Below are 139,251 nucleotides of genomic sequence, written 5' to 3' on the forward strand. Positions count from 1 at the left end.
GATGATTTCCCTTCACAGGCTGGGCCTGAGCTGATGTATTCCAATGCACAAACTGCATCAAAATGTCCTCTTAGGAGCAGAACGATGAAAAAAAACCTTCTGATGTGAGGGCATTTTACAGCTCCTCCCTTTTTCCACTTGCAGAGAAATGGTTGTTTATGAGCTTCAGAAACTGAAAATAAATGATAAAGTTATGAGCATTTTGAGCTGTTGGTGTTTTTTTTATTTATTTAATTTTTAGAATAAACCATTTTTCAGATCAACAATTTAAACCAATTATCTTTGCTTGGCAACAGAAACCAAAAGCGCATAAAACCTACCTGCTCAACCCAGCTCTGATTTTTTTGCCCATTTTAAAGCTGGTTCGTGTGTTTTTGTTGCTTCCATTTTATTATTTTTGCTGTTACACTGTGATGTACTTTAGTATTTCTGCACGTTTTTACTGTGTGTTGCAGGTGGCAGCTCTGATCATTTGAGTGCATGTGCATAAAATATTGTCAGAAATCATTTCTTGCTTTACAAGGTTGTTGTTCAGGTTCTTGTAGTGCAGGAAAAGTCAGGAAATGAACTGAAACAAACAGCTGCCTTTAAGAGTGGAAGATAAGAATGTCTGTAAAATGTGAAAATGCAAAGCCAGATGAGAACCTCTTTAAAGGACTAGTTCAACAGTTTATTAAAAGATTGTCTCAGACCCCCCATCCTGTCGTGTTCAAATATGGATTTCCCGCATCTTCCAGCCTTTATGCTAAGCTAGGCTAGGCCAGCTGTGTACCAATGCTTTTCTACTCTTACTGAGGCCAAAGAATACTTTCTTCTATGCTTTATGGAAACGGGACAAAGGGGGAATCCATCTGATGTCTGGAATCAAGTTGCAGTAAAACATTCTTACAACTCACTATGAAATCCTGTGATTTTGCTCACTTTTCTCTAAGCTCTCTACTTTGTTTCCTGTTTCTATCCAAGAGTGAAGTTGAATCGTACAACTCCAGCTACCCACAAATGACATCACTAAGTTTGATCCTCAATTTCTGATTGTTGGTAGTGTCAGGAGAATCCCAGCTGACAGATTGTCCTGATTGCAAAGACAGAAACATTAGGGGTGTGATGTGTGCGATTATCTTTGACTGACTGTTTAGCCACTGAAATATCAAAATGTTGTCAAACAAATACCCCATACACTACTTCAGTTTCTGTGCTAACCTCCAAATCATCATTTGAGAGGCAGGAAAATCGGGAAAACTTTTTATACATGCATGTGTGACCACTATGCAAATGCTTTAGGCCACAAAAGGAAAGGTGATACTTGTGCTTAAACTGTGATTGAACCATTTTCTTTTATCATGTCTGCATACATCCATCCACAATCTCTGAGTGTGTTCAAGCAGCCTGTTCTAATGCCAGCGCCTCTGTGTGGATAGCTGCTTTAGATTCCTCTGAATACTCTGGGAGGTTAAGAGCATCCATCCAGCCTCCTTAAATGTTTGGAGCGATTCTGTCAAGCTGTCGAGGTGGTTTCTCCTGGAGAACAGCGAAGAACGTGTCACACGGTTCAAGTGTTTTGAAATGTTCATCATCAACCGACGGCTCGGATATGACTAAGTGGTATCAGAGCACGAGATTACTTTGAGGAGTTTCCTCAAGTGCTCCCTGCTCCTTTCACACAGAAATAAAATTAGACCTGAGAGCGTTACAGTGAGCGATTTATATGTCGGCAAATAGAAGCACAGCCAGAAGACTGTCAGTATTGACAGTTTTTTATTCAGCAGCTAGGCTGAAAACTATTCTTTATTTCTAAAGCTAAGAGGTGAAAAAGCTTAAATATTAATATTTAATCAAACGGGTCTGGTTTTATTAAAGTTAAAGAGGAACTTTGAACTAACAAATAAAAGTGATTCAAAGGGAGCTTAATTATTATTATTTTTACATTAACATTGGCTTAGTCACACTATTCCTGACAGTAACACGAGGGACCTGGTTGACCATAAATAAAAGATGGATGTAGTCATTCTTTCTAACATTGGGAGCAACTTCTCTGATCGCAAAAAGAAGTCAGATTATATCAAAGTTTATGGGAAAACAACCAACAACACAGGACTGCATAAACCAGGACTGCATAAACCAGGACTGCATAAACCAGTGGGTGAAGTGTGGCTGAGTCCATCTTTTACAGTGTATGGGCCTAACAAAAAAAGAAGGCAACTGGACTTCTTCTAGGTTTATAAATATGTTTCACTTCTCATCCAAGAGGCGTCTTCCGGTCAAAAAACTGATGGGGACTTCCACCCGCAGTGGTGCTGTCCCCTTGGGTGTGGTTCTTGGGTCGTTACTGTCATTACTTCTCAACTCTTCAAAGATATGCAACATATATTCATATTCTTGGATTTTTAGTACCGGAGAGTAAACAACATGGAGGATTTCAAGCTGCTAATGCTATGATAATATATGCTAATGATATGTAGCCTATTTCTGAGCCTGATTGGCTTAGCCTAATCATGTGACCATATTGTAATATTGAAATGAAAGATGGCAGAAAGTGGGGATCCCCCATATCTAGCAGCTGAACTAGGTCACTGAACAGCTGGCAGCAGCTGATAGAGAAACTGGGGAATCCCACATTTCTGGATAGTAACAATTAGTTCTAGGCTGCAGCCTTATTCATTAGCCTGTGACGCCAACTTCTGACTGGCTGACCATTGTCTAACATGTTTCTACAGGGATGACTCATGGCCATAAATAATACAGACTATGACTCATCATTGTACAATATTAAAGCCATACCTACTGCTCAGCAATATCGCTCACATGTAAGTAACATGGTTGCCTTACGATTATAGTGATGTTATACATAATGTATTGATCAGCAGATTATGTATTATAGGTGCATTATGTAGTAATATTCCTGTGCACACATGAGTATAATATGATGTGAATATGTTGTAAGTATGCATTATATCTGGCTTATGTTATAGATTTTATAAATAGAAAGACATTATTTAGCATACACCCCTGTGTAAGAGTGCAGTATGTATTTTCTCTCATTTGTTTACCATGCAATTTTTTTGTGTTTGTTGTACGAGGATGTTAATGTTAACGATAATCACAGAATATGTCTGACAACATGTTTAAAATTGTTTTGATTTCATGAGTTTTTTTAATACTGAAAACACTTTATTTATTTATTTTGCTGGAATATGTATCATGTCTTTACTAACCCAGGGGTGACTAAAAGTATTTGGATAAAGCTTTTGGGCAGGACCTCCAAATTAGGGCAAAATTCTTTTTCTACTTTTGCAGTGAAATGGCATCCAGCTGTCACTGATTTCTATATAAAAGCATCTGCTGCAGACACAACATACCCACAAAGCTTTTGGCTTTTAGAACTAGAACTGGAAAGGGGGCTAAATTATAAAAGATGGATTTAGCTTTCAGGACTTAAAATTGACACTAATGAAAGTGAATTAAACCTGCATTCTTTCTAATGACCATCAGGGGGAGATGCTTGTGGCTGAAAAAAGGCATCCAGTTCTATAGAGGTCAATGGGAAAACGGTGACTTTTGTAAATTGTTTCCTGATATGTTTTTGGGCTCAGTCACTGAATAAAACATTAATTCCATTTCATAAATGCTGGTCATTCTGTGAGAAAGGAGGATTTTACAGGGTAATGAGTTATCAATCACAAGCAGTTAGCCAATGAGCGAGCAGCTTCACAGTCAGATTCACACCTTGTTTGTCACATCCAGTTTCAAAACACCCTAATGGAGAAAACGCTCATCTTGAGGCTTCATAACAGGACTTTACCAACCAATGGGTGATGTAACAGTGGGGACGTTCATCTTTCTACCGTCTATGGCTTTTAGTGAGGGGAGACTTAAAAAGTCACTGACTAAAATGGCTTGAGGGGGTCCATAAAAGGCCTGTACAAGATAAATAAAGATTTTTTTTAAACCTGTGCATCATGCTAATTATGTTACTAAAGCATAATAGGTCCCCTTCAAATACTCTTTACAAATAGATGCTTATTGCTTGCCTCATATCACATGGCAGGTCTTAAACGAGACAACTGTCTGTGATTGTCTTAGCTAAGCTGTCAGTACACTCTTGACAATCTCTGTCTGTAAAACCTGAACATCATCAGGTCATCACTCCTTCCTCAGTTGAAGAGAAACACTCGGCCGGTGTCCTGACACTGCCGTCTGGTCTCTGCGGCTCCTGAAGGACATGATGGATGCCCCTTTGAAGGATCCCTTCTGTCATCCAGACGCCCAATTAGGGGGCTGGCTACGGCTGGCCACTCTGGGCTGAGTGTAGGAGGGCAGCATCACTCACTCAGCAGACCACACCAACTTTTTTGGCAGCTCAGTGCATCGGTCACCTGACACAGCAACAAAAGCAGTTCTGTACATGCTGTAGTTCTCTCCCTGATGTGAAACTTTAGCAGACGGCATAGCCATTCTTTGCAGAGTGGATATACCGGCAAATAAATGCATTTCTCTTGTGGTCACTTTCTGCAGGTCCCGTGTTTCTCGGTGGCACTAACATAGGCAGGGTTGGGGGGTGGGGGGCATCTGATTTCCTCTGGGGCATCCCACATTCAGGTGTATGCACTCAATTAAGCAATAACACAGTCAAGGTCGTGCCGTGTAGCGTTATTGGCAGCAGTGAACTGCAGCTGGAGGAAATGTAGATCAGCCAGCAGCCACAGTGAAACGTGACCTTGACTGTTATTGCTTTTACGCAGCGCTGCCTGCATTTACACAGGCGCTCGAAAGTGATGCATGCTTAACTTTTTTTTTTTTTTTTTAGGGTGGGGACTTGATTTCTGTTGCCCACTGAAAGTCTGTGAAGCCAATTTTTGGGGGAAGTTTATTTACTTTCAGCAGAATGAATTTGACTTGAGAGCAGTACTGCTGCTACCACCTTCTCCACTGTCACTACTTTACACCAACTTTACAGTCTTGGACTGCATTAGAGTAACTTTGCATGAGTCACAGTGCAAAATTATAATTCTTTATCTCGTACAGGGCCTTGATGCAGCCCCTCAGTTCATCCCCCCTTTAAGCCAGCTTTCTTCTCTTTGTTCTGATTGGCTACCCCTCACAAACAGAAGGTTTGACCAGCAGGTGGGTGGAGCTTCTATATAGGGAATATAGAACCAAGAGAAGAAATACTACCTGAAACTTAGTGTTGAGAGCAGTCTGAATCCTGAGCTTTAGCCTCACAGGGGTTACTTATACACATGCTGATCTCACTATTTAACTAGAAGGGCACCCAGTAGAGCGCATACCTCGCCCACCCACGTGCCAATACCATGCTGCAATAGATACCACCCAATGCTGTCATACACCATCATAAATTACTAGATCAGAAAGACTAGAAATGTATTTTATTGGCTTTTAAAGACTGTAAAATATGATTTTACATTTAAAAATTGAGATCCACATGAAAAGATAATAGCATATATAGTCTGGATATATTCTATTCAGTTTATGGGTCCTAATAGCATCACTGAGATATGAATTTGAAAATTTTGCCAGAGATAGGGATTTTTGAAATTTTTTTGGTGACCTTGACCTTGAAAATGAAATCATATATTCTGTGGCTACTAAGAAATAGCTCCACAAAGTTTCATATGTATGTAGCATGTTTTTCTTTTAGGTGGTTACTGTTGCCCAAACCAACACAAAACAGCATACACTGAAGTAGACACATGCTTCCTGCAAAACCTAACCAGTTTGTGTGGCTGTGGTGTAACACCATCTCCTCAACGACACCTTTTCAAATGCTGCAAAATGTATTTATCTAATTTAGTGTTGTGTTGTGGACACTTAATTTAGCTCCTTGTCTGTGCTCCATCAAACTGAATTTGCTTTAAATGAGCCTTTACCGTAACTGGAGTGGAGTTTAGCAGAAAACAAGCCCGATCCAAATCCTGGATATTAACACTTTCATGCTGAATATCATTATTTCTCCAGCTGTGATATTAGAAGGACACAAAATGGCTGGTCTGAATGGCACCGTTTCATCACTGAAGAACAACAGAAAGTCTTCATGTTAACCTCATACTGTACGCTGCTTAATTCTGTTTTCCAGTTGCCCTTTTTAGCAACCGTTGCATCAGATTCCTTTTTCTCAGGAGGAGTTCGCTGTCTTCACAGTGTGAAACTGAAGGGAAATGAGGATTAGAAAAATCACTCCTTGTTTTAGACGATTAAGTGTTTATTGAAAAGGTCAGACTGAAATGCAGGTGATGCTTGGCTGCTCTTGTAAATGTCAAGAGTTCCTGCCCCCCAGTCACGCTGCTCATAGCTCAAGGAGCTGTGACCCCGGAGCAGCAGAGAGCATCAGAACAGCTTGAATGACGAGGAAGTGTGGCCTTGCTGGATATTGGGTTCCTGTGATAAGGGCTATGGCATACAATAGTTGCTGAGCCCAAAGGGAAGCAGAAGCTGCAACGTTCAGTATGTCCACTTGTTAACTGCACCGGTCCTGAGAGCGAGCTTTGGCGCCCGTTTTGCTGCGGGCTCAGCGTTTCTCCACCGCTGAGGTGACGGCAGATAGATCAGCCAATGCTCTGTGGTCTTAATACCCGGGGCTTTCACACTTTAATGTCTTTCAATTGATGAATGACCCATGTTTACAAAGTGCACCTTGTGGAGCAGCCAGAAGCAGTGAACCCCCACAACGATTCAGGTTTTACAGGAAGTGAGAGGAGCATTTAATGGAGAAACGCGATATTGATGGCGCGATGGCAAAGCGAGGGGGTCAAAGTGCACCTGATTACCGCTGCTGTTTCTAAAGCTTGTTATGCGATAATGCCAACTGCCGAAAGCGTGATTACATCACCTTCTGGGCTGAGTCTGGACTCAGAGGATCATATTTCCCATTAATGTGGCTACTGTGGCTCCTCTGCACTTCTTGCTCACATTAGATTAAAAGCTCAAAAAACTTAAAGCTCGTTTTGGGCCTCTTTGGTAAAATGGTTGATGAACCTGTCTCACTGTAACGGGAGCTTTCATTCATCCAAATTTATTGTGCACACCTCTGAGGTCTGATAAATGTGTATTTTATTCCCCTAGTGATGTTAATCTTGTAGGAGGCCAAGATGTTTTGAACTTTAAAATAAAGACTGTATTTAAAAGATGGATGAAATAAAGCATGTAAAAATGTATCTAGTTTTTGGGCAACCAATTTGAACCGGCTGAGGGCAGAATCTGTTCAGCCGTGTGTCATGGTCTGGATGGGCTCACCTCTCTAGTTTTTCTTTTTTTTTCTGTCCTCCATCCGCTTTCCGGTGTGGCCTCTGGAAAGTGGACGTGCTCCATCCACTCATTATCCTGAATACTTAGAGGCTTGATGTATGACAGAACTCCGTCAGATTGTCTCACCTTCTCCGGTGGTGTGAGGTTCCCCATGAAAACCTGTGTTGCTAAACTTACCTGTTCACTGCTCCCAGAAATTCTACTTACCTGTTGCCCCGACTTACCTGTGTTACCCAGGAGTTCTGCGGCCATCTCCAGCCATCCACACCTGCCTGACCATTCTCCGCCATCACACACAGCCTTTCTCTGGAACCCTGCCTGCCAATCTGAGTCTGAGTAACTGAGAAATGATTATGTGTGTTAGAAGGATTAATTAAAACACTGTAGAAAGATTTGCATGACAACACAGGTGGGGCTTGACCAAACTTTGATTAAGTGCTGAAGTAGATCCGGATCCAGGAATTGCTGCAACGATTATTTAACATTGCAAAATAGGCCAAAATTGACATTTGGTGTCAAATCTTCACAAATATGTATCAGATCTAAATAAGACAGTGTCTTGATGTTGTCAAGAAAATACCACAAACTTATCTGGATATCCTGGATCCAGAGACTCAAACCATGCACCGCTAGATCAGTGAAATAACAGGAAACCAGTGCACCAATGTTGCCAAGTGTCACACTTTCATAGTTTGGCATATTTGCAACCAGCCTAATTATTCATCTTTGTCATGCTTACTACTCCGATAATGTATTTCTGAAAACCCAACTAGGATCTGCTGTTAATGATCCATTCACATATCTGTCGCTGTTCCAAATAAAAACTTTATCACAGTGGTTTATGGTTTGTTCTGGAGGAAACTAGTGCTGTTTTCATGTTCTTTCTGCTCTTTTGGATTACAGATATGTGCTGTTTGGGGAATAAACTTGTTCTATTGTCAGATGTGCCCTTAAAATAGGATAAATCTGGATTGAATGATCACAAAAAACTCCACCAGGCACCTCTATGATGGTCAAATTACAAGATTTTAGAGTAAAGTTATAAAAGATTATTTATTAAATGATTTTTTCCCCTCAAAATCAGGAAAAACTCTTACTGTCAGATGCTGGAGATAATAAGTCATATTTATATGATAAAAATGATGATGAAATGGACGCACGCACGCACGCACGCGCACACACACACACACACACACACACACACACACACACACACACACACACACACACACACACACACACACACACACACACACAATCATTCATCTCGTGAAGTAATTATCAGCAGCAAATACTGTAGTGCTGATTAAACTCGTTTCCAGGCATGAAATGAATATTAAGTAGACGTAAATTATCTGCTCGTGGATAAAGAGACACGATCAGCTGCTGAACAGGCATTCAGCAGCCCGACCGTGATGTTTGAATAATCATCTACGGGACTCAAAGTGGACCTGTTATGCTTATTTTCTGTCATATATAAGTACTGTTCACATGAAGCATTGCCAGTGTTTCAAATGATGAGCTCAGTGTGATGCACAAGTGATCCCTGTGAGGGCAAAGATCTAAATATTCAGTTTCAGGCAATTTTTTTTCTACTTCTTTGTCTTTATGATGTCAAGAAGAGCGGGTATCTTAATATGGCCATCTCAACCACCCATCTGCTGAGGGGGGTAGCCAAACAAAACAAGTCTTGGGTTTAGGGTTAGGGTTCAGAGCTGGGGCGGAGGTGTCACCAGTGCAGCCTGATAGCTTTACATTTTATAATTTTATGCTGATGTCCACGTCCTGGCCCAGCAGTCTGCAGAAACCTGGCTTTCTGTCTCTTGCTGTTTCCTAGTGTGGCAGGTTTCCAGCAAGGACCACCAGGAGATGCATTCTCTGGCAAGTTCCAGCCCTGTCCCACCATGGCTGCCTACCTCCAAGTCCTCAAAAGGTCATACAACTACAGTTGTGATAAAAGATCAGGCTCTATAGATAGCAGTGAAAAGCTTTGTATTTGTATCACTAACCTCTTCTTCTAGCGACTTGCACTGGGGGTGGGGGGGTGGGGGGGTTATCAGCTGAGCATGAAGTGGCTGGGATGAGAATTACCAAGTCTGGAGCCAATGTCCAAGTCTCCTGGAAAAGGGTGGAGTGCCCACATGGGTGGGAATCAGTTGCTGCTCCAAGTGGAAGCCCGCAGGGATGCAGATGCTGTACCGGTCTGTTGAGGTGAAGAGACATCTGAGTGTGAAAGTCGTGGTTATGATCTATGTTCCTGTCCTCATCTAAGGTGACAAAGCATGTCTGGGCTCAGCCTTGGTCATTTGGGAGCTTCTCCCACTAAAACCACATTTTCCTCCAGTTTGAAAGGAGCAGGTGACCAGGATTTCTCGTGGGCACCTCCTAGATGAGGTGTTTCAGGCATGTTTAACTGTGTGGTGATGCCATGGCAGATCTAGAACATGCTCAAGAGTTCATGTCTCTCAGTTGCCTTGGGAATGCCTCAGTGTCCCACCGGAAGACCTGGAGGAGGTGGCTGCAATGACGGAGGTCTGGCGGTCTGGCGGTCTGGGGATCCCCCGGACCCAAATCAGTGTCAGAAAATGGATGAATGGGTAAATCAATTTTAGGAAAAATTATAACTTTCTTTAATGTCCCCTAATCATATTCATTCACACTTTTTTTCCTTGTTGTCCAAGTCCTACCTGCAAAGTCTTCATGCCCCACCGGTGGGGCGTTCATCCCACAGCTACAACAGCTTGTTTCAGACAGAGGATAAAACTGAGAGCCTTCACCAAAACCAGGATAAGATAAACAGGGATTACTGTGAGTTGTGACTCATGCAAAGCTACTGTAGTGGTGTCCAAGAATTAAAAATATGGAGCTGGAAATGTACATAACAGGTCCACTTTAACATGACAGTATGACTCATTGAAAACATGAGCTCAGATTCACACACTGTAAATATCTGAGCACGGAGCTGTTTTCCTGGGTTGAGCTCTTGGCAGCACTGCCTCCCCACCCGGAGGTAATCAGCCTGGCATTTGGGACTTTTCAAATCTGCGTGCAGGGCATTTTACCCAAACAAACACAGCGGGAATGTCGATGATGACCAAATTCGTGACGATGGAGATTGCAAACACGTGTAGCTGGGGTCCTCGAAGAGCTCGGAGGAATGTTGTTTTCCTCTTTAATTTCCAGAAACGCACAGCAGATGTGGCCATCAGAGGCTGAGTGTTCATTTGCAGAAAAGGATTACAGAATAGGGAAGGGTAGCAAACAATAGCGTGCAGGATGGAGGAATGAGATAATCCTGATTATGTAATGTGGTGGTGAAGTGAGGTGGGGCACTGCGGAGAAACAATGCACACACACACACACACACACACGCACACACACACACACCTGTGAAGCTGCAGCTGCCTCTTTCACCATCTCCTCTGCAAGTTTAACAGCTGATTATACTGTGACACGGCATGATTAGAGTCAGGAAAGACAATCTGCTGCTTTCTGGAGTCTCACTGTTTGATCTTTCTCTGTGCTGCTGCTTGTGGTGCACTTTAGGAGCTCTTTTCTTTAAAAAAAAAAAAAAACAACAAACACCTGATTTAAGCTGAACTTATGAGGAAGCAACCCCAAATAAGCAAGATGTAATATCTGAATATTTTCTTCACCTCAAAGGCAATGATGGTATCGGTGAAGACAATGTGCCTGGTTTAAAATTTATTTTCCATGTTTGGCATGGTTGAACATTTATGTGGTGGATATTAGACAACAGGCCACTGCACACACCCCCACCCCACTGCTCCTACACAGGCTTGTTTTTCACCGCAGGAAGCAGCAGGCAGGAAGTTAAGGACCTGAAGGACTTTTTTAAGGGCCATTTACAGGGGAACCAAAAAAGAAAAGGATTTCTGAGAAACTGAACACTAATTGGTTAAGCATGAAGCAAGCACCATCCATCAACAATGCAAGAATAACACAGCAAACAGGAACATAACAGCCATCAAGAATTGCTCCATAGAGTGCTGCAGGAATGGTAACATGTCTGGTTCCTTATATGACCTCTAGACATTTTCATGTTTTGTCCCTCAACATAAAACATGTAAGTAAATATCCCACTGGTAAATTTTGAAGCCCACTTGCTCAACTGTTGTGATTGTCCAGTTCAGTACCATTCGTTCCTCCTGTGCATTTCCACCTACTTTCTGCAGTTTTTGCAAGGATCAGTGAGAGAATAATAATCATAGCCTCAATACTCACAGGGAGGGAGGGAGACTGCCCAAACTGCTGGAATGGACGTGAGGTGCAAAGAAGTGGGACAGCTTGAGGGATACATATGTTTGGCTCAGAAACAAAAAAGAAAAAAACATGGCCACAAAAAAGAGTGGGGGATACAGGAGGGACTGGTACCCCATATAAAACACTCAGACACAACCACAAGGTAAGATGAAGCATACCATGGACAAGCACGGCAGCTTATGTGATTATTGTAGGCTCTACAGCGATTCACTGCAGAAGTTTAAACCAATGGTCAGTCACACCGTTGGCAACCTTGTGGCAACCTTCAGTCACCAGGGAAAAATGTGTTTGTACCATTTGGCAACTGGTCACCAGAGACTGCTTGCTGTTGGGGGGGTGCTGCACCAAAAACCTCCTTGTGATTGCTGTGGTTGCGAGCAGATAGATTGCCATATGCTCGCCGAAAACTGTGAAAAGTAAAAAGTGCCTTGCAAGAATATTCGCCCTTCAAAGTAACCACCGTGTTTCACAAGGGCCAAGTTTTACTTTGAAAGTGATTGTCCTCCACTTCTGGTTTGGGTCACGTTTTTCACAGTTTCACTACTTCTGGGCAAGTAGTTGCAGAGCACTTGCCCACAAGTCGGTGTCTTCAGAATCTCTACAGTAATTTTCTGTTTGTATGGGTTTTGAATCTTTCTTTGGGTCATTTGGTCTCTATTGGGTCATTTCTCAGATAATTTTAGCATCTTATTGCAGTCATTCTGGATATTCAAATAACTATTTTGTACCTTGTTGCAGACATTTTCCATTTATGCATGTTCATTTTTTGTGTCCCTCTCCTTCTGTTTTTTCTTTTGAACTCTTGCTATTTTGTTGTGAGACTCTTTTTTTAGTCATTTTGAGCCTCTTTTGACATTCTTTGTTTCCTTCTTCTTTCTTTTCAATAAGTTATGCTGTTATCATTTGAGTCTCTTTGCACTTGCTTTAAATCACTTTGATTGATTTATTATTTAACCTTCTTCTTGTGGTCATGTGACTAAACATTTTCAGCCAAAACATTTCTTTTCTTACTCATACCTTACTGTCAGCTTTCTAACACTGAACGACACAGCCAATTAAGAACTAGGAATCATCAGTGGACTTTGTTTTTTCAATTAGATGCATTACCACAAGCTGTTAAGTTTTTTTTTTTTTTTTTTAGAGGAACCTGACAGAGGGTGAACTGAGAATCATCAGTAGCTCATCAAGTAGAGTCCAAGAATAAAAATAAGAAGTTGGAAATGAGCAGAATAAATCCCCTTTAATGTTCTGAAATTTAATATCTTCATCGCTAAATGAACATATGGCAGTAACGGTAAAGATAAGCTACAGCAGGAACCAAACCTGTCACTCGCTTTTCTCCAAGACTTCAGCTCAAACTCACAGAACAGTGGGAGCCTCACACTCTGAGATCTGCAGCCTTCATGCTGTCAGACACCATAATGTCCTCTTTCAGCGGAGCGCTCTTTGTGCGTCTCCAGTGATAAGCCCCGCTACATTTTCACCAATGATGATGAAACTGAAGCGCAGATGGCACGAAAGCCTCCACCATGTGGTCTGCTAAGAGAAAAGAAACTTACTACTGTACTCTCCATCCCCGCTTTTGAAAGATTCCCGCTGTGAACAATCACACCGACGCCGATGCTTCCGCAACAACACACGCTCGCTTTTCACAACCTAATTAAATCTGTGATGCTCAAACCCTGAATCATTTATCTCACAGATGCTTCCCTCAGCTGATGTTCTGATGTAAAGCTAAAGTGAAAGGTATCCTCACTAAATTTAACACTTTCTCCAGAAAATTAGCTTATCCCTTTAAGTGTGATGAATGAACCTCAAGAGTGAGGAGAAACTTGATCCCCTTCCTGCTTTTTGGAGCCTGTTAACACAAGATATGGAGTTTTTTTTTCTCTCCTTCCCCCTTTTCTTCTCCTACTTTCCTGAGGCAGGCTGAGATAATCCCTCATGGATAGGAAATATCTGACCCAGCCACTGATTTCTGGAGACCCTGCTGCGCCTTTATCATGGATTAGTGGAGCTGAATTGGAATACGAGGTGGGGAGGAGATGGTGCCGATGGGCAGAGGTGCCGTTCAGGTGTGAAAGTGCACACATTTACCGTCATGGTTTGGTTCATCTCAAAATGCATGAAATTTCCTCCCTGGAGATCATTCTGTAACGAGGTCGTTAGACCTGTGGACACAGCGGGGGTGGGGGGACTCTGCAGCGGTGGATGCAGTTTGGCCGCCTGTTTCTATACACAGTGCATAATGTATGGGCCCATTTCTGCTGGTATTAAAGCTGAAGGTCAGTTTTCTGAAATAAGAGGCAGTCGTCCTCAAAACTCAATTTCTGATTCATTTCAAGGCTGTGACAGAGATGTTAATACAGTCTCACAGAGGCCAGTTCCACTGCACAGGTACGCCTCCAACATTTAGCATCACTCAGAAGGTGTTTTCAGTCTCTTTGCACTTGTGTTTAATAGCTGCCTCTTTGAGCTTGTTTTGCATTTTGTAGTTGTTTTTTGCTGTTATTTTGAATCATTTTGTACAATCCCAATTCCAAAAAAGTTGAGACTGCAATGATTTCCAAATCTCATAAGCCATATTTTAGTCATAGTAGAACATAGAAAATGTATCAAATGTTTGAACTAGAGAAAATGTAGAAAAACTTTGGCTCATTTCGAATTTGATAGCTACAACCTCAACAGGGCCAGGCTTACCGCTGTGTAGCATCCCCTCTTCTTCTAACAACAGTCCATAAATGTCTGTGAACTGAGGAGAGCAGCTGCTGGACCTGTGGGAGAGGAATGCTGTCCCATTCCTGTCTGATAGAGGTTTCTAGCTGCTCAACAGTCCCGGATCTTTTTCGGACTGTAGGCAGGCCAGTTTTACTATGAAGCCATGCTGCCGTATTAGCTGCAGTGTGCAGTTTAGCATGGTCTTTCTGAAATATACAAGTCCTTCCCTGAAAAAAGACATTGCCTGGATGGGAACACATGTTGCTCTAAAACCTGTATGAGCCTTTCAGCACTGATGGTGCTTTTCAGGATGTGCAAACTGAGCATTAATAAGACAGATGGGCCCTCTTTAGTTCAGAGGACATGGCATTCATGTCATTTTTTGTGTTTTGTTTTGTGTTTTTGTTGATATTTGTGGATACCTTCAAAAGAGATTCTGTGTGTTTTTGCATATCTTAACAGTCTTATGTTGTTTTTGTGTAATAGCATTTAGTCATTTTGCATTTCTTTGCAGTTTCTGTCTCTTTTCTAGATATTTTGAATCTTTTTGTGTCCTTTTGTGTCTCTGAAGTTGTTTTTAGTCTCCTTGTGGTGATTTTGAATGTTTTCCCTCTTATTGAAAACTTTTTGTCTCTTTGTTGTCAAGTTTCCATTTCTTTGTAGTTTTTAGTCTCATTGTTGTGAATCAGTCATTGTGCATCTCTTAGTAGTTTCTGTCTCTTTTATGGATATTTTGAATCATTTTGATGTCATTTTTCATGGCTTTGTATCAGTATTGCATAACTTTGTACTCATTTTGTGCCCCTTCCTAGTTATTTTAAATCTTTCCAAGTCTCTTTGACAGCATTTTGAGTATTTTTGTAGTAATTTTGTGTCTCTTTGTTTGCTTTTTCTTTTTTTTTAATATTTTCACATGTCATCAGTTAACATTAAAAGTGAAGGTCCTCTTGTATCAGACAGCCTCCAGTATATTCAGCTGATGTGGGCTGACACTGATAACAGTAGATCTGCTGGGAATGTGGCAGAGTTTGATATCTTGGCCTGCCTTTAGTCAAGCTGTGCTCAGTTTGGTGGGGTCTTTTGTCATTATGCATGTCTCTGCAGTTATATTTTTGTACCTTTTTATAGTTGTCTTCAGTCTCTTTGCTCTTGTTTTAACCCCTTTTGTGTCTCTTACTGTGTAACGAGGTCCTTTGACATATAAAAACCTCTGCATGATGTGGGCTGTTTGGTGGGCTGGTTCTCTGTACACAGTGTATAATATATTCATCCATCTCCACTTCACATTAGAACTGAAGGTCAGTTTTCTGAAATAAGAAGCAGTGGGCCTCAAAATTCAATTTCTGCTTCATTTTCAGGCGGTGACTGAGATGTTAATGCAGCCTCCGATATATTCAGAGGCCAGTTAACTTTATACTTTGCACACGGCTGCCTGCTGACATGTACTGTACCCACCAGCAGCTTTGCCAGATAGCGCTCGACTTGTACTGTATGTGCTGCCAAGTAAATTAGTGAGAGGTCATTGATCACCCACAGCCTGAGAAATATGAGAGAATTAATAAGACAGAGAGATCTGAAAGTGAGACGGACAGGCAGGAGGACGGGAAAGAGGAAATTTGGGTGAGAAAGTGGAGCGACACAGTGAGATTAACAGTGTCTTCAGAGTGAGATGCAGCGAGAAACACAAACTGTGTGGATTTACAGCTTTTTTTTTAAAGACATCCACAGCCACACTCCCGGTGTTGTCCATCAAGCTGAGACATTCATCCCCTGAGCCTCTCCATGTAGCTCCTCAGGCACTGTATTATCTGAAGACTGTGATGGAGGGACAATCAGAGTGTCCTGTCTTCTACAGTACAATCTGCATTACATGTAAAGGACAGCATGTTGTAGATACTGTCAGCATTGTGTCTTAATCCTGATCTGTGTGGGATTTATTCCTCTGAGACAGGTGGGGTGGTTTTAATATTACCTGCCATTGTCATGGACCTTCTTTTCGTCCTCTCCTGCCATCTTTAACTCTTTTCTAATGTGACTGTGTGTGAATTTTTCAGGCTTTTTGCCAGTTTTCCAGCTCCGGCCTGTTTGTCACAAGCTGGTTGCAGCCCGCCCAGGAAAAAAAATACTTACCTGTTACTCACCTTCCTGCTTACACTCCACCGGTCACCTCTAGCTTCCTCTGGCCTGCCAGCTTCCCTCCCCACAGCCTGCTGGAGAAAAGCAAAGATATCAAACTCTCTCTATAATCCTCACCTTGGCCAGCTCCATCTTGTCCTTTCCTCTTCAGCAGAAACTCCCATGAAGCTCCTATAAGGAAACTACTTACCTGTTATCTCACCTGTTCAGAAGTCCCAATTACTGAGTTTTCTGTAAATAAACTGTTAAATTGTTTCTGGTCTCTGGAATCCTGCATTTGGGTCCATATTTACAGGCATTATGACATCAGTGCAGTTTTTCTTCTCGTCTCCCTGCCCTGGACCCTTCTTGTGTCCTTCTGCATTCCCATTAGCATCTTTCCCTGTCTGGAAATCATCTTTGGAATCGTACTCACCTGCTGGATGGAATCCTCCTTCTCTACCTAAGGAGAAACGAAACAACCCGGCCCAAAACCTCACCTCTCTTGGTTAATAAATCATCTAAGCTTGATATTATTGGAGTCCAGTCATCTTGTTGAATGTGACAGTCCTGGTCAGTGAATTAATCCAGTCTGAAGTATGTGCTGAAACATCCCACAGTACCCAGACAGCAGATATATTCTGCCTTAATCTTTTCTACTTTCAGCTCAGTTGCATTACTGGAAAATGCTGAGAGGGCCAGATGTGGTGCCAAAGGTCAAAAGCTAGGCTTGACATGGATTGTGGCTTCTGTTATTTGGGCCAGATGCGGCCCAAATAACTGAATGGACAAAACATACTTCCTGAATCACCTTGAGTCCCTGCGTGTTCCTTAATCGGGAACAATTCACTAGTCAGACGCTGGATCACAATCAAGGAGATATTTAATAGACACATACGTCACACGAAATGTTACAGAGTACTCTGGGTCGGAATTGTTGAAGCTGCCTAATACAGTCAGTCGGTGCAGCTTCACACAAGTCTGACACCGCTCTCTATCTTAGTCCACTTCTTATACACAGGGTTCGACAACCCTGTTACACAGTTATTGAAATATGCAAGATGTTGCCTTGTACGGCGGGGGACGTGTAGCATGTTTATCAGTTCCTTCTTCTGTGTCCTTCGCTGTCGCCAGTTAACGGCCTCATCTGGGTCCTGCAGACACAAAACATCAGACCAAAACACACATTCTTTTCCAGTAACTCATCATTTCTGTCTCCTGTACAGTGTCCAGTCAACATGTTGTGAGGATTAATGCTGTGATAGGCTACTTGATACTATAGTTCTATTTAAATTGTTATATTTATGGTATGTTTACTGTGCAGCTTATTTCAACACCTTCCTTCATAACACAACACACCAGACAGTTTAGACAGCCAGACTCATCATGAGTTAAAACTGTCATTCCCAGCCAAATGGCCCAAAGAAAACTACAAATATGGGCACTGGCCATTTATTGCCATCACGGTAGTTTTCAGTCCCTAAACCTAACTGATGAATAGGGGCAGGCAGAAGGTGACATGAAATGTCTCTCTGGAGCTTGAAAAAGGCGACTGGACTTCTTTTTGTTTCTTGAAGACGTTTCACCTCTCATCCGAAAGGCTTCTTCAGTTCTCAACCAAATGGTGGAGAGACCCAGGTATTTAAACCCCTGTGGGCGTAGTCCCCTGGAGGTGGTTATGACCCTCTATTGATCATGTGCGTGAACACATGTGCCCAGGTGTGAAGGGGGCGTGGGTCATATTTAATCAGTGGTTTCAGTTGAAACCAACTTAGGACTCCGCTCCATTGTTTCCTGTGGCCTATTGAGGTCACTGGAACAAAGGTGTGAATGGGGGTTGAGACGTCTGGGAAGGGAGCTCAGGACAGCACTGTAAGCGGGGGAAAGTTGGTGACGTAATCCACCTCCTCTGTTCAATGATGGTTGTTCACAGTGGACATAGATGGCTTCTTTCACTCCTCTTTCAAACCATCTGTTTTCCCTGTCCAAAATGTGAACATTGGCATCCTCAAAAGAGTGCCCTTTTTCCTTCAGATGCAGATGTACTGCTGAATCTTGTCCTGTCGAGGTGGCTCTTCTATGTTGTGCCATTCGTTTGTGAAGAGGCTGTTTGGTTTCACCAATGTAGAGGTCCGAGCACTCTTCACTGCACTGAACAGCATACACTACATCGCTGATCTTGTGTTTGGCGGGTTTGTCCTTGGGATGAACCAGTTTTTGTCTTAGGGTGTGACTTGGTTTGAAGTATACTGAGATGTCATGCTTGGAGAAAATTCTTCTGAGTTTCTCTGACAAGCCTGACACATATGGGATGACAATGTTGTTCCTCTTGTCCTTCCCATTCTCTGTAGTTTGTGTTTGGCCATCATTCCTGCGCATCTTAGCTGATTTGATGAAGGCCCAGTTGGGGTAACCGCATGTTTTGAGGGCTTTCTTAATGTGTGTGTGTTCCTTATGCTTCCCTTCTGCCTTAGAGGGAACACTTTCCGCACGGTGTTGTAGGGTCCTGATCACCCCAAGTTTGTGTTCCAGAGGGTGGTGGGAGTCAAAGAGGAGATACTGGTCTGTGTGTGTGGGCTTCCGGTAAACTTCAATGTTGAGGCTTCCATCTTCCTCGATAAGCACCGCACAGTCCAGGAATGGTAACTTGTTATCTCTGGTGTCCTCCCTGGTAAAACGTATGTATTTATCCACTGAGTTAATGTGACGAGTGAAGGCTTCTACTTCTCGGGTTTTGATTTTGACCCAGGTGTCATCTACATATCTGTACCAGTGGCTAGGTGCCATCCCTTTGAAAGAACCAAGAGCTTTACTTTCCACTTCCTCCATGTAAAGGTTGGCTACAGTGGGAGACACTGGGGAGCCCATGGCACATCCATGCTTCTGTCTGTAGAATCCATCATTGTATTTAAAATATGTTGTGGTAAGGCAGAGATCTAAAAGTGCACAAATCTGATCTGGGGTGAAGCTGGTTCTGTTCAGTAAGGAATCGTCTTCCTGTAGTCGTCTTCTGACGGTCTCCACTGCCTCAGTTGTAGGTATGCAAGTGAAAAGTGAAACCACATCAAAGGACACCATGGTTTCATCTGGATCCAGTACAAGATTCTGGACCTTGTTAGTAAAATCTGTAGAGTTTTCAATGTGGTGGGGTGTGATGCCAACAAGCGGTGATAAGATGGTGGCGAGGTGTTTGGAAATGTTGTAGGTGACCGAGTTTATACTGCTGATAATGGGTCGAAGTGGGACTCCTTCTTTGTGGATCTTTGGGAGTCCATAAATGCATGGAGTGGCTTCTCCAGGGTACAGGCGGTAGTAAGTGGGGCGGTCAATGGCTTTTTCCTTTTCAAGTTGTTGCAGGCAGCAAACAACTTTTTTTCTTGTAGTTGCTTGTGGGATCACGTCTCAAGACCTCATAAGTATTGTTGTCACTGAGGAGTGTAGTAATTTTGTTGTGGTAATCCGATGAATTCAGCACAACCGTGCACCTCCCCTTGTCGGCTGGCAGTATGGTGATGTTTTGATCCTTGCTTAGGGCTGTGATGGCCTTCTTCTCCTGAATGGTGAGGTTGGAGGGAGGAAGTCTTGCACTGGAGAGAGTGGCTGAAACTTTCATCCTGATCTGTTCTGCTACAGGATGAGAAAGTTTGTTGTTTCTTATAGCGGTTTCTGTTGCTGTGATGAGGTCTACTATAGGAAGCTGTTGTGGGGCTATGGCAAAGTTGAGTCCTTTGGCTAGCACATTTTCTTCTGGTTTGGTGAGGACCCTGTCTGATAGGTTCTTCACCCACTTCCCTTGGTTTCCATTGCTTATCGTGTCGTCCTGTTTGTTAACAGATGAATGGTATGCCTTGGTTTGCAGAGTTTGAAATTTACGTAGTTGTCTTTCCTTGCCTTTGATGTGTTGTGCGAGCTGGGCTTTGTCCACAAATGTAGAAACTTCTTCTACAGACAGTCCAGACTGGTTCCCAAGAGTTTGCACCTTGGGTCCACAGTAAAAGGACATAGAGCTGACCAAATTCTATGGAGAGCACAGAACCACCTTTTAAGTGAAAGGATAAGACAGGTCCATTTCACCATAGATGCACTCCAGAACAAAATCCACCAGACTCAGCAGAAACTCTCATCACTCTTACCTCACACCATCGCAGAAGAAGTTTCTACATTTGTGGACAAAGCCCAGCTCGCACAACACATCAAAGGCAAGGAAAGACAACTACGTAAATTTCAAACTCTGCAAACCAAGGCATACCATTCATCTGTTAACAAACAGGACGACACGATAAGCAATGGAAACCAAGGGAAGTGGGTGAAGAACCTATCAGACAGGGTCCTCACCAAACCAGAAGAAAATGTGCTAGCCAAAGGACTCAACTTTGCCATAGCCCCACAACAGCTTCCTATAGTAGACCTCATCACAGCAACAGAAACCGCTATAAGAAACAACAAACTTTCTCATCCTGTAGCAGAACAGATCAGGATGAAAGTTTCAGCCACTCTCTCCAGTGCAAGACTTCCTCCATCCAACCTCACCATTCAGGAGAAGAAGGCCATCACAGCCCTAAGCAAGGATCAAAACATCACCATACTGCCAGCCGACAAGGGGAGGTGCACGGTTGTGCTGAATTCATCGGATTACCACAACAAAATTACTACACTCCTCAGTGACAACAATACTTATGAGGTCTTGAGACGTGATCCCACAAGCAACTACAAGAAAAAAAGTTGTTTGCTGCCTGCAACAACTTGAAAAGGAAAAAGCCATTGACCGCCCCACTTACTACCGCCTGTACCCTGGAGAAGCCACTCCATGCATTTATGGACTCCCAAAGATCCACAAAGAAGGAGTCCCACTTCGACCCATTATCAGCAGTATAAACTCGGTCACCTACAACATTTCCAAACACCTCGCCACCATCTTATCACCGCTTGTTGGCATCACACCCCACCACATTGAAAACTCTACAGATTTTACTAACAAGGTCCAGAATCTTGTACTGGATCCAGATGAAACCATGGTGTCCTTTGATGTGGTTTCACTTTTCACTTGCATACCTACAACTGAGGCAGTGGAGACCGTCAGAAGACGACTACAGGAAGACGATTCCTTACTGAACAGAACCAGCTTCACCCCAGATCAGATTTGTGCACTTTTAGATCTCTGCCTTACCACAACATATTTTAAATACAATGATGGATTCTACAGACAGAAGCATGGATGTGCCATGGGCTCCCCAGTGTCTCCCATTGTAGCCAACCTTTACATGGAGGAAGTGGAAAGTAAAGCTCTTGGTTCTTTCAAAGGGATGGCACCTAGCCACTGGTACAGATATGTAGATGACACCTGGGTCAAAATCAAAACCCGAGAAGTAGAAGCCTTCACTCGTCACATTAACTCAGTGGATAAATACATACATTTTACCAGGGAGGACACCAGAGATAACAAGTTACCATTCCTGGACTGTGCGGTGCTTATCGAGGAAGATGGAAGCCTCAACATTGAAGTTTACCGGAAGCCCACACACACAGACCAGTATCTCCTCTTTGACTCCCACCACCCTCTGGAACACAAACTTGGGGTGATCAGGACCCTACAACACCGTGCGGAAAGTGTTCCCTCTAAGGCAGAAGGGAAGCATAAGGAACACACACACATTAAGAAAGCCCTCAAAACATGCGGTTACCCCAACTGGGCCTTCATCAAATCAGCTAAGATGCGCAGGAATGATGGCCAAACACAAACTACAGAGAATGGGAAGGACAAGAGGAACAACATTGTCATCCCATATGTGTCAGGCTTGTCAGAGAAACTCAGAAGAATTTTCTCCAAGCATGACATCTCAGTATACTTCAAACCAAGTCACACCCTAAGACAAAAACTGGTTCATCCCAAGGACAAACCCGCCAAACACAAGATCAGCGATGTAGTGTATGCTGTTCAGTGCAGTGAAGAGTGCTCGGACCTCTACATTGGTGAAACCAAACAGCCTCTTCACAAACGAATGGCACAACATAGAAGAGCCACCTCGACAGGACAAGATTCAGCAGTACATCTGCATCTGAAGGAAAAAGGGCACTCTTTTGAGGATGCCAATGTTCACATTTTGGACAGGGAAAACAGATGGTTTGAAAGAGGAGTGAAAGAAGCCATCTATGTCCACTGTGAACAACCATCATTGAACAGAGGAGGTGGATTACGTCACCAACTTTCCCCCGCTTACAGTGCTGTCCTGAGCTCCCTTCCCAGACGGCTCAACCCCCATTCACACCTTTGTTCCAGTGACCTCAATAGGCCACAGGAAACAATGGAGCGGAGTCCTAAGTTGGTTTCAACTGAAACCACTGATTAAATATGACCCACGCCCCCTTCACACCTGGGCACATGTGTTCACGCACATGATCAATAGAGGGTCATAACCACCTCCAGGGGACTACGCCCACAGGGGTTTAAATACCTGGGTCTCTCCACCATTTGGTTGAGAACTGAAGAAGCCTTTTGGATGAGAGGTGAAACGTCTTCAAGAAACAAAAAGAAGTCCAGTCGCCTTTTTCAAGCTCCAGAGACTACTATGACCTGGATAACTGAGAATCTACACAGACATGAAATGTCTCTATTTTTAAGATTAGGCTTAAAAAAATAATAATAATAAAAATCAAGCTTATAGTTAGGGCTGGATCAGTTGACCCTGAACCACCCCTTAGTTATGCTGCTATGGGCCTAGGCTAAGGGGGGTTTCCATGATGCACTGTTTTTTCTTATTCACCTCTTTCAGTCTGTTTATACTCCACTCTGCATTTAATCATTAGTTATTATTAATCTCTGTCTCTCTTCCACAGTGTGTCTTTTGTCCTGTCTCTCTCCGTCAGCCCCAACCAGTCACAGCAGATGGCTGCCCCTCCCTGAGCCTGGTTCTGCCAGAAGGGACACAAACCAGGGGTTTCTGCCTGATACAGTACAATAAATTCTCCCTAATAATGTGCACCTCGAAGGTCTATGAAATCAAGGGGGAGAGTTCTCTCTTAGGAATTGATATTGCTACAACCGTTTGGTCAAAGCACAGATCCCAAAGCACACCTTGTGTGCAATGGTGAGAAGCAGGCACTGATAAGATACCATTATGTGGCACCTTGGGATGAGAACATGCTCAAATAACATCCAATTTTTCAATGAACTCCTCCAATAATTTGAGTTTTTCTGCAGGAAGATGTTCTTTTCTTCTCCTGTTTTTTCGCCCCTCTGTGTGAATTTATTATTTTTTTTTTGTGTGTGTGTGAATAGGCATGAAGTCCAAAATGCTTCTGCCAATCTTATAGACGCCAACACATACTTGGAAACCAGTGCTCGTGCTGGCCGATGAATGAAAAAACAAGCAGTTTCTTCTTTTCTTTGTTGGTGGCTCAAACTGAGTTTACACTGGCATAAACTGCCTTCAGGAAATCGGCATATCCTCTCACAAACTTTTGCCTTCCCTCTGTTCTTGCATAGTTTCTGTCGAGTTTGGAAGCCTTTTTAATCATCTCCTCATTATGATGAACCAAAACGCTCTATGAGGGCTGCTTGACTTCCACAGTCACCCACCCTAAACCCAACAGTGCAGTAATAATTTCACATACACCCTTATGATTTCTCTTTTGATAAAACCCATTATCAATAATTTTTTTGATAAAACCACCGAAACTTGGATTTTTTTTTTTTTTTTCCATTTTTGGCCACAGCAGCTTTTTGTGATAGTGGAGAGAGACAGGAAATGAGGGAAAGATACAGGGGAAGACACGCGGGCAAATCAGCGCCGGGCCAGGACCCGAACCGCCCGCACCGCAACGTGTGTATGTGGTGGCCGGCTTCACCACTAAGCCACCCAGGCACCAGGCACCCATCTCAGCTGTTTCACACTCGGACGCTAACCACCCCAATGTGAACTTGAAGTATAGCTGGAGCAAGGTGTCAAACGCAGACACTAGTAATGTCTTTCTGTGTCGAGGCTTTGAAGCATGTCGAGTACTTGAGGAAGATTTTTGTGACGCGTGTATCGAGGCTTGTGTTGATAACATTTGAAGCCTCCCAGCCGTTCATACCATGTGATTCAGGAAATCGTTCGCCAGTTTGGTGTGCGGGTTGAAATATAAGGGGCAGCAAACCACAATGGATCCCCCCTCACAGTTTGTGGATGTGGGACTTTATTGCGTGTTTGTTTTTAATTTATTCGAGACTGGTGGAGCAAATTCCTCAAAACTCATCAATAGGTTAAAGTACTGTTTCTGCGTTCCATGACCAGGATCAAAACTGCATCGTTCCTCCTCAATCCTGGATTTAAACAACTTCCCAAACCAGCATAAAATGTCAGGAAAGAGTTCTGGCTTGCCACCCCACAAGTAAATAAACCATAAACCCACAAACTGTCACAATGTTGGAACAAGATCTTGGAAGTTAATTTTTTTCTGTAGTTATCTGCTGCACTACCAGCATGGAGGTTTGGGAAGAACTGGAGCACAGAGAGGAGGAAAAGCAGCCATCAAGTGCTGAGCATCTGTGTAAACTCCTTCAGGTGATGACTTCAAGAAACTGTTTGAGAAAATGAAGAGTTTGCAAAGCTGTTATCAAAGCTACTTTGAAGAAGCTAAGACTAAAATATATTTTGCTTTCCTGTACTTTTTTTTTTTTTTTTTTTGCTTCCTGCACAAGTCAAAATGTGTTATTTCATCATTTTTAGTGGATTCCAGTAAATGTCTGTGTGAGGGTTGACGGTGCACTCCTAAACATCAAACTTAAGGAAAAAAACTACAAACTTATAACATATTTTATTAATCTTTTATCTTAATGTGAACATGGAAGAAGCTTCATTTTCCAGTTTCCCCAGTACTAATTTGCACCTCAGTAGCTTTACTGGGGTGTGTGTGATGAGACCTCTACTGTAATATTCCCCAGAATTCATCTCAGCTTGGCTTCAAAGACAAAAACACTGCAGGCTGCTCTGCTGGTTTAAACTGCATCAGAGAGCATATTTCTGAGAGGCAAGATCAACTTAGGAATCTACGAGGACACAATTAAAGGGATCATTTTAAATGCTTAAGAATAACCCGTCAAAGACAGGTTGTTTTATCTTTAATTCCCTGTAATCAAAGAGAGTGAAAGCACAAGGTAATTCCCATTCCTCATGTCTTACTTCTGTACAGCAAATTAGCTTTTTTTTTTTTTTTTTTTTAAGAAAGCGGCAACAAGGTGCTCTTGTTGAGGAAGAAAATAAATAAAACTGAAAAACTGAGAAGACTGCATAAAATATTAAGTGGCTTAGAGTCTATAAGATTTTAGAAAGTCATTGAAAATGATTAGTATTTGCAGTTAGATATAAATTTAATAATAGTTGTGTAGTTACACATTTGCTTGACAAATGAAAAGCTGCTGGTTTGATTCATGCTGAAGACACACTTTGGGGTTGACAGGAGGCGCGTCTGATATAAAACTCAGCCAAAACACAACATATGGAGCTACCTCCTGTGGTGACCAGTGCACTAAATTCAGTAATTATATTTCAATTATAAATATGTAATAAATGATGTAAAGGTTCTTCAGTTAAATGCGTGACAGTCAGATATCTGATATCTGTGATATGTTTTACAGCAGAATCACTGTAGTGATGGCTTTGAAGTTGCTTTGCGTTGGGTTGTCTGCTTTGCATTCATCCAATGATGAAACTGAGTATTTTCTTAGTTACAGTGTCTTAAAGAGACAGACTCTGGACCAACAGTCCAAACAGCTCCTGTGGACAAAGTGGTCATGTCCACATCAGTTTATGAATGCACATGATTTTAACTCGATGAACACAAAATTATTTAATTCAATTTTATTTATATAGCGCCAAATCACAACAACAGTCATATAAAGGTGTTTTTATACTTATTAAATTACTTATTAAATCATGACTGTGATTAGCTACATTTTTGGAAAGCTGAGTTCAGTTTCACTCACCACACCCAGGCCTGATTACTGCCATTTAAACAGAGCCTGCCTGACAAAGTAGGGAAGTAGGCTGAAAGATCTCAAGAACGAACACATCAGGCCCCAATCTAAAGAAACAGCTGAGAAACAAAGTCAGTGACGTCTGGAAGAGGTTACAAAGCCATTTCTAAAGCTTTGGAACTCCACTGAACCAAATGGAGAAAACTTGGAGCAGTGCTGAACCTTCCCAGGAGTGGCCAACCTACCAGAATTCCTCCAAGAGCTCATTAATGACTAATCTAGGAGGTCACAAAAGACCCAGAACAACTTCTAAAGAACTGCAGGCCTTACTTGGCTCAGTTAAGGTCAGAGTTCATGATTCAACAAGAAAGAGACTGGGCAAAACTGGCCTCCATGGGAAGGAGAAAACCTCTGCTGACCAAAAAGAACACAGATGCTCATCTCACATTTGCCAACAAACATCTTGATGATCCCCGAGACTTTTGGGAAAATATTCTGTGGACTGACGAGACAAAAGCTGAACTTTCTGGAAAGTTTGTTATGCATGTTATGTATGTTAAAACTAACACAGCATTTCATAAGAAAAACATCATACCAACAGTCAAACATGGTGGTGGTAGTGTGACGGTCTGGGGCTGCTTTGCTGCTTCAGAACTTGGATGACTTTCCATAATTGATGAAACCATTAATTCTGCTCTCTACTGGAAAATCCAGAAGGAGAATGTCCAGCCATCAGTTTGTGTCCTCAAGCTCACTTTGTGCAGCAGGACAAAAATCTGAAAAATACCATCAAGTCCACCTCTTCATGGCTCAAATAAACCATCATCATTTAAAACCTACATTGTGTATATACTTGGGTTATCTTTGTCTAATACTAAAATTCATTTGGTGATCTGAAACATTTAAGTGTGACAAATGAGGAAGACACTAAGAGGTCAGGAAGGGGTAAATAAATGTACTTTTTCATAGCATACTATCCTGGATGATTTCAATACTTCTGGATGCTTATCAGGTGACATTTTTAGTGCAAAACACACTTTGAAATTATATTTATCTCAAGATAACAAGCCCGTATTCCCTGGAAGCATCACCTCATATCAATGCCGCACTAAAATGCAAACATTAAGGCTTAAAAATACAGAGATCTAGCATAACTGTGGCTGCGCTCATCTTTTATCTATCCATGCTAAGAACCAGTATCAGTAAGGGCAGCGATGATCAAAGTCAGCAGGATTTGCACTCTGAGGGCCACAAATTTCCTCAGAAAAATTCATGGTAATCCATCCAGTTACTGATAAGATATCAGTTATTGGATAAGGTCTTACCTATGGCCACATCCTTTACAGCAAAGATAACTTAAGTCAATCTCTGGCGCATTTTTACCTCTCAGCAAGCTTAAACTGATTGTTGTTTCAGAGGCTCAAGGAGCAGTGGCCCCATCTTATCCTCTGTAAAGTGATTACTCTCATTCACAAACATCCATCCCTGTGCAGAGACTCTGGGAAAGCAGGTCAGTGAGGGCCTTTTTTTTTTTTTTTACCTGGGATAAACTCAATCTCACGTCAGAGTATCCAATTATACAGCCTCACCAGCCTTTTTCAGAACGAGGTCACCTTAACTCCTATCTCTTCCTCATTGAGCTGAGATTGAAAGGGGGGATTTGATTGGATGATAGCAACAGAAGCAGAAGGTGGTGGTGGTGGGGGGTGTATCGGTAAATTTTCATCAAGCCCTCCCCCTCCCCCCCACTCCATCTATGGTTTTTGGAAGGAAATGCTCGGGGGAAAATAGGGCAGAGGAAGCAGGGCCAGTTGGAGTGTAAAGCAAAAAGGCAGCGATGAGGTGGTCAGTTGAGGGATGAGTCAGCAGATGTCTTATCACTTTTCAGCCTGTTTTGTGAAGTTGAGTGTGTGCTTGCTGGAAGGTTTGTGTGAATAAAAATAATAAATGAAAGCTTCAAACATGTGCACATAGTTTTTTCCAATTCTGTGTCTTCATTTTTGTACCAACTTAACTATAAATTGAAGACCTGAATGCATAAAAAAGTATAACTGCAGACTTTAATAGCAAAAATTTCATCTACAGCAGTCTCTATTAAGGGCCAAACTGTTTTCTTTGAAAAGTGATGATTTAATATGATGATACTCTTTATCCTCACATCCATCTATGGATGTCACCTTCAGTGGAAGGTAAATGAAGCAGTGAAAAGTATAGTTTCAAGTTTACACACACTCATCATAGACCTGTCTTTGAAGCATAGTCCATAAATTTTCAATAGGGTTTAAGTCGGGGCTTTGGGAAGGCCATTCCAGAAGCTTATTGTTATCCTGCTTGACTCATTCTGAAACCAGTTTGGGATCATCGTCCTGTTAAGTTGAGGTGAAGTTGAAGTATTTGGAGTTAGTCCTCTTTCTTCATCATTCCATCCATTATGTGCAGTGTCTGGTACTTTGCACAAAATGGATACTACTGACAACAAAACAGCTCCAGAGCATGATGCCACCACCACGGTTGACAGTTGGTACAGTGTTTTTAGGTTTGAAGCCTCACCTTTACTCCCCCCAAACATGCCTGCAGTCATCGTTGGCCAGATAGCTCAATCTTTGTCTCGTCATGGTAGGACATGCCTCCTCCCGAGCATGTCCTACCGGAAGGATGCCCCAGGGCAGACCCAGGACCCGCTGGAGAGATTATGTCTCTCGGCTGGGCTGGGAACGCCTTAGTGTCCCCTTGAGGAGGTGGCTGGGGAGAGGGAGGTCTGGGCTTCTCTGCTTAGGCTGTTGCCTCCGTGATCCGGCCGGTGGAAAAAAGTGGATGAGGGATGGAAGTTGTTTTAATGTTGAATCTGGCAATCAAACCCAAAGAGCACACTCAGACAACTGATAGCAATTTGAAAAGGTTTATTGCAAGGATGGAATGAATAATCAGAGAGTTGGTAAGAGGCTCGGGAGGCAGTATTCACCTCTGGAACACAACTGGAGTTTCTGCTGAAGAGGAGAGGAGATGTTAACAGTGGTCAAGGTGAGACTGGTACGATCCTGTGAAGTTTGTAATATGATTGAATAGCTGATTCGGAGGGGCAGAATTCCAGTGAGGAAATGAGAGATTCGGAGCGGGCAGGCAGGTGCGCTGCATAAGCCCTTGGTTTTGTAGTTGCAGCGGCTGGCTGTTTGGCTCTGGCAAGCTAAACTGGCTGTGCTCATTAAACTCCTTGACGATATGCAGGTCAGTGAACTTGGAAGTATCAAATAAACAAATGAGTGCAGAGAATTACTGGATGAAACAAAGGCGGCCTATTTACCACCATGATGGTGACGATGGTCTGGTGTAGTTTAGCAGCGCCAGCCGGTCCTAAAATATCATGCGCTGATTAGTCAATGAATCGCAGGTGCAGGAGAGAAAAACGCAGGAAAAGCTCCACCTGCAGACTGACCCTCGAGGAAGCACCTGCTCACATTTACACCTTAGAGCAAGAGTGGAGGAAGAAGGAGGAAAGAGAGTGACAGGAAAGACAGGGAGGAAAAAAGAGGTTAGCTTTTCATTTTTGTTGGCTGTAGTGTGTTTGTATGTACTGTGTGTTATTATTAGCTAACCCATGTGCATTAGTCAGGGCTAAGCAACACATGTCAGTCAGCACTCTGTTTCAAGGCTGTTTAGCTCCTTTAGTTAGCGGCTTAGTGTGAAAGATATCTAATGTTATGAGAAAACTGTGGCTCTGCTCCTGATCCCTGATAACAACATCAATGTGCACACATTGCTGCAGCTCAGATCATAAAACAAGGAGCACCAGTGATTCACACAAGGTCAGCCTCAGCCCCCGGGCCCTGCTAACTGTAAATCACTCTTGATACCAGCATCAGCCAAATGCTTAATATGTAAATGTCCTCTGCATTTTGGCTGAACCTGGTGCCAAGCTCGCGGGGTCCTGTCAGCCAAGGAAGCCCTGCGGTCGTTGGCAGGGAGCAGATGGGGAACAGAGCAGATCCCTCTGATAGGAGAAGTTCACTGATTACACTAATTTAACTGGATGAGCTTCATCTCAGTCTGCTAGATTTGTGGATGCTGTGCAAGCCCTCTTTTTTTTTTTTGGGCTCTGTGACATGCTGCTGTCCACAGTGGCTTTCATGCTGTCTGATGTTACCAGCAGAACGTAATATTAGAGATTTCTGAGTGAAAGGGCACAGCTGCAGGATATCTATTTCTGCTCCTACAGGTACAGTGTGCACAAATGCACCCCTCAGGGCTAATTATTTTTATCTTTGAGGGCCAAAAATCTACATATGTACCCAATCAGCAGGGTCAGAGTAGAGACAATTTTCTGCCCATTAGTTTCTGCTCAAAAATCAATATATTAATATAAATGAAGCTATAAATAAAGTTAGGATATAACAGGAGAAAAAAGGTGTATAATCTGCTGCACAAAGCCATAGTATTTTACTGCAGACTTTCAGCTTTCATTGAAGGGCTTTAACAAAAGTATTGCATTAACTGCTTAACAATTATAGCCATTTTTATGCACAGTCCCCATTTTCAGAAGCTCAAAATTAATTGGACAAATGACTGAGAAGCAGTTTCACGGCCAGGTGAGGCCTGTTCTCTTATTATTTCATGACAAATGAAGCAGAAAATACCTGAAGTTGATTCAGAGTGTTGAATTTGTATTTTATAGCTTTTCACTGTAATTCTACAAATGAGCTCCAAAGAGATGTCAGTGCAAGTGAGGTCATCATTAGGCTGAAAAATCAGAGAAACAACAACAAAAAAAAACTTTAGGAGTGGCCAAATCAACAATCTGGTACCTTTTTTTAAAAGGAGAGAACTTGCCAGAGCCTGCAGAGTCCAGAAAAACAAACTTTGCACAGCTGAAACCAAGATAAACTGAGGGGAAGAGAAAAACACAGAGAAGAAGAAAAACAGCTCATGAGCTGAAGCATATCACATCATCTGTCAAACATGGCGGAGGTGATGTTATGGCTGCCAGTGGAACCAGATCACTAGTGCTTATTAATAATGTGACTGCTGATGAAGTAGCAGGATTAAGTGTACAGGGCTGTATTCTCTGCACAGATTCAGCTAAATGCTGCACTTCACAATGCAAATGGATAATGACCCTGCAAAAGCAAGCAAAGAGTTGCTGAAGACAAAGAGGTCATGATGTTTGTGGATGTGGACCCAAGTGCAGACTCTTCAGACTGAGTTAAATAACCAAAAACAAACCTTTATTTCAGTGAATAAGAAGTCTCACAGGCAGGAAATTAACTGAACAAACAGCACAACGTGAGGTAATAAAAAAGGTAAATAGCAGGGATGGGGACACAGGTGGGGAAAAAAAACACAGCTGAAACTATTCCTGGTGGACAAAGGACGTAAAAACTTTAGTAAAAGGTCGGTTATTAAATTTTAAACTGAATGCACAAAGACCCACAAACACCGGTCATGGCAGATGACTGCCCCTCCCTGAGCCTGGTTCTGCTGGAGGTTTCTTCCTGTTAAAAGGGAGTTTTTCCTTCCCACTGTCACCAAGTGCTGCTCATAGGGGGTCATTTTGACCGTTGGGTTTTCTCAGTAATTATTGTAGGGTCTTTACCTACAATAACAGTAGACTAGAGTTCAGATAGTCTGCAAAGGATTTTCATCCAGTAATTAAAAACAATCCTTGTATTAAAAATGTGACCAGATTGAGTGACAGGTGGAGGCCAGCACATGTGGCTGTAGCTGCTAGCTCTCATCTCAGCCAGTTGGAGTCAACCGGACGTGGATATCTGTGCTGTTGCTGCCTTTTAATGGAATTCATCTTCCTCTTTTGGCTGCTCTCTTTACAGATCACCACATCTGCTTCCATCTCACCCTATCCGTAACATTCGCGTCTATCACACCAACCCTCTGCATGTCCTCCTTTACTACATCCACAAAACTCCTGTTGTCTTCCTCTTTTTCCTCCTGCCTGGCAGCTCGTCTTCATCATCCCTGGTCCAATATATCCACTCTCCCTCCTCTGCACATGTCCAAACCATCTCAGCCTTGACTCTCTAACTTTGTCTCTAAACTGCTTGACCTGAGCCGTTTCTCTGATGGACTCATTTTTAATCTGGTCAAGCCCAATGAAAATCTTCAACTCTGCCATCTCCACCTCCTTTCTGTTAGTGCCACCGTCTCCAAACATCATAGCATCTTGTAAACTTCCCTTTCGCACTTGCTGCTATCCTTCTGTCACAAATCACCTCTGACACTTGTCTCCACCCACTCCGTCCTGTCTGCACTCTTTTCTTCACCTCTCGTGTGCACTTGTTCATTGCTTTAATTAAACCATACACCTTTACTACCTCTACTCCGTGCACGCTCACCTTTCCACCTGTCTCCCCCTCTCATTCACACACACACGTATACTACTGACTTTCATTCATTTTTAATAGAGTTATCTGACTAATAGTATGTGTTAAGCTATGTATAAGCCTGGACACAAGTTAAACTGGCAGGTTAAACGAGTCTTTATTGTATTTGCCACTGAAGCAAGGATCTCCACATCTGTCTGTCTCCTTCTCTTCTTTGCAGCTCTGCTCTAAGTGAGCTTCCAGTCTCACACTCCTTTGTCAGCTGCTGGTGCGCTGAAGAGAGAAAAGAACAGGCAAATTTCCATGAACACAATTCAAGTGCAGACAAGCTTGCATTACACATGCAGCAAAACAATCTGGTGTCAACTTGGGAGAAGCTCCAATCTCTTATATATATCAGCACAACAGCAAACAGGTGAGCAATTAGGTGCAGGACTGAAGGTGCTTGATTAACAGGGCGGAGCCTCTGGAACACAAAGAGTTGCCATCCACAACCACACAGAGGAGAAGAGAGGGAGTAAAAAGGTGGAGTAGAAAGAGAGAAGTTTTTGTGAGTGACATTCTGGGATTTGATTGGTCAGTTTCTTTGCTCTAATTAGCAGGTACGCCTGGATAAAATGACGCAATATGGAGGCAAATACTGTCACTTCTGATTCAACAGACCCAACATAGTGTTGGCCATAATGCAGCGACATTCCCCCTTTTATACTATCTACACCTGGAACTGCCATTAAATCCAGCTGTGCTTTCCACCAGAAATCAAATTTCCCAAAATACTGAAATGTTACCTTGATTTTAAGAATGAGCTCTGTGACATGTTATACTCAGTTCACTGTGTAAATCATTTCTATGCTGCTAAACTAACAGATCAAACTGATTGTACACTGGCGTCCATGACTGGAGAGAATAAAAGGCTGCTTTTGTCCCCTCGTCCTTCATCCTCAGCCTTTCCATCTGAGCGCCTCGCAGCTTGTGACTCTGAACAAACTTTGTTGGACGAGCAAAGAGAGCAGCTGACAAACTGGTTGTCCTGGGAACGAGGCGTGCATGCTCACTTTCCACTCGACATGCATTACACTTCCACTTGACATGTACTTTACATTACAAGAGACACGCGGCAGGGGGAGGGAGAGATGTGTGTGGGAGACAAAGATCAGGAGTTACTTTCTGAGGATGTGGCTTGTCACTGCACATCACAGAGACAGCTGAGCTGCAAGCACAATAGGCAATTAGAAGCTCCCAAGGAAGCAGAGGAGACATGGTTTAGCTAATAAGGGAAAATAGAGGGAAGACTGGGTGTAGGAGAGAGGGGGTGGTTGTTGTTGTTTGGATGTTGCATCCTTTGAAGAGTTTGATTCCTCTAGGAGGAGATTCACCTTAATTTACTTGTAGGAAACATCGGGAGCTTGAGGGGTTTGTGTTTGGGATGTGCACAGCAGCTGCACACTCTGCTGTGATACCTCAAATTTCTCACAAACACACCATCAGCCTCCACGCATCCCTAAATTACTCCATTTATAGCCTGAAGTGGCACCAGGTGTTTGATTCTTTGTGGTGTAAAAGTCGACAGGAGCACTGAAAATTTCCCCCAAAGCGTGCCGCCTTTCATCTCAGCCGCCGTCCCGTTCAGAGACATCAGCGGCTGACCTCATTTTCCAGGAATGTGGAGGCTCTGTTTTTAAGCCTGTCGATACCCTTTCAATAGGCAGGATGCGCTGACATATCTGTCTTGTCACATTTGCACAATGCAGCAGCAGCATCCAGGAGGAGCACAAGTGGTCCCAAATTATCAGTTTGTTAGGAATAATATAATGCCTTTAGAATACAACCTCTCCTTTTTATATACATTTGGTCTCTAATATATGCAGGCAGATATTTGATCTGTCTGTGGAGTTGGCATGTCATGTCTGTGTCTCAAGGGTGAGCAGGAGGGACCCAAACGCAGGACTCAGATGAGGACAAATTAAAAACCCACCTTTATTTGGTGTCCAAGAACAAAATCCAAAACTATGAAACAAACATGAGGAAGATAAACATTCTGATGAAAAGGACAAAGGGAAATTGGGGATCTGTATACAGACACAATAAGGAGCGATCCTGGGAAAACAAGAACAGCTGAAGCTAATTAGGGGTCACAAAGTAATCAAGACTAAATATGAGACACAAATGATTACCAAAATAAAGCAGGAAGTACCTAAATAGGGAAATATCTGGGAATTCAAGACTGAGAAGATCGATAGCCAAACTAAGACTAAAACAGAATATTCAATAATAAACAGAAACTCAAAGCCAGGACCATGGCACTGTGCCTATGTGAGTTCTCTCCAGGTACTCTGGCTTCCTCCCACATGCTTGCCATGTTAGGTTAACTGGTGATTCTAAATTGGCTGTAGGTGTGAATGTGAGGGTAAATGGTTGTGGGTCTCTGAGGTGCCGTTTACACGAGACCGTTTTCATTTTGAAACGGTGTCGTTTTGATGCGTTTCGGCCTTGCGTTTACACGACAACAGAGTGAAAACGATGTGTTTCAGAAACGGGGTCCAGAAACGCACCGGCTTGCGTTTTCGTGTAAACACTTGAAACCGGGGTGATTTGAAAACGCTCGACTCGCACATGCGCACTATGGTTGCGACGGCCAGTTTTTCGCGCACGCGCAAACTGATAAACATTACTCGCGGATTCACGAGTGCTTCTTATGCTTTTCTTGTGTTTTTACTGTTTTGTAATTCAGCGTTGTGTGCAGCAGCGATCCAACCTCATCATCGGTCCACACAAAACCTCTCACATTGGCCGTTTTGTAAGTAATGAACAATTTGCCGCACTACCTACTGTGTCACTCCACGCATGCGCGTCTTGCGTAAACAAACTTTGCAAAGAGAAAACCAACGCCAACTTGTGGCCTGGCATGGGAACTACATCGTTTTCATCGTTTCACATGTCCTCGTGTAAACGCGGATCGTTTCTGAAACGCCATCGTGTAAACGAAAGGCTGAAACGCATCAAAACGACACCGTTTCCAGTGAAAACGGCTTCGTGTAAACGGCACCTGAGTTAGCCCTGAGACAGGTCACCCACCAATACAGAAAATCTAATGAAGTGGCTCTGTAAATGAGCCATTTGGTTTTTCCGTTTGGTTGAGTTCTCACTCTGGTTCTCTGGATATTAGTGTTATCCATTATTATTACCGTATTTTTCGGACTATACGTCGCTCCGGAGTATAGGTCGCACCAGCCAAAAAATGCATAATAAAGAAGAAAAAAACATATATAGGTCGCACTGGACTATAAGTCGCACTTTTTTTTTGGGGGGGGGGGGGGGGGGGGGGGGGTGATATAATCCGAGACCCAGAGCAGAAATTCCATCTTGAACGGCAATTTAAAATAATAATGGATTAAAGAACAGGACGAACACGGTTACACCTACGTTATGCTAACGTAGCACATTCAGCTACATGACGCACAACGAACATGTGTTCGGTATGTTAACGTAACATTAAGTTATTCAGATAACCATAGCATAAAGACCATACTAACAAGTTAACCAAACCATCAATCCATTGAATTCTTCATCCTCTGTGTCACTTCTAAACAATTCCGTACACTCCGTAGACGAAGCGCCGCTTCCTCTTCTGTGTCACGTTAGTCAGACTCGTCGTCAGCTGCAGTTCCAATTATTCCAGCCTTTCTGAATCCCAACAGGATGGTTTGTCACTGAAGCCCATGTTTTCTTGATCCATCCAATGACTTCCAGGAAAGTTGGGTGGCGCATTCTCCCAGTTGCCGTTAAACTGTGCTCTCCATCCATCATCCACTGCGCCCACAGGTTACGCAAGACTGCCTTAAAGCTGCAGTTCACGGAGATGTCAAGTGGCTGGAGTATTTTGGTTCATGTGTTGTAAATGTCACATATACGTTGCTCCGGAGTATAGGTCGCACCCCCAGCCAAACTATGAAAAAAAGTGCGACTTATACTCCAGAAAACACGGTATGTGCACATAACTGCAGCTAAAGAGAACGTTGGCAGCCTGTATGAACTTCAGTTTGTTTTGCATATGGGGACGGGCCTTGATAAGTGTTAAACTTCTACCTCCTCCTTATTTACGCCATCAGGAATTTGTGCATGTCTGATACCAACCTCACTGATGTATCTTGTTTTTGTACTTATTTTTTATTTGTTTGAAATAAACTAATCTAAATGGCAGTCCAAGTGAAGCGATAGGCAAAGAAATAGAAATTAGAGACGTTGGAGTTAAAGATAGCTGCAGTGATGAGGGCGGCACGACAATAACAACGGAGAGAATGAAACAACAAACAAGAGACGGCAGCGACACAGCGGCATGTGGATGGTGACATTTTTCAGCCATAATTGGTTTTAAGATGAACTTAAACACAGTGATGACGATGATGTGAAGCAGACACAGTGATCAAAGCAGAAGAGGAACAAGCAACATAGAATAATGTGGAATATTTATGCATGATAATTTGACCATTACTAGCACCTGAGCAAACAGTAACTGTAGGTGTGTTTGCCCTGAACAAACAGAGTCTGAGCTCTGCTTGCTTTCTCCTCCCACACTGATGGTACACCTTTTGTCAGCAGTGAGGCAACAGCTTCCCCATCAGCAATGAACAATGACAGTCTCCTCTGTAGTCTCAAACAATTTCACATTGCATCAAACTGTCTTTTATATAAGGTGCCCTACAACCTGCATAAAGGTGCTCGCGTGACAAATAATTTTGACCTGTCCTAAAAAAAAAAAAATAGCATTTGATATGCATGGATGATGCATACAGTGGCTAAAAAACAAAGACACAAAATATAAACATGAATGATTGAAAAGCAGAAATGTCCTGTTGAATTCACATGTTTGAAGGCCAATAAATAAGACAGATACAGACCTGCTGCAGCAGATGACCATGAAGGCGATGCAATAGACCAGCTGATAATTTGTGTAGCATTTTGAGTCCTCAGTAGAGGCTCTTGATGAGGCTGCAGCACATCAACACTGGCAGGGATATTCAGAGAAGGCTGGATGGTTGGAGAAATGCTCACAATAAATAATAATTCTTAACAAATATTAAAATTGATCTTGCGCTGCTTTATCCAACCTTGGTTACCAGACAAGATTGCCAATTCTGGGCAATTGTTCCAGCGGCTTTGATAATGCACAACTGCAAAATTATCGCCCAATTCCATCCATGTGGGCAGGGATGAGCAGGAATCCCGACAGATCAGAGAGGGACACCCAGTCAGCTTATGTGGGACTGCAGGCTTTTTTTTAGCCCTTGTCCTCATGACCTACATATTAAGACAGTGGCCCACATTTTAATTGCCTCTACTTTTCTAAAGTCAACAGTGCAGGATGAGACATTTTTCTAAAATCAGGCTTGTATTAAACGGCTCTGAAGAAAGGCTGTGTGCGCCCAAGGCGGAAAATTGAGAGCAGCTGCAAAGTGGCAGATTTTTTTGTGGAATATGATGAAAACTATCACAAATAAAAGAAACTGCAGCTACAGGAAAGAGGAGACTTCCAATAATTGGGTGAAACAGGTGGAAGGTGCACGTTTTCAACTCAAAATGAGATGTGCCAGAATAAATAGCAACTGAAATAGTAGCTTTAAAGGTTACTGGGACAAAAAGGAGAACATATGAGAGCACCAAAATTGAGTGAAGGAGTTTTTAAACTTCACATTCAAATAAAAATATTAATAAAAAGTGTTCTTCACATGCAAAATGAGCACTTACCTACGAGGGCGGGCTGAAAAGTTCATAGGCTGACTAAGGAGTTATCATACAGTAATTAAATTTGGCATGCCTTAAATTCAACCTTTACTGATGCCAACTGCATGTTTTCTTTCCAGATAAACCCACACTGGATACAGAATTGAGGACTTGGTAGTACTAGATACATTTTATGGAAATGGATCAAATTTGGCACCGTGGTGTTTATCAAATATCTGCAGAAAAAAAGGGTTCACCCCCAAAGACATTCATGCTGACATGGTTGCTACATTAGGGGATGATGCTCCAGCTTTATCAACTGTGCTAAAGTGGGCAGCTGAATTCAAGAGGGGTAGGCAGAGCATTGATGACCCAAGGTCTGGATGTCCTGCCACAGCCACCACCCAAGAAAACATTGACCATGTTCACCACATGGTGATGGATGACAGACATTTCACTGTTAATCAGATAGCTAATGCTGTAGGCATCTCCCGTGAATGAGTTGATAACGTTCTGCATCACAATCTTGGCATATCAAAGGTTTCCGTTCAGTGGGTGTCACGACTTTTGACACCTTTGAGCTAGCGACCAAACTACAGTCCATGCAGTGGAAACACCCATCTTCTCCCCCACCAAAGAAGGCCAAAGTGGTGTCATCTGCAGGGAAGATGATGGTCTTCGTCCTCTGGGATGCAAAGGGCATTGTCATAGACTACCTTCAAAAAGGCCATACTATCAATGGAGAATACTATGCCAGTGTGCCGAGGCAGCTGTGAAAGGCAATCAAGTCAAAACAGCCTGGAAAACTGATGAGGGGTCCTGTTTCACCAGGACAACGCTCCTGCACACAGGTCCATGGTTGCAATGGCTGCTGTGCACGACTGTGGCTTTGAGCTGATTGATCACCCTCCATATTCTCTCAACTATGGGGGAGGACATGACAAAGACCTGAGGCTTAAATACAAATGAGTAAATTAGGGGAAAGGACACAGCTGGGGAACACAGGTGAACAGAATCAAACCAATGAGATAGGGGAAAGCAAAACTAAAGACACACGAGACACGAGATTAGGAAACATAATAAAAAGGAGACTTGACACAGCAGATCTCTGATAACAAAACTACGAAGGCCTGAAGATCAAATAAAGAAACTCAAAACCGCAAAACCTGTAAACTGAGATTCAAACAAAGGCAGTAAATGAAGTCCACAACTGGAAATGCTGGCTCACAGACCCAGGATCAGAACAGTAGTAAACATAGATTCTTAGAGGCAACTTTATTCTTTGATTTTTTTTTTTCTCATTTTGAGCTCATATCAAAGTTGCATGTAGGCCCTGCAGATTGTGGCTCCTAAACTTTGGAGCAGGCTTCCTCAGCTCATCAGGTCGGCTGCTGAAAACTCTCTCTCTTTTTTTTTTATAGGTTAACTTTTCCTTAAACTTTCACTCATTATTTTTGGCTATTGTTCTTCTAATGTGAACTCTGTTTTGATATTAATTCTTGCTCTCAGACTGTTAAACACCACCGGGGCTGCAAGTGAAAGAATAACACCTAAACCTGTCCTGCGCTCATCTGAATATTAATTTAGTGGAACAATAATTAGAATCTGTCACATTCTCCTGTGCCTTAATGGTTGAGCTGTGATACACACACTCACACACAGCTATGTTGCTTTCAGTCTGTATTATGGGTTTAAACTCTTCATATTATTATTATTTTTATTTCTGTTTGTAAATCAGCTGCTCCGCTGCTGTCAGTGGACATGTCTATGTTTCTGATTGGTCAGATGACGTAAGGGTAGGTGAGGCCAGATAAGGAAAAGATATCCTGCGTATGCTGAGATTGCTTCATAGTACAGGAATCCATGAGCAAACAAACTAACAATAAACAGGAGCTGGAAGCTGAAACACTCAACTTGAAGAAGTGCAAAGATAATCTGGCAAGTGGGAGGTGGACAACTGGTGGTGTAGATACAAAGAAGGTGGTGCACAAACAAAGAACAAAGAGCGTAAGTAAAACTGACATAAATGAAAAAGAAGCAAGTATTGCAAAAAAAAAAAAAAAAATGCAGAAAATAACCTGAACAGTAAATAGTAAAAAAACTAATCCATAACACTGCCGTATATGATTTATATAAATGCTTCAGTGAACATTTTATACCAATATAAAAAGGATTAAAGTATAAATATCAGACCTGCAGTAGAAAGTGATTTGAGTGTTTAAGCGAGTAGAAAGGCACCACATAAATACCAGTTCATTTATTAGAGAGAAAATCCACAGTGATGTGAACATGCATTTCCCTTAACCAAAGTGTTTTTTTGGTGAAGCCACACACCAGAGCCTGGATACCACTGCTGGTTTGTGGTGTGCCCACCATCCACCCCTACGTCCTCCCACTGACACTGCATCCTGCTGCTGAGTTAGGAAAATGAAGACAGAGCATCTGTGATGGTGACCAATAATAGTCCGGCGCACTCTTTCCCACCTAAAATATTAAAGGCCAAGAAGTTGTGGTGTCTTTGTGCAATGCAGGATATAAGTCTTGAAAGACCAAGCTATGATTGATGGTGTAAGGTCCCAGTCACACAGGCCTAGAGCCTCTGGCAACCTCCTGTTGCTAGGGGAAAATGTATATTCCCTGACTGGCTGGCGAGTGGTTGCTGGCAGCCACCAGGTGAAATCGGGTGTAAAGATGCTGCTTTGTTCGCTAGCAGATCACCTGCAGTTGACACAGAAGACGCCGGCTTATCTGCAAAAACTTGCTTGCTACTAGCTGAGTGGGAGTAAAACTTGAAAAAGTACAAATAGAGAATGAGAAGGTTCTTTTTCCAAGTAAGAGTTATACCTAACTGCTGCAACCCGCATGTGTCAAAAGGCGCAGCTTTTACTGTGAACACTGTATAGTTTCACAACTGCTTGGAAAGTGGTTGGCAAGTGTTTGCAGACAAGTCCACATCTTCCATGCAAACTACAGGCAGCCATGGCAATCTATAAGTCACCAAAGGAATTGCAAGGAGGCTTTTGGTGCAGCAGCATATGCCTCTTTGGGACCAGTTTCACCCAGAGACACTAATGACATCAACAATTTTTAACTTGCGATGGCTGCAGACTGGTCTCTAGGTCTGTGTGACTGAGGCCAGGTAACGTCAGTCTTCTCTTATCAGACAAACTGTGTAGTTTTAATCCCACAGCAAGTGTGCAGAAACGTTAAATAGACATTTTCTATTTGCACCTCCTGCACTTTTTACCCCGATGCCATGCTTTGCCTTGTTTTTCTGAATAGACCAGAGCTCCCACAACTCTCCTCTCCAGCTTTAATAGCACTATTCATGTGCAGTGCATCTTTAAGCCAAGTTTACAGGTTTAAAAAATCCTCCTGCAGCTGTTTCTTGCATGTCCGGTCAGCTGCTGCAGGGCTATCGATCAACAGAGATGAGGACTGAAGGTTGCATCCTGCCTGTCTGTGTGTTTATTTAGCCTACAGTGAGGAGGGGAGCGTGTCTACTGAATGCCAATTACTCCAGTGATGGTCAGATCATTGTCACACTGCACTGATGACTGGCAGGCCTGGCAAGCTGGCTGAGCCATGCGTGTAGTTTTATTAACTGCATGTGGGCGGACAGAGCAAATGTGGATGTCAATGGAGAGCAAGCTTCGTATTTTTGTTTGTTTATGTGTTATTTATTTTTTGTGGAACAAAGGGTAAGAAATTGGGGCAGAGCAAAGCTTTGCTGCTCTCTCAGGGAATAAAGTGGACTCTTTTCTTTAAGTTGATCATAGGAGCACAAATTTTTTGGTTTCTGCCAAGCAATTTGTCTGTAATTACAAAGCAGAATGGACATCAGTTAATTTTGTTGACAAACTATTTTCATCATAGTTTTCATTAACGGCCCTTATTTTTTGTGACAAAAATGAGACGATAAAGAAATAAAAACTACCTAAAAGGATAAAAACGATGACGAAATTAATTGACACTTTCATCAACGAATGAAAACAAGACAAAAATGCTTGGCGGGGATGACATCCAATGAGAGCGTATTTAATTTTGTGAAAGGCAGGGACAACATAGGTAAACATCCAATCAGAACTGATTTAATTTTGTGACAGGGCGGGACAAGTTGGGAAAACGTCCAATCAAACGCACAGTTGCACAAATTTGATCTAAACCCTGGAAGGCCAAACTAGCCTGTGAATTTTTCAGGCAGACTTATCAATATTTTATTGTTATGTTCAATATATAAGGGTGTTGTTTGTTCAATATGTTTGTGTGTGTACTGGTCTTTCAAACATTAATAATATTCCATAACTTTTAATAAATGTTTAATTTCGTGGTAGTGTGTATAATGACTAATTCAAGGGAACAGAAGAAAAAGCATTTACATTTTACACCCTTTATATTTTAGTCAACTGAACTAGATTTAGTCGACTATATTCTTACGCTAATTAGTCGACTAAAACTAGACTAAAACTAAAACTATTTAGATGACTAAATTATGACTAAAACTAAATCAAAATTTGCTGTCAAAATTAACACTGCATTTAAGTGAGGGTAAGCTAATGCTTAGCATTGCTCTTTCATGACAAGTGCATGCCTCTATCACAAGCTCAATGATGTATTTGAACCAGCGACTCCCATGAGCCGCAGCCTGATTTAGGCACCAAAAAGTCAGCATTAGCATTTCAGATGTCCTATCTGTTTCCATTAACTCAATCTTGCATGAGAGTTCCCAAACTCCCCAGGAGCCTGAAGCTCTGTCAGACATTTGCGGACTCCAGGGACAGATTGCCATTTCAGAGTCTTGATGCATCACAAATGCAAACTCCTTATCCTCCATAATTAAAGCAAACGTATTAAAGGCTGCAGCAATACAGTCACTGAACTCCAGAGGGATCGAGGCTTAGGTCTGCAGCGCAGGTGGCTTCAAAGAAACTCAAGCACACACAGTCACATGTACAGTATATTTAGCATCTTGTTAAATGTATCCTTAAGGCCTCCCTTTAATAATTACCTGAGAAACTTCCCTGCATCTACCTCAGCTGTCTGCTCGTGGACTGCATTTGCCATTACTTTTAATAACTCTTCACATTTAATCCTAATGTTCAATCTGATGGTGGTGAAATCAATTTTGAAGCAAATCAGAGCTCCTTCACTGGCAGAAAATGACTATAATATCCCCATAATACTCTCAGAGAATCAGACTTTATCATTTCTGGTATTTTTTTAAAATTTCCTATGAGGGAATATGGCAATATTCTCATCTAGTGCAATCTATTATATCAAATAGAAACCTCCCTTTCCCTTTTAGGGTGCCTTGTGTTGTGATTAAAAAAGGTTTTACTGTATGTTTGTTTTTATTTGACTGAGTAACAGTCGGTTGAAAAAGTAAGTTTTAGTGAGCAGCAACAAGCTGGAAAATTATAATTTTTAAAGGTCTTTAAATGTAACATCTGATTTTTAGATTGTGGTTTTCGTCCTAATTTTTGCTACAGGATACAAGTTCCTCTTATATACACACACATTTTAATGACAATAAACAGCAGGCTGAACAGAGAAGCTTTGAGGTCAAACACTGATCTGTTTGTGTTAATAAAAAGGAATAACTGGATCAATGACAGGGGTACTTTAGCCCCAACACAGGACTAATGGGGCCTCACCCACTTCTAATCCTATTCTGCTAAAAGGCCTTGCCAGTTGTAATAAGTTCCATTTGTATGGCTAGTAGAATGTGCTCCTTTGCCTCTTTATAGACCAGAATGTGCGTTCTCATCAGTAATAATCAGAAAAAAAAAAAACATTTTGTAGGGAACTTCTTGTAGTCATGTGGATGAGTGCAGGTAAAATCTGCAGTGGACTGTGAAAGACTTACAATTTGAGCTTATCCCACACCATAACCTTTTCCTAACACTAACCAAGTAGTTTGATCCCACAATGGGGAAATTATAGTTAACAGAACACTCATCCAAGAAAAGACAAACAACCAGACAAACATAGGGAGATAAGTGTCTGCGGCCTTGCTGCCATCACCGAGAGGCACTGCTGTTACAAGATAAGAGGGAAACAAAGCGTACACAATAGGATAGGTGAGGATAAAAAAGCATCTCATATTTTGCCCCATAAAGGGGGCACAGTATGAGGTTAAAAAAACCTCTGCATATTAAGCACATATAGCAAATAGGATGGGAGCGCTAGGGTGGGTAAGGGCGGGGGATGGGAGGAAGCCAGCGGAGGTGAGGGGTTCGGGCTACTGTGGCTGACTCAGACTCCCCCCTCAGCTGACAGTTCCTGATAAGAGGTGGAATGTTCATCAGCAGCTTGGTCTAGGGATATCAGTTCACACAGATCAGAAGATGGGACAGCGAGGGCGTAGAGCATCTGTTTACAAAACATCCAGGAGAAAAATGAGATAACCAGCAATCCAAGGCTGTCAGGGAGCCAAATTTCAGATTCTACAATTGTTTTGGTGCCTAAATGTAACCAAATAGTGACAGAAAATGAAATGAGCAGGAAATCAGAACTGGGCTCAACCTCAACTCTTCTTGGAGAAAGTGTGAGTTGAGCCTCGATTGTACTCTGTTGTGGACACGGACAGCTGGAGTCACAATGGCCACCACCTGGGACTCATGCCTAGTTGTTGCATTGTGATGTAAACGGACAAATCTGCACAGTCACAGAAAACTGGCAGGCACGCGAACGTCTGCAGGGACCTTTGAGCTCACCGCCTGATGACAAAATTTCCTCACTATTCGTCCCTCCAGTTATTTAAAAGACATTTGTTATTCTTTCAAACTCCAGCACACTGATCAGCCATGATATTAAAACCACCCACACAAAGCCATCGTTATTGTCGGTGCATTGGCCATTGGTTGTGTGTAGCCATTTATGCTTGACTCAGTGCAGCCTTCTCAGGAGGCATTGCAGCTGGAAAAGGAATCAAAGAAGTCACAACAGTAGACAAAGCAATTGTGGCCATTTCTTCATGGTTTCTGCAGAACATCTCATCTTTACCTAAATAGCAAAGAAAATAATCTCTGTCTGCATGATCTGGGAATCCTTAAGCTCTTGTAGAGACCAACCTTCTGACAGGCTCTTTCCTCTAGCTTGCTTGCTCCAGTAGACATGGTGTCAGAAGGACAGACAGTAACGGTGCCATGGGACCTCTAGGCTGTTTTGTTGTATTTCTTTGTTTCATGATGATCCAAAACATTTGGACCATCATGAAACAAAAGTCTAGGTCTGGGCAGTAGGCAGGCCAACTCAGCACCATCACTCTTCTACTATGAACACAAGATGTGTTATTGTTTTCTGTGCTCCATTGTGAATAACATATGGGGTTATAAGATGTGCAAATCATTGCATTCTGGTTTTATTTACATTTTACACAACATCCCACCTTTTTATTAGAATTGTATCTGTAAAACTAATGCAAGAAAATGCTGATCACAGAGACATGGAGACTCAGACAGGGAAACACTGAAACTTTAACCAAAATCAATACCCAAGTTCACAAAATTAAAACCTCTCATTAGAATGACCATTAAGTAGAAACAGGAAGGCTCGGGCTTCTTGTCATTCTCCTCAAGCTCCCCCTGATTGATGGTTTGGAGTGCAGTGATCTGCTGGGGGAGGCTGCTGCCATTGGAGAGTGCTGCTGCGATGGGGGTTTGGTCTGTAAAAGTGTTTAGGTGGGTGTTAGATGCATCGTTTCCCCACCAGAACATTGCATTTAACGAGACAATCAGTGTTTGCCACTTAAGCTTGCAGTGGTTTTATTGTTGTGGCTCGCTGGCTAATGCCATTTCACAACGGCCTTTAAATAGTGTGACAACAATCCACTGAGCCTCCTAGATGGTGGAGGAGGCCGCCAACTGGAGGTACACATGGAAATGTCATGCAAGTGAGAACAGCCTTCAAGATGAAGTGGTAATAGTGGGGGCATTTAGACTGAAAATGCATGAATGGACCATGCTGGGTGGGCACTTAAGATGTACAATGGGGCCACTTGAAAACTAGGACAACCAGAGTAGTATTTTAACAAAAGTTACAGGAAGTGGGGTAATAAGGGGCAGTTGGGGCTGAAAAGGGGCTACAAATAGGCCAAAGTGACTGGACTTGGATGGGAGACCAGAGGTGAAACTGGGTCAAACATAGTGGGGCTTTGTGCATCTAGGGTTCAGATTAGTTGCTATTATAACACATAAAAGGGGCTCAGAGGGGGACACACACATGGCCCAGCTTTTCTGAATGGCACTTGTCAAAAAGGACAGACTGTACCCCTCCTCCTACGAGCATCTGTTTCCACTTTAAAACTGTACATGCATTTTGCAGAGCAGTTAAAGGAGCTCAGCGGTGCAGCAGGACTCAGCACGTCACAGGACAGCGCAGCCTGTTTTACTCTGATACCTGCAGCCAGTGATATATTTATTTATACACATTATTTTGTCTTGCGCTGACAGTGAGAGGGCGTATCCGCTTTGAGGAGGAGGCTGAGCGAGTACAGCGCGATTGCAAAGAGTGGGAGGGCTGGTTGGGAACACGGGATGAAAACATTGGAGAGCCACGCCGCCCACTAAACAAGCCGAAGCGCGCACTAACAGTTTCGCAACCAGCTCTGCCGCCGCCGCCGCTGCTGCTGCTGCCCCGTTTAAATGCACAGGGGAGCGGAGGAGAACAGACACCCACCGCCGTACAGCAGGCAGACAGAGGAACTAACAAAAGGTAAGCGCCGCGTTTCTTTCCTTCTTATCTCCTAAAATGGTGATTTGACGAACCGAGTCTGGTTTAAGAGGTGCGAAACACGGAAAAAACAAGTTGTTTCGATGGGGAGGATTGCTTTGTTTTGCCGTGCAAAGGTAGGAGCAGCATCCCCGTTGTTTGGCTTTGTCTGCTCACTTTTGCGTGCGCATTGTGCTCGGGTGATTCGCGCAACAAGGAAGGCATGGCGGTGACTTTATTTTGTGTGGAAAATGAAGCATTTTAGCAGTCTGGACTTTTGCAGATGCATAAAGAAGTTCCCATCTGAGCGCGTTTATCTTCCTCTTTGTTTTTCTATCGCACTTCCTTTGTGTTGTTATCGGGATCGCTGCGCCTTCATTAAACTGCCCCGACCAGTATGCACTTTTTTTACGTGGGTCTGTTTAGCTTTATCTGCCTCCTGCGTTTAGTGAGACTGAGCGCTTAATGCGAAACACTGCTGCCCTCAAACACTGCCCGATTTTCAGTCTGTAAATGCTTTTCAATCACCTGCAATGAAATATAAGTGAAGCGCTCCAGCCGTGCCACAGGCCATCCATGTTGTGCTTTACGCACCGCTTGTTGTGCCTTTTCAGTAAGAAGATAGAGGGCTGCTCCACGCAACTGTGCGAGCTGGTTACCACTAATCCAAATTTAAAGTTAGGTCTCTTCTCTGTGAAATTGTTATTTATTTATTTGCAGCTGCCAGACTTCATCCAGCGTTTAGGATGTTTGTGCTCTCACCTGATTTTGGGCTGTAATGTAATTACCCGCAGAACTAATATGACAGCTTATTTCCTTGTTGTGCAATGGAGTAAACTTTCACCACTTTATAACCTCTCCTCTTGTCTTTAAATTACACTCACTTCATCGGTTATCAGTGTCTCGGGTACTTTCAGTAGGCGGCAGTGTGCCAGTCATTTCAAATGTGACAATTTGACTGCCAAATTTCATCATTTGAATAATCACAGGAAGTTTGAACCTCAAAGGAGGGTAGTGAAGGATCAGTTTTAAATGGGCACTGCTGGGGCAAGGAACCATAGACCTTATATAAAAGTTAGACTCAAAAAAGGTCTGAAAAGGACCTGCATTGTTCCTGATAGCCAGCAGGGTGTGACTCCTTTGGTTTCAAAACCACTGTATGGGAAAACAACCCTCAGGCTCTTGAGTTTTGACTCACCCCTTTGTGGAATTCAAGTCTTATTTACTATAGTATTATGTTTATTTTATGGTCCCATAGAGTCAAAAGGGAGAATGACACAGGTTATTCTTCAGAAGGGGCCTATTTTGTGATTAACAGGTTGCTATAATTGAGTGTGTAGTGCCTCTCATCCTGTGCTCTCATATCTGGTTTAAAAAAAAATATGGTGAATGCAAAAAGGCTTTGAACACACAACTCAGCAAACCAGCTGAACTTTGTTTGTTCACTTTAAACAGGTTATATATTAGGAAGCCAATATTGGCTTTGTCAGGTCACTGCAATTGGATCAGCTATTAGTAGGTTAATATTAGTGTTGTCAGTCAGCTCTCTTTAAATTAGTTAGAGCCTATCCCAGTTGTCACAGGGCGAGAGGCAGGGTACACCCTGTGCAGGTCGCCAGCCTATCACAGGGCTAACACAGAGACAGACAACCATTCACACTCACACCTATGAGCAATTTAGAATCACCAATTAGCCTAACCACACTAACTGCATGTTGCAAAAAATCAAAATTAGCCATGTTATCTTACGCTAAACAGGTAACATATTAGAGCGCTAATATTAGCTAGGTCAGATTTTTGAGTTAGCTAGCTTTAATTGGGTTAGCTATTAGTTCATATTAGCTCTGTCAATTAGCTCCCTTTAAATTGGTTACATAGTACTAGTAGTAAAATTACATTTCTACATAACAACTATTTTGTGTGGTTTAATTCTATGTGTAAAAGTCATCTTAGTTTAAATTTATCCTCATTTTAGTATTGTAATGTTAATAATCATGCTTTTTAAATAGCTGGTGCCTTTAGCTCCAGGGCCGTTTGCCTGGTTATAGCTGTCAGATTGGCAGGATTTAACAATGATTTCTTTCAATTAATGTCATTAAAAATGTTTGTCAAATGCAATATAAATGAACAGGGACTGGTATGGGTGACTCATCAGGAGAAGCTGCAAAAACAAGTGCAAACAAGTAGGCATGGTACAGAGGAAAACAGGCTGTTCGACTGAGTGCAGCAGGACAAATGTTTAACTCAAGAGTTTGGTCAGTGAAGTCATCCTGCTACAACTTTACACTTTCATTATCAAAAGACAAACAAAATGTCTCCCCAAATTACACAGTATATATCCACTGGCTCAAAGTAGCCTAGGTAGGTCTGTATTCCTGCAGTATTGTTTCTGCTTTGTCACCAGCTAATTAGAAGCTGTTCCTCCAAACAACAACCACATGTATTCATAAGTTGCTTGTTTACTGTGAAGGTTTGTGGTAACCCGTCAACCTGCCTGAATAGAAAGTTTGGCAGCGAGAGTGAAAACAAATCTGATTGTACTCTGTACTTGAAATGTGATGGATTTGACAAGTCTGGTCAAACAAACCAAAACCCTCGAAAAACCAGTACATTTGGGCTCTCAGTAATTTAAAAGCTGCTGAGGTATTTCACAGCGACATTGTGCTCTTTGTTTTAGGCGAAGAGGAAAAGAACAAAATTCTGGAGCTGCAATATGAGTGCATCACTCAGTTTAAGGAGCCAGACGTGCAAAATTTCACAGTGCTTTGTATGTGGATAATAAACACAGACAAAATATCATAAATGGTAGTGAGTAATGCAACAAATGTAAGGTTACAGTGTTCTTTTTTCCTCTGGATATTTGGTCACACTATGTGGTCAAAAGGATATGGACAGGTATTTAGTGATTTGGACTAAGAAAATAGAAGTCTTGAAGAGGACCTGTTCTGTTCATTGATGACTCAAAGAGCGGCTTTTCATGATTTACAGTTGAAATTAATCTTTATTGGTCTTACCCTGGTCCTTGCTGCAGCCCCCCCCCCCCCCCTCACTTCACCTATCATCTGAAACAAGCTGTTTTTGGGGCCCTTCTCTCTCTTTTCAAGCCAACTTCCTTCTCAGTGGCAAATCAAAGAGACTTTAACTGACTTTTAAGGGAACAGTGTAACGTTCCTGCCCTACATTTCCATGCAGTCCTTGTTAGGAGCCCAGATTATGCAGAGTCGCAGACTTCAGCACCAGTGTGAGTAAATCTCCGGGGGAATATGTCGCCTTATATCACCAGCACTTACCAATATTTACTTGGCTTCATCCAACAGCTGCCTGCCTTCTGTGAGCAGTCAGAGGGAATGAAGGTAAACACTGCCTTTAAGTTTGCTAAGACATCCTTAGAAACATGCACAGCTTTCAGACTGTCCTCTAGAGAGCCTAGCATCTTATTCCAGCTGCTTGTCTCTTTCTTTACTCTTAGATGGACATTTGATATTTAACATCAGAAAAAGTTGCACATTCAGTCAGTTGTAAATTGAAGAAGGCAGTATTTTTTTTAAATACTTTAATTGCACAGATTCAATGTGTTGGAAACATTACTCAAGAGAATTTGGCCCATATTGACATGATAGCATCACACTGCTGCTGCAGATATGAGGCCAAGAGGTGTACCAAGAAAATACCCTCCACACCATTACGCCACCATCCTTGCTTTCATGTTGTTTATGCCAAATTCGGACCCTTCTATCTGAATGTTGCTGCACAAATTGAGACTCATCAGACCAGGAAACATTTTTTCCAATCTTCTATTGTCCACGTTTGGTGAGCCCATGTGAAGTGCTGCCTTAAAATCTTCCTGTTCTTAGTTGACACCCGGTATGGTCTTCTGCTGCTCTAGCCCATCTGCTTTAAGGTTCAATGTGTTGTGCATTAAGAGTTGTTCTTCTGCAGACCTTGGTTGTAACAAGTGGTTATTTGAGCAATTGTTGCCCTCCATTTTCCTCTGAACTCTGGCATCAACAATCAATTTTCTGGATGTTTTCTCTATTTTTGGTCCATTCTCTGTAAAACCCTAGGCATGGTTGTGTGGGAAAATTACAGTAGATCAGCAGTTTCTGAAAAACTCAGACCAACAACCATGACACACTCAGTCACTTAAATCACCTTTCTTCTCTCATTCTGAAGATCAGTTTGAACTTCAGCAGGTCATCTTGACCATGTCTATATGCCTAAATGCACTGGGTTGCTGCAATATGATTGGCTGATTAGATATTTGCATTAAAGAACAGTCGAACAAGTGTACGTACATAAGAATTCAACAAGCTACCTGGCCATCATAAATGAGTAAAAGCATGAATATGAAAATGACTGTGAGAAACTAAAAGATCTTTGATCCTGTAGTTTACATGTAGCTTCGCCTTCTCATGTTAAAATGAATGCATATAAATCACAAACTGACTTTTCATTATTTTTTTGACCCTACACTGATTGGTGGTCCTGATTAGAGTTTGCAAAGGGCCTTGAGTTTGACACGTGAGTTGGTCACATATGACAGGTAGGTCAAAAATGAGGTGTTTGATATACCAAGCTGATGTTAATGCAGTATTAATAAACATTCTCCATCACCAGATATTTTATCCCCCCTCTTTTCTGTTACCTCTCTGGGGATCTTCAGTCCAGCTCCCTGTGCTCTCTCCATACATCATTTCCCTCATTTTTCTCTTTCCATTTTCCAAAAGTGCACTTCCGCTGTCTCCTTCATTAATTTCTCCTCTCCCAGGACGTTGGCAGGCCCGCTTGCACCTTTCCCTCTGCTTCATTTGCATCTTGGCTTCACACGGCTGCCCAAGTGTTTTCTGGGAGTCAGGTGGCTAATTGGTTCCCATCTGTTGGGAGAAGGCGGCCTTTACGGGATGCTGGGTAATTTGTGTCAGGAGTTTTGCCACATTGATTGAGTTCTTTCTTTTTGTTTCCTTTGTGCTGTTTGAGCTCTGTGTGTTGAGTTGTCTGTTTGCTGCTGCTCTGCCTTTCGTGAGCCAATGAAAATGAAAACCGTTCTTCATGCTTTATTTTGAGGCCACTTGAGTCTGAGCAGATGCACATCAATTTCCGCCTTAATGCTTTTGCTGCTTCTTTCTGTTAATAATTTTACAATCGTCATCTGGAGCGTGAGTTTCTTTCTGTGTAAAGATAACTCTGAAAGGAGGAAGTGGTTGGATGTAGCACGGGCCCAGCAAACCAAAACAGGAAGTGGCAGGAAACACTGAGACGCTTGTTGAGACACACGGGAGAGCCATGAAAAGGACATTTTGTTTACTTCGGCACTACCTGAAGATAGGCGCATAATTTCACACAGCAGCCCAGGAGACTGCTGGCTCTCTTCCATACAGCACTTTACTGCAGCTATTTAACATTCAGTATCAACACAGAAGACTGTTTGGCCTCAGGGAGCTGCAAAGAATCAGTATGATGGGGGGGGTGGGGGGTGTCTCCTGGGTTGAGTTGTGATTTGCCAGTGAGCCAGTGTGGGCGAGCGACAGACTGACTGCAGTGTTAGGTTAGGGCGCTGCAGATTCTGTGATAACTTACCAAATGACGGGGTGCCTGGCAGGGACAAGATGCTCTCTGGCTGTGCCCCGTGGGTGTTGATTTGGAGGATCTATGATTATTCACATTCTCCCTCACTGTCACCACCTCTAGGCTGTGTTCAGGTTTTGTTTTTGATACCGAAGTTGCAACCTCTGGGCCACTTGATGCTGGCTTCCTAAGCATCTCAAGTATGTTTGTGGTATTGGCACCTTTTGAAGCATTTTTATTGCCGCTTTGTAACAAATAATGTGGCGTGCTGTGTGGTCTCTTTAGACAGTCTGCAGCCTCCAGCCTGGAAAATAAAAAGTTAACGTGGAAGTGCCAAAAACATAAGTCAATCCCAATTGATTCCCATCTGTTTGGCAGCTGTTAAGGCTTCAAATCAGTGGCATTGATGCTTTGATTTAAAACACGGGCAGCTGTAGCTGATCAGTCTCTTTTAGGCTTCACCTCACTGAGCTGCACAGTTTCAATATGTTTAGTTGATGCTGCATTTTCAAGCATTTGAATTGAATGATCTGACAACTATTATGGGTCACTGTGTGGTGGAGACCATCCAATAAGTTTGTGTTTCAGGTTTAACAAGTGAATTTCTAGTATTTTATTAATATGATACTAATCTGTGTATCTGTGTCTATACATTACAACCATAAGTTTGTGAACACTGCTTGCCAGACAACTTAGTGCTCCTCCCTCTTACCCAAATATGGTCATTTCTGGCTCCCAAAAACCAGTATGATGCAGTTATGATATAAACATTTAGTTACGGCTAACAAAGTTTGCTCATTAATGGTTTTCCTATTCTGGCTTTCCAGTCATGTGACCACTAACCACGTAATGTTCATTTGTCCACCATTTTGAATGTGGGGTTGAGTGAATAAGGCCCCAGTCACAGTGGCCTAGAGGCTAGTCACTAGGGAAAAGTGTGCAATCTACAATTGGTTGGCAAGTGGTTGCTGTCAGTGAAATTGGTTGCAAAGAGGGTGCGGCACCAAAAATCCCCTTGTGATTGCTTCAGTCATTAGCATAATGCTACAGTCGCCCATAGCGTGCGTGGAAGTCGCCGACTTGTGTGCAAACACGATATAAAACCTTGAAAAGGTATGATGCAAACTGGAAAAAGAGGGTTACACCTTCAGAGTAAAAGTTGCTCCTCACCTTTGCAGCCAATGCATTTCAAAAGGCACAACTTTTGAAGGCGAATTTTTTTTTTTTTTTTTTTTTTTTTTTCATTTCAAGTCTGTGTCTTCTATGCAAACTACAGGTGATCGTGGCTGGCAAGCAAAGCAATTGCAGGGAGGTTTTTGGTGCAGTGATCACCTAGCAACTGCCAGCAGCAACTCTCCAACCAGTTGGTGAATATAGATTTTTATAGTGGACAACTCTTGAGTACTGTGAGCCTGATGCGACACGAGAAACTTGAATAGTGTGTTCAAGTTTCCAAATAATAATATATATATGATGTTTCCAGTGGAACTGTACCACTGTATCTATAGCTGCTTTAAAAAGGACCCGTTTCACAGTGTTAGTGTCAAAAGAGAATCCTTTAATTTTATCAATGACAGCAACTTATCTGTTTAATTAGGTTTATTACATAGATTTATGGTTTTTGTGCAACATTTTAGACACTTTAAAAGCGAAAAAAGATGATTCCTGACTTTATTTCCATTAAGCTTTGTACAAGCTAACTACAAAATTCATGTGGCCACTTCGATATCAAGTATTTGACTAAATATTAGACAGATGTTTTTGCTTGACACTTTATCTTATCTATGTAAACCTGGTTAGATTTACCACCTCCACTTCTAACTAAAATGCCCAACATAATTATTGAAGTTTAATGCCATTTTATTAAAATGACAAAGGTACAGTAATGAAATCCAGGTTTTGCCACATTAATGTAAGTATGTATTAGAAAGTAAAAGTTGCTATTGATATACAATAACTTTTTTTTACAGTACATGTTCTTTTGTTCTTCATGTTATTAATGTAATGATTGAAAAAGCATATGTATATTTTTTTGGAGACCTTAACATAACAAGAAGAGAAATCATATGACATCATAAATGAGCTTCATTTATATGATTTGATTACCAAACAAGCATTTAAGAAGAACTTTAAAGCTGTCCTGTGTCTAAAGGGCTCACATATTAATTATTCCTGCTTAAATACCTTTAACTGTCAGCCTTTAATTAACCTCATTTGAAACAGCACAAACATCTGTGTCGGGTCATTTTATTTCAGTCGCTTTATTGATTGCTTTGAAACTGTTTTGCACCTTTTTTTTTATGATTGTGTTTTTGTTCTCTGACAGAAACATTGAAACATTTCCTCATCTAGTTCTTGTTTTAAAAACGTTCCTTTTGTGATTTCAGCAGGACTTTATGATCTACATTAGCTTCATATAATGATAAAATATTATATTACTGTATGTTTTCATCTCTCGCCGTTACCTCTGACTGTTCACGACGAGCTCTCAATCACTCTGCATCTGTGCATTTCTATTCATAATGTTCATCACACGATCCCCTCTGAGAGAGCCGCCGGTGATGAATCAATTTCAGGCTCTTTTTGAAAGCTTCCCGACACTCGGTGGGGTGCCGGCGTTGACCTTCTGTAACGAGGGAAGGTCTCCATATCTGCAAGTTATAAAAGAAATAAGTGAATAGCAGGAGGAGATGGTGAATGGCGCGCTGCTTGGGTAAATTTAATTTGCCATAAAGCAAAAAGGAAAGAGGAGAGAAACGATGAGGTGGCGCGCGGCAATAGAAGGAAGATGAGAGAAGTAAGTGACATTGTTAGAGCACCACAAATTGAGACGCTTTCAGAGAATTGCACACATCAGTATGTTTTAATGCAGCTATCGTTTTTACTTTCCTGATATCAAGGATTTGATTGCTTGCAGCAGGCTTGTGACCTGATACCACCGTGTTTCTCCTTCCCGCGGCCTGACACTCGATTTGTTTAGCTGCTCTAATCTAAAATGACTTGCACGCATGCATAGAGACTCGTCCGTCCATCCCTAACGACACCATTTAATGCTTTTAAAATTTATTTTTTTTTATTGCGGAGGAACTCCGTGAACCTGTGGCCTGGGATTCCTGAAAAGGATCCAATTTGAATCAATCACAGGCTCTCCCGGTGTTCCCGTTGTTTGGTGGGTGTCTCTGCCAATGATGGATGCTGTTATTTCCATTCGCAGGATGGATTGTAAACGGTGACGAATGGCGAAGGCTAATGCATCGTCTGTTGTCAGAGGAGAATCATTTACCTTGCTTTCACAATCCATTAAGTCAATGAGGAGAAAAGTTGGATGTGCCGCCGTGGTTTCACTCTGACACTGACAGAAGAGAGACTGAATGGGATCTGTGGATTCTGCAGTTTACACATAATACTTTGTGTATATTAAATTCAGTGTATGAAATGTAGTTTGATGGCTGACCGTCCATTCTTGACATCTTGTCTTGGCTGGAAATTGGTTCTTGAATGAAAGTTGTGCTGATGTATCCGATCAGCCGCTCTGAAAGTTGAGATTTGAACCTGTTAGTGTGACAGTCAAGAAACCTACAGTACTGTGCAAAAGTCTTAAGCCAGCCCTCATTTCTTTACTTTTTGCTGCCAAGGAGCCAGACTTTCAAAGCAATAAACACTCACTGTTGTCATCTGTAAAACACAGTGGAGAGTCTGCCATGGTTTGGGGTTGCATTTCAGCTAGTTTTCCTGGGGATCTTGTCAAAATTGATGGCATTATGAACGTCAGATTTTCATCCATCATGTAATACCATCCAAAAAGCATGTGATTGGCAACAGCTTAATTTTTCAGTGCGACAATATGAATCCCAAACACACTGCCAAGGCAGTAAAAGCATATCTGAACAACAACAAAAAAAAAAAAAACACACACAATGGAACACTATCGGTCATGGATTGGCCTCTCTAGAGCCCAGGCCTCGTTATTCCTAGTGGCAGTCAGTCATCAATGATCCCACCGGGGTGGGGGGCAGGATGATTGGAGTTAAGAGCAAATCGGTCAGCCCTAGTGGACTGAATGTTGACAGGTGTCCTGACACAGGAAATCATAGATGATAGCTGCCTGCAAAGCCTCAAGTCTGCTAATCACTGAACTAAACATGCCGCTAATTTCAGATATCTGTGTCTCTGCGATGCCTTTGTACACTTCTTGGATGTAGCCTGCCTTAGCTGGCAAGAGGTTTCTCTTTAATAAAAAACAAAAAAATTCAATATCAGGATTTTTTCAGTATAGCAGAAAAATGCAAGACAGTCACTTTGTTTAGATTATCTTTATTGAAGAAGGCAAGTGAAGGTTTGGCACTGGTGTTCATGTAAAGGTGGGCAGTTGACCCATACAACTTGAGCGGTGAGTTAATGGATCATCTAAGATTGGGCTGACTGTTTTTCACTTCCATTTTTTTGTATTTTAAGTCAACTCCAGGAAGGAAGGAGGAATACTGAGCTTCTATTTTGTGACCACAGAAAGCACTTTTTATAGTGCTTGTTTGCATTCTGAGTGCCCCTCTTGCACATATTAGGGCAGGTCCACCTACTCAGCCATGCTTTAAGTTGGTCTCCCACAGTGATTGAGGCACAGTGTCGGGCAGTAACAGAGTAAAATATTCATGTCTACTGCCCTTTCTCTGTTTACCCAGGTAGCAAGCTAGTGAGCATTTCAGATGCTTATTTGAAGAATTATGTAGAGAATACTTCATTTATATGTAATGTGTCATAGACTGTGGTAGTGGAGGTAGCTAACTAGCTGACAAAAAGCAGGGGTTCTTCTGATTGATTTGTTAGAGGGCCAGGTACGGATTAGCTATTACCTATTTAATATTTTGTTATAATGCAATCAACTAATCGGCATCCATGCTGCAGATTAGCACACCGCTCCTTCCCATGGTGACAGCACCCTCTGGGGGCAGAAATTTTATCCTTGCAGGACCGTGCATTTTGCCTCACTGCAGAAACTTCCTGGGAACAGCTCAAAAAGTCAACAGTGAGCCCAAGGCATGCCTGTGTTCTTTTAAACTCCACAGATCCCAATCTAATTGTGCATCTCTGGAATGTTGTGGAACAAATTTGATCTGCTACCAAAGTTCTGCTGCCAGACACCATGTCAGATGTCCCCTCTCTATGTCTCAGGAGATCTGAGCTATAGTAGGATCTACAATCAGTAGGTTTAAATATCGTAGTTGATTAGTGTAAAGACACTTTAAATAGACAGTATTATAGGGGCACTTCCAGAGGGTTGATACATAATTAAATATTGTCTGTAATTCTGAACATGAGCCTCAGTTATTTTTAGGTAGACACTCTCACTTTAGTGGAAACTGTATAAAAGATGGACATAGCTTCTGATTCTGAAAACTGAAGCTAATGCAGTTGTGGCTTAAACCTGCACTCTTTCCAAATGACCAGCAGAGGGTGACTCCCCTGGTTGCAAAAAGAACTTCATGGGAAAATGACTCTGGATTTCTATCTCTGTCACCATTTTTCTGATAACTTTATGGGTGTAATTGCTTTGGTCAATTTAAATAAAACATGGTGTTTGTTCTTGTAAATAATCATCATTAGTCAGAAATGAGGATAAATCTGGGTAACTTTTTATTTAGAATGATTGAACAGTTGCTAGTATCCTTCAGTTTCTCAGCCAAAACACTATGAAGGAGGCATTTTAATACTTCATAGCAGGACTTTGCTACCCAAAGGGGGGCATCACTCTAAGTGACATCATCACATCCATCTTTTATATACAGTGTGTGGTCTCGCAGCAGGTTTAAGGCCAATACACATGCTGTTAGACCTATAATGTTTACATGCAGCAGGGAAAGGTTGTATTTTTCTGCATTTTTTTTTTTTTTTTATATTATTGAGGTATATACCAACCCATAATTTTTGTGTACTGCTGTAGCCTATAGAGTATGGACTCAAACTAGACTTCATCCTTATCGCAATAACAGTTCACCCCAAAATGCAGTGTGCAAAGGACACTTGGAGTGGTAATTGTTATTGGATTAAATGGGGAGCTTTAATTTAACAAGGGTGTGTTGCATGATTTGTGAAATGATCCAGAAATGACTGACGAGCCGGACTGTTAATGGCCGATTTACAGTGAAAGATGTGCATTGTCAGTGTTGGGATTTGCACGATGAGATGGCGTCGACTGGATCTGGGGTCAGGATTTGCGTGTCTGAGGCAGATGTTGGAGGGTTGATGGATGTTTGGTATTTGAGATGGATGAGGCTGTGCAAGCATTGTTGAGCTGTGAAAAATCTGCAGCATGCAACCCTCCACTGTGCATCGAATGATGTATCGACAGAGCCGGCACAACGGCCCCGGGAGTCGTTCACGGGGCAATGCAGGTGACGTGACTCTACACCTCACCTTTTGACCTTTTTAATGAACTGCAGCCAAAGGACTCGCAAGTTTAAGCCCCGTGTGCCTCAGGTGTAACCAATGACTGTCATGTGACCGGCGTTTTATTTTTATTTAAAGCTCGACGAATTGCGACTGAGCCATGTGCTCAGCATCAGCTAGACACCTGACCCACTTCTTTTATTCCAACATCTGGGGCCGTCTGCCTCAATTTGACTCCTCGCACATGCCTTCATAATTCATTACCGGGATGTGACACAATCTGTGACAGCTGCTCTTCATGAAAGCATCATGAGAGAAGAAATATAAACAGCAACAGCATATGGTGCCTTAAATGATGGTACAGATTCTCTAATTTGATAAACCCACTGTTTGTTTATTATTTATTTTCTCTCCATATCCTTATCTCTTTGCACACACATCTTATGTGACCTGGGGATTGAATATGAAAGCTATTACCCAAACTAAACTCAGGCTTTAGTAGTTGCTTGGTGTATTTTTTATTTTTATTTTTTTAATATTCTGTTCCAGGTTCTGGCAAGCTGAGGCCCGGGAGGAGAGTTGTTAATATTGTTGTTATCCTGGGAGGGGAAGGTCTTTGTTAAAATGTGCTTTATTTTTTTCAGGGTGACCTCGCCTTTTTAACCTGGCGGAGGGTTTTTTTTTTTTTTTGGAGGGGGACGTTCTGTGGAAACGACTGCATGCTGTGTTGTGTCTGTAGGGTAGAGGAGTCACAACGCACTCCCACCATGATTGAGAGTTTTTATTTTTTCCTTCCTCTTTCTTTTTATACATGAGGACAAAACCCCAAAAGGGATACAGCTTGATGCTGCAAAAAGAGGAGGAATAGAAGATCAGTATAAAGGAAAGTTTAGAAGAAGGGCAGATGAAAGGTAGATGAGCAGCAGGGGAGTGTATTTGATTTTTAATTATGCTTGAGGCATAGCTCCAAATCCATCAGCCCGACTCTTTGGTCCTGGGTTACATAGCTTTGAATCATTCCTTGTTACTGGGATATCTGGTACCATATTTTGGAAGTTACTTTAAAGTTAATGCTATGGTGAAGAATCTATCTGCATTGTAATATCCTTTGTGAGTCTGTGAAACTTAAAAAAATATCCACAGTAAACCTGGAAAAATATTTAACTTTAATAATGAGATTTGAATTTAGTAAAATAAAAATTTCCCAACAACTGTGATGAAACTCAATATGACTGCTTTATAACAAATGATAAAACTGGTGTTGATAGCTTGCCTGTCCTCACAGTCTTGTTCAAGGTTAGATCCTGAGTGATCTACACTTCCTGGATCAATAGAATAACTCATATATGCATAAATGAACATGTTTTCCTGTCTTTGGAGACACTTTTATTGATCCTGCTGCAGGTGTGTAATAACTCCAAAGATAAGACTCTCACAAACAGCTGGAATAAAAAAAAATAACTTAGGCTCATAATTACATTAATTAAAGAACAACTATGTGATTGATTGTTAACTCAAAAAGACAGATTTACTTGAAATTATTGCCGGAGTGGGCCAGATTAATTAGTTTGCAGAGTGTGGCTAATGTTAGCAGTGCTAGCGTCAGCCGGGGTTCCCTGTGCAGAATATGGTTACACATTGCTCGGACTGAATGTTTCAATGCAAATTTACTCAGCCGACGAATAATACCATAAAGACAGCTGTAGTTGTACCAATGTAATTGTAGCTCATATCATGAGTATAGCTCATGATATTAATGGGATACTGTCATTACCGTTTGGTCAGTCAACACATACAGTTGTGTGTGTATATGCTGCTGATTGTATATAAAATATAGATGTATCTTCTGGGTCTAAAAGGTTAAGCCAATGCAGAAGAGCCTCAAACCTGCATTCTTTCTAATGGCCAGCAGGGGGTGACTCTTACAAAAGAGTTCTGATTGTATAGAAGTCTATGGGAAAATGGCCTTTGGGCTCCACTGATCCGTGACCTGGGTAAGCACTTTCCTGATGGGTTTTATGGCCTTGGCCACTGGTTTTAAGTCCTACCAACAACAACATGATGTTCATTTAGTAAGTTATGGTCCCATTAGTGTAAAAAGATAAGATAACGCAGAGTTTGCTTTGTTGTGTTACTGACAAGCCTATGAGTGTGTCCTTGGTTACTCAGTCAGAACCAACAGACATGCTCAGATTGATGGTTCTCAGCTGGACTTTGCTAACCAACGTGTAATGTTAGGGTAACGTGGTAAATGGACCTTTTCTCCTCTACCTGAGCACTCAAAGCACTTTATGGAACATGTCTCGTTCACCCATTCATGCACACATTTATAAAAGCACTTTTTCTACATCTATCTAACATTCACACACACAGATTAAGGTTTCATGTTAAAATGCATCTGTTTTGATTGGATTTGTGGATTTAATTGTCTTGGTTCTGTCTGCTATTTTTCCCATGAATCATCCTTTTCTTTCATTTTATACAGTCATGTATGAGTGAGTGGGGTTACAGCTGATGCCACTCAGTCTTCTCTTCTATCCTTCATCATTAGTTCATTGCTCTACATTTTGTGTCAGGTCTTTCTGTGTTGCAGCTATTTGAACCATAATAAAGATGTACTGTCTTTGGATTCCCCGCTGCTCGCTCCGTTCAGTGCTGCCAGCGAACCTGTCCTCGTAGCCAGATTTATGCGCTTGGCAGCCATTCCTCGGATCATTGTTGGACATAAAACAAGTCATGGGTGGCAGGGTTGGAGGCGGAGAGGATGTTCAGATGAATAACTTTCATTTCTTTCATTTTCATCTAGAAAGGAGACATTTCTGAGATTAGGTGTCACATGTGTGATTGAGTTTGATACTAATAGACTAGTCTGTCACATATGTTAATACAGAACACTGCTTTTTATGCAGTCCTTAACAGGAAGGGAATTTCTCAGAGAATTTCACACAAGCTCCCCAGAAGATAACTAGCAAAGCGGAGAAAAATGGTAAGCCTGCAGCAGCATCCCATTTACTCCGTCCAGTAGAAATCCTCCACTGAGCCTCTAATGTGTCTTTACTGCTGCCTAGACGTGCTTCAGTGACTTCGCTCCCTCTTTCACTTTTTTTTTGCTCTACCTGGTTTTTAAGTCTGAATCAGCATTCAAACATAATGACAAACTGGGCCCGGCTGCCTTCCCTTCTGCTACATTAGGTGTCTCAGTGGCTGTGGATCACCGTGGTGGGTGGTGAGGCTTGGCCCAGCACCTTGCCGGCGGGGAGGTTGATGGTTGCATGTGGAGCAGTGTGAAATGACCCTTTTGGCGCACACAATTTAAACACACACATATACTCGAATACACACAAACTGGGGTTGTGGGTTAAGATTGAATTTTTCTTGTTTTGAACATTTTAAATCTGCAGGTTTGATTTGATTAAAAGCAGAAACTTGAAGCTTTTATGTTTTGATTCAAAGATGAGTCATTGATTTAAATACTCAAAGTGGTGGAGAAGGTTCTTTGTTTTTTTTATCAATTTGTAAAAAAATAATGGTAGTTTACAGTTACAGGGGTTGGACAATGAAACTGAAACACCTGTCATTTTAGTGTGGGAGGTTTCATGGTTAAATTGGACCAGCCTGGTGGCCAATCTTCATTAATTGCACATTGCACCAGTAAGAGCAGAGTGCGAAGGTCCAATTAGCAGGGTAAGAGCACAGTTTTGCTCAAAATATTGCAATGCACACAACATTATGGGTGACATACCAGAGTTCAAAAGAGGACAAATTGTTGGTGCACGTCTTGCTGGCGCATCTGTGACCAAGACAGCACCTCAGCTCTCCTGTTTCCACCAAAACTGTCCGTCAGGAGCTCCACAGGGTCAATATACACGGCCGGGCTGCTATAGCCAAACCTTTGGTCACTCGTGCCAATGCCAAACGTCAGTTTCAATGCTGCAAGGAGCGCAAATCTTGGGCTGTGGACAATGTGGAACATGTATTGTTCTCTGATGAGTCCACTTTACTGTTTTCCCCACATCCGGGAGAGTTATGGTGTGGAGAAGCCCGAAAGACGCGTACCACCCAGACTGTTGCATGCCCAGAGTGAAGCATGGGGGTGGATCAGTGATGGTTTGGGCTGCCATATCATGGCATTCCCTTGGCCCAATACTTGTGCTAGACGGGCGTGTCACTGCCAAGGACTACCGAACCATTCTGGAGGACCATGTGCATCCAGTGGTTCAAACATTGTATCCTGAAGGCGGTGCCGTGTATCAGGATGACAATGCACCAATACACACAGCAAGACTGGTGAAAGATTGGTTTGATGAACATGAAAGTGAAGTTGAACATCTCCCATGGCCTGCACAGTCACCAGATCTAAATATTATTGAGCCACTTTGGGGTGTTTTGGAGGAGCGAGTCAGGAAACGTTTTCCTCCACCAGCATCACGTCGTGACCTGGCCACTATCCTGCAAGAAGAATGGCTTAAAATCCCTCTGACCACTGTGCTGGACTTGTATATGTCATTCCCAAGACGAATTGACGCTGTATTGGCCGCAAAAGGAGGCCCTAAACCATACTAATAAATTATTGTGGTCTAAAACCAGGTGTTTCAGTTTCATTGTCCAACCCCTGTATATATGTTAGCATTTGAATGGTAGGTTTATCTTGGTATTTTTACTTAAGTATTTTGCTAACGGAGGGATTTCTGCAAATTTATACAGTATACACTCATGAGCAACTTTATTAGGTACACCTCGCTCGTAGTGAGTTGGACCCCTTTTTACCTTTGGATCTTCCTTAATTCTTTATGCATTCAACAAGGTGCTGGAAACATTCCTCAGAGACTTTGGACCGTATTGACATGGTAGCATCAAAAGGTTGCTACAGATTTGTCGGCTGCACATCCATGATGCGACTCTCCCGCTCCACCACAACTCAAAGGTGCTGTACTGGATTTGAGATCTGGTGACTGGAGGCCATTTGAGTAGAGTGAACTCACTGTCATGTTCAAGAAATCAGTTTGAAATACTTTGACCTTTGTGACATGGTGTGTTATCCTGCTGGAAGCAGCCATCAGAAGATGGGTACCCTGTGTTCATAAAGGGATGGACATGGTCAACAACAATACTCAGGTAGGCTGTGGTGGTCAAATAGTGCTTAGTTGGTACTAAGGAGCCTAAAGTGTGCCAAGAAATCCCCCACACCGTGACACCACCAGCAGCAGCCTGAACTGTTGATATAAGGCAGGATGGAGCCATGCTTTCATGTTGTCTAGTTCAAATTCTGACCTTACCCTCTGAATGTTGCAGCAGAAATTAAACCTCATCAGGCCAGGCAACGTGTTTCCCCATCTTCTAATGTCCAATTTTTGTGAGCCTGTGTGAATTTTAGCCTTAGTTTCCTGTTCTTAGCTGACAGGAGTTGTACCAAATGTGGTCTTTTTCTCCAAGGTTCAAACTGTGCATTTAAAAGATGCTCTTCTGGATACCTTGGTTGTAAGGGTTATCAGGTTGAAGCAGTTTGACCATTCTCCTTTGACATCTGATGTCAACACGGTATTTTCAGCCAGAGAAGTGCCGCTAACTGGATAGTTTCTCTTCTTTGGACCATTCTCTATAAACTCTGTGTGAAAATCTCAGAGGATCAGTAGTTTCTGAAATGTCACATTCAAAGTCATTTAAATCACCTTCTCCATTCTGATGTTCAGTTTGAACTTCAGCAGGTCACCTTAACCATGTTTACATGATTTAATGCATTTCCTGTCATGTGATTGGCTGATTAGATATTTGGATTACAGAGCAGTTGAAGAGGTGTACCTAATAAAGTAAGTGCGTTTTTAAATATAGTGAATATATGTTTAAAACAGAGATTTGTAAGTTAAGTATGGTATTTTTACTTAAATAATTTGCAGAATAATAGATAAAGGACTTTTACAATTATGCCAGTTTTGATTGATTAATCAAAAAAATTACAAAAATTAATTTTTGAAGTATGTTAAATATCAACTGAGCAACTTAGACTGTGCAGACTTCAGAGAAAACTAGCAAATGTTTTCATGTTAAAAGAAAGGAATGGGACGTTTTTGTCATGTTTGCATAAAAGAAGATGCACATTACACAGTCAAAAGTGCTGTGAAACTATGAAACTCGACTCTACCAATATATAAATAAATTTTTACATAGGCAATAATGTGACATCTGAGGGTCCACATTTTCACCTTCCTTAAAAATACTGCTTTGATGTAATCGCTTGAAATCATCTGCTCACGAATCACTGATTGCTTATCTGTGTTGGTGTTTTTAGTTTAATAAGGAGACATCAGCTGGAAGTGGTCGATCATTTATTGAGGCTCCCAACAAGGAACGACTCTGCCAGCGTGAAACAGCTTCATCAAAGCCTCGTTAATGAATTTCGCCGAATCTCTCTAAAGGTCATGCTGGTGATCTGCAGCTGTGTGTGGCTCAACAGCAGGCTTGAAAGACAGGATGACAGGATATTTAAAGAGCAGCTAAAGATGACTGACCAGGTGCTGTGAAGGCAGTGCATCTGTATTATCAAATTTTTTTCTTTTTTTTTTTTAAATTCGCTTTTAAACCTCAGAATTATGTTGCTGCTGTGAGACATGTATGCTATTTGAGCTTTCAGCAATAATACATTTTCCTTTATTTGGACAGACAAATTGAACACTGTATTTGAAACTCACTTCAAATCGAGATCAAATCCAACTGGAGCACATCAGTGGCTTTTAGGCAAAACAAAAGACAAACAAAAAAACCCCCTCCCTACTCTGCATTTATTATTTTAAAAGCCTTTATTGTTGTATTGGAAGTGCACCACATAATGAAAGCAGGCATGTCAAGCGCATCAGGTGTCTCTTGTATTTCAGCTCCAAACCCTCATTTGTCTTTGCCTTAATGGGACAGCCGATTGTTTTCCTCCTTGTGAGCATGTTTCCACACAATTTGAATTAATTGGATTGTAAATTGATCCTACTTTGGAGCCAAAACCCTGGAAGCCGGAGCTTTGGCTGTGTACAACGGTTTAATCTGAATACTAAATATTATTAAAAGCCTCCCCTGCTTCGCCTGTGTAGGACAGTGTGTACCTGGTAATGAGAAAAAAGCCCCGAGGGCTTATTGCATTCATTGTGCAACAGCATGGTATAATTCAGTAATTAACTGCCTTAGTGCCTACATGTTGCCGTAATGGTTTCAAGATAAATACTATGATGTAGTTCCCATTAAATGGCTCTTGTGGCTCATGCTAACTCTGCATTTACCACCTCTGCTGGCAAGTATCCCCAGATGGCAACCTCTAATGCAGTAAGCAAAATGGGCATTTAGGGCAGATAAATATCTGTATTTACTTTGGGTCAGTCAGGAGAGCAAATATTCACAATGAATCACGTAAAAATCACCCTTACTGGGAAGCTAGTTTCTCATTGTTCTCATGCTGCTTACTGTCAATCCAGAGGTGTGAGGTGATTTTTACAGAATGGCAAAGGGCATAGAAGCACAGGGCTACAACTTGATTAAAAAGAAATATTAACTACATTTAATTAAAAAAAAAAAAAAAATCAAAGCTGAATTAAAAGGCTTAAACACTGTGTCACATGGTTAACTGTTAATATCAACAGGGAGATTAAATGTTAATGAAAAATTAAAGTGGTGTATTAGCAAAACTGCTCATCAAACTTTGTACATTTGGTCAACCAAGCGATTTCTCAAAGATGCTAATCAGAAAGTATTGGTGGAATCTGCAAATTTGCACCTGTTCAACTTAATGGTTTAATTAAAATGGACATGGCAGGAGTTCCCCTCTCCATCATCCAAGCTTTCATTACTAATGTGCTAAATGAGTTATTAAGTTTTGGCCGAGGTAGTCAATAAGAGAACGCTCCTCTGTTACATTGAGAAATGAGAGCATTTGTTTACTTGCTAATGCTAGCTCTGTTTCACGCAAAGCACAGATGGTAACTGATCTCAGATCTGTGAAAACAGAGCCAGGAGCAGCTTAGCTAACACACTAATCTCCTGTCAGTCTCCTGCCAAAGACCAGAGGTTTATGCACAATGCACATGTGTAAATTACCAGGCCTGTCAGCTCGACGAGCTCCAGCTATTGTTAACGTGAGACAGACACAGATTTTAGTGGCTCTGTAATCAAGCGGAGTTGAGCCTGCTTCCAGAGACAATAGCCAACTGCTGTCAGCACCTGTGAGAGAGAGCTCATTAGATAAGTGTCATATCGTGGTGACTAAACCCATAAAGAAAGTGTTTACTGAGGTTGGGACTGAAGGCCATTTTCTTGTAAATTTCTGTAGCATCAGAGGTCTTCTTTCAACAACAGGTATGGCCCCTGGTAGCTTCACTTTAGAAACCCCGATACTGTCTATGGTTGAGAGACCTGTCAGTTAAAACAGCCATGCAACAACTCCAGTATCCAAAAGTTACTAAAAAATAAAATAAATATCACCTCCTGTAAAATTGCGTGACGATGTTCATGCAAAATTTTGTTCAGATTGGTGTACCCATGTACATACAGACATGATACTGATCAGGTATAACATTATGACTACAGACAGGTGAAGTGAATAATACAGATTATGTCATCATGGGACCTGTTAGTGGATGTGATATATTTGGGAGCAAGTGAACATTTTGTTGTCAAAGTTGATGCTAGAAGCAAAAAAAAAAAAAAAAAAAAAAAGGGGCAAGTGTAAGGATTTGGGCAAGTTTGAGAAAGGGGGTCATTCCATCTCAGTTCACCCGGTGGGTTAAACTTTACCCCCTCAGAGTTTGATGATAGAAAAAGCTAATTTTGAAATCTCAGTTCAATTGGACCAACGGTTCCTAAGATATTGACCCCCCCCCCCCTTTTTTTTGTTTTGTTTTGTTTTGGTTTTTTTTGCAAAAAAAGGCACATATATTTATTTGACCTTCTGAGAATATTTAGGCGTGATGACCTTTTGACCTACTTTTGACCTTGAAATTGACAAATTGGGACAAATTCCATGTGATACACTTTAATGAAAATTGTTGCTCCGCTATGTTCTGTATAACATTAAAAAACTGAGGGTAAAATGTTTTAGCTTTCAAGCAATTTGAAATTGAATTTGACATACATGTTGCTAAAATCAGTGTCCTTGTGTTTTCTACATGCAAAAACCATTAGTTATGTACATGAACGTGCATGTGGTTTGGTTATAAATCTCTGATCATCAGATCAGTTTCTGAATATGAAGAAAATGGTCAAAATAGTTCTTGAAGTATGTCCGTAATCCTAAAGTCTGTCAATGAGAACTCCTGCAGTAGTCACGTCAGACCATTCTGAATCGTGACTGGAGATTCTGACATGGTCCTCCCGGGAGATACTGTAGTCTCTTGTTGAAGATGATGTCATATCTTAATATCTAGATGTCGTGGCTAAATCAAATCTCGATTTGAGTTTAGTTTCACAGAGATTGACCTCATCTCGTTTAACATGAAAGAGTTTAGCCAAGAAAACAAATGGAACTCTTCAGTACCATTGTTTTGTCCCCGTCTCCCTCACAGCTATGCAAGCATACAAACTCAGTGACCCTCGTCACTTAGATGAGCAATGAAATGTTTCTCCCACTGAAAACTCTACATCCAGATGAGCAGATTCAACTTTATGGCATTGCATTCATTAGCTTTTGTTTGTGGTATCCTCTACCCATTTTGAAAATTTGAAAATTTTGAGAGCTAAACTACCTTATATGATGATGATGATGATGGTGATGGTGATGCCACATGTTTTATTAGCTTAACATCCCTAAAAGTCCTTATTGTACAAGGTGAACTTTTTCTACTATATACATGATACATTTACTGCAGTATTAGTATTTTTTTTCCCAGTAATAAGAGCTCAGGGTGATGCTTGTATTATACGTGGAGCTCGTTGACCTTAATTTGCATGTATCCTTTGATAAATGGTATTTACCTGCCTTTTTATGAATGGCCTTTTTATAGCCGGTGCTGTTTGCGTGAAAGCATGGACAGTGGGTGGTGTATAAGAGACTTTTTTTTAATCCTGTATCCCTCTCAGGATGATATTTTCACATTTTAGCAGTATAAAACAGAAGACTGAGAAAAAGTAATTTCTGTCTGCATGAGCTCATTTTGTATTCTCCTTAATCATCTCAGTCTCCTGCTTGGACACTTTTTGAAAGCTCTCTTTCCAAGACAGCAAAGTTTTTCCATCAAAAACACATTTCATACGCCCGATAATCATTTCAAATCCCCCCTTTTTTAAAAACACGAGCTATCTAATTTTGCGCCACCGGTGGCAGAATTTTAAATCCCCTCCTTGCGAAACCTCCTCGCCTATTGTGCTTCACTATTCAGAGTACAGCACCTCTGCTTCTCATCTCGCCGGCTCTGCTTACACAGCCAAAGCTCGGAGGAGCCACAGACGCTCGTCACAATGTAGATGACAGGATAAAGGGAGAAGGAGACGGAGAAAGAATGAGGAAGGGGAGCAAAAAGAATGGAGAGAGTGATAGAATGAGAAGCGAAAAGGCCAGGGCGGGAGGAGAAGCCATGTCTCCTTTGTCTTGACATTTCTCTGCGTCTCTCCTCTGGGAATGAACACCTCGATATAAATGTTCCACCCAGATGATGGAGTGGGATAGGAGGAAGAGCAGGAGGAGGAGGAGGAGGGCTTGTTTGACGTGCATTAGTTATTACAGAGTCTGCGTATAATTTGGTTTGGGGTTGATGTAATTAAAGGGTTCGAGCCTCAGCAGTTTTCCTCAGACTAATTTGTTTAGGAAGTGCTGATTCCCCGCCGGCCGCCGGTGACGATGCAGTGATTCTGCTGCAGCTGTTGCTGGTGGTCATGGCAACAGGAGGGCCCACAGGTGTCCATATTGATATCTCTGTTGAGCTAGCTGCCTCCTCAGCGGGGCTGTATTCACATTCAGCACTTTGCACCTGGTGCTGCTAATCCACATGGCGGATGGAAAGGACGTCCACCTGCTGAATTCTCTAAGAAATTAGGTGGTATTTAGACGGCGGTACTTATGTTCACCTGGGAGAAGTGTCAAACTGCCGCTCTGTGGATGACGCAAAAGCCGGTGCAATATTATATTATCTGCTTATAAAGACTGTAAGGCTAATAAATGAGCTTTAAGCCAGGATGCTCAACAGAATATAAACCAAACTGAATGCACAACCTCGCTTCGGGACAGTTTGTGAGTGACGTCATTCCCCAAAGCACCGCCATCTTGTTTTGCTCCCAGAGGCATCGAAAAATGGAGAAATCAAACCCAACGCTCCAACAAGCACCATGCAGTGCCATTAACTGCTGCAATTGGAGTGAATGGGATCTGGATCCAAGAATGGGCTTAAATGTCTGTTTTCATTGCTTTCCTCACCCAACGTAAGACAGGGACATGTGAGTACACACATTATTTTGTTCTTTCCAATTATATCTGAAGCCTGTGCAGATGGAGCATGGATAGGATGCATTTTGTTACCTAAACATCACTAGCACAAAAATAAATTGGTTTCCAAATGTGCGATCTGCAGCTGGTGACTTCCAGTTTATTTGTTGCTGTCAGAAATTCCAGTTGTATTGTTTATTCGAAGGTTTGTCATTGTGTTTTTTCTTCATATTTAAGGTGCCTGAAGTCGATCGTTAATGTCTGCAGAGCTGATCTGTCCCTTAACAATGTGCTGTACAAGTACATCTGCTCAGTGCACTTTGAGACCCGTTCGTATGACTGTCTGAATGACACTGGCCACTCAAGCCTGATGCCCACTGCTGTGCCCACACTCATTCAGTGCCCCAACCCTCCTCTATGCCTGACGTCGAATTGTCCTCCACCTCGGCAGCAGGCTCCAGCTTCCCCATCTTTCTACATAATAAATCCATGTATAATATCCCTGATGTTTCTCTTTTCTGGTCCTGTTGCATTGTCTGATTTCAATTTTCATCCATACTTATTAGAATGTATTGAACTGGTGGTAGAGTGGTAGAAAATTATAAATCTGAAAGTTTGAGCCCGTATGGATAGTAATCTCTTTCATCTTCACATTGGATTTAGGGGCGTGGCCTCTTTGATTGACAGGTGGTGTCTGCTGAGACTTACCGTTGCTAATTGGAGTCACAGATTTGGACCTCTTTGCCATGTTTGTGTTAAACAAGTGGAAATAACCAATAAACATTTAGATTTTTTTTTTTTTTTAAATTCCTCATTTTGGGTTTAATTTTTTTAATTTTAAGTGGAAAAAACAGGCAAGTTGAGGGACCTAAATGAAGCAATTAGATGAAGGAAAACTTCTAAATCACCAACATCTGACCCTGGCATAGATTGGTCTGACATCAGCCTGTTGTGGATTTCTGCCGTGCTACAGGCACAGCACACCCACAGAGTAAAGGCAGGAGATGTTTCTGACAGAGGATGATCTGAGGAGCTGCATAAAGAGCTAATAGTTCCCTTTTTAAAAACAGCCTCTCACCTAATATTGTATTAGATACAGGCTGTGTGTTGGTACCTGATATAAACAGATTCCTAATACTAAAAAATGGCAGATGGCACAAACGTTAATTTACCTTTTTAAAGGTGTTTTTCTATGAAAATATTGCAAGCGTATCAGCATTTATCACAAAATGAGCCTGTGCTAAAGCAGAGGATCATTCAGTGTCATTCATTCCCATTAACTATGATCACATGAGGTCCCTCCAAATGAAATCCCGGCACGTGTTACAAATACTTCCTTGCTCACAGGAAAGGACAAGTTGGATTTAAGGAGTTGTGAGTGCTGGCAGAGTTTTGTGTTTGTGTGTGCGCGCTGCGGTTTTTGTTGGTTTAAAACCTCGCGGTTTTGGCCGGGACAGCTAACGTGAGCATGCTGTGCTTGTGCGCACTTGATGTCACCTTGCAGGATTTCTGGGCATTAAAGTTAGCTGTCACTGGAGTCTGGAGCTGCAGGCATGTGAAGTTCAGCTACAGAGATGATGATGATGATGATGATGATGAGCTTGAATTCAGCCTGAAATGAAAATACAGCTTTGTGTGTTGTGTGAAAGCATCATCATACCCGTGCAGCTCCTTGATTCTTACCAGACAATGTGGTTGTTCTAAAGGTATCTTATATTGCTGCCATTACTTCTTATAATTTTAACATTTTGCAGAAATGAGTTATTCTGTTCTGCTATGGCAAACTGCAGCTTTTGGGATTGGTTTTCTCTGCGAGGCATTTGATGAAAGCAAAGCTTTGCCTGCATCTCGAGGCCGAAACTCGGCAGGTTGAGAACCGATCCCGCAGCTCTGCTTCCTGCCGATGATAATCTGTCCACTCCTCAGGTGGCCTGTGCAAAAGCAGGAGTTGGCTGACAGATCAAACAAACCACCTCCTTGCTTTCCTCCTAGATTTTCTGGGAAAAGAAATAGTTTTCAGCTTTGCTGCCAAAAAAAAAAAAAAAAATCACTGGTGGAAAACAGTAGATAACGAGGCACAGGTGGAGTCTTCATTTTGTGAGCTGCAGGTTTGATAATCACTGAATCTGTAAGTGGTACTGATACATTTTTAAATCCTCTCAGGAAATATTTCTTGCTGTTTTTGAAATCCCGGAGGTATCCATGGATGTCTATATGTGGCCTCATCTGATTGTGTTTACTTCACGCTGGACCAGGCAGGTGTTTCGTGTGCAAATTATGCCCATTAGCTGCAGTTAAATCTCATATTGGAAGCAAAAGAATAAAAGATGTTTCCAGCCTTCTCTAATTGAAATGGGTTTGTAGATTTACTCTGCTCAGTCATGCATTTAGTGAGTCTCTCCTCAGTGCAGAGAAAGCTGCTTCACCAGTAATAATCTTTTGTTGGACGACTGTTTTTTAAGACCACCAACCTGCTAACCATGAGTACACATTTAGTACTTGTGGTTAATTCTCTCTTAATGCCATCTGGAGCAACTGATTAAACTGACTGAGCTGAGATCTGTGTGAGTTTCACAATTAATAAGCTTTGGAAACACCAGGTGACAGAGAAACATAATCAATAATCCACAAAGCTTTCATCCAGGAGAGTGGGTTCATTATTATTTTTATATAGTTTTTAAATATTTATTATAATGCTTTTTTCTAATTTGTTGTTAGATTACTTTTGGTACCAAATTTAATTAGTAGGTTTTGTGGTAAAGTAGAACTTTCCAGAATGTTAATCCCATTAAAAGCTCCATTTTCTGAGCTACTGTGCAGTCCTGTGAAAAACTAAGTACACCCAATAATTCAGCAGCTTTTAAAACCACTAAAGGCACTAACCACTAAAATGGTAATAACTTCAAATAATAATTTTCTGTGTGTTTATCAGTCTCTCACTGTGGAGCCATTTGGACATTCCTTGAAAGTCCCACCTCAACATTTGAACCATGTTGAGGTCTGGACTCTGACTGGACGACTGCAGCACCTTGATTCTTTTGTCATCCGTTCTGTTATAGATTTGCTGCTGTGCCTGGGATTGTTATCCTGTTGCATGACCTAATTTTGGCCAAACTTCAGCTGTCAGACAGATGGCCTTACATTTGACTCTAGAATATTTTGGTATACAAACAGTAATAATGTCTGACAGTAGAGTTGAAAAGTAAAAAGCTAGCCCCGGCCCTTCCTGTCTCCTGTTGCTACTGTAAGGAGGACATACTGGAGAGGCAGCCGAAGACCCTCTGTGCCCTTCAGCTGCCTCTCCAGTGAGTCTCCTGTCCCTTGGTTTTCTATCACAAATATGTTCTTCCTTAATGTCCTGCTGCTACATGGTCAAAGTATTAGATAATGAGGTTAGCATATGTAGACAAAATTGCTAAAGCTTAGGCTTCCAACAGTTTTATTTCTCCTCCTACTTTTGGCTCTCTGTGATAACAAAGAGAGGAGATAGCCCTAATATGGTCATCTCGGGCACAGAAGTACCACGACCTGCTGTTTAAATCAGAAGAAAGCTGGCTTAAAGGGGGAGCAGCTGGAACAGCTTGTTTTAGATAAACTGAGGGGCTGCACCAAGGCCCAGCATCAGATAAAGAAGGATTATTTTGGACTGTAAATCATGCAAAGCTACTCTAGGGTTCAAGCATAATAGGCCCCTTTATATTTTCATGAAAATAATTGAGTTTAAGTACCTTCTTTACCTTAATCATCTAATCGTGTTTCTGTAAGCATGAGTTAGAGTTGTTGCTCTTTGTTTGAACTATATTAAAATGCCTTCACATATCTCAGTTTATTGTGACTTATCTACTGAGATCTAAATCTTATTTAAATTTGACTGGCACTTTAGATCACAGTATGACCTTCACTTTCTTTCCTTCTTGCTATCACAGATCAGGTCATTTTTTGATAAAAGTTGCTTTGAGATGACTCTTATATTCATGAGCCTCTGCGCTGAACTGCGTGTGTGACAGCATGTTAACACTGCCGTGATTATCAGCTCCAGAAATATGACCCATATTCACGTCTTGTGGGATTCTCTTCACTCAGTTCATCCTCTGGTGATGTCTCTCACTCTGAAAGCTTGATATATGTCTTTCTTCCTGGCGTCTCGTATCTCATTCGAGCTTGTTGTAGTCTTGGGGCATCATTGTGTTTTCCCTCCATGCTGTCAGTGCGTCCCTTGGCCTGTTGATTGAAACATGCCCGCAGTCAGTCTGACGACATTTGATGCCAAGTGGCTGATTTATTTGCTCTGTAACACACCGACGCTCCTGCTGTGAACCCCCCTCAGATCTGTTTCCATTTGAGGAATCTTGGAGTGGATGTGATGCATTTCATCAGACACTGCCTAAGTAAAAGAAGTTTTCCTCCTTCTCGCTGGAGGCTGCTAAGCTCTCGCTTGCTGAGTTGGCATTGTGCTCTTCGTTGACTGCACCTTTGGTCTGTTTGTCTGGTCCTTTACGACTGTCTCACCTGATGTCGCTGCCATTGATTAACTCGACAGGCCTCGTCAGAGCTTGTTATCCTGTCCATTTTCTCGCCAGCTGCTCGAATCATTAACATTTAGGTTGCTGTGCAGAATGCCTCAGCAGGTGTTACTGTAGCTCGTTTTCCTCACCACCGTCCATCCACACCTGTGCTGCTGCCACAGAACAGCGTGTGCTGTGCAAGTGTGATAAAGAAATGCAGCACATCCCAAACATGGAAGTCTGTGTCTTACAAAAGGATGAAATTAATGATTGATGAGTCATTTTCTGATGCTTTGTTGATCTGATTGCATTTAGGTTGCCAGGTAGTTGCAAATTCTCTTCAATCCCCACGTCCAATGAATTGATTGACCAGTGTCTGAAATCCATCCATCCATCCATCCATCCATCCATCCATCCATCCATCCATCCATCCATCCATCCATCCATCCGAGAAGTCCAGACCTCTCTCCTCCAGTGTTTCCTAGGTCTACCTTCCAAATTGCTGAACTCCTCACCCTGTCTCTAAGGCTGAGCCCAGCCGCCTTTCAAAGAAAGCTTTGTTTCTGCTGCTTGTGTCCGCTATGTCATTCTTTCAGTCACTACCTTCAGCTTGAGACCATCGGTGAGGGTAGGAACATAGATCAACTGGTAAATTGACAGTTTTACTTTCATGCTCAGCTCCCTTCAACACAATAAACCAGTGCGGTGTCTACATCACTCCTCACAGTCCCAATCCCTCTGGCAATCACCTGTTTTTGAATCACTTGTGAATAAGGCCCCAAGATACCTAAACTCCTCCACTGACATCTATAAAAACTATATAATCTACTGATATATTCAGACATGATGATGTGTGAATACATTAGTATATTATATAGTTTTTTTTATATGTCACAATTAAAGTGACAAAATCTGGTTTAAACGGAAAACTGGGTCAAGTTTGTCTGCAGACACAAAATGAAAGTCCTTGAGAGAACAGAGGACAAATTAGAGGATTTCATCCACACTGGCTTATGATGGTTTCTCTTTGGTCTCTTATGAGCCACTGCAATGTATTACTGTCAGTGTGTAGGAGGAAGTGGTGCATTCAAACACAGGGACATCTTTGTGCATAATATTTGCATGTCCTCTAACTTCTGCAGGCTAAAGTACAGCATGTCCTTCTGGTTTCTCTTCATTCAGGTGTTTTTTTTTTTTTTTATTTTTAAAGCAGGCTACATGCTGTTGACCACTGCAGCAACAGCTCTCACCATCAGCTGCAGGTCTTTCCGGAAACCAATTGTTTCCTCAAGCTGTCCACCGCCGTGTTCAAGAACTGGCTTTACAAAGGGAGCTTTGTGAGGCTGAACCAATTTCATCAGAGGCACCTTGAAAGCATGTGTGCACAGGTACCCTTTCGCATGTTTGGCCTCAGGAGACGCCGCTGAAGGTCAGGCGTGTCAGCTGTGAGTGTGTGCGTGCGTGTGTGTTTATGTTTGACATTTGCCTGTTTTTTGTAGTAGCTCTCTCAGCTGCGGGGCTCTTGTCTGGTGTGTTGTAAAGCTTTAAAGAGAGGGGTGATCTACAGGGGAGAGTGGTGTTGGAGATGGAGGTAATCACAGGTTTGTCTGCATGATGTCTGTGCAGGTCGAAGGTGCCTCATTCAGCTCATGTAGCTGTAGAGACAATCACATGAGCCTCACTGCTCTCATTTTGTTCTTTGTCTTTTTCCACCCACTAGCCTTCACTCTCTGTTACCCTGCAAAGGATCTTAACAACAGAAACAACCAGCAGCTGACACTATTAGAGAAAGTTCTTACTATAGCAAAAGCAACATTTGAATATATTTAATTTGAACAAATGTTTTTCATTATTTCCTTTTACAAACTGAACAGCCATTTGTTAAAGAGTCCTGTTTTCAGGTCCGAGGATCTACTGTGTTGGATTCTTATCTTTTAAAAATGCTTCAGTGCTTTTGTCCAAAACTAAAGCTTTATATCAGCATTTTACATGTTTGGCATGTCAGTGAAAGCTAATGCAGTAACAACCCATGGTATACAATTCAGCCCAAATATTTTAACTACAGCCCAAATACTTGAAAGCTTCTGAAAGTAATGAGTCCTTCAGTGCAGACATTAAGCTCAGGATTAGGACTTTCTCATAGTGCGTAGCCCAAACCACACAGCCACATATTACTAAGCTAACCTTGTGTTGTGGATGGTATAATTTCAGATCAACCTAGCATCACAGCAAAGCATGTAATAGACACACTGGTACCCCATGTGCATGTCACAGTTTGCCTATCCTAGGTGTGACATGGACATGCATGCAAGTTTATGTTGCAGTAACAGCAGGGGTCCAAATTTTATTCAGGGTTTGATATCTTGCCCAAGGATATGTTGACATGCAGACTAGAGGTGTCGAGGATTGAACCACCGACCTCCCAATTGGTAGAGAACCTGCTCTACCTGCTGAGCCACAGTTGCCCTGAGCTTACAGCAGTCTCATATCAAGTACTAACCAGGCCTGACCCTGCTCAGCTTCCTAGATCAGATGAGATTGGGCGTGCTTGGGTTGGTATGGGCATAACCATAGTTGTGTAGCAAGCCAACAGAAGTGCATGATTACACGTCAACGACTTCAACTCCACTAACCCTCCAAACCTTAGTTCCCTGTTTATGTGTGTTTTATGTTCACAGTTGCAGCAGTGCGCTACATTTGGCATATTGAGCCTTTTCCCTTTGAGCTAACTTTTTTCTGATTGGCACAAATAGAATGTTAGAACAGAAGGCGGGTGGAGTTTATTAGGGATATCTGTTCTTACCATCTCTTTGCTATTTTCTTACTTTTATACTATATATAGTATATATAAAATATGAATGAAACTTAATTCACCCCCTTATGTTAACACTTTTCATTCTGGCAGTTTTTATTATCGTTATTTCTTTTTTGTGAATGTGTTTGTGTAAATTAAGTGGTACTGAAAAGAATCACGAATGGCCACAGGTTGATATAAAATAGATTTTTATTATTTTTTTAAGACTTTCAAAAGTCTTGGATTATTGACACAAAGAGAAATTGCAGCCTTTGTTGGGTCCATCTGTGCTTTGTGCCGGAGTTCGGGATTAAGGTGCAGCTTCAGATGACCTCGACGTGCTCGCAGATCAACGCCACGATTCCCCGACAATCTCGGGGGTAATGAACAACACCTGACACCACGGCAACAACACACTGTCAGGCTTAATCCTGACAAATTGCCACTGCAGGTCCTTTTCTAAATCCCTTTATCTGCCTCACCTGCCCATTCACTAACATGCATAAGCTCCCAGATTCACTCTGCAGTTTGCATCCTCCCCAGCAGGACCCATTATCTTAAGTGAGTGCTGATAGGATGCGGAGAGGATGTCCAAATGAGCAGCAGGAGTGTGTTTGAGATCTGACTCGTAATCTAGCTTGTATAAAATTTGCCTCCCTGTGTATGTTGTTATAAACTGCTCATATATTGATATAAAATGTGAGAACTGTGGAGCTTTGATGTCACTGCTCAGCTGTCAGACAGATCAACTTCACGCTCCCTTTAAACACAGCGTGCTTGCCAGTGAGGGATAAGGCATGTAGGAATATCAAAGCCTTTTTATTTTGGCAACATCTGGGGACATTTTCTGGAGGCTGATTGCAACAGAATCTATTGAAAGCTGCCCTTAACGTGGGAATTATGCATGCCAAGGTTTCTCTGGAGAGGAGTCTCTTTAGAGCTGGCAAAGCTGTTTTTACAGTCACCATACATCACTGAAGACTGCTTCTTATTTCAAAACCATCCCCATGTTTTCACCTCTGCAGGAAGAGGAGAGGCTTCGAGGCTGAGCCGGCATGTTTCTTGATGTGTGTTGAGACTAATGTGCAAACAGTTGTCAAAGCTGCAGCTCCCCGTCTTTGGTCTGAAACACTTTGGCGATCTAGACTGTGTATCTCTCCTGGTTGGCTCAGAGTGCTGCTTCAGTGGGGATCATAACAGATTCTGGCTTTTAGGGAAAAGTGACATGTCTTACCTGCTCTATCAAATAAGCTGTAAGGGTGCCTCAATTCAGCACTGACATTATCTACAATATGTCTCAGTTGTTCTGATCAGTTGCACCAAAAACAGGATTCAGCACTTTCTGTGCAGGCCTGACGACAGGCGCATTCTACAAACTGAGGTTTGAGATTAAAACAAAAAGTCTTTATTCGCACTAAAATGAGGCCTGTAAAAAATATCAAGCCCATAAGGAGATGAACGTTTTTGGAGACAGTCTACCCTCTATTATATCACGTGATACTCGAGCTAAACTGGAAAGCTCCAGCTACTTTCAGTTCATCCTAGACTCGGATCAAACTCCAGTTTACTGGACTGTTGTGCCTTTTGGAAACTACTTTTCTTTGTGTGTCTCTTGCACTTTTACTTCCTGTCTCTGTCTCCCCCCTCCCCCGGGTTATCTGTTTGTTCTCAGCTGCTGTTAATTATTTCTTTGCCCTCACTTATGTCTTAGTCTCTAATTAGTAGATTGTGTGTACGTAGGCACTGTCCAAGGTGCTAGTTACACCTTGCTAATGCCAGATTGGACCCCCTTTTGTCTTCAGAGCTGCCTTTATTTGTCATGGCATAGCTGGAAACATTCTTCTGAGCTTTTAGTCGACATTGATGTGATAGCATCACACAGTTACTGCAGATTTGTCAGCTGCACATCCATGATGGGAATCTCCCATTGTACCACATTCAAAAGGTGCTCTCTTGGATTGAGATCTGGTGACTGTGGAGGCAATCTGACACAGTGAACTAATTTTCACGTACAAGAAATCACTGTGAGATGATTTGACCTTTGTGACATGGTGCGTTATCCTGCTGGCAACAGCCATCAGAAGATAGGTATACTGTGGTCATAAAGGGATGGAACTGGTCAACAACAATACTCAGGTAGGCTGTGGTGTTTAAAATATGCTCAGTTGGTACTAAAAGGCCCAAAGTATGCCAAGAAAATATCCCCCACACCATTACACCACCACCACCAGCCTGAACTGCTGTTACAAGGCAGGATGGATCCATGCTTTCATGTTGCTTAGTTCAAATTCTGACCGTACCCTCTGAATGCTGCAGCAGAAATCAAGAATCATCAAACCAGTCTTCTATTGTCCAGTTTTAGTGAGCGTGTGGGAATTTTAGCCTTAGCAGACAGGAGTTGCACCAAATGTGGTCTTCAGCTGCTGTAGCTCATTTGCTTAAAGGTTTGGCTTATTGTCCGTTCAGAGACACTCTTCTGCACACCCCGGTTCTAACGAGTTGTTTCAGTTACTGTTTGCCATCCTGTGAGCATGAAGCAGTCTGGTGATTCTCTTCTGACCTCTGGCATCATCAACAAGGGGCTTTCCAGATATTTTTCTGACCATTCTCTGTAAACCCTGGAGATGGTTGTGTGGGAAAACCCAGGTGGATCAACAGTTTCTGAAATACTCAGATCAGCTTGTCTGGCACTAACAACCACGCCACATTCACAGTAACTTAAATCACCTTTCTTTGTCATTCTGATGCTGAAATTCAGCTGGTCATCTCTGCCTCAATTCACTGAGTTGCTGCTTTCAGACCGACTGATTAGGGATTTACATTTACAAGAGGCTGAACAGATGTACCCAATGAAGTGACCCATGAGTGCATGGTACTGTGTTTCTCCTCATATTTGTCTGTTGTGCCTCTGTTTATTACTCATACCTCAGACAGATTCTATTTTCTACACCATCCAAGTAAAGGGCTCACCTTTTGTTATGTCTGCCTTTTCTTACATTGGGTCTTTTCTCTTGGTACCATGATACATCTACTATTAGATGTTTTAGGTTGGAGCCATTACTTTTACAGTAACACTGCTTTGTATTTTTCCTTTTTCTGACTGGTCATAAAATCTAAAGTTTATCCAAACAGCTTCCAACAAAGCTGCCAGATTAGACTTAAATATCACAAAGGTTTAAAATGTACAAAAGGCTGTAATGTTGGATCCGTCACCTTTCCTAATAGAATGAAACATTATAGTTGATCACAGGTAACACAGTATCTTAGCTGTTATTTGTTTGATAGGACTGACTCTTTAAAGAGACCAGGAGGTTACTGTATCAGTTTACAGTGCATCCTGATGGATTCATTAGTGGACGTCCTGACCCCTGACTCGGGAGCTACATGCCAATCAGGGTATTGACTCATTTTGTGTTTTCGCCAGCTGGAGGTGTCCATGCTGACATCGGTCTCGGTGAAATATTCCTCTCCTTGGCTGAGTGTCAAATGTGTCCTCAGCCTCGGCGCTGTCTCACTAAAAGAGATGAATGGGGAGGGGAGGGTGGGTGGGTGGGTGATGGGGCATCCCAGTCATTTCTCAAAGTCCAAACTGTATTAGCAGGTGGCACAGCATGCAAGACTTCAGGAAATACTGTTTACTTTAACTTGTTTTACACACTTTTATCTTTAAACTGGCCACATAGTCCTTTAATTCCCTAATGCAGAATGTGTTTGAGGAGTTTTGTTTAATTCGCAGTTTTCCGACACAGGCGGCTTTCCTTTGTCCTTCCAGAGACACTGCAGCTGCTACTTACAGATTTCTGCACTCTGTTCTGGTGTTCCCTCTATTTCCTTGTTTTTAAGATTTCAATTTGCACTTGAAACAGAAGGATTAAATAGTCTTAATTGGTTTATACTCAAAGGATTTAGGATTATAATATAGAGTTACGTCAACATGCCTGAAAGACAAAGTTATTGAGGGGGCTTTCTGAAAAATATCTTCAAGCACACAGAGACAGACAGAGGGGTTTACCCTGACATATCTGCAGCCTGCTTGCTGCTAAGAAGCACTATTGATTGATAATTAAGGTTAAGTCTGTGGAGTGAAAGGCATTGATTATTCTTTGATAATTAGAGGTAGGAAAAAAGCCAATCGATTCATAGGTACAGCAAGGATGTTCTCTTGAACAAAATAGCATCATTGCACATCATTTGAGGTTGGAGTCAAGATAACAAGGTTGTTGGTTTGTCACTATCTTAATGAATCAGTTCTGTTTCATGTGTTACCATAAAATCACGCATTGAATTTTTAGTGCCTAATTTTGCATTTTACAACACAAGTTAATTTTCCTGCTAGTTTGGGGAAAATTGCTGCTGATGGGGCTAGAGCACATCAAACTAAGGTTGGCAGTGCCCTGGCATCCTCCAGTCTCTAAGGAAAAATGTGCATTCCCCAACCGGTTGGCGAGCGGTTGCTGTCTGTCTCCAGCTAAAATCTCCCTGCAATTGCTTTGGTCATCAGCAGGTTGCTGCAGTCGAGGTGTTTGCATGGAAGACGGCGACTTTTCTGCAAACACTCACAAACCACTCGCCACTCTCAGTTTCCGGTTTGCACCTTTCACAGTTTTAGTCCAGCTTGTTGGCCTTCAAAGTAAAAGTTGTGCCTTACTGTGGAAACTGAAGGAAGGAGTGTAAATACGCTGCTCGGTAGACATACCATAAATATAACAATTTAGATAGAAATATAGTACCAAGTAGCACATCACAGCATTAATCTTCACAACAAGGTGAAGGTGTTGAAGTAACACTGCACAGGAGACAGAAATAAGACTGCATGGTAGAGAGGCAGGAAAATCACATGCTGATGAGTTACTGGAAAAGAATGTGTGTTTTGGTCCAATGTCTTGAGGATCCAGATAAGGCGGTTAACTGGCGACATCGAAGGACACAGAAGAAGGAACTGATAAACATGCTACACGTCCCCCGCCGTACAAGGCAACATCTTGCATATTTCAATAACTGTGTAACAGGGTTGTCGAACCCTGTGTATAAGAAGTGGGCTAAGATAGAGAGCGGTGTCAGACTTGTGTGAAGCTGCACCGACTGACTGTATTAGGCAGCTTCGACAATTCTGAACCAGAGTACTCTGTAACACTTTGTGTGACGTGTGTGTGTGTATTAAGCATTTCCCTGATTGTGATCCAGCACCTGATTAGTGAATTCTTCCCGATTAACGAACACGCAGGGACTCAGGGTGATTCAGGAAATATGTTTTGTCCCTTCAAAACCAACACGTTTCAAAAGGCAAAACTAATATGAAGGAAACCTGGCAAACAAATCAAAACTGTCCCAAGAGATGCAAAACTTCCTCGAGAAGATGTAAAGACACAAGGAAGTCAAGAAAACAATAAGAAATTATAAAAAAAAAAACTCTACAATAACATCCTAAAAGAAAACTCATGGGATGCTGACTAGAAAGATTCAAACCAGCCCCGAAGAGATGTATAACCACAAAAACAATGAGACACAAAAAGACTTAACCTGCAAAACTGAGATGAACAAGAGCAAAAAGAAAAGAAAGAAAGACCACAATTAGAAAAAAAAATGGCCACAAGGATGGAAAAGAGGGGAGCCTCTTTCATTTCAGTAGATGTGATTATGTAGTACTTTTTTATTCAGTGCACTCATCAAAAAGTAGCATTGATTTGCACCAGTACCTTAAAACTCTGGGATTTAAGGTGACCGCCCTGCTCTCAGCGGTTTACAGCTGTTACTTCCCTCCGTCCCAGTCAACACGTGCTGAATTTACAGAGAAGAGGGTGAGAGAGGAAAGTGAGCCGAGCTGGAAATCGCATTACACGTTTCCGCGAGGAGTTGGAGGGGAAAACAACCTGTTGTTGCTGCTGATGCCAAACAGAAAACCCTCGAGCAAGTGTCAAAGCAGTGCACGTTTCTTTTTCATCCCGTGTCAGAAAATATTCCAGCTTGTTCGCACACATGTAACCCCAACCTGCCAGCTTTCTCAGAAATAAGATTGGCAGGAAGTTGTTTTCGAAGTTTTCTTTCTTTTTAATGAAAAACATGCATGAATGTTGTGTTGAAAGGGAAAAATATGAAAAGCAAAAACTGAGATGTGTTTTCGCAGTTTTTCCAGACCCTCAGATGTACTTGAATGCCAGTATACAGTATGGATTACTGAGCTGTCATTGGTAAAGGACACGGTTCGGTACATTTCTAACATCTCTGTCTTTAGACCTATTGCTTGGCAACAGCACACACTCATCATCCTACAGCTTTGTCGTCTCCGGCCACTCCAGCCTCCTCGAGCCCTTTCATGTTGTTCACAATGGTGTTCCTGTGTTTAATTGTCATTTCAAATCTTGATTGCATTAAATGGAAAGTGGCTGTTATGCATTACCTTTAATGGGGGTTCGACATGATCACAGCTAATGGGAAGGACGCCACTCTGTAGAGGAAAATAATCCACCATTTAAATCCAACTTATACCAGGGAGGACATTAATGTATGAAGGTTAAACTTGCTGTGGATAACACAGGAGCTGTGCACTGCCTCTTAGTGAAGAGTTGGGAACATTATGCAGCAGAAAAGGACACGTCTGAGAGCTAATAATGACTGTAAAGATGACTTTCAGAGGTCACTGTGGAATTGGAGAGGTGGACTGCTGAAGCATCAGCAGCTGAAGTTCTAATAGACTGTAAACTAGCAGATGTGTTTTCAAACCCTCACCTGTGGACATGAGCTTTGCGTAGAGACCAAAGGTTGAGGTTTGTCTGCTCAGCCTTAGTGACAGGGTGAGGAGTTTGGAGTAGCTGAGGTGGTTTGGTGATGGAATCAGGACCTTTTGGGGGGTTTCTGAGTGTGTCAGCTGGGTATGGGGACCCCAGGGTTTGACCCATTAGGAATTATATATCTCATCTGCCTGGAAATTTGTCAGAAATTCCCAGGAGGAGCAGCCTCCGCAGAGGCAGCCGTTAAAGGAGGGACGGTACTGACATGATGTCTTTTGTTCGTCTTTTCTTCTAACAGAGATCCTTCATGACCTGATTTACATGATTCAGCACCACGACTGATCGAAACAGGTTGGATTCCCGTCCGCTCCAGTCTGGGTGAGTTTTTGTTGACTGTTGAGAGATCCTAAAGACTCTAATTAGACTCTAGTTTGCCTTGTTTGTCTCTGCAGGAGGTCATATCAGCTTCTGTTGTAGTAGAACAATTAGATGTTGTGTTTTTCCGGGGCATTATGGGGCTGTGCAAATCTCACTATCTTAATAGGCTCCCCTTTACAACTGTGAGCATTAATTTACATACTTTAAATTGTCTGTTTCACAAATTTTATGGTCTGCTCTTTACGGTTTGTCTTTTGTTTCTTCTCTCTTAGAAGAAAAGACAAAATGCAGCATGTCAGTATTGTCTCTTGTAGCTCCTTAAGTAACAGCTGACTCGTGTCAGTTAATTTAAATAACATTTTAATGTTGCACAAGTTTTAACATTTCACTACAGGCTAGATTTTATCATACCTTACCATGAAAGTTGTTGCTGTTAAGCATGAATTGCTGAGCTTGTTCATCAACATGAACATTTTTATTGTTTTATAAGTTTTTGGCATATGAACAGATGGAAAAACTTTTTTTTAATGTGTTATATGAAATGCAGAGAAGGTGGGAGATATTTTTGAACTACAAGCCAACAAGTTGCTGTATTTGTATGATGTTGGTTACATTTTTTGTTGTTGATGAAGAATCCCCACCAGGGATCATTTTAAAGCCTTAACGCTTATATTGCCATCATGGTGCGTTCACACCAAATGCAAAATGAAGGTTCGCCTTGTTTGCATGAACATAGCTGCGTTGGAAAATTCACATTTGCCCTTAACAGCTCACGAGCACATCGAGGAGTACACCTGAACTGGCTGGAGCCAAGTGGGCAGATACAGTAACATATCTTCAGAGTTTTAAGAACCATGAAGTTGTAACATTTTGCAAAATTTTCTCCAGAATTTCTCCTTTTTTCCTCTGTCTACTGAAGGGACAAAACATATTTCCCGAATTACCCTGAGTCCCTGCGTGTTCATTAATCAGGAAGAATTCACTCGTCAGATGCTGGATCACAATCAAGGGGATGTTTAATACACACACACACACACACACACACACATCACACAAAGTGTTACAGAGTACTCTGGTTCAGAATTGTCAAAGCTGCCTAATACAGTCAGTCGGTGCAGCTTCACACAAGTCTGACACCGCTCTCTATCTTAGTTCACTTTTCATACACAGGGTTCGACAACCCTGTTACACAGTTACTGAAATATGCAAGATGTTGCCTTGTATGGCGGGGCACGTGTAGCATGTTTATCAGTTCCTTCTTCTGTGCCCTTCGCTGTCACCAGTTAACGGCCTCATCTGGGTCCTGCAGGCACAAAACATCTGACCAAAACACACATTCTTTTCCAGTAACTCATCAGCATGTGATCTTCCTGCCTCTCTACCATGCAGTCTCATTTCTGTCTCCTGTGCAGTGTTATTTCAACACCTTCACCTACAGGCTACTTGATACTGTAGTTCTATTTAAATTGTTATATTTATGGTATGTCTACTGTGCAGCTTATTTCCACTCCTTCCTTCACTGCATAAAGTTGTAGTAGCTCCATAGTGTAGTTGTTTACACATTCACCTAATTAGTGAACACATTTTTCTGTCGCACATTTCTCCCGTAGTTCTCAGGTCTCAGGTCTCTCAGTTCAGGCTTCTAAAAAACCAGTTAAACTCTGATGTCATTATTGTAGAGAAATTAAAGTTACACTTCAGACTCTTCCTTATTGCAGCAATTAATACTGAGCACCAAATCTGGACAAAAGCATCAATCTAAATATTTGTTTACATTCTGTGAAATAATTACGTTGCCAGAAAGGATTAAATGACAGTAAAATATGCTGAATTTTTCCTCAGGCCTGCTTCCGGTTTTCTTGTGCACGTGGGTGTAGACGACGTTTGTTTGGGTTCGCCCATAATTAACGTGTCAAAGTGCCGGCGACGATGTTGAGGTGTTAATGGTGACGAGGTGACATGTAAAGGTTTGAGGGCAGCTCTAAAAATATGCCGCCGTCACCTCATCAGTTCTCAACACCTCCGGTCGTTTCCCCGACGCCCTCGGAGCGAGGCTTTGACAAAACATCCACGATATGACAGCCCGCGCCTCCTAACGACGTGCCACGTTTCCCAAACGTACTTCAAACTGACTGACAGAGTCTTGAAAGCGTTAGCTGGCAGCGCTGCCGTCGATGGATGTGCGAGGCGAGGTGCAGGTTGAAGAGGAGGCGATACGTGTGATGACTCTCTAATTGACTGTTTCTTTCTTTTTTTTCCTCGTGAATGTTTCCCTGCTGAGCTTCTAAAAAAACTCAAGCTTGGTCTTTTTAAAGCTCGTGCAGTGGAAATGCTGCTAATGCGCACACACACACACACACACACACACACACACACACAGACACACACACACACATATTCCTGCTGTGCCGCTTACTGATGTTCCAATGAGCTCACAGTGAGGCGAGAGATCTGGGGTCAAGGGGTTACCACTTCCTGTCATAAGTAAAACGAACCAATCCAGATGCGCGCACGTGCAAAAAAAGGGAGAAAAGCTCTTCCCCATATGAACCTGCGATTTTTATTTATATTTTCTTCAAACAGCCCCAAGGCCCGTCCTTAAATGCCATCACCTCAGCTGTGAACTCTGTTATTTGATAAGTGAATCGAAGTGGTTCATTCCACGGCGAGATGTGCTCCATTTGAAGACCTGATGGTACAAAATGATTTCTGCCGTGAGAGGAGAAAAAAAGCACATTATGAGCTATGAGTCATCTGAAGACCACATTAACCTCTGAAAGTTTTTCTTTGTTTTTCAAATATCATTCAAACTTTTTTCAGGAAACGACATAAAATATTAACAGCGCTGCTGTCCCACTGTTAATAATTCAAAGTGATCCTCATTTACATAGTTTCTGTAAGCAGATTAGCTTAATTAAAACTGTCAGTGCGGTTTGAAGTTTGGCCCTAGCTGCTGCGCTTGCCTTTATCTCCCACCTCCTGGATCTTTATTTGAATCTGTAGACGCAGATCGAGCCTCTGGCTGCTGAAGTCGCAGCGATCACCTTTAATCACATGTTTTCTCAGGCTGGAGATGCCTCTCATCAAAGAGTGGGGGGGGGGCTGATTTGTTTTGCAGAAATACATTTTTGGACTCAGTGTGACCTCCATGAAGGTTGAAGGGATAGAGTAGGAGCAGTACGTTTGCATGCAGGTGTGTTGCAGTCATAAGCAGTTTAAAAGATGGACGAAGCTTCACGGGCTGGAAGGTGAAGCTATCCTGAAAGTGACTTAAACCTGCCTTCTTTTTAATAGCTAGCAGAAAAACAGTCCTCTGCTCCCTCAATCCTGGACCTCAATAAAATAATTTCTGATGATTTTACAGAAAGAATGAGATTTTGGATACAAGTGACGGAAATGAGCTTCCTCCAAAGGTTGGCCTCTCCGTTAGAGATAGGGTGCAGCCATTTGGGAGGGGCTCAAAGTAGAGCTGCTGCTCCTCCACATCGAAAGGAGGCAGTTGAGGTGGTTCGGGCTAGGTTGCCTCTTGGGCGAGGTGTTCTGGGTATGTCCTACCAGGAGGAGGCCCCGGGGTAGACCCAGCAGGACACGTTGGAGAGATTATGTCTCTGGACTGGCCTGGGAATGCCTTGGGGGTCCCCCTGTATCAGCTGGAGAATTTGGCTGGGGAGAGGGCGGTCTGGGCTTCTCTGCTTAGGCTGCTGTCCCCACAACCCAGCCGAATAAGCGGAAGAAAATGGATGGATGATTTTTACAGGGTCAGTGCACTGGTTTAAATTCCTAAACAGTAAAACATGATGATCATATTGGAAGTTATGGGCCTCGTTACAATCAGGAAAGTGGGTAAAGCAGCATCGTGCTCATATCCAGTTTCATGATGGCGACGGCCAGATTCTCAGCTCAAGGCTTCATGATGGGACTTCACTGACCAGTGGATGATGTCATGGTGGCTTCATTCATCTTTCATATAGAGTCTATGGCTGCAGTAAAACAGTCATTGTTTTCTGGTCTTAAATCTAAGGGTTAAAAGAGCCTGGATATCATGTTTGAGCCTGAATGGTGCCCTAAAATTCCAGATTTGATCAGTTTTCAGTTTATGGGTTGGTTATTCATTACTTCACTGGAGTTCCCTTCTCCAATATTAACCTGAGAATATTGTTGTGAACTGGTCTTGTATAAATAATGAGGCTGACATTAATTTAGTCTAAATTCTAACTGGCTTTTAAATAATGTAGCAACCCATTTTATAGCTGATTATAAGTCTGTAGTCAGACTTTGTTATTGTACCTGGAATGATGTACTGGATGAAGTCGGTTCTCATTGGATGACCTCCCAGCATTGCAGGAGTTGATGTGACAGGCAGTCATGCTCAGGCAGATCCATGCTGATGGAGGGGAGTGGGGAGGTGGAGGGAGGCCATCCAGCAGCTCTGCCAGCTTTGACGCTCTCTGGCTTCTCAAGCTAGAAATTGCCATAATGTGTCCTGCAGTGGTCGGCTGCACAGGCCTCTTTCAGAGGCTCCATCTGCTCTGCTGACACACATGTACACAGTGCAACACTATCACATTAAATGTGACGCACAGAGAGAAACACTCAAATGCAGCAGTATCAGCTAACGTTTGTCCATAATATATGTTTAAAGACGCAGAGAGAAATTGTCCACTTTGGTGACTCAGGTTCAGTTAAACTGGAGCAGCAGTGGTTAGCGCTTTCCTCACAGCAAGAAGCTTTAAAAACAAACTCAGTTTGGACTTGTTCTTCCAAATTTCCCAGAAATTCTTCTGTCATCAGGTACAAACTCCTGTTAGCCTTGAGTAACATTTTCTCTTTGGTTCACCTGGCCCCCTGTGCCCGTGTGGGTGGAGCTGTCTGAGCCGAGTCCACAGCATCTCTGCTTTCTTTTCTTCATTCTCCATCTGTCTTTACTTTTCTTGAAAGCAGCACAGAGCCCCTCCAAGCTGTTAACCTGGCTACCTGACATTACCCAGCATGGCTGTTGGCAATGTACCTTCAGAAACGTGCTGCTGTCTGTGTTATAAACAGTATATGTTTATGCGATTACCTTGGTCTGTCAAAGAGAGATTTATTTGATTTAGTGTGAAAAGATTGAACAGTTAATAAAATGCTTTTCAACACTACTAGTGACAGTAATAAGTGGCATCTGTGCCACTTTAAAAGCCTTTTCTGTTTATTGGTATACTGGTACCTGAAAACCTCATATCCTGCATGCACTGGTTCAAGAACAAGGTTAATGTGCAGAGGTTTAGCAACTACAGAGGCCACACCAGGAATCTATGGGAAAGAGTTATTGAAACTGGGTTAAGAAGAGAGGTGATGATCAGCGAGCAGCAGTACAGCTTTATGACGGTGGCGCTGACAAAGACAGGAGGCAGAGTTGAAGGTGCTAAGATTTTCAGTGGGCATGACCAGGATGGACAGGATTAGAAATGAGTACATCAGAGGGACGGCTCAGGGCTGAGATGGTCTGAACATCTGCAGAGGAGGGATGGTGGATTTATTGGGCAAAGGAAGTTGAAGATGGAGCCGCCAGGCAGGGGGAAAAGAGGTGGATCAAAGAAGAGTCATGGATGTAGTGAAGGAGGACATGCAGAGGGAGATACTAGAGATACAGTGAGAGGCAGATGTGGTGCAGCAAGAAGATGATGATATCCTGCATGAAATTATAACTTGTATACCACACAGCACGATAAAGGTCCTAACAACCTTTCAGCTCTTTGGCCGCTGGTCTGTAGTTCATCCATGCCCAAACTTTATCTTCATGAAGTCCAAAGTTGGTCCTCACTCTGTACTAGACTTCTGAGCACACAGAGTGAAACATTTCTCAAGGACACACGTAAGAAAAATGGGCTGCAGTTTAAGTTAATTGATGACCACACACACACACACACACACACACACACACACACACACACACACACACACACACACACACACACACACACACACACACACACACGGCTGCTTGAACTTTAACCCCACCAGCTCCTGCATGACCACTTCAGTTTCAGTTAAATGTACTCTGTAGGAGACGTGTTGACTGCCGTCCAAACTTGCGATGTGTGCTAGAGAAAATCCACACAGCAGATTTATGCAAATGCTGCCTCAGCACATCGCCTGCAGTCCTGACACATGGCAGAGGAGAGCACGTTTGATTTGGCATGTTTATTCGCACTGTAACATTTATGCTGCTGCGAAGAGCCCTGCCGTTCATTGGTGATGATAGGCATTATCCCCATTTTTCTGTCATGTCAAGGAATACATTAAAAGGATGATGGTGGCAAGCCGGAGCTGTTGGTGTGCAGTTATTCTGCTCAGTTTATTTGGCACTGAAGGCGAGACAGGTGAATATTTGGGCACAAAAAGGACCGTGGAGTGAGGGTTAGAGATGAGTTCCAACAGTGAGCTTCATTAAAGTCTGTGGTTTTTGATTAAACTGTTTTTTCACAGGTTGAATTTATAAATTTTAACAATGGCAGCTGGGCCACAGCAAGGACACACTAATCAGTAGCAACCTAGTGTGCAGTGACCCTGGAGATAACGCTGCCATTTCAAACATGTTTGTTGGGCTAAAAAGGCCATGAAGGAACATTGTTGTTACAGTTTCTCTGAAGCTGGAGCTGCTGTAGAAACACGTTAATCAGGGTTTTCTGGTTTGTTTTTGTGGCCTCTCATTTTATTGTGGAAGGAGCTAATGGCAAAAAACAAGCTAAAACATTACCTCAGATGGACACAAATGATGAGTTATACTAACCAGCAACTATGAAGTAGACCTGCTCGACTGCTCATTTATGCAGATATCTAATTGGCAGGAACTATCTATGTAGACATGGTCAAAATGACTTGCTGAAGTTCTGGTCTGAGTGTTTCAGAAACTGCTGATCTACTGGGATTTTCCCAGTAGATCAGCTGGGTTTACAGAGAATGATCTGAAAAAGAGGAAATATCCAGTGAGCAGCAGCTCTCTGGGTGAAAATGCTTTGCTGATGCTAGAGGTCAGAGGAGATGGCCGGATGGCCGAGCTGATGGGTAGGCAACAGTAACTCAAACAAATACTCATTAGAGCTAACGAATGCAGAAGAACACATGAGCTGGAGCAGCAGAAGACCACACCTGGTTCCCCTCCTGTCAGATAAGAACAAGAAACTGAGGCTACACCAAAACTGGACAATAGTAGATTGGAAAAACGTTGCCTGGTCAAGCATCTTTTTGTCTCTGGTTGATTTGAGCTGTTGCTTTTTATTTGCTGTCACCTGAGTTGTATGTTTAAAAAAAAAAAAAACATCAACCCTTCAGATATCTCCTTCGCATCAGCTCTTTTGTCTCCAGCAAACCACCGGATTAACAGCACTCTCCTCCACGCTGCTTCCACCTTTTTTATTATGTCGGCCATGTGGAGCTGTGGCTGTTGTGGTTATTTTTAACTACTGTCTGTGAGGACAAGCACATTTTCCTTCTCTCCTCCTCCTCGATTGTGTGAGGAGGCCCTGAGGGAGGAGGGGATGTGCGTTTTCTGTTGGTCCCTCCCAGAGGACCTCAGGCATGTCGGGCTGATGAAGGCCCCCGCTCAGTCACTCTGCATCATTACTAAATCATACATCATTCCCTCCTCCCACGCAGTGTATTCACACACAGAGGCTAAAACTTTCCTTCAAACAGTCTCTGGGTGCTCCTCAGTCTCAGGTCGCTGTTGTTTAACGCTGCTCCTGAACCCTTTCGGGGATATTTTGTTTTTGTGTATCCACAGTATGTAGGTGTGACAGTAAGTGGGTCAGCCAGGTTGTCCTGGTTACAGCTCAGTTGAATCGATAAATCATATTGTTAAGTTGCAGCCGTGGTTGGTCCTCCAGCTCCTCGCTGTTATTTCACGACCTCAGAGCACTCCTTGAGAGACATACTGAGAAAATGATGCTGCGTGGCCTACAGTTTGAAGGAACAATAAAAACGAGAACAAGAACATGATGCTGGCAGAATTTTGGAAAATTAACCTACGACATAAATAAATTATCCTCATTGTCAGCCGTTTCTGCTTCTCAGAGTAGAGTTGTAACTGATTTTCTTCTGTAACATTAAAACAAACAAAAGACATTTAAATAGCTTTCTTTATACAGATGTAAAAATCATTTTACCCTCACTGTAAGATAAAAGTATGCAACCTCATGCCTCAGGAGAATAGGGAAAGCAACCTTGAAATGGCCCTGCATCTGACCCATATTTTTTAAATATGAAAAACCACTGTTGAGCTTGGACTTGAGTGCTCTACATCTATGTAAACTAAAGATCACCCAATCCTGATTTATAACCCCACCCTACTCCACATCTGGCCTACACTCACACTGCATTCAAGTACACATCAGTTTGCCTCTTTCATGCAGACACTCACTCTTGCAGAAAATAAGGGTTTCATGATTTTAGGCAATTTTGTGGCTTGTTTGGGACACTTGTGTGAGGCTGTGACACATTGTCCTCTCACACCCCCTGTAGAGGTTTTAATGACTTACCTGACTGCCTGTGACACTGTCTCCGGTTTACCACTGTTCTTTCCTTGGGCCACTTTTGATAGATCCTGACCCCTGCAGACCAGTAATGCTCAAATCCTTATGCTTGCCCATTTTTCCTGCTTCACTTGCCCCCTTATATATCCCACCCAGTAACAGGTGCCAGGATGAAGAGATAATCAGCATTATCCACCATTCAGTGGTCATAATGTTATGCTTGATCGGTGTATATGTGTGAATGAGAGGGAGACACCTCATTGTGAAGATTTTGTATGTAATCATGTCACAAAAATTTCATTTCTTCATGTATGGTATGAATGGAACATTACAGGGTACACAACAAATTCAGGGATTAAAAATAAATACATGTAGTGCACTCACTGCCACAGATATCAGTCATATGTCTTTCATAGAGACATTTTCTCCAAGTGCACAGCTGGATTAATGAAGTCACCACATACTGGGACAGAAGTGTTTTTTGTACCTACAGCTGCAAAATATGTCAGAAGACTTCAGCTGAGGAACATAAAAGATGAGAAAAGTCACACTAACTTAATATTCTGAGCCAAAGTAAGAGAGCTGTATTAACTGTGTACTTGTGTATTGAAATTACATTTTTATAGCACCTTTCAGGCCTCGTGCGCTACACAGCTACAGAAAAATGACTTTAATTAACATTTGAACAACCCTGAACACAAATAGGCCGGAAGTCAATAATCACTACAGGAGTCCCAGCATTGGTGGCCTGTTACTGTCTGAACCTTAATAATGCTCCCGGCCACACAAACATTGTTTGTTTGTGGATGTGTGAGACAGCTTCAAGGTCTAAAACACAATATAACAGCAGTAGGAAATTAATGATTTGAAGTCATTAATCCCTACAGGAGTCCCACGAGTCTTTGTGCTTGCCAGTATGGAAGTGTCTATAGGCAGAAAATAAAGTTTTTGTTATTAAAGCAAAAAGTAAAAATTCAATGACTGGAGGAACCACGAACTGCCGACTTTCTGTTCCCATATGTGGTGCCAGCCATCTTTTCTCTCACGTCGGGTTACAGCGTACTGTTTCAGACGGGTTTGCTGGTACGACGGTCCAAGGTACGCTATTCAGTCCAAGCAAATCAAATAGAATATTTTTGTATTATGTGGCTTTATTTTCATCTGTGACATTCACAAAATGCATGGAAAGGAAAAGGCCAAAGGGAGGAAAAGGAAAGAAGTTGCTTGGAAAGTGAAAAGCATGATGTGATGTAAAGCAGTGGAGGAAAGGCTTTGCAGTCAGAAGGGAAGAAAAGAGGAAGGCAAAAGGGAGAGCGACTGGGTGTATGGGAATATTGAGCCACAAAGCATTTATGTCAGATCAAAGCTAATCCTTATCTTTGGGAGAAGGACTCAGTAATACCCTGGGCTGTCTCCTCCCCCTCAAGGGCAGGTTTCTGTCTCTGTCTCTCTCTGCTCTTCTTCCTCACTTTTCCATGGAACTAGGGGAAATTTTCTGCATCTTTTCCCGACTTTGACTCAGTGTGGGGAAACTGGGTCAGCTGGGGAGTGCAGAGTGGGGAGGAGGAGGAGAAGTTTTGCCTCAGGGGGTGCTGGTTCTGCTCCTGCTGGAGGCAGAGGAGGGAGGTGAAGCTGCGAAGTGGATGATGCTGATGAACGGAAATAGACTGACTACACAAACCAGTGACGATCCACTACAGTAGACTCTCTTTAAGGTCTCATCTTAATTTTCTGAAGCAGAGAGCAGCATTGTACCACCACATTGTACTACATTCATATTTTATATTACCTAGTTTAAGCAGTTCGGCAGAAAGCAGCTGGATTTCTGTGTTCAGCAAGATCGTTCGCCTCTGATCTGAGAGGCTTCTTTGGCCAGCTATCATTCACATCTAACACAGTCTTGAGAACCCCGACTCACTCCTTTTCCTTAACTGCTCACGTGATGGCACGGCGGGGGAACATCTCTTAAAGAATTCACATCTTGGCTCTCAGTACCACCTCCAATGTGACTCCCCATCAGCCTTTAGAACTGAAGAAGCCTTTTGGATGAGAGGTGAAATGTCTTCAAGAACCTAAAGGAGTAGTTCAGTTGCCTGAAGTGCTTAAGTACCATGACCTGGATGACTGAGAACCTACACAGGCATGCTGGCTAGTGTTAGTTAGTGTAGAGAAGGATTTTGGCAAGGCTTAGCACGATGGGCCACTATCATGGCTCAGTTTGACCCTTCAACACCGAGCGTATAATGCAGACACGTTTGCACAAGACACTGTGTATTATCGCAAAAGTTCAAATGGTCTCTGAGAGCTGAGAAATTGTGCTTCACAGCCAACATGTGATTATTGTGGTAATTTCACTCGCGCTGTTACAGGAAGCCCGTGAATCCGCTCCTTTGTTCTTCCCCACGCACAGATACGCGGTGTAGAGGGCAGTGGATCTGTGGGAAAAAAAACGCCACACCTTTTTTTTTTAAAATCTGTCAGCGATGGTGTTCGGTGTTAAAGGGTTAAGTCACATTAAATTATAAATTGTCCTATACAATGAGTAATCATAAATGAGTGAAAGGTCTGCCTGCCTCTTTATCCTGAAACGAGTCCGTTCACGGCTCCACCGTCTGATCAGGATTCCTCTCGGATGCGTCCCTAAGGAGTTGTTCTAGTGAGGGCAATTTGGAGGAAACCCCAAGGCGGGCACTGAATACACTGGAGGGATTAGGCTTCCCATCTGGCTGTGCAGGATCCCCCAGGAAGGGCTGCAGGATGTGATTATGCATGAGGGTGCCTAGGCTACCCTTTTCTCACAGCATATATTGATGACTCAGTCAGTGAAATGATTTAAAACTGACGAGCCTCTTTTTTTTTTTTTATTTACCGCCACGAAAGGTCGAATGTGATCATCTGTTCTCACTCAAATAAACCAAACTGAAAGGAGACTAAGTAAACTGCTCTGAGCATGCTCAGTGTGAACTCATGCTTATCTGTCATTGCCACATCAGTGTCCCCACAGGGCCAAACGATGAGTTTAATTGCCTGAGATCTTGTTTTTGATAACGGTGAGGGATGTGCAGTGAAATCAGTGAAATCAGTGGTCACCTTTTTCCCATTTCTGTCAACACTTCTTTCACCGTCACCCCTCCCCTCCCCCTCCATCTGTCTCCCTTTTCTCCATCGACGTCTGCCCACAGTCATGCCCGGAGGGACACGGCTGCTGTTGCGATGGCCGCAGAGAGAAAGAAAGATGTAGCCTTCCCTCCTCAGCAATTTTCACACTTGACAATCTGAGCGAAAAATAAAATATAAAGTCAGCAGGGCCCTGTTTGGTATTCATGGTTTCTTTGGTGCTATTTTGACAGGGTTTAATCATCTCCAAAAGCAAACTATCACAGCTTCCGCATGGATTAACATGGTAGAGCTGTGATTATGCAGGAGGATGAGGAGGAGGAGGAGGAGGAGGAAGAAGAAACTGTTTATGGAGTCTGTGGCCTGAAGGAGAAAATAATTAGCTATAGTTAACATAGATACTGAGAAGAAGAGTCTCGTGGGCTCTTCCCTTCTACAGTCCACTGTTGGCTGATGTGTTCACGGTGCATTGTTCTATTTTGACCACTGTCTCTTCCTCCTCCCAGGTCTCTGAGTTTAAGTGACATCTGCTCCTCTTGCTCAAAGTTCGGGATGCATTTAGTCTTTTTACTTGAGCCTTGCAACATGTTTGCACGCTCCTCAAATACAAAGAATGTGTCGTTAAAGCTTTTCTAACTTTTTGTTTGCATGCTGCACAGCTTGAAGGTCCAGTAAGAGCAGCAAATGATGATATTCAGTTAATTCTCCTCTTCTCTCTTTTGCTACAGTGGCAAGCAGACTGTACAAAAACTAATTTGTATTGTCAATTTGAATGCAAAGTCCAGAACAGGAGGAGCTAATTAGCTGATCCAAAATACGTGCGAGGTTTACAGACAGTTATGAGATGGGAGGCTGTTAATTTTTAAATGGCACATGGACCCGTCGAGACTCCTCAAAATCTGATCCACCGGATGCTGTTGGTCATACTGGTGCAGTTCCTAAAAAGTACAATTTTGTATTTTCTAAAAAGATTAAAAATCTTGGACATTTAGGAAGATGTTGGCTGTTTCTTTGTTAAAGTTCCTCTGATACCTGAAATCTTTGCAGCCAGCCATATTTAAGTTCATTTTTAATTAAAAGGAGAGGAAGTTGGGCAGCACGGTGGCATGGTGGTTAGCACTGTTGCCTCACAGCTAGAAGGACTGGGTTCAAATATCCACCTGTGTGGAGTTTGCATGTTCTCCCCGTGTCTGTGTGGGTTTTCTCTGGGTACTACAGTTTCCTCCCACAGTGCAAAGACATGCAGTTGCTGGGGTTAGGTTATTTGGTGATAGGTCATAGGTGTGAATGTGAGTGTGACAGGCTGGTGTACAGTGTGTACCCGGCCTCATGCCCTATGACAGCTGGGATAGCCTCCCCCCACTGAACCTGGACAGGACAGGATAAGTGAAAGAGAATGGATGAATGGAGAACAAGAAGTTGTGAACAGTTGCACATACAAGTCAGAGTAGGCTGATATATAACCACTTATCAGAGCAATGCATAACCACATTCAGCACAGGTATGTGGACATTAACCTGCAAGGAAAGAAGGCTGTTAACATTAGCCACACTCACTGACCGGTGACTGGGCCTAAACTGTTAAGTGTTGCATTTTGCAGACAGTCCCTGAATACTTGTCTCGCAGTGCCTCTCCAGATGTACGGACTGCATCACAACCATTTTCACCAAATTCTCAGACCTTGAAAATTGCAAAGATTTGTGTTTTTATAACATTTTGATCATGAGTTATTAATTCTGGAAGCTCAAATCAATGACAACTCAACAACTCCCTGTTATACACCTTTGAAGAGTGACACACCTGGCTCGACTCGCCATTATTAACTCTGATGTGTTTTCGAAATCTTGCTCTTTACTGTGTCCTGTGTCCTTGCAGTACAGCAATCTGATACAAACGTAGCCTCTGGGTCTAAAAAATGTCGTAAACCTACATTTATGTCTATTGGCCAGTAGGGGGCAGCTCCTCTGGCTGCCAACTTCCTGTGCTGATTAAAGCTTAGGAACAAGTGAGTCAGTTGACCTTTTTGTTGCCGTTTCTAAAGGTCAAACAGACTGCTCAGCGCAGCAGCACAGTTTCTAAAAGCTGCAGTAAATGCAGGCAGAGGCGCCGGTGCAGTCGTGAAAGATTAGGTTTGGACTTCTCTGCATCAGAGAAATGGTAAATATTGGAGCCTGGGTTTCAGCATTCAGTAATGAGAAGGCTACCAAGAGATTTTTTTTTTTTTTTTGTCTGTGTGTGTGAAAAGACTTTAAGCAAACAGCAGTAGCAGTGCGTCCTTTTTTCTCTCCAGAGCCAGAAGTGTTGTAGTTCCTGCTGATGCTGCAGACTCTTGATATCAAATGATGAATATCAAAAAGAAGACTTCCTCAAAAGGCAGTCTTACAGTGTGCGTACAAAACTTTGAATTCTTTAATTTTTTTTTCCTTCTGTTGCAGATGAAGGGCCATGTTGACCTCAAAGGGCTGTGATGTCACTGTGAAGTCGTGGACGGTGTTGGAGCCAGCTGTGCTTTTCCTCTTGCATTTTTTCTAGAGCCAGTTAATTTGCGATTACCTGCCAATACTTTTTCCTGGAAATGGAGACTCTTTCCCAGGATTCAATTCTGGAGTGCCAGATCTGCTTTAACTACTACAGCCCCCGACGGCGGCCCAAACTCCTGGATTGCCGACACACGTGCTGCTCGGTGTGTTTGACCCAGATGCGTAGCAGCCAGAAGGAGATCCGCTGCCCCTGGTGTCGCGGTGTCACCAAGCTCCCCGCAGGCCTGTCTGTCTCTCACCTCCCGGATGACCCAGACATCATCACCGTCATCGCCATCCCTCATGCCTCAGAGCACACGCCCGTCTTCATCCGCCTCCCCAGCAATGGCTGCTACATGCTGCCCATCGCTAAAGAACGGGCATTGGGCTTGCCAGGGGAGCTGGGATGTCGCTTCCTGCCTGGCAGCCAGCAGAAGGGGGTGACGGTGGTGACTGTACCGGAGGAGCAGCCTCTGGGTCTGGCTATGGGTCTGGAGAATGTGGGGGTGGCTCTGGAAGGCAGTGAGGTTGAGAGGAGGGTTACTGGTCCAGTGGGAGGAGGAGGTAAGGGCTCCACGTGGTCTGGAGTGTGCACAGTGATCCTGGTGGCGTGTGTGCTGCTCTTCCTCCTGGGCATCGTGCTGCACAACATGTCCTGCATCTCCAAACGCTTCACTGTTATTTCCTGCGGCTGAGGGAAGGTGCCGCGAACCCCCCTCAGGATTCCCTCCCACTCGCCCTGCCTCTCCTCAGGGCGGGACTCTGTTGAGGAGAGGGGACTAAACTCACATCATGGGCGTTAAAGGAAACTCCAGAGCAGTGCAGAGAGACACTGATGATGATCATGAAAAAGAGGGCAGGAAGGAGAACCACAAACTGGTCTAACATTGTCTTTTTTAATCCTTGAAATGGAAATATGCATTTAAACCCTCACTCTCCTCTCATTGGACAGCACTCTGCTGGCCTCAACACTCCCACCCTCCTCCATTCCTTCCATTTCCCTGAAAGAACGCTTTGGGAATCCCTCCAGACGTGTTTCTGGCCGGCGGATTTTTTTTTTTGGCTGGAAGCCGTGCTGACACTCACACTCGCTGCGGTCAGATTGCCTGTTTAATCTGTGGTTTGTAGAGTGCATCAGAAATCATCATAGTGTTTAGATGAGCGTGGGCTCCGAGTGTGGCTTCTCCAGGTGGTGCCGCAGCACGGGGAGTCCGGACTTGGCTGCTCTTTGTTTCTGATGTTGCAGGAATCAGCTGTTTAGGATTTTTGTCTGCATCCTCCAGCCTGAATATTCTGGGGAGCTAAAATCAGTTTATTTTCTTCTTATTTTTTAGTTGTTAATACAACCTGTGCAGAGCAAACTGTTGCTATGATAGATTCACAAAGTTAGTAAAAGCTGTGTTGTCAAAAATATGGATTTTAATGTTCATACATACCAGCTGAACTACAAACGCAGGTAGTACTGAGTTGCTTTATTAAGGCTTTGAAAAGTAAAAGATGTTGATTGAATTGATTGTCATTGGATCCGGCCTCTTATATATCAGGTTTTTTCTGTCTTGTATCAGTGTAACATAAATATTCTTGTATCTTGGCCTGTTATTTGCACATAAAGCTGTCAGTTAGGCTTTTTTCTGTCAAATTATAATTGGCAGACTTGGTATAAGCAAGTTGATGAAGAAATGACTAAAAAGCCCTAGAATTGGTAATTAATTAATTTAAAGAAAAAATTTGAGCATTTTGGTGAAAAACTTTGCCTCACTACAGACAATTAGATGAGAAAATGATCAATATCACCTCCACATCTGTCTTCTAGCAGTGGAGAAAACATTACTCAGCATAGCAAAATATGGAATTGGGGGGAAAACGGGTACTTTTTTTTTAATGCACATACCAACATGTTAAAGGCCATCAATTCATTATTTTCAGTCAGCTCTGGAAATCCTGTAGAATTGCAAACACTTGCAATCCATATAGTATTTTAACAACAACTGTGAAATCTAAATTAGAGCACCAAATTAGTGATTATCAGCAGGTAATAGTGTCATAATGGGTCAATAATTCGGTAAAGAATAAAAAAAAAAAAAAAAAAACAGTAGTTTTAATGATATAATAAGTGCTAATTAGCTACTTGGCTATAAAAGAAAACCATGCCACAAAGCTCCTGGCACAGGGTTTTTGTGCTGATGTTAATGCCATAAGAGGTTTGCTGTGGTTCCTAAATGTTTCCACTTTGAAATAAACACTTAAGAGTTGATTGTGAAATATCTAGGAGGGAGGAAATTTGACAATCTACCGTATTACAACAGTGGCATCCTATTACAGCACCACACATGTGTTCAGTGAGCTCTGTAGATCGACCTGATCTTTCACAAGTGTTTGTGAAGGCAGACTGCACGACTAGATGCTTGGTTTAATGCCTCTGTGGCAATGAGACTGAAAACACCTGAATTAACCAAACAGCAATTGCTGAAAGATTAAAAGGCCCGATACAGCCTGCCTGATTCACAAAAGATGATGGTTCAGATTAAAATATATGCTTTTGTTTCGTTATCCTAACCGTTTCCAAGTTTAGAAGAGAGAGATACTCTAAATAAAGTGCACATTTTATATGCACTGATTCACACAGCTGCCAACTTTAAACATAACTTTATGTCTACATGGAGTCTACTTTTATAATATAGGCATATGTGCACAATATCACTTATGAAAGGCCACACTAGTAAATTTTATACATTGCAACCTTACATTTAAAATTGTTTTGCAAATTTTATACATTGCAACCTTACATTTAAAATTGTTTTGCCATTTCCAAGTAACTTTATAAAATCACAACTAAATGGTGTTCCTTTATTTCTTTACAGATCAAGATAAACAGATTACATTAAATTTAGAGCATCAGAATATCTTTGAAGGCATGTTTTTGAACTTTGAAGGGAGCCCGGCTACCGTTCCCTTTTTTTTTTTTTTGCCAAGTAGCTAGCTAGCACATCAGCCTTTCAAATAACACCAAAAAAATGAAACGAGAAAACATCAAGTTGTGGTTCTTAGAAAAAAATCAATATAGAGCTTAACAGATTATCTGTAAAGGCATATTTGTTAACTTAAGAGAGCTCTTCAAATATTCAAAGTTAATGAATAGTTTTCTCCCAGCTTTCAATTAGCTAACTAGTAAGCTAGCTTTCCACATATCTACCGATTTTAAAAAAAAAAAAAAAAAAAAAAAAAAAAAAAAAAATTGCAACTTTATTTATTTTTTTGGAGCTTAAAACATGTTAAAGTAATTTGAGAACTTCAGGGCTGTTTGAAGTCTGAAGCAAGCCAGGCTGGCTAGTTTTCCCCTGTTTGCTGTCCAGCTAAGCTAAGCCAGACTCCAGCTCTGAATGGACAGATGCACTGCGAGAGTGTAATTGATCATCTCATCTAATTCTCTGCGAAAAAGTCAATAAAAATTTGACATTTGATAGAGGTTTTCATAACGACAGCATTTGTGTTTCTATTGTTTTCATTTGTAGAGCATTATTTTTATTTTTATGCTTTTTTTTTTTTTTTTTTTAATCGTAATTGAATTTGTTCATCTGCTTTGTCACCCTGACCCGCTTCACACCAACTTCATCCTCTAAAGCCAGACCCTCCAGGTCTTCGCCAGCAGCCCACACACCATCTCCCCCTTAATTCAGAAACTGCTTTGTATATCGGCTGAACTGTAAAACAGTGAGTTTATGTATGTGAGTAAGAAGATAGGAGTGGGAGGCTTCTGTAAGGTTACTCTTAATGAGAGCTGTATTGATTTGATTTGCTTTTGAATATCTCTCTGCAGAGGTGGGTGTTTCTGGAGTCATCTCCCCCCACACACACACACACACACTTTTGTATGTTGAGCCAAGCATTTTGTTGGTTTACTGTAAAGAAGTGGATGTAAAGTATACACAAACAGGGTAAACGCTTTTGTACAGCAGCCTCATCATGTACAGAATGATTGTAATTTTTCTGATCATTTCCTTTTGTTGACATGTTTTCGTCTAATCTGAGATTATCAGTGCGTTTGAGCTTAAATAAACAAACATGGCAAATTATTCAGGGCACTCAGATTTGTTTCAGCACACCAGTGATACAAAAAAAAAACTGCTCTAGGTTTATGTGACACACCTAAACTATAAAATTACTTTCTTGTGAAATACAAGAAATATCCTTAGTTTTGAGTCATATCAGCATGATTTTACCATCTGGCACCAAAGTAAGAATGCCAAACCATTCAAAGTAAATAAATTTGGAGATGAAATCGAGCATGCTTCAGATATTTTGGCTTTCAGCACTGCGACACTCTCCTGAAAAGGCGTTCGGGGTGCAGCGGGGGCAGCTGTTTGTTTTGCAGATGCAGGGATAGATGGAGTTAAGTTCAGCCCAAATGGTTCATGTCGTGCTGGTTGCTACGAAACAGCACCGAAGGCCCTTTTGAAGTTGCTGAAAGTTGAAATATTTTTAGCTCTTAGCACTCTGTGCTCTATAGGCTCAAAAAAAAAAAAAAAAAATGTGCTAATTTCTTAGCACTTGAGGTTGAAGTGGTGTTTTTAGCATAACTTCCTCCAAGACAAAAGAAGAAGAGATGTCGCAAGTTGTCTGTGGGGTAGACTGAAGGATGTGCTGTTAAAGATCAGCTTAACCCATATGGGTGTATTCAGCCATACTAGATAGGGTCAAACATATCTATTTAACAACTGTATCATATTTCTGCTGCAATCTTTGAGTTTAAAAATTAATAAAATTTCAAAAAAAAAAAAAAAAATCCATACTTAATTTTTCAATCACAAGTTTAACTGGAATTACTTTGACTTAGACATATTTTTAATACTCTGGGCTTAATTCCATTTTGCCCACAGGGCACCGGAGGCTATGGCCAACTCAACCAACCAGTTTTGAAATACTGCACGCTCATAGAACTGGAGTAACATCCAATTTTTTTGCCAAACCATTTCTCCGTGGCTCATGTTCCCACACAGACACATAACAGCACAACCATCCATTTAATCGGCAAGTTTAATCCCAATGTCCATCCTAAGTCCTATAAGCAGTGAACTCTCACAGATTTCACCTGTGTGAGCAGGTCCTGACTTCTCACGAGGGCTCAAAATGGTCAGCTTTACCTCAGTGAATCCAATATTTCTTCTGGGTTGGAGACTACTGAGGGTATTTTAATTTTCTTTACAGCCGATTAACTTAAAGGACCAACTCTCTTACTAGGCGTTGGCCTTCCAGAGTGGATGTGGGGAAGACGTGGTTGTTTCTCCCTTTGCTTGTTTGTTTACCTTTTTATAAAGTTATTTTTGTTTTTGTTTGTTTATAGTGATTCCGAGTAAACTTATAATTAAATCACTGTACTTTGAACTGTGGGTAAATTTAAGCAGGAGTATTTCTTTTTTCTTGTTATAGTAACAATAACCAATCTTCACAAGGCAAGCTAACAGATGTCTGTTACCAACTTTTTTGATTAACTTCACATCAAACTGCACAAACCACCGTCTCACTCTCAGGATTTTTTTCATAAGACGATACTATTTGGCTGACACCTGCAATAAAACTGAATAGTCGAACTTGTCGCCCACGGTTTAGTTCAGCACCTCATGTCACCCCATTCAAGGTGAATGAGACAGCCTGAAACACGTGTAGGAATCCTGTCTTATGGAAAGTGTGCATAATGCACCTCAATATACGCGAATCTGTGATGTGGACGTTGGGATTGGGCCGTAGTTCTGAGGTGGATGGGATAGTTGAAGGGCATGAACCCATCAGCAGGACTGGTATTGTGTGAGGAGGAACATGAGGAGCACTGTTGGAGGCTACGCATGGATGTTTCTGATTAAACTGTCAGAAACAGACTCCATGAGGGTGGCATGGAGCCCTGATGTCCTTTAGTGGGACCTGTGCTCAGAGCCCAGCACCCTTGTGGCTCAGCTGTCATTCAGCAGGGAACACCAGAGCTGGCAGGTCCGCCACTAGCACCCCATCCTCTTCACATGGGTCACGAGAGCAGGTTCACGCTGAACACATGTGACAGAGTGTGGAGATGCCGCGGCAGACAGAGTATTTTAAGTTTATTCTGAAAAAAATGACCAACACAAATTGACTGTGAGGCTTAATCAGGATCTGACAAACACACAATCAGTCTGAATAAATACCAACCATGGATGGCAGTATACCCACACCTGTGGCATGGAAACCATTAGCTTTTGATCATCTAAAAATAACACGCCACACCAAAAAAATGGGATACCTACATTTAATAATTTCACTATACAAACTAAGACTATTATTTGTAGTGCTAAATCATTAGAGCACCAAATAAAAGCAATATAGACAGTGACAATATGTCCTTGATGGTAGTCAATGCATTTGTTGTGTGGCAAAGATCAGCGTTACGGTTTAGCGAGCAATGGGCCGCCATGGCCGAGACTCCAGGAGCAGAAAAGACAGGCTCGTGATAAATCAGTCTCTTTCCTTTTGTCAATCCATCATAAAGTTTTTCATGTGATGTAAGCTAAGGACAGAGGATCAAATCCACTTTGAAGAAAGAAAAAAGCCTCGTTCCCATCAGGACACTATCATTTCATCCTTTCATTTCCCTCCGCTGACTGAAAGAAAAACCAAACTGCATCACTGAATCTCCTTCCTATTCTCTGTATTGTCAGCAACTGACCTGTGCATCCTTTTTACCTCTTTTTTTTTTTAACAGAGACTTAAGGACAGAGGTCTTGAGGGAGGCTTGTAATTTCTGTGCCTGTGTTTGTGAAATGCTGTGAAGTTCCTGTTGTAGTTTCCTGTTTGTGTCAGGTCTGATGACGGCTGACAAAGCAAGCAGCAGCTGTTTTTATTGAACTATTAAAGCAAACGCTCTGAATCTAAGCAAGGACTCTGGCTGTCTTTATTTGAAATGATATCGCAGATATTTTTTGGTGATATATCCACTTTTTTATTAGAAGAAATAGAGCCCAGTAAAAGATTAAAAGAAAGCTTATTCCCTGTTGCTTTATGCATTGAAATCCCATACGTCATGGTTGAATAAACTAAGTGGAAAGCAGGCTCCCTTTTGTTTACCCTCAGGAACCTTTTTTCTCCTCAAATATTTATTGATATAGTGTCACCGTGGTAATTAAACCTCTCCAGGGGCCAATTGCAGCCAGCTTTGCTGCAGTAAAACACCTCCGTTCCTCGCAGGCAGCAGCTGCCGCTAATGATGGCTGCACTGTTCACGCACTGCACAGCCACAACCAGCCAGCTCAGTTCACTTAATGTTCAGTTCTCTAATAATCTGGGGCCTTTATTTGCAAGTGCATCAGTTATTTTCAAATGAGCATTAGACTTCATGTTGCAGAATGATTCAGCTAACATTTTTTTTCTCTTCAGGATTTCTACAAGGTTTGCAGCCGTGTTGATGAGTTCTGGTAAACATTTAGAGTGCATATTTACAGATGTGGTATCTGATGCAGGGATAACTGCATCAGATACCACATCTGGACGATGCTTCAGTGGATGTTTGAAAAAACATATCCCCATGAGTCTTTTTAATGGCTTTCCTGTAGTGTGTGTGTGGGGTTTTTTTTTTTTGTTTTTTTTATCATAAAGCATATGATCTTCCTCTGCCCCGGCTTAAATAAATATCTAATTTGTAGCCAAAGAATAAATTGTGGACATTACTGCTAAATGAAGAACCCAAAGAGTCAAAGGTTAAATCTTGTGTGATAACTATTATTGATTTTTAATGGTTCCAACAGGTTATACAAGCCCATGAAATAAAACAGATCCTCGGGGCCTAATTCCTGACCATCCATCCATCCATCCATCCATTCGCTTCCGCACATCCTGTTAAGGGTCGCGGGGGGGCTGGAGCCTATCCCAGCTGTCATAGGGCGAGAGGCAGGGTACACCCTGAACAGGTCGCCAGCCTGTTGCAGGGCTAATTCCTGACCACTGAAGTAAATATCTAGTAGATTCCTACTGGGATCGTACCCTTTAGGAACAGAGACCTGGACCTTTTAACCTGATAGCCTGTCTGGGATCAAACACGTGGCGTCCTATGTGGTGCTCAAGAAGAACTCCAGTGGAGAGTCAGTCACTGTTTCACGATAGCATGACCCAGGAGAGCGGTGGAAGCCAGCCACATACATCTGCAGCCAGCCGGAGAGGCACTGGAACTGATGGAGACAGGCGGGAGGGGGAGCACATGTGGGAGAATAGATCAACTCCAGTGTAGAGAATCTGATGGCCTGAAAGTGGAGCTTGAACTTCACAGAAACTTGGCGACAGTCATATGCAAGTGCCATGCCAATCACAAATTAGGCCCACCATAAAGTCCTTTACTTACTTTAGGGAGACACTTGTCAAAATGAACTTTATATTCAATAAGACTTGAAAATTTGACCATAAGTAAAGTGAAATAAAGTGTTTCCTGAGGTCATAGATCTGTACAATCAGTTCATTTTGCAAGTCCCCCCCTGCTGTCCATTAGAAAGAATGCAGGGTTAAGGCGTTCCCCTCTCTGCTTTACTTTTCACACCCGTAAGCTCTCCTTATCTTGTACATGTGGTCATGAAGAGCAACACAAACAGTGCTGTGAGGTGTATGAAGGGAGTTAAGAGACCATAATAGAGTCAGAAATGAAAACAAGTGTGGGAGCATTTCAGTCAAAACAGTGTCTAGACTAAAATTAGTCATGTGTAATCAAAACTGAGCTGGAACCTGTAATTGTTTTGTTTATTCTCATTAGGTCCCTCCCACGGTAAAAGAGAAAATATACACAGACGAGGGAGGAGGTCATTCACACACCAGAAAGAAAACAAATGAATATATCAAATTACCCACGCCCAAATATGGATACAATTCTTTGCAAAATTTTGAATGGTTGTGCTGCACAGAAATGCTTTTAAAATTACACAGTATCTCCATCTTATATATATTTGGTCTCAATCTAATACACACAGGAAGATATTTCTGTGTTTGCAACTTAAAATAACTGCATCCAAACAAGTAATGATACTCACCCAGAGCTTTCCCAGGCTACAGAGCGTACATGGAGCTCCACTGGACGCACATCTGAACCTCGCCAAATAACACCAAATGGACTCATTTAGATAACACAAGTAATTTTCAAATCAGAGCTGCAGCTTAAATATTCTATAATTCATGCAGAGGGTATTCATTCAGAGGCCCATCTCTGACCCATACAGCAATAACTGGTAAGACTAACAACTGTAGATGGGCTTCAACGGATAATCCCAAGTGTCCAGCTTTAGCTAACACACAATAAAGGGTTTTCCTAGCCTGCTCCACTCTTTTAACAGCTTTTAAAAACTGGTTATGATGATTTTAAGTCACAGAACTTTCTTACTTTACCCTTTTCAGAAATGACTATTTAATTTTTAGTATTTACACGTAATTTCCAGTCAACACAGCATATTTCTGAAAGCTTTCTGAAGCTCTATGAAGCTCCAGCAGTGCCTCACTGTCCTCCTGCACACAGAAGATAAAGTGTTAGATAAACCTCAGCGCCATCACTCGTTTCCATTTAAAAGTTTTCAGCCAGGAATGACAGCCCATTATAATTTCTACTTACTAAGTACTGGAAATCATTTAAAAAGAGTTCAAAAAGCAACTAAGGAGTGTAATTCATCTGTAGTTGTCTGTGCAGGTTTTAACAGCTTTACCTATGGTCCGGTTTGTTGGTATAATCTCGGTCCTCAGCACCAGATTCAGTCATTTGGTAACTGATGACATCATCTCTTCATTCAAAATAGAATCACAGCCACATGCCTTATTATTCTTCAGATATTTTATCTGGGCTCTAACCTCTTCTTTAGAGAAAAGTTCAATAATAAATTAATAAACTGAATGTAGTGCCCCTGGGATCAAACAAATGATGTTTAAAAATCCTCTATTGTTATTCCATTGCAGGCATCTGTTAGCACCCTTTAATATTCTTGCTTTTAAGTGTGGTTAACTGCAAATTAATTTCTTTTATATACTCAAGCTTACTCTAATTTTTGGAGCAGGCTCTTAAGCTAATCAAACTTCCTGATGGAGCATTTTTAAAGATGCCCTAAGCCTTAATGTTGAACCAAGATTTACTTTGTCTCCTCTTCATAATATTTACACGTTTTTCAGCTGCAGATTTATATATAGCTTCACATTTTGTTACTAATGTATCCATTTTGTCCCTCTCTTTCTCTGGAAACCAAAAACATAATCATTCCTTTAGTTATTTATTTCCTTACTGGACTATGCTTATAATTTAACAGTATATCCAAAATATCAACTTATAATTCTACTATACTGTATATGAATGAAGATGATTACATAATCAATAGTACTACTATTACTACTAATATCTTTCCAAGATCCACATCTTTCCTGAATCTACCACTAACACTTTTTGACCAGCTCTTATTTATTTTGGCTCCTGCTCAGATACTTCACTCATTTTAGGAACCTTCCTATTCATTATTCCACTGCACCTCTGGGTTCCCCTGCCTAGATTTGCATGCCATCTTGTGTTCCTACTTTTATAAGAAAAATAAAGTTCCTCATTTCTGCATGCTGAGACTCGGTGCATTTGGGTCCAAATCTGAACTCCTTGACAGAGTCAAGTACAGTCAAAGTTTATTTATACGGCAAAAGAATAACCTGCATCTTATTCCTCAGACTTGCAGTTAAAACAGAAACACCTCCAAACAGAATAAAATATGTAAAAGAAGCTGCAGTGAAACAACTTGGAGGACACGTAAAAAAGTTTAACAATACAAAGTTTCTAACTGTAGTTTTGGAACAACAATAATGTATATGATCCCATTTCCTTTGTTTCTACCAAATCACCATTATCTGTTGAATGAATTTCACAGCTTATTAAAGCTGCTGACATTTAAACTTTGGAATGTTTTCTGCTTCTTGCTCATGTTCTCAGTGATGGTGTAATTTGAAACCTGACAATTTTCAAAGCTAAGGTAGGTTCCCGGGATGGATTTCCACAGAAGATCGATAATTAGATTTTACTCATGCATACAGGTGGTCGGTAATTTAAAGACATGCTACATAAACTCTTCCCACACAGCAAGAAAAACAGGCAGGAAGTCTCTGCTATTCAGACGATGGAAACAAAATGAAACTTCAAATATCCTTCCAGTACCTTGTTTATGTGAAAATGCGAAGCTTTTCTAGGAGTTTCTTCTTCGTTACGCACCAACAGCTTCTGTGAATTTGCTCACAGATAATGTCGATGCTGTGTACACATACAAATCAAGTTGCTCTTTAATCAAAAGTAAAGTCTCTGTTATACAACTTGATATAACAAGTACAAGAGCCGTTCCTCATCCATGTACTCTGAATAAGACTTGATATTGGCCTTGTTACACTTTCATCTCCTTCCACATGATTGCAGGAGTGTTGTATTCAACATTTAAACAAACCACCTTGTAGATAGATGGGTGGAGGTGATTCATTCAAACAGGAGTTTCATTCATATTCACCCTGGTAATACATCTGGTGTGTGTCTTGGATGTCACGTCTCCAGCACAGTTTTGTTCCATCATTTCCACAGCATCAAGTCATACTTGGAATGTTTTACAAGTGGAGCGTTCAGCCCGAATGTGGTCTTTAATTTTGGAAAATTTACTCTGATTATCCATTGCTTCTCCTGTGTCTGACTTCCTGCCCCTCCTCATCTGCCCTTTTCAGCTTGATGCAGCTTCCGTAAAATATCGACCTAGTGCTTTTTTAAGCGTCAGGGTGGAGATCCACGCCCTGCAGCACAACAAACTGCAAGCATTGTCTTGAATTAGAGCCACTAGGAGTCAGTGATGTCTGGACAGCAGAGTTACAGGAATGCTTCCAAATTCAATATTTAAATGAACACTTTTAAGATGGACACCAGGCAGATGTTCATTCAGAGTGACCCCACAAGCCTTTATTTGGTGGAACAAAGTGAGAGAGGCAAGATGGTTGAGATGGTTTGGACATGTACAGAGGAGGGAAAGTGGACATATGGGACAAAGGATGTTGAAGGACATGCAGAGGGATGGCGTGACAGAGGAGGATGCTAGGGATAGGGTGAAATGTGGCAGATGATCTGCTGTGGTGACCCCTAAAGGGAGCAGCCAAAAGAACAAGAGGCAAGATTTGACAGGACAGTTCAGAGAGTAGACAGGAAAGATAGGAGAGACTAGGGGGACTCAAACCCACAGCCCTTCAGCATCTTTGGTACATGAGCTGCCAGCTGAACCAGGTGAAGTACAGCAGTGTCTGAACAGGGGCTTTTATGTTGAAAATTAACCAGAGTGCTGTGTTTGACTTCTTACCCTCCTCATCTGCTCTGTGCAGCTTGATGCAGCATCCATAAAAAAATGGACCTGGCACTATTTTAAGCAAAGTGGGTTACAGAGGCACTTCTGTTGCACCAAGTGCATGTCAGTCATGATACTTAATTTATGCCAAAACATGCAAAATTCTTCTGTTACAGCAGTTAAAACATAATAAAGTAGGATGTTATGTACCTCTGTGGTACATAACTGCCTCAGTAGTTCCTTCTAAGATTATTTTATCTAAGTTGAAACTGTCCCTCACGGTCCCTGTAGTCTCCAATAATTTGTAACAGTTTCTACTCTTATTTTCTTCTCTTGCCCACAAGACACACAGAAAACCAGTTGCTCATGTTTTCCTGTCTTTAGTTTCTGTCCCACCCCAGTAGTTTCCACCTGTGGCCAACTAGCCTTGCATGTATAAACAGACTGCGGTGTGTGTGGTGCAACTGCATGACAACGCGAGCAATGTCGGGGCCGATATTGGGTACAATCGGCTTAATTTCTGGGGTCACCCATTGGTAGCCAAAAGGGTAACGCTGTTTTCAGCCACACAAATGCTGGAAACCAGTTCACACCTCCACAACAACCAAAGTCTGAACTAAAAACAAAACACTACTGTATTTTTTAAACCAATTTGTTTACAGTATCTTAAAAAAAAATCTTTAAATATTTCATATTTAATGAGCTCAAATATCCTCCTAAATGTGTTTTTACACAATAAATTCTGTATTTATGATATTTTTATGTAATGGAATCCATAATTTTATGCTCCTTCAGTCAAAAATCAACAAATGCACAATGTAAACACAAAATATGGATACAATTTTACCCAGCTACAAATGGCGTATTGGGATTAAACTGAACCTGAAATCCAAATGGAACTCGATAAAGTTTGCTAATCCTCACCTGGATGGCTGCTTGTTTGCATTTTTTCTGAGTCAGAAGTGAGAAATTCTAGCTTCATCATATCTCCGGCACACAGCGTTAAAGGTCTGTCACAGGGACTACTTTCCTGTATCACGGTATTATGTGAGTGCTCTCGAGGATGTATCATGGATTCTTGGCATAAGCTTGCGAGACTGTCATCCGTTTAAGCCTGGCAGAAGATGAGACTTCTCTTCCTCAAGCTGGGGAAAGAAAAAAAGTTATGGTTCCCATTTATAGGAGGCAGTGTTGGGTGACAGTGTGCAACAGAGTGAATAAAAGCAATATCAATTTTTCAGAGAATGCTCTTACAGTATGTCAGGCAACTGGAAACTTAAATATTTGAAAGGATTAGGGGACAAAGTTCTGCATTACCCAAGCAAAGGTGTACATCATGTGCATGTTTAAGGCTTGGAAGTCTGTTTTAAAAGACATGCCAAGGATAAAGGTGAACTTTGACTGTAGTGCAGAATACAGTGCATGATGGTGCCTTTAGCAGCAGATTCTGCTGATTAGCATTAACTCTGGTTTAAACATCTAATACGCTTCCATTGTTCAATTAATGGATATCTTTGATTTCATGTATAAGTCACATGGATGCTCAGAAGTGTGAAACAGAGCCCTGTTCTGTGAGATTAACTTGGCTATCAAACAAAGACCTCTTTTTAGGGCGGTTAGTTATGACTAGACTGAATTCAAACACCATGTGATGTTGATAATACAAAGAAGGATTTGTGGTTATTGAGGTAAATTGAGGTTTAATCCTGGGGTTTCAGGATTATGAATGTAGTATGGGGGGTGCATTTCCATAATAAGCCATGCTGCAGATCTTACCTGCTCCAGAGCAGGCTATGTTCAAAATAAGAGATCAACAGGTACAAACCCACCTGTTAATTCTTTGTAAAATATAATGCCGTTCCTGGAAGAACCTCCCTCAATGAGGACATTTTAAGAGTCTGTTGTTTTAAATGTCCATTTATACTCTGTCCTCTGCTTTTTTTTATACTAGCTGGAAGCAACAGTATTGTTGTTAAATTTTTCAAGAACTCAAGGTGCACACTACAGGCCATGGGCTTAACGTGCTGAACTCTTCGGAAAATATTCGCTCTTGGGCTGACAAGGATTTCAGTGCAGACATTAAGCTCAGGATCAAAACTTTTTCATAGCGAGTAATCTAAACATGCAGCAACATATTAATGAGTAACCTCATGTTGTGGATGGATCATCTCAGACATTCTCTTGACTGAGGTTTGGTCCATTATCGGCATCTTCTTCGTGTCATATCATGGCATTTGTCTCTGCCCATTGGGGACGCTCAACATGAACTTTAATCAAGGACAATTTAACCCTCAGCCTGTTCACATTAGACTAGCCATAGCTCGTAAGCTAACCACTATTTTAGGCCAATTAATTCATCTTCACTAAGCCTCCAAATGTCGCTGTTCTTTAGCTTTCCATTTTTATTTACATACAAAAGTTATAGCAGACCTTTCTGTTTCCTTTTTTTAGAAACTCTTCAGTCCAAACATGGTATATCATCTTTATGTTGAAACCAGCTAGCTAACATCACTGCTAGCTTCTAACTCTGTTAAACCTGGTAAATCCTCTTTTTCATGGATTCCAGGATGTTAAATTTTATTGTAACACCTGGGAGAACAGCCTTGCTCATCATTTAGTTAGCTCTCAGTAGTGCCTCAGTGTTTGTTTGACTTTTGGGAACCGAAGGATCATTTGGACCTGGAAATGACTAATGACATGCAAAAAAAATGACATCTTGGGTATGCTGAGCATGATTTGTTCATCTCTTCTGTGCCAAAATATTAAATTTACATTAACATATTTTAATGCTGTTACTGTTAATTACTGTGCAGGGATCCCTACTGAAATCCTCTTCGATGACTGCTGAGAAAACAATCTTCTCTATTCAGGTCTGAGCTCTCATACCTGCGTCCCCGGGAGAAGCTGCAGCCAACCTGACCCGACCCAGCCAGGGATGATCAAACAAATTGAAAAATGACAGCCTCAGAAAAATGACCCTCACTTCGCTGGCAAATACAGACGAGAGAAAATCAATTCTGTTGCTGATGAGATCGTTGCTTTGGTGCGCAGGTGTGGGTAATGACAGGTTAATTAGTCTGCCTGTGTGGGGTGGTAGCAGTAACTGATGGCTGGTGGGTTTTCTAGGGTACAATGGTCCCTCATTTGCATTTTGACAGCATCCACAATGCAAGAGAACCTCACCAATCAATCTCCTGAAATTCATCTTTTTCTGGCCAGCCGAAGGCTTGATTGAGGACTCTTAATGGAATGTTTTTTAGATTTCTTTGGGCATGAATTTAATGATATTTATTTTTAAAGCAAACTTTGAAGAGGGAGACCCTGAGGTCACTTTATCCTGTTGAATTTAACTCCTGCCACCAGGCCAGAGTTTAGTTATATGGTAATTTAAGTGGGAAGAGAAAGGGGAGAGGAAAAATTAATGAACAAGTTTCCTTCCAAATTCAATTAAAAATGACACCCACTCTCAGGAAATGATTGAACGCTGAGCCAAAGTGTTTTTACTTGAATGCCAGCAAAGAAATGAGTCAGCTGAAGACCTTTGCTTGCATAATTCCTCGATGATTTTAATGTTTTATATATTGACCTGTGACACCGAGGCTTTTTAAAAATCACACTGGATATGGAGTCTGCAGTTTTTCTGAATCACTTTAAATGACTTCATTATTCATTGTGAGCTACTTGACACTGCGATCCCTGAAAAGATGAGTTGTGTACTTACAGAAACATTTCAGTTTCACATCTTGCTTTTAGGGTGACATTTAAAACTGCATCATTAAGATAGCACTGACAGAGCTCGGTCATTACAAAGACAAATACTTTGTTTTGATTGTTGAATGGAGAGTAATCTGCTGCTATATAACCCAGTGCTCTTTGTTTGAATTAGATCTGAACCAGGAAATAGAGACTGGTTTCTCCACTTAGTGACCGAACTGTGAACCAGCGCCAATAAAGATACAGATTGTCTTGGAGCCTGTTGGTGGTTTTCTGGTTTTCTGTGGTGGTTAATTACTTTCACCTCAGTCACTTCCCAAAATATATGTTACCTGGTGGAAGTACTGTAATATTTCCCTGTTTTTAATGGTGTTTTTTTTTTTTTAACTAATAGATCTGGTTTTATGCGTTGCCTATTTGGAATTTTTCAAAATTCTACTTTTATTTTGAAAAGTGTTTTTCTTGTGCATTTTACTTCTTACCAATAGGTCCCCGATTGAGGTGATGAGCTACACCTGCCCAGTCAACCCCTTTATAGAAATGGAGGCAGCAGGCCAACAGCAGGAGAGTTTCTGCACCACACTAGACTATATATGACAGAGAATCAGCTGCAGGCAGGGAGTTCAGACCTCTTCCTGAGCTTTGTGAGCACTGATGCTCCACAGTAACTAAAACAAGATGGGTGTTTCCTGAGCAAGACACTGCCAGTCCTTTTCCTCTGCACAGGAAGCCAGCGGGCCGAGTGTGGAGTGGAAGATGGGCAGATACACAAGGGAGGACGGAACCTGCCCCTGCAAACTTTTCATGGATTTTTCTGTTTTTAGTGGACTCTTTATTTATTTATTTATTTTTATTGAACTTTTAGTACTGCTTTAGAGGCTGTGGAGGTACTAGTTTTTGTTTCACTATTAGTATAAGCCCCACGTTTTCCCCTAGCTGCTCTGTGCATGATTGGAAAAGGTCCTTCCCTTTTATCACAAGTGGACTGGTACTAATATAACACTTTTCTACTCTATTTGAGCACTTAAAGCAGGTTTCTTATTACAAGTCTCATTTACCCAATCACACAGACACTCATACAAGTGCTTTTTTTTTCATGCCTAAGTGCTATCAACTGAACACACACACTCCAGTTGATGCATCGGGGACAGCTAGGGGTTCAGCATCTTGCTCGGGGATTCTTCAATAAGCAGACTAGAGGAGCCGGGGGAATCAAGCCACCGACTTTGTAAATGGCACACACCCTGCTCTACGTCCTTATAGCTGTAAAGGTATTTTGAAGTGAAGCCATATCACTTTTACATGTAGACAGGAGTCACAATATCATGAAGTTCATCCAGTTTAATTCAGCTTCCTGTTCAGGAAATCACCATCACCACATCATTCCTGCTTCCTTGTTTATTCTGAGTGTTGTGGAAACACATTCAGGTCATGACACGTTAAAGTCTACCGCACATCTTTTGCTCACACATACCCTCACAGTGACCTTTGCCACGATCAGGGCAAAGTTCATTTTTAGCACTGACTTAAACAACACCTCTCGGTGTATAACAGTGCAAAAATACCAGTTTCAGTTATGGGCCCATTTCAGTCACTTTATCTTACTTCCACTTCAAAAGTTTGACATTTTTTGCTGTCAGATTTGAACCGCTGACAGTTGTAATCCCTGTTTGTCTTATTTCAGTCTCAGCCTCTGCTACAGACATCACAGCCCTCATCCAAAACCAACTGAAGCTCCAGATTTCCTGCACTGTCCTTCATCTGTCTTGTCACGGTTCACCTGGAGAGCGGCACATTCTCAAATGTTTCTTTTTCTCAGGGCATATTAGTGCAATCGACCCTACCAAACGCTCATAGATGAACTCCCCGTCAGAGAATGGTTCACCGTTTTTTTTTGGGACTTTGTGGGAAATCACACAGCTGGTTATGACTGTTCCATACGTTCTTGTATTTCTCTGTGCGTTCAGGCTGTTAATGGTGATTCAAAGTGTAATCCTTAAACACAACAATCTGCTCTCCACGGACATAGCTCATGGCTTTACCTCTGACTTCAGTAAAGATGTGATGAGAAGTCCATGCTGCATCAAGTGTGAGCAGATATCTCCCTGGACGAGCAAACTCACATCTCACAAACAACATTTCCAACACATTTACAGTGAAGCTGCATTCACTTTAGCTTTTCCACACTGCTGATGTTTCTAAGGTGTGTGACTCTTCGTGGCATTTTGTGCACTGAACTGAAACATATTTATGCATGTCGACAGGAGCCACGACACTCCGATGTTTATCTAGTTTAATTGGGCTTCCTTTTCAGGAAATGGCCGTCATCCCGTTGTTCCCGCTTCTTTGTTTCCTCTGAATGTTGTGGAAACACATTCAGGTCACGACACGTTGCAGTCTACAGCACATCTTTTGCTCAGACATACTCTCGCTGTGACCTTTGCCACAATCAGGGCAGATGGCCAAACAGACCGTGGACCGCTTTCAGTTTTCATCCTTTAAAGAGACGGCCTGCTCTCAGCAGCTCTGCACATCTGGCTTGAAAAACAAGTTGAGATAATGTTGTTTGGGTCTTCTGCTAACTTTATAACAAAATTCATAACCGTGTCTGAAAGTTTGAGGGCTAACAAAGGGCTCATTGGGGGACAGTAAAAAGAGAAATAGGGATTGCAGTTTGAATGGAAATACCAACTCCTGTGTGTTTGTCTCATTTTCTTCAGAGGATGCCCACAAGGCAAGGACGGGGTATGAACAGATGGTACATTTTATCGCCAGCAAGCACTCAGCCCTCGTGCTTTTCTTTGAACATGAGTATTGTTTGCTTTAAGTGGAGCCCAAACTGACTTCCTTCCTCCCCAAAGCTCCATCCCCTCCCTGCTGCTTCACTCCTGGAAATCCCTCTCTGACGCTGACAATACCCCGATTCCCCCGTGCAATTACACTTAAAGGACTTAATCACACAGTTTCACACTCTCCTCTTTTATTGCTCCAGGATTCTTGCTCGATTCTCCTCGATTTACCTTTCCAATTGACTTCCCAGCTCTGACTTAATTACTGATTTGAAAGACACGGCGTTTCGTTTTCCCTCCTAGTCTGTCTATGTACACGTCAGCGTCTTCTTATCAATAAGGAGGGGTGTCAAGGATCGCAGAGAAGCACGTTAAGAGACTAAAGGCTTCATTAAGGAGTTTAGACAGCCGACAGCACTGCTGCTTGCCTAAGTGGCCCCTTTGTTGGAAAGTTCTGTCAATCTTGGCAGGCATTGTTGGGGATGAAGATGGGTTGCTGTGGGTTTAAGGCTTTAACTTAGCCTGCCACTTCAGGTTGTTTGAACTACTTGGACTGATTATGTCACATTTAAAACCTCTTCTCTTACCATAACATGTAAGCACAGAAAATTATTCAGCAGAAGTTTTAATATTCACTTAATCCATTTGAGCTTCCTACAAAATGCAAAATATTTCTAATTTGCAGCTGTGCAGCCTCTTGCTATCTAATATCTATTAATTAAAGTGCTTTAGGATCATTTAATGCTGCCTGGATAAAAAAAAAAAAAAAAAAAGCAATTAAAAAACAAACCAAAACAATGAAAACCCCCAAAACAAACTCAGATTTAGCTGCTTCCAGTTTTGAGTTCTCCTCCTATATCCGCTCTAATGTGGAGGTTTTGTCTGAGTGGCGACACCTGTGATTCAGGAGAGTACTACAGGCAGTACTGCTGCCCTCAGTGCTGGTATGAAGCGTAATTAATGTGTCAGTCTGTGTATGGGTTTCCTTTTGGACTGTGTTTGACCCACCCCTATCCAAAATCTGAACAGCACATCACTGGACACAAATGACTCATCTGTCAACGTCGGTTGAATGCTGATTGGTTGATGAGTGGGCCGAGACAGTGACACCAGCGTTCACTGGGAACAAGTGAAACGCAAAAAAAGATCAAAAATATGGTATCAAAAGTACAGGCAGAGGCTGCAGCGCACACTTTTCATTGTTTACTCGGCATAAATGGATCATGAGGCTCAGCCCTTAATGGAAGGGGTTGAAGGGGGTGTGTCCTCAGACACCAGTGGCAGCTTGCAAAAGGCCACATTTATAATCATTTAATCATTTAATAGTTATTTGTAGAGTAAGACATTCATTTACTTTCTTTACAGTTGATGGGGAGATGTTGATTTTTGCTGCCACCACCTACTTATACACTGTCCCATAGAGAGATAATAGTGAAAGTAATCTGTCATCTACTGTATATAGACATGACATCTGTGGTTGCTGACCAATAAGGTGAAAGTCAGTTTACATGTCTTAATTTTATTTTTCCCTCAGGAAGAGGCCCTTAATGATTAGATGATGTCTGTGTGCTTAGAGTGCTTCAGTCAGTCGTTACCATTTTCATTTAGTCTTTAATTTACCCATCTTAGAAGACCAGAGTGTGGACAATTTTGCGAACCCGTTAGAGGAAGGATACAGCTCTCTGGGACACGTTGAATGCATTATATGTCATTGTAAATCCTCTGGTTTTATATGCAAAAAGACTTATTGCTCTATCGTATGTGGTTGCAATTTTACCGGCATTTGAAAGCAGTTGGCAGTCGGGAGCGCTGGTGCTCTGGCAGGTCACGTGGATTTAAATAGTAAAGTGACTGTGCTGTTTAATTTTCAGGTTGGAGCAGATGATGTGAGGAGTCTGTACAAGAAAGCGGGCACATACTTTTCACAGCACTGTAGCTTAATGCATACCTGCATCGTAGTAGAAATCATCTCTTATGGAGCATGAGAGCAAGTGGTGTGGGACCACAACAAATCCATCTAACATCACTCAGAGCATGTGCCACGTAATAGACTGCCTTTCAGACTGTGCTCTTGCTGAGGTGTTCAGCGTCATCCACACCAAATGGGAAAGTACCCATCCCAAAATATCACAAGGCAATGCACACTGTTTGGGATATGGTAAGTGCAAAACTCTGGTGGGCAGAATTCTCAATATATGGCTCCAAGAGATGGCAGAGAAAAATGATTCTCTCCAAGGAGAATCTGTAGCAGTCATACAGGAAATCCTCAGGGAAAGTCAAAGGATTCTGCTGGTAAGAGAACCCCTCATTATGTGTGCATGAAGCTCAACTGGATCGCTGTAATTATTGTAGGGTCTTTACCTCACAATATAAAGTGCCTTGAAGTGACTGTTTGTTGTGATTTGGTGCTATATAAATAAAACTGAATTGAATCTTCCATGAATGGTTATGCCATTTTGCAAGACAACTGATTGGTCAGTAGACAGCACGTTTATAAGTGTGGATATCTCATCCGAAACATAACTTAACTCTGGAGCAGGTGAGGTCTTCCACATAAGCTACCACGGCAATGTACGCCAGTAAGAAGTGCTCAGCCTTCGTAGTACAGAAAACCCAGGGTTAACCCTGAAGTTACTCTGAGTTGGTGTGAGTCGGTGCCATCTGTCCCGCAGCTGAAGCTTGGCCAAAATCAAATCATGCAACAGGACAATGATCCAAGCACAGCAGCAAATCTGCAACAGGATGGCTGAAGTTCAGACCTCAGCCCAACTGAAAGGCTGTGATGGAACCTTCAGAGAGCTGTGCATAAATGATGTGACAGACTCATAGTGACGCAGAAAACCATCACCTCAAGTTATTGCTGCTAAAGGTGGTTCTACAAGCTTTTGAAAAATGGGGTGTGCTTAGTTTTTCACAGGACTCTATGCAGTCACATGAATGTAACTCAGACTGACTGTTGCAGCCGATTAACTGAAGCTCCCACATTTTATCTTATCCTTGTTACAGAGGAAAAACATTATCAAAACACAACAAGTCAATGAAACACACACACACACACACACACACACACACACACACACACACACACACACACACACACACACACACACACACACACACACACACACACACACACACACACACACACACACACACCTCTGAATCCTTTGCTGCAAACCACAGAAAAGCCGAGTAGCTTGTCTCAGTGTGACCTCTGTGGTTTGGAGAGTAAACCAGCAGCTGACTTCAGGTCTTTGTGGCACACCATTCACACATCATCCTTTCAGTACTCTGTCTCTTCAGATGATAACAGGGTTATCTAATGAAGTGATGTTTATTTTCTATGATAAAAGATTGAAAGTACAAAGTAAGGAGTTTTTTTTACCCCTTTTATTGAAATTGTTACAAGGTCATGCAAACATCAGTGGGGATGATTTTAAAAGTCTTGTTTGCTGCCAACCAGTTTTTTCACTGGGTTTATTGTTAGTAAGTAAAACCCAGTAGATAAAAAATAAAACTGGACCTTGAGGGATGATGTGAATTTATTTTTCTCAAATTTAAAGGGCTCCTGTTTGGAAGATGGCAACAAGACACCAGATGTCGGCATCCTTGGATAAAACAGACTTCTTGCTCCTAAAGTTGTTCCTCCAGGGGTTTGATGGTACATCAATCAAAATAATAAAAAGAAACAGAAAAAAAATAATGAAGGAACAGTTAGAAAATGATGGGTTAGAAAACAAATCCAAATATAGGACTCTCATGGGAGAACTCCATTAACCAAAAAATTCTACAAAACCTTTATTTAGGTGGAGTATAGCACTCCATCAAAAATCCAAAAACACAAAAGAAGCAGCAGAAAAAAAAAAGTCTTCCTGCACACACAAAGCACAACAAGCAAATAGGCAACACAGACAATCTGACAAAGGGAGACTAAGACTATAAACATATAAAGGTAATCAGGGCAGAGTGGAGACCGGACACAGCTGAACCACATCTGATAACCACACATGGGGACGTAAAACTAAACGCAAGACTCCAAGGGACAAATGACTATCAAAATAAGACAGGAAGTAACCTAGAATACAAAGAAGCAAAGACTAAAAACAGGATGATAATGAACCTGATGATGAAAACACAACCCAGGAATCAACTACAAATACTGTGAAAAACATGAATGTAAAACCATATAAGACTACAGACTAAACAGCAGAATATAAATAAATGTACTTAATAATAATAAAAAACATAAATTCAAAGCCCCAAACCAGGAAACCATAAATATGTTATTGGTTCTAACCAATCAAAGGGTGCTGTGCCACAACAGTCTTAATATTTCTCCCCAGTTGTCTTGTTTCTGTAAATTTTGTGTAAGTTTTGTGCTTGCTTAATGGAGCAGGAGTCTTCAAAAACCTGATGAGTTAAAGATTTTAAATACTAAATCAAATCTTTTGCACTGTCATATTGGTGTTATCATCCATCCATCCATCCATCCATCCATCCTCTTCACTCCATGCTATAGAGGCAACATGTAGAGTTGTCATGGTCCCTTCAGCCCATCTTTCTCTTAGTGTTTGTGTCTACCTTCCAGGTGTGGCCTCCTTCTGTGGTGGCTGGAACCATGTACTCCCCGTTTAAAAGCACGGGCTCATTCTTCTGCTCACCACCAAATTGTTCTGCGTGTTTGTGTGGCAGGGACATTCACCTCTCAGTAATTCTAGTTGATTTGCAAGTTCTCGACAGCCATGTTCCTGCCTTATTTACCTCGTCTGTCTCCCCTTTGTTCTGTGTGCCAGCCTGTGTCTCAGTGCTTTGTTGTAGCTTTTCAGATTTGCTGCCTGCCCAGTCTCTCAGCCATTTCTGAAAATCTTCCTCGTTCTCCCTTTTGGAAAAATCATCCAGATTTGTTAAGATGTTGAGCTTTACTCTGTCGCACCCTCACATTTGATTTATTGGACCTGCACTTCCTTCCTAATATTCTTACTCCCAGGTCTAAACTGATCACTGTTTGTGATATGGAAAGTCTGATGTAAATGCTAATTTGCTTTTAATTGAAATCTCTTTGCTCCATCCTTTAAGCACAGTCTCTCCTCTGACAGGCTGGTTGCTGGCTGAATGCTCTCAGCAGCTGCAGGAGCTTCCTTCTGTTCCTTTCTGTTGTTCTCCTTCCACCCTCAGCCCATCAAACTGCAGGTAACCTCCCCCGACGCGACGTCCTGCCCAGCTTTTACTCTTCTCTGAGTGGCAAACTCCCACTGCGCCCATAATGGCTAGAATCACTGCTCTTCCACTCTGGCCTGAATGGCCCTCAGATGGAGCCTCTTGTCTTCTTCAGTCTCTCCATCCTGATGTCCCACTGGGTGTTGTTTCCTATCCCATGTGAGCCCGTGTTGATTATCTATTGATAGAAAGGCACAGTCATCTAGCTAATATCTTTCAGGACTTCCTGTATAGATTTTCCTCCCTGCGTCTAACCCAGACAAAAAAGGTGCAATATCAATCTCCTAAATTCAGCAAAACCCAATAAAGACAACATCGATCCTGACCGGTCCCAAGAGGGTGAATCCTTCCTCTGGTGAAACACTTCACCCTCCATTAGATTATTTTTTAATTAGATTTGCAGTGCAGATTATTTGCCGTCACTCGAGACAGGCTGTGAAATGTGCTGGCAGGATCGATGCTGTTTGGAGACGACCTCTGCTGCAGGTGGTAGAGATGCACATTAGCATATTTTTACATCAAGAATGTGCTTCTGGATTCGTCTGCACTTTCTCCCAACCCACATGCTCGCGTGTGTTTAGATAGTTCAAAGCGGCATAAACTGAAATTAATTCTGTCGGCAGCAGCGCGGGAGCAAAGCGCTCTCTCTCCATTTCACTGACATTTTTGCCACTTGCCGATGTGTTTCCTCAACTGTCCCATCGTTGCTTTAATTTATTTACGCTCTTATTGATTCAGATAGTTCCTAGCGTTGCATGGCCCCGTGCAAATTATTGGACTACACTGGAGTATTGACTGTAGAAACCTTTTATTGTGCCATCATCACACAGGCCTGCGAGCCAATTTCTGCAAACCGTGCATTTTTTGTGCTCACAATCATAAAAGCGGACAAGCAAAAATATGCAAACACGCACTCACACATACGCTCAAGCAAACACCTGCATCGCTCCACCCTCACACCACACACACACACACACACACACACACACACACACACACACACACACACACACACACACACACACACACACACACACACACACACACACTTGTTTCTTTCATTCCCTGCTGAAATGAAGCATGGAGTTAGGCTTGCTCAGTGAGAGACGGGCCCCACTCTGGCTTGTCTAATCCATCAGCTGTGGAGAAAATGCTGGGCCAGCCATATTCACTAAATCCCTCACTGTCAATGTCATCAGTCCGCCTGTCTGTCTGTCCGTCCTCACCTCAGGCCACTGGAAAGATCTTAACACTGCTCCACACGCAGTCTTTAATCTTGCCCCAGACTTTAAAGGGTTCATATACCCAAACTCCCCTTCAAAAACCCAACTCATCCTGAGTTGCGTCTAATGTAATGCATTACATTTACAGCACCTCTGATGGGTGTCTGCCTTAGAGAGGGTTACGGGATTGGTCATTTGAGCCTGTGGTCTTCATCATTGAAAGGAGCTGGTTGAGGTGGTTTGGGCATCTGACTAGCATCCCTCTTGGGCACCTCCTAGGTGAAGTATTTTAGGCAGGATAAGCTGGAAAGATTATGTACATTGGCTGACTTAGGAATGCATTGGTGTGTCCACAGCAGACCTGAAGGTGGTGGCTGTGGAGAGGGAAGTCTGGGCATCTGCTACTTAAACAGCTGCCCTTTCAACCTGGTCCCAGATAAGTGATAGTAAATGGATGGGTGGATGGATGTCCAGAATGGGAGTCCTGATTTAAACCTAACCAAATCATTTTAATGATATTAATTTAAAATATATGATTAACTAACACTTTAAATTCTTCCACATCAACATAGTTAAGAGTGTCAAAATCACCTTTGATGGAACTGAAAACACTGAAAATGATGAAAGAACACAGAAAAAATGAGAAATTCACCATTTCTAGGGATTGAGGGGGTGGGTAGGTTCATCCATATCCATACCTATGTGCTGTACATTTCTGGATAAGATGTGATCATTTTCTTAAGTCCGTCCTCTGCCCAGTGTGAAAGAAGGCAAAAGGCCCAAACATTAGACCATCATAAAAAGATTTCTAAATAGATTCATGCAGTACAACCGCAATGGCACAAAATGTCAGCCCATTTATTTGAACAATAACAGAATATTACATAGGATGGCGCAGAGTTCAGGTGACCCTGAACCATCACTTAGTTATGCTGCCGGGGGGTTTCTGTGATGTACTGTACCGCTGGCCATGTGCGGCCTGGCGATTACGCTCAGCAGCCAGTAACCATCCTTGCGCAGGTTCACCTACGGAAACCTTGTTACGACTTTTACTTCCTCTAGATATTCAAGTTTTATCACTGAACCTTTTTTCTATACACAAAACAATGTTAGACAGTGCAATATTGAAATAGCTTGAAGTCACATGATCTGAGCTTGCGTTCTGATTGGTTCTAGGGACGTAGTGCCAATGGCAATGGGAAGTGGCATTTAGAGGCTTTTGACAACTTTTTGATAATTCAGACTAGGCAGAGACAGCATTAGCAGGTTATGACGCAAAATGATTTGATTGACATATAGTATGTATGGAAAGGATTCTCTAACTATCGTTATCTCATTTTTGATTGGCTCCATTTAGCGGCTTTGGCATCTGAACTCTTCATATGCCTTCCCACACAACAGGCAGTTTGTTCTCATTATTGGGGCCCACACACCCTTCCCCTTTCTAATTTCTCACAATCCTTATTAGTACACAGGGATTTGCCCGGGCTGGGAACCATCGCCATTCCACACTGAGGCCTTCCCCAAACCACAGCCTCATGATCCAGGCTTATTCCATCTGCCTTTCTCACAAAAAAATCTCACAAATCTAACTGAGGATGTGGTCCCTGCTAGCAATAAAATAATGACACACAGATGACGCGTAAAATCATTTTATGTTTATGACTCAAACTTGTGTCCTTGTGCCCATATGAGTGGTCAAATGATTCAGTCCTCCACCTCCAAATGTGGACTTTTTCACCTTTTAAAAGCAGACAAGAATCAGTACATGAGATACCAGATAGGACCAAAAGAACAGAAATAAAATCAAATTCATGTCCACAAACACGACTCAGAAGATTAGAGGTTGTAACCATTTGTACGTGTGCACCTGCTCATTCTTCACAGGGTTGCACAGAAGCTGGAGTGAGTCTGAGAACTGATGTGTGTTGCCATAAGATGGTCATTCTAGGTTCATTTATCTTTTTCCACACAGTGCTGAATTTATTAAGAGACTCAAACCAGAAAGGCCTGCAGATGAACTCTGATTTCTGTGAGAACTAAGCAAACTCCATCTATTGATAGACACCATGCAAAAGAGTTAACAGCTTGAGCTGGTATTCTGTAACATGTTCTCATCCCAGTGTGTAAGATAATGTGTTTTGTGAGATCCCACCTGCGTATCTCCAAAGTGTCCTTTGGTGCCCTGACACACTGGCCACGGGTTTACCTGCCTCACAGAGCTAAAGGTTCTTTTTCAGAAATATACAGTCCCTGTTAAGACGTTGGAGGGAGGACTGCATTTATTACACTGCCATAGCAGCGTCATTCTAGTCAAGAATCATCAGAAATTCAAATGAAATCTAATTAAAAACTTACCATGCAGAGTGATGACGTGCAGAGCATTCGAATCCGCTTTTCTACTTGTTCACTTGAGCTGAAAAGTGATCTTAAACCAATATTATGTCCTCAGGGTTTGGCTATGATTTGACCTGTTGTTCCTGTTCTCATTGAATTTTTGCAACATTGTTAAGGTTTGGTTATTTTGTAATTACTTTTCTTTGTGTGCTTTTCCCTCCTGTCTTTGTCTTCCTCTGGTTTCCTGATTTGTTTTTTTTTCACCTGCTGTTAATTATGTCATTTCCTTCACCAGTGTCCTGTTCCTCAGGGATCTGTGCTTGTAGGCACAGTCCTGTGGGTCTTTTCTGTTTGTCTGTTGTACTTCCCTAATGAACTTATTTGCTTCTGAATTTTGTATTCCTCATAAGCTGCTTCCCTCTTTCCTAGTTTGTGTTTTTTGTATTTTTGCCCTTTGTATTGTTATTTACAGATTCGCCTATTATGTGAAAACTCCCAGGAGGAGACATAAATCCCTTTGGGATTGTCAGAAGGACAACTCTCCCAAATCAAATATGTGGTGACACCGGCAGTGGTGACCCCTCGTTAATGACTACACATCATTAACTCTGGTCTCCTCCTTCCCCTCACTGCCCAACCAGTCACAGCAGAAAGTAAAATAATTTTACTCCATATGTATGAGACCCCAAAGTGTTACAGTGTAGACACACTGTCCTCGCACAGCTCCTGAGAGACAGTCATACACAGATACTGTATTTTTAAAGACACACACCTGCACCCACAGTCAGCCCATGCTGTCAGCTCTGATTTAATCAGGCCTGACTGCCTGAGAATGGACCGCTCTGACATTTACACCACCTGACCACAGTGCTACCAACTGTCAGTCTTCCTGTGTGTGTGTGTGTCCTTCAAAATGCAATTTATTGAAAGCTTTTATTCAAAATGGCTCCCTGTCTTGTGTGTGTATTTTTATCTTAAGTAGGTCCAGTGGGGAATCGAAAACCTCGACTCTGACGTCACTAAACCAGGGTCTGAAAATAACTTCCTTCCTGCGTTTCAGAAATAGAAGCAAATCCAAAAAACACAAGTTAAAGTTCACCTCTTTCTGCAGGGCCCCCACTGTTTGGATACAGGCTTCTATTGTTTGTTTACATATGGAAAAGGTTTCAACTGATTGCATCAAATGCTGTATATTCAATGTCCAACATTATTATGGACTAAAATAAACTTTGTGCTTAGACATTAAATGACACTGTGGTTAATATAAGCCATTAACTGCAGCACTTTAACATTTATATGTGGAGTTATGGAGCACTGATGTAAGAATCAGGGGAATACGGGTCTGCTACAGGGTTAAATGTTCATGTTTCTCTCCTAACAGGACAAAAACGAGCTGTTCTTTCCACTGGAATGCAGGAAATGGGCATTTACGAGTTTCCGTCTTTAAAAGACACATCAGAACACGGGCACCAATTTCAAGACTGTGAGACAAGCCTGTAATTATCCTCAGATCCGATGGCACAACAGGAGAGAGCAGATACAGCTAATAGCAGGCATGCCTTGCTTTAAAGATAAAGGACCGAGTGGCTCTGAAAGTAATTGGCTCAAAAAAGCACGAGCTTCTGTGCAGCTGGAGAAGGGATTGGAAAAATAATTGAAACAAAAATGAAACAGTCTTAAAACACAGAATTGAAGTTAAATTAGAAGACGGGCCAAATTAACTAGATGAAATGAGCACCATCACACACTTCAGCGTGCAGAGTTATAAGCAGAACTGCAGACTTTAAAGCAGCATTAGAATGATTTGGGACCAATAGAGGAAGTACTATCAGAATCCTGCTGAATGAGCTTAAAATTCAGCCTTAAATGTGGTTTAGTTTGCCATCGATTTAGCTGTCAGATGTTGTACTTCCTCCACGATGACACTGGACTTATTTAATCTCAAACATTTAGTTTGAGCTCAGAAACACAGGCTGTGATACAGAGACCAGAAGCCATAAAGCATTTGAGATTCTTTGACTTCTAGCAATGAAATGCTGATTTGCCAGTGATAGATTGGTGACCTAAACAGGATATACCCCAACTCTCACTATATAACAGCTGGGATAGCCCCAAACTTAACCCCCCCGTCAGAGATAACTGGTATCATGATGGTTGTTATCTTCCTTGGTTAACACAGGCTTTCCCCATCAGGATCTGTGCACGCTCGCGTAAAGACTCTGAACATCTTTTCTGGACCAGGTTATGTGTTCAGCATAAGTTACCATGGTGATTTAACAGGTAAAGAGAGCCCCCTACATGGTGACTGACAGCTCTGACTTTAGAATGAACTTAAGCTGCTAACCCATTGATCTCACTTTGTAGTGGACCCTTCAGTTCTGAAAAGCAAAGCCAGTGCAGAAGGACCTTAAACATGCATTCCTCTCAGTGGCCAGCAGGGGGTGGAGCCTCTTGTTGCCAAAAAAAAAAAAAAAAAATATATATATATATATATATATATATATATATATATATTGAAATAGTTTGAAAATCATCTTGATTTTCCTCTGATTTGACCTCAAAAACGAAATTTTCAGTGCTCAGATGTTCTAAAATAATTTGCTGCAAAGAGCAGTTTAGTCACTGGCTATCTCAAGCAGACAATGAATTATGGGTAAATAGAGGCTTTTTTCAGTGCCAGTATCACTGCTCAGCTGAGTTTACCCCACCACAAAATGATTCAATACAACAAAGACATTTTACTTGGGAAATTACCAGAAAGAGCACCAATAATAAATAAATGAGACATCCTAACAACTACAGTAAAATGCTGTGGCTTCTTAATGTGCTTCATGCAATATGACATCTGGTTTTATTAAACCATGATAGTGAGGGAAACAATTTTGATGTCATAGTGGTTATGTTTAACTTTTATATCGCCTGTGGGATGGAAAGAGGCACGGCAGTGTTGTAAACAGCAGGAGAAGCTGAAGAGTTATGTCTGCTTCCACAAGAAGTGGAATGCACTATAGTCTTCTTGCTGGAGGTCAGGCAAACATGAAAAACTACAGGCAACTGTGACAATCTGTTAGCCACCGAAGCAATCGCTAGGAGGCTTTTGGTGCGACACCTTCTTTGCATTCAAGTTCATCCAGCGTGGGCCAGAACCCTCGAGGAACCACCGCCAAACAGTTAGGGAATACATGTTTGCTAGGATCTGGTGGTTGTATCACGCCCAATATAGCAGACAACTCTTGAGAATAACAGAATAGAAGTCTATGGAGAGAAAGCCCTCGGTCCTGACCTCTGTAAGTGCTCTCCTGTTAGGTTTATGGGCTCATTTTGGGTCAGAGACTTCATAAAAGGACTTCATGGTGGCCCACATCCATCTGTTATTCTGTCTTTGTCTGAGACCTGACTCAGTTTTGCATTTAAGTTATGATTCATATTTACACTGCATCTTATTTAGTCTGGATGCTTCAGTTTTTGACATTTGTGATTATCTCCGGTATAAATTACATGTAAGCAGTGACTGCATTTGACCCCATTCGAGGCTCCATTTCTACCTGTTCTGTAGCCATCGATCTGTTTACGCTTCTCGGCTTTAATGAATGCACCGGGGAGGCTGCAGAGGCGGCATGACAGATTAAAGGAGGTCATACTCAACTCCAAACAAATGTGTTCAATCCTGGGAATATGCATCACGCTGCTCTGTATGCGCCACACCCCGACAAGATGCTTGCTCACGTCGCAGATTCCTGTCCGCCCAAATCCACCTTCATCCTGACATCAGCTTGACACATACTGACCAAATAGAGACCTGCTTCAGACTGGACTTTTCAAAGTTACCCAGGCATATAAACTACTGCACTGCCCTTGAGCAAGATCCTTAATGGCTGCAGAGTTCAGCCTGTGTTATGACATGAAAAAAAGGTAAAAAAAATTGCTCCTTTGAAATGGAAAACTTCAGCTTAGTATTTATAGAGGAGTCTGCAGCAGCTCTCCTGTCCTTACATTTGTCTTTGGAGACTCAGCATGGCTGCTCTTGGAGAGATGTGGAGTCAGAGGTGAGGAGAAAGGCTTTACTTCACTTTTCTCACTGGGAGAAAGAGTCTCAGAAGGTCAATATGAGGTTGAGAGTCTGTGTGACGGTAGATACACTGAGGGAGACAGAGGGTACAAGATGGTGTGAAGGGTACTGTTGCAAACAGGAACAACTAGGGCTAAGGTTGTAAACTTTTTTGATTACCATAGCTGTCAAAAAGCATGTTACAGTGTTGCTGCTTTATTTACCCCCTCACACTCAGCCCAGGGGCAATGGAGTTGTAATGCATGGCTCTGGTCTGCCATAGGGAGCAACTTTAGGTCCAGTATCTTACCCATAGACCCTCACATCATGTGGTGGAGGCAGTCAAAATGACACGTACCCCCCGGGTTTCTTAGAGGACCTTAAGATAACTGTGAACCATATGGAGGGCCAAAAAGGCACAGATGTTTTCCAGCAGTAAAAGTTACCCACTGAAGCAGTTTCTTCCAGATTTGGTGCGACATCAGGAAAGAGTGTTGGCTAAACACAAAAAGAAATGAGGTTAAATATTGACTAGATTTTAAGGTTTTACCATTTTCCTTATTTAAGTTAAATCAAAAGCATCATTGCCTCTCAGCAAGAAGCTTCTGGGCTCAAACCTAGCAGAGCTCTTCCTGTGCCTGGTGGTCTTTCTCTGGGTGCGCCAATTTTCTCCCACAGTGCAAAAACATGTGTAGCTGAATGAGTACAATAAATTAATGAGTACATGGGTACAAATAAGCATAGAGCAGTACTGCCCAAGTTACAAGGTATTGAATTGCTTTATTTTCTGAGAGTGTACCCTTATTTGCAAAATTAAAAATGTCTCCAGTTGTTGGGTAGACCAGGTTGAAATGGTGTAACTGGTTAGGCCATAATCCTGTTGAGTTACCAGACCAGGTACAGATGGCTTGAATTCTGGCAAGTGAAACTGGTTTCTGTAGTTTCTTAAAATGTCTTCCAATGTCAACTTTAATGACTTTAATAAACCCTCTTTGGGCAATCTGTTCCAACTCTAAAAGTGTCATGATCCTTAAATTCTTATGTTCTCACTTTATGAGTTTTGATTCATTTGTTGATCCTGTGGGTGTTTTAATCCAGCTTTCATTCTTATAGTTTTAAATTGTTATTGTTTTGTCATTATAGTGATTAAAGCTGTGTCCACATAGGGAGCGATTTGCTCATTGCGCATTGCTTCGAAGCTGATGGTTGGCCACTAGTGGACGTTCCATGTGGTCCACCAACCTTCTGATTAGTAGACAATCTATTCTACCACCTGAACCACAGACACCCTTATCTGTTCTTCTTCTTGTTCTCAACTTGTATTTCATCTTGGCTTGCTTTTTATTGAGAATTCAGCCTTCAGTTATCATATCTGTACTAAAGTAGGAATCTGGATTCAGACTCAGGATACCGAAGGCAGATTTAAAAGGCTTATAAAAAAGGCAACCAGTTCTTAATATTGAGTAGATGTGAAACTTGAGATTTAGGTTTAACAACTGCAACACAACCTGGAGTTCTGTGGAGGATGATGATGATGATGATGATGATGATGATGATGATGATGATGAGGAATTAACTGAGTCCAAGATGTGTAAGAGCTGTGCTGTAAAAGACGGAGATCAAGTTTAACAATCTTACTTGGAAGCGTGAGTGACTGAGGCTCAGGAGGGGTCCAGGGAGGTGAGTAGTAGTGTTGGAGAGTGGGCAGGCAGCTGAGTTTCAGGGAAGCTCTTCTCCTTACAGGTATAAGATTCCAAAGGTGAGCAGGTTAGTGTGGCAAGGGTTGAAAACTAGAAGGCAGACTGTGAGTCAGCAAAGTTGTTGACAGAAAACCAAAGCAAAAGTAGCAAACAGACCTGATAAACCAGCATGACAACAAAGACAATCTGCTGCACTGTACAGCCCTTGAATACCCAGAGGATGCTATTTGGAGCAGGTGTGAGAAGGACAACCCAAGCAGAAGGACTCCACCCGTAGGTGGACCTACAGAGCACTCACGTCCACCTGAAAACTTGGAATATGCGGTATCCTGCATTTGGGTCCTCTCCAGATTAAATCATGACAAAAAGACAAAGAGTCTTATTTTTTTTATAGAGACTTTATCTTCTGATAATTAAACTCTAAAACATGTACATTAATGCATTATTAGCACAGACAAACAACACTTTGTTTTTATTTGATAGTTTGCAGTGGAGAGAGACAGGAAAGTGGGAGGAGAGAGATGGAGGAAGATGTGCAGTAAATGGGGACAGGTCGGGACTCGAACCTACGACACCCCCACTGTCATGACGCCCATGTAAACAACACTTTTTAGTAGTTTCATCACTGTAAAGACAGAAGCTAGCTAAATGGTTAAAACAGTGAGAAACTGGTGACAAATGGTTGAATCTCTGCCATTTTAGAAGAGCTGCATCGTAGAACATTTAGTATCAGATATCACCTTACACCATCGGGCATTTATTTTAAGCACGCTATTTGAGTCTGTGCTATAGTGTTCAACAGGAATCCAGACTTAAACTCAACAGATGGTTTTCAGTAGATAAACTCGCCTGCAGGTGGGTGCAGACTGAGGCAGCTGCTCTTCACTCACGTGGCCGGATCTCCATTAAAGTGTGTCAGCGAGTGACATACAGCTGCCAGCTGCTGTGATGTATCGAGTAATCCTGGACTGATGACAGCCCTCACGCTCCACCCGTCTCCTCTGAAGATGTAGCCTGAGGCCTGCCCTTCGCTGCCATTACGCTGCCTCCTCCCCGCACCTGAGGATGTCAGCGCTCGTCATGACTGACCTCTGACACTCTGCGCCAAGGGGAAATTGCTCCTCAACTTTTTACCCTCAAGGTTTCATGAAAAAGGCAGAATCAGAGAAGGTTAACCTTGCCTGCGTAATCTGTGTGCATATAACAGCTGCTGGGCACTTCCTGACAAGATTCAGTAATGGATTTTTCAAAATGCCGAGCACACACGGGACTCTTAGAAGAAATGTGCACCTGGTCATGGAGTTATTTTCTTATCAGGTCCCTGCTGAGCACTAATTGGACAGACAGTAGTAGAAAATGTCAGCCATGTGGTCAATAGCTCCGGTGTAGTGGATCTCTATAGGCCACCTCTGTGCAGCACAGAAATGTACTCATATATGATACCAGGTTTTTACACCTCATTTGATCTCATTCAATAAATCTGTGAGGAATTTATAGTTTTTCTAAAGCTGGCCTAATAGGGCATGGATTTCACTGGGTGGCAAATGTGTTTATACAGGAAGTTCAATTTTATTTGATTTATATAGCACTAATTCATAACTGTAACCTAGCTCAGTCAGAAAAATCAGAAAATTAGTCTGTGGGCCCATTGTTATACCTCCCTTGCCGCATATATTGTGCAGTAGAGAGCATGAAGGCAAGAAGCGGTGTCTCCCAAGCCAGTCTCGGGCATGCCTTTACCTTGTCAGGTGTGGACAATTGACAATTAAGCCTTGGCAACACCAAGAGATTCTTGCACTGCTACTGCAAGGTGAGTAGGGGCTGCAGAGCAGCGTAACAACAACCAACACCACCACTGCTGATTGAGGCAGAAGAGCAGGTCCCGAGTCAGGAAAACTCAGTGCCGAGTGGCTCAAACGCAGACTTGGTTTCACAAGATTCAAAGTCTTTTTCACAACATGAATCTGCAGCAAATGCAGGTCACTGGAGATGCCAGAACTGGGGGCTGGGTCCACTGAGAGGAACGTCACTAAAGAAGAAGAGAGGTAAATTCATCCAAATGTCTCAGACAGTTCTGAAGACATGTTGGTTAGAAGAGAGAACATTGAGTGACTTTTGCTTTCTCGTCAGGGAGAACGAGCCCATCCTTGGGAGGGGCGGCTGGGTTTTTTTTTTGCACAGAGTGAGAGGAGCTCCAGGAGGGCAGGCAGGGAAGCAAAGGACAGGTGAGTGTTTACAGGTGAAAGAACCAGTTCCTCAGAGACAGGTAAGTTGTGCTGTTAGGTGATGCACGCTTGATCATGATGAACCTGTCAGCGAGCAGGTTAGGTTTAGACTCTGTTACCCAGTAAATGAATTTATTATTCTGGAACAGGAAACCCTGAGTTTCCTTCATCTCAGGGTTTCATTAAACCTGATATCTGGAGCAGGGACCAGCTTGGAAGTCAGCATCATTAGGAGACTGTGTGCTACTCTTTCATGTTCTGATTCCTTATTCTAGGAATACATTTCTCCAACTCTGATCAGGGCTTTTAGCAGTTCCATGCTAATAATTTCAGTGCTAATAAATTTAATCTGAATCTACTTTATGTTCACTTCATTTTGAACATTCACTACTTCTTTTAGTTCTTTTTTGAGAATATAATTTTCATATTTCACTATCACACCAGTTCTTGTAAATTTGCATGCATAAACTAGAGCATGTCACAGTCCTGGTTCCTGAGGGCATTTTTTTCGTGTTTCTTGCTGTCCATTTGTCCCAGTTTTCATTAGATATTTGTTTTTTGTGCGCACTGGACTTTATTCCTCTTTGTTACTTGCATTGGAAGCAGGCTTGTGTAGGCATGTTGGGATATCTTGACATCTGAACATCCAGGATTCGTCTTTTCTTCCTTTTTGTCCTGTACGTCCTCTTTACAAAAACTAAGTCGAGTGCTTTAAGCTGAGTATTTGGCTCGAATTAGTCTTCCAAGCAGCAGTAAGATCTTTTAGTTCTCCATGTAGAACATGTAAGCTATCAGGTAGTAATAATAATTCAGGTTTGACTTTGTTGAAATACAGCTGCTTAAAAATCAGCTCAGTGATGGAGGAATTCAGCAAATATGGTTTTGTGTTTTGCTGTTGTTTGGAAACAAAATGAGCTGAACATGTGCACGAACCAGGGTTATTATAGTTAACGAAAACGAACGAAATAACGAAAACTGAAATTGAAAAAACATTGTCGTTAACTGAAATAAATAAAAACTATAATTAAAAGGAAAAAACGATAACTAATTAAAACTGAATTGTGAGTTTACAAAACTAACTAAAACTAACTGAAATTATCGATAAACTGACTTTCATTTACTTGTTTTTTTTTTTTTTTTTTAAGCCTTGTGGATTGATTTGAAATCATTGTTTCCGCTCTCCGAGTTTAAGCTGGGAGCGCCACAGGACAACTGTGTGAGTGTGTGCGCATGTGCGTGCGCTCACCGCGCTGGTCCGCAAAGTACAGTAATGGCTGCGGTCTGCCGAGAAAGCGGCAGAGTCCCGTATGGAGGCTCTTTGAGTACAAACACCTGCACACGACCACAAGGTAATTAACACTCACAATCCAGCTACACAAGCATAAATGCGGACATGAGGTCGGCAAGTTCCGTAGGTTGTGTACAGAGGCCACAAAGACCCTGCAAGTTTAATTAGCGAGCATCTAACCAAGCTAGCTCCAAAACAGAAGCAGCTTCAGGTGGTGAGAACATCAGGATGCAGCTGGATTTGAGCTTTGACTCCTTCAAAGAGTTTGTTTTTGTCAAACACCACTTGTAGCTGTTATTAATCTGCTGCACTGATGCTGAACTTTATTGTGGAGTTTATTGTAGAATTTATTGAGTTTGGGAGTTCATGTTTTTCTTTGTTTCTCCCTGCTGATGTTCATGTGTGTCCTTAATATTACACAAATTTAGCATGTCTTGTGAACAGTTGGTTGTTGAATATATTTCTTTAAACTGTATCTTTTGTCAAGTTTTCATTACACAATAGTCACTTTTGCGCCTTGAATCTTGCACCTGATTAGGTATGAAAATACTAAAACTAATACTGAAACTAACTAAAACTAAGCATGAAACCAAAAATAAAAACTAATAAAAACGAGAAAATCCACTCTGAAAACTAATTAAAACTAACTGAATTAAAGAAAAAAAGTAAAACTAACTAAAACTAAACTATAATGTAAAATCCAAAACTATTATAACCCTGGCACGAACCCACAGCTCTGAGGGGGTCTTTTTAAAAACCAAAAGCCGCTGAAGGTTATTGGCTCTTTTAATATCGCAGAGATGAAATTAACTGAAAGAAAAAGCTGCTGCTCAGATGCCAAGTTGAATATTTGAAAAGGTTTGTGTTTTCTCTCAGTTTCCTATTTTTACCATGAGTTAGCTTCTCCTCTCCAAAGTATAACGTGTTTGCATGTAGTCCAGCTCCTTCCATGACTGCATGATGTGCTTTTACTGCAGACTGTGCAAAAGTACACAAGCTGCATGTCTTCTATCCATCTTCAGCCATCTGATATTCAGCATGCTGTGCTCGGTGGCTTCGGCCTCTGGGGGTGGACAGCCGTGCACCACAGAGAGTCTGCAGGATTTAATTTAGGGGAGAGGCTCCACTGCTGATTTCACTGATTAGCACACCCTCAAGTAAAAATTGCCTTCAGTGGAATCACCTGCTGAGGGGGACAAGCTGAAATGAAAACCTGCAGACTGTTGGCTCACAGCCAAAATGAAACACAACTGCTTTTCCTTTTAGCTGCTCTTAAGCAAAATTATAATAAGTCAATTTTGTTGCATGTGTAACATCTTAAGGGCAGCTTCCTTTAAAAGTCCTAATTGTTAACTTTGAGTACACAGTTGTTAAAGTGTCAAGACCACTTTAAAAACCCTACTCTGACAAATCTGCAGTAGTTTATAAATTTCTGTTCTGGCTGAGGAAAAAGGAAGTGTTTGATATCAAGTGAGGCACCAAAGCCCAGGTGGAGGTGGGTTGTAAAGCAGCTTGCAGAGATAGCAGAAACTGAGGCTGAAGCACCTTAAATAGCATGTCCCTCATGAGATTTGCCACCAGGATGTGCAGGAGGGAATCAGCTGACTCATCTGGTGATGTGGAGTGGCTTTTTGCAATTAAATTGTTTCATTTAAAGAAGTATTGGAAAATTACAGGTTGTTATTTAATTTCTGACTTATTTTTGATCCTGAACTTGGGGTGAAAATAAAGGTGCTAATAGCGAACTCAGCACACCAACTGTGAATCATAAGATGAAGATGAAGCATCTTAGTCTCATGTGATGCTCAGAGTTGTGATTTAAGGTTTGGGTGGGGTGCAGAAGATTTGTCTCCCATAGAGAGAGAGAACCAAATTACGATAGCAAGTCAATGAATGGCTAAAAAGAGGGTTTGTTTGTTTGGTTGTTAAACCAACAATATTTTCCAAAGAGAGTCACATTCACAAACAGTTAATCTCCGCTGTCTGACAGAAGGAAGACGGTTGGCAAACAAACAGGCTCAAAAGATCATCGTCTTCATCATCTTGGGGCCAGCTTTACAAACACTATATTTCTTCCAGTCTTCTTTCTTTCTTTATACAAACAGCCAGTCATTGCAAGGGTCCCAAATACCCAGCACACAGTGTACCAGGTCCAATTTGTCAGATCCTGTTTGTGGATCCACAGGGATGAAGGAAGCAAACAAAGTGGCCGCGGTGAAGCGAAATGAAAGGAGGAAGTATCGCTTCTTCTAATCATTGCCTTTGATAGATCTAGCTACACCTCCTTGGTCATGTCCCACCTCCCACCGCCTCGCCAAGATGAAAGGGGTCTGTCAGCGGCATTAACAGCAAAACGTGCAAAGCAGGAGGGAGCGACTGCAGGGAGCGGTCCTACAGGATCAAAACAGTTTGAGTGCAGAGTGATACTCTTGTTGCAGTTGTGAATTTTTTATTGTTTATAGTATAAAGGAGAAAACACACATGACTGCCTCTGTCATGTTTCTGTCATCTCTGCCTGGAGGATAGCTGCCATCCATGAAATCATTCCTGTACATTTCTAGTGTGTGAGGATTCTGCTGCTGCGGTCTCATTTTATTCAGGAATTGGGGCGGCTGCTTTGATGCTTTTTGGTTCTTCTGTTTTTTTATGAATGCTGTACAATTTTTATCTAAATAAAATGCCATTTAAGTGGCCTTATGCAGAGTGTCTAAGTCTAAGACGCACAAAGAGCTTCTTTGTGTGGCTGGATGACCTGAAACATCAAAGAAAACTTATGGCATCAAATTTGTGGCATAATGTCCAAAACAACACCTATAGAGCAAGAACACAGCATCAAGTGTTAGCAGACTGGCCCGTGCTCAGTCCGTACACCTGGCTGTGAAAGCAGTTTGTGACTAACACTGGACTGTGTGCAGACGCAGGCACTTAATGAAGCTGACGTCACCTGATCGCACAGAGAAAGTATGAAATGGCCTCAAGTGTCTGAAATTAATGTAATTTAGCACCACTTTTATTCTTGTTCTATAGAGTTAAAGGTCATACATTTTCTCCTGTGCTTTCATTCTTAGTGCAGGGACTTTTTACAGGATGTGCAGATGTTGGATTGCAGATGTTGTCCTCACACAGATCGACTGGAAATGGTAACGAACTGGCCCTAAATCCAGGTGCAAACCATCCGCACGCTTTGAAAAATATAAGAAAATAAAAAAGGGGATTTGGATGAAAATGAAAGTTGTAAAATATTTCTGTCATTTCTCTTTTTTTAAAAACTTTAAATATCAATAAATTTCCAACATGGTAACTGATAGTTTTAAAATCTTTGACTTAATATTCATATCATGCTCTATGCAGAAATAATTTAGGTGTAGGTCTATTAGATCAGCACAACCAGTCATGAC

General features: G+C 41.9%; 1 protein-coding gene across 2 annotated transcripts; it reads left to right on the forward strand.

The window, feature by feature from the left end:
* The first annotated feature begins 46,869 nt into the window (after positions 1-46,869).
* Positions 46,870-102,224, forward strand: rnf152 (ring finger protein 152). 2 transcript variants are annotated; one of them, XM_030756976.1, is made up of 3 exons: positions 46,870-47,100; positions 84,761-84,840; positions 98,906-102,224. In XM_030756976.1, the coding sequence occupies exon 3, from the start codon at positions 99,046-99,048 to the stop codon at positions 99,682-99,684; it is 639 nt and encodes a 212-aa protein (XP_030612836.1). In that variant the 5' UTR covers positions 46,870-47,100; positions 84,761-84,840; positions 98,906-99,045; the 3' UTR covers positions 99,685-102,224. The 2 variants fall into 2 exon arrangements, with proteins under 2 accessions (XP_030612836.1, XP_030612837.1); XM_030756977.1 differs by lacking the exon at positions 84,761-84,840.
* The last annotated feature ends 37,027 nt before the right edge of the window (positions 102,225-139,251 follow it).

This window comes from Archocentrus centrarchus, chromosome 20, assembly GCF_007364275.1.
Source record: "Archocentrus centrarchus isolate MPI-CPG fArcCen1 chromosome 20, fArcCen1, whole genome shotgun sequence".
Classification (NCBI taxonomy): Eukaryota; Metazoa; Chordata; class Actinopteri; order Cichliformes; family Cichlidae; genus Archocentrus; species Archocentrus centrarchus.

Bases quoted from the DNA above. Each gene is read 5' to 3' on its own strand.
- rnf152 (XM_030756976.1), top strand. From the start codon at position 99,046: ATGGAGACTCTTTCCCAGGATTCAATTCTGGAGTGCCAGATCTGCTTT.